Source organism: Acanthochromis polyacanthus, chromosome 8, assembly GCF_021347895.1.
Source record: "Acanthochromis polyacanthus isolate Apoly-LR-REF ecotype Palm Island chromosome 8, KAUST_Apoly_ChrSc, whole genome shotgun sequence".
Lineage (NCBI taxonomy): Eukaryota > Metazoa > Chordata > Actinopteri > Pomacentridae > Acanthochromis > Acanthochromis polyacanthus.
The window spans coordinates 9,908,309-10,039,559 of NC_067120.1; the positions used below are offsets into that span (position 1 = coordinate 9,908,309).

The 131,251-nt window shown below is 39.6% G+C and overlaps 1 long non-coding RNA gene across 3 annotated transcripts; it reads left to right on the forward strand.

Moving 5' to 3' along the window:
* The first annotated feature begins 17,604 nt into the window (after positions 1 to 17,604).
* LOC110962131 (uncharacterized) lies at positions 17,605 to 84,196 on the forward strand. 3 transcript variants are annotated; one of them, XR_002596411.2, is made up of 5 exons: positions 17,605 to 17,785; positions 18,867 to 18,949; positions 36,758 to 36,841; positions 82,708 to 82,814; positions 84,072 to 84,196. It is a non-coding gene; the product is annotated as an uncharacterized LOC110962131 (long non-coding RNA). The 3 variants fall into 3 exon arrangements; XR_007943789.1 differs by lacking the exons at positions 17,605 to 17,785; positions 18,867 to 18,949; positions 36,758 to 36,841 and adding an exon at positions 81,654 to 81,960; XR_002596410.2 differs by lacking the exons at positions 17,605 to 17,785; positions 18,867 to 18,949; positions 36,758 to 36,841 and adding an exon at positions 81,654 to 81,887.
* Positions 84,197 to 131,251: the final 47,055 nt, after the last annotated feature.

Below are 131,251 nucleotides of genomic sequence, written 5' to 3' on the forward strand. Positions count from 1 at the left end.
ATTTAAATTGGTAGAGTGTGAAAATTTGGTTTACTGCTCCTTCAGGATTGTGTGTCTGATGTCATGGCATCTACATCTCTTCAAAAATTGTTGCTGCAACTCAATCACTCTTTTCTTCAAGTGGACTACCGAAAAAAGAAAAGAAACTCTTATGACAACATCAAGTTTTACATTTACGTTGCAAACAACTAAGTTGGAAAATATGGGCATTTTAAGATGATTTTTCTTCAAATTAAGTTGCAGCAAAGCAAACTGTTTGTGTGGAATCAGATAATTTAAGTAGGTAATCTACCTTAAACCAATGGCATTATGATTACATGTAAACCTTATTTGGACAAACTTAATTTAGTTGTGTGTTATCAATTGAAGCAATTCATTAAAGTTGGTGCAACAATTCTCTTTTTTTCGGTGAAGCAGTGAATGCAACATGAAACATTTAGACAACTAATTTTGGAGAGCTCTGTCAGAATGTGTTCCACATTAGATTGATTTTGCAGGATATTTTATAATTTATAATACTAGTTACTGTATTTGCTGTGTAAGGAAAGCTATAGATGGACGCTATTACATGTAAACATGCCGCACATTAGCGAAATTGAAGCATAGAAGGTGAAAATGTAGAAAGAGGATAGTGTTTTCATACATGTAGGGCATAAATTATGTCCGATCGTGGAAGCTTGATGCCACCGTTGAACAGCTAGTCAATGGAGAGGGCAAGGAGAAGCAATGGAGCGATGTAATGTGTAATCTTACTACTCAATGGGCTGTGCCCAGCAACGGGCCTCTGAATGCTGGAAGTGTCAGAGAGATAAATAGCAGAGTGTCCCCCTCGAAAAACATGATTAATACCCCGCCTGGTGACGCTGCTGAAGATGAAGTGGGAGCAGCTGGCTCAGGCAGCGTAGGCACGCAGGGAGAGGTGGGAGGGGGGACGGGAGCGAGCGCAGCGGAGCAGAGAGGGCAAAGAGTAGGACACACTGGCAGCTAGGGGAGAGGAAGGCAAGGCAAGGGCAATCTGGGCCACCATAGGCACAGGGACCCCTACCTCCTCTCATCTCCTCGTGCATGCAGCTTTATTTCTGTTTTGGTTTTTTCATCATGCTTTAGCACTTAAATAATCTTCAGCTGCTTACTTACTCTCCGTGCTATTTGTGCACGTAAACAAAAGCACACATGCAGGACTTCACTGACGTCACTTTGTTTCTTTGCCACCCCCGAAAAGTTGAGGCCTGTGTCCTTTAATTACACAAATCTTACAGGAAATCAAGGCTACCAGGAAATTAATCTCAATTCAATTAAACAGCCCAACAGTTCATGACCTTTCCATTTATGAAATCCGGAATGTAACAAAATATCCCACTAATACATGGCACTCAACCATTTTCATGAGTGTTATTAACACAAGTGTGTACAAGGGTGAGAGCAGGATGCGGTGATGCACTGCAGCCCCTACTGTACATATTTAATGCTAATTTTTGCATTCTCGCTGAACTGTACATTTAGTATTGTTTAACATCAGACGTGAGCTTTAAAACCACTCAACCCACACCTTTTGATTGTTCCTCTGCAAACAAAGTTTTGCCAGTTTGTCGAAATTCCAGTTACTGTAAAGTCCCCTGCTGAGAGGGGCCTATTTCAGTGGAAACAGTTGAAACTCTCAAAACACAGTACAGAACACATGGAGTTATTGGGTCTGTTCTGTTGTGTAAGTAAACATGTCGAGGGGTGGGCTACTTTTTCATGGTTCAGGGGCCCCAACCCTCCCCTCACACAATTAACTTTTCCAGTGTAATGAGATGATTGATATGCTGGAAGTGTGTGCTTTAAGGAGATATTAATCATTCCCTCTGGTAATTTTAATCATGCGTTCCATCATCCCCAGCTGCTGAGGATCACCTTCCTAGCAAACAAAGGGCGGCCACGCCACTTGCATAGTCATTCTGTTCTAGTTTAACTTTATTTTATGCTGGTTCCTCCCATCTGTTCGCACAAGCCTCCACAGCCCACGTTGCACGTTGACAAGCTGGGGAAGCAGTGTGTGGGTGGGTGATTGTATGAGTGTGTCTGTGTGCATGTATGTGTGTAAACTTTAGAAACACAGGCATCTTTGAAATGGTAAATCTAATCCTCCAGGTCCGTGACTAGTTGGTACACCGCCACCAGCCACCTCCACTAACACGTACAATAATGCATACAAACAGCGGGCATGCAAACACACACACAGCCTCTCGAAGACGCAGTCAATGTGACACACTTACTGAAGCACACACAGAAACATACACACGAGCACATATACCACATGGTGTGGGCAATATGTCAGAGCAAAGCATAATTTGGCATTTGAACCAGTCACTATTATTGGAAGTATGAAGAAATGCTGCAGGGAAGATTTGTTTAGATGACAAACAACTTGGAAACTCTTTCTCTCCCTTGACTGCCTTGAAAGTCAAAGAGACTTATATATTCCCAAAACACTGATTAGTTCATGTTGAGCGCCTCCATTGTGCTGTACTGTACGTCTGCATTGCTGTTCCGTGTTTTTACCCAAGGCTATGCAAGATTTGGAAGGGTATTCTGCAATCAAAGGCATTTCTCCTATGACTTTTATTCAGGTGCTGTGTTGTCACAGTCGAGGCCACGGGGATGCTAGTGGTGACCCAGCGGTGCTTTCAAACACAAAACAGAACAAATCTGACCAAACAAAAGCAACAAAAAAAGTAGTATCTCACCAGGAAGTACAGAATCGAGGCATTTCTAGGAAGTGAAATATGAACTGTATGAGAAATAGCAAATGCAGTAACAACTACAACAAAGTGAATAATGCTAAATAAGTATGCAAATTCAATCATAAATCTATTATTTTTGACTTTATTATTTCCCTGACCAGCCTCAGTTTTGGTGCATGAGATAATCAACAAAACAGAGGCTCTGCAAAGTTGTATAATAAATGCTGCTCAAGCCAGTGGCTGCTCAAAACTTCCACTTGACAAGTGTCCTAAATGCACGCTTAATCATGTACAAAATTAATGACACCCAGCTGACAGATATTCCATCATCAATGCAGAAGTTTTTGAAAGTTATTGAAGGGGGCTTGTCTGGTTGTGCACAGATTAGCATTGCTTGCATGCAGTCAGAGGCCAATGCAAAGTAGATAGGTTAATCCCCAGGACGAGTTGATAGGACACATCCCTAAATGCACTGAGCCTCGCTGCTTCTAAAGCCCATTAATTGCGCCCAATGTGAAAAAAGTAATTTAATTTTACATCAAGTCCAGCCTCATCTGTTATCTGTGGCACACTTCTGTGGAGTACATAAAGGTAATAGAGGTTTTCAGGGGCTATTCCCCACTTATTATCTAATAATGATGAATGAATATGCCGGGAAGTGACAGCTGTTTAGACGTTTGGTTGGTGGAAAGGCATCTATTTGCAACTTTCCTGGAAATCTGCTCTTGTTCACTTTGAGGACAAGAAGAAGCTTCAGCACTCTGACTGTTTTGGTGAAAGTGGGAAATATGGCAACATCTGATCTTAAGGTCAAAGAGCACAAAGATAGAGATAGAGAGTGGAGCATAAAACACTTTTAATTACATGGATTTGTCTGCTAAGACTTTACTGATTTTGGTATTATGTAAATATTATTCTCAAAAGTTTTACCAAAGTCTTATTTGAAAATATCTTCCTGCCAATTCTTCAAGTGCTTTGACAGAAACTCAGACTTGGCACAGAGCTTGCTGCACAAATAATACAAAATGTAAAAAATAAAGTCTTTCAAAATCTGTCAAAGGACGAGTCATACGTGTGAAGGTCCATACTTGAGATTTATGGGGCTAAAAGGAACGAGAAGACACCTCGAGCCTTGCAGGTGTGTTTTCACAGGTTACACAGCACCAGTATTATCACCTGTGCAGTGTTTTATTTAAACGAGTGAACGGTTTGTTAGTGCAGTTCATAAGCTTAACATCTTCCATTCAAAAGCATTTTGCCTTTTATTATGACTTCACGCTTATCGCCAATCTAAATAGTGTTGATAGAGTGAAGTACCTGATAGGAACTGCTTGTAAAGAAAACATGACGACTGCTGGCTGGCCCTCATTATTTCCTCCTTGCTTTACCCTGGCACTCTTGCTCCACCACATGACTAAGAGACAATTAATCCTAATAATCAGGGCCGTAGCCATCATTCCTCATTCTGGCAGGCCTCTTTTTCCATAGGGGCACAGAGGGAGTGCCCGAGCCATGGATCTCTGCTGCACAGATGAACCTCATACAGATGTTGAATGAGCAGCGTGGTTAATGGCTTAGCCTTTCTTATGGCCTTCACACATGTACAGAAATGGAAAACTGAAGGTGGCATTTTATCATGTCATGTCTGCCGCTGAATGAGAGACTGACTGGACATGATGCATATTCGGTTCAGTATTCTAAGTAGTGTCAAACTTAGTGTGAGAGGGAACACTTATTATTAGAAAAATAAGAATGTGGGCATCTGTTAAAACTTGTTGTAAGGCATCAGTCCAGCATGTTGCACTGGCAATTTTAGCTTCACTTTAGGATATATATAGTTGTATGCAAATGCCATCAGTAGGAATATTTTGTGTCTTGGTCATTTTTGCAGTGTGAAGTGAAAATATACTATTTTTTAAGTGCTAAGCTTAGGTTGCTGGGGCTGTAAATTAAACAGTAACAGTAGCATGAGAAAGGTTTGTTTCTTGGATTTCATGATGGATTATGAACTTTGCATTGTCCTGCTGTAAAGTCTCTTTCTTTGGTTCAGTTTGCATCCAAATCTGCTGTTATTTAGTGGAATTCATTACTTTGCAATGCTTCCTGTACCTTTGGCAGCAACACAACTCCAAAGCAGAATTTTGACCCCCACACTTAACAGTTGGCAAAGTGTTCTTTTAATCAAATGCTGCTGCTTTTTAGTCCAAACACATTAAGACTGAGGCCAAAGAGCTAAATTGTGACTTCATCAGTCCACGGCCCTTCTTCCTGAAGCCACTCTTGCTCAACCAGATGTTGTTTTTTATTCTATAGAGAGATTGTGATTGCAGGTCAGGTGTTTTTGTAATGATTTATTTTTTATGTAGACAACATTTGTGTGTCAATCCTGCACAGTAAAATGTTGCACCACCACCACCACTCCCATGTCAGCTAAACCTCCCTGCAGCTCCTTTATGAGAGTTTTGATTTGCTTTTCTGCACAGTAAATGTGCACATTTATCTGGAAGTTTTGTTTTCTCCCAGATCTTATCTTTACTTTGACTGATTCCCATAACTACTATGACTTAATGACATTATGAACAGTGGAAATTGCAAGCTAGAAGCACGTTGATATGTTTTTCTAGCCATTCCCTGCTTTGTGGACATCATGTAGACATTAGCTGCTTAAAGGAGTTCATGGTGGTTGAGTATTTTGAAACGGTTTGAAGAGGCTGAGAACTTATCAGCTCTGTCATCAGGTGACAGGTCCTAATAACAATTCTTGACTTACTTTACAAGTTCTAATGAGTCAATCATGGTCAAACAAGCTGACAGATTTCTGAATACATTGCAAAGAGAAGGGTGCCTGGACATACAGAGTCACTGTTACAAGTTATGGAGCAAGCATTGTGTTTGCTCCTTTTCACATCAGTTGTGGATAGTGGAAACTTTTGCATACAACAGCGTGTACATTTCTGCTGAGGCAATAAGTAAGATCACATGCTGGCATTGATGCCACGAATGTGTGCATGCTTTTGTAAGCAGTGCCAGAGAACAGTGACACCCTTTCATATCGCAGCAGAAAGGCTGTGATGCAATGTTTGACTTATCAGCATGGGGACCTAATCTCCTCAAATTAGAGCCCAAACGACTGGTGAGCGCTACAGTCCCAGAGTGTGGAAGCAAAGGGAGCGCTCTGACCATCGCAGACAGGAGGCCCAGGAAAACAAGCAGATGCTAAGGGGCTGCTTTAGATGCGGATGAAGAAAATCACCATCACAATACGGCAATTATGGCAGTCTCAAATTCACTAAGCTGGAGCACAGTGTGTTCTAACAGCATCTCAGCAGCACTCACAGCATCCCACACAACAAGCTCATTAGGCCAGCACATCCTCCCTCTGATTTAGGGTGGAGGAATTAATGCAACAGCACCTGGTCCCTGAAAGCCATCCATCCTGCCATATACAGCCGGCCACGCTCGGGTTATGCATTATCTTCTTTAAAAACGTGCAATGTGGCCACCCCTTTTCAGTTTTAAGCTACACCTCTCTTTTTCCAGAGTGCTATGTGAGGGGCAGGCATATTAATCACACTCACAGCCACTAATGCTAACAATCAGTCAACACAGTTGGCCAGGCACTCCATCTCTGGTGACAGGGAGGTTTGTCCTGAGGCCTGCTGATTTGTCCTGCTATGTCTGCCTCTAGGACAAAATACACAACGCTGGCTTCCTTTTCCTCCAGCAATACCTCTGCAATATATCAATTTCTAAATTACATTTTACATATATTTGTCTATAGAGTAATTCAAAGTGAAATCAGACATGGAATTCCAAGTAATATTAATATTAATTCCTTTAAGTGATTAAAAACATTAATGAACATATGCGAAACACTGCGTATTCCAAGGGCTGTTACAGTTTGGGGAAAACTAATTTGTTATTGGAGTGATTTTCTACAACACGGATACAACATATGTCAAACAGTCAAGTTTTGAGAAACAAACAGCTGGCTAGTTCAACTGAGAGGAAACTGCCTACTGAGCAAGAATGATCTCTCTCTGAGTGTCATCCGCCAGCAGCATGAGGCAGAACCAGCATGTTTGGATTCCTACTGTACAACAAGAATATGGCTCCTCTTGTCAACTTCAAGCTGACAAGTGTAACATTGACACAAATTAATACAAAAGCTGCACAATTAATTTCATCCTGCGTCCCGGTTTACAAAAAAAAAAAAGTTAACAGGAAATTTTATGAATGTGCTGAGTGCAGTAGTCTATGTGTGAGTGTTTGTGTGTGCACAATGGCTTTTTTTCTACAAGTCTTAGTGTGCGTGTTCTGTTGTTTTTTTTTTTTTTCCATTGCTCAAAAAGAAATGCTAATTATTGGGCTTCAGGTAGCGTAAAATGTACAGCTGTGGTGACTGTCAGTGCTCGGTGGACTATTGAGCTGGTGTACAACATGACAGTGGGTGGTGTCTCTCGCTTTCATCCCAGGAATCACCTGGTGCTGTTGCCATCTTTTGCCAACGTCAATCAGCAGGTTGCTTTTGAAGCGCGAGAGAATCAGGCTTTATCGACTCTTACACACATTTCTCCCCTGACTGTCTGGAGAACATTAATCTAAAACACGACTATAGGTTGACCCCTATTCAAGGTGTCTGTGTCCTGGAAAATAAGAACGTGCCTTCGGGTGTCAAGCAGAGTTTTGTCGGTTGTTGAGGTAAGGTTGAGCCTTAATGTTTGCATTTTAGATCACCTTGCACTCACTGGTAATAGCCAGATGGCAGTGACAGTCCGTGCACAACACTTTTAAGTGGGGTCTGCTAGCAACAGCTGCATACTATGTTCCACTGCTCTAGATGACAACATACCATAATTTGTTAATAAAAATATTTCTTTACACTTCATACCAATGGTGAGCCAGATTGCTGGCACTTGAGAACAAACTTTATGGACCAGCTTGATGTCAACTTTGATTACTTCATTTCTGATGAATTACAGATGCCAGACTTAAAGAGACTATCGATCCCTGAACTGACAACATTTGGAGCAATGTGCTGTCACAAGGTAAAGTAAATGAACACTTAAGGCAACTTTGGAAGGATATCATCATTGGGATTTGTATTAATGAATTCCTGTTTGATAATAATCACTTGTAATTTTGTCGAGAGAGAAAAAGATCTGGTTTGAAGAGTCCTGAAATAATATTTACCAAATAGATTTCCTTGCAGCATGGATCATAATAATTAGACCATAGAAAGTGGTGAGCAACCCTTACTGAGCAAAATGCCTGATAATGCTAAGTTGTGTATTGTATTCATTTTATACTGGATATGTCATACAAAAGAAGACAATCTATAGACAAAATATGACCATAATCTGTAGCACGTAAAACAGAGAGACCAGTCAGAATGGATGTTTTCACTACTTTGGAAGAATTCTATTGCAACTCAGCATGATCAGAACACAAACAGCCAGACTTGCTTCAGGTTATAGGACTCCTGTCAACTGTTTTTAGACATAGGAGAAACTGATGATGTGGTGCACCATGGTTCTCCCTGAATCAGAATCCACTAGATCCCTGTTTTGTCTCTGACTCTTCAAGATGCATCACAGTGCAAAGTGTCCAATGTCCAGCCACAATATATCAGAAGTGTTTGAATAAGTAACTGCCTTCTAACACAGGGGAAAAAAAGTGTCTTGTAGAAAACCGTTGGCTGAATTACTGAAGTCTGAGGTATTGTCCCAGGGATTATTTACATAAAGTTAAAAACATGCCTGGCTTGAAGTAATCACAACAAGAAAAAGGGCTTGCTTGTTCCCAGGTGCCATAATTGACAAAGTCTGATGCCTATTTCAAGCCTGACTACTACTGTTGCCGACAGTGTATTCCTTACCATTTAAAATTAGCCTGAATGCTCACATCCTGACAGTTGGAAGACATTTTTTAGAGAGTAACCTACTTTCTAACTTTCTAACTCTGTAATTACCTCCCAGTAATGAGCTGCTGTCCCATCCGTTGCTAAATGCAAGAGTTGAACAGGGTTGAAAAGGTTCATCCTCACAGCCAGAACATTAAAATGTTGATATGCTGTGATACAAAGAGGAGTAAGTCTATGGAAGCCTTTTAGTGGTCTCAGCCAATAATCATAAAACTACAGTTACAATATACGTGAGCTGATAGTTACAATAGATGCTGTTTGGCTGCATTAGAATACATCTGGCCATCACATAATGTCTATCAGTTGTCTTACAAATATAGCAACGTTTGTAATCCTTTCTTTGGTGGTTGAGTTTAGAGACAATATGTCATGGCCATGGTTATTATGGCAAAATGTATTACATATTTGTCACAAGGTTTTTGTTGTTCGTATAGTTCACAGTTGGCTGCAGACATACATGCCATCGATCATGTATAGTTGAGTTAAGCTAAGTCACACTTGCCGAGTCAAAGTGCATAACGGGGAGATGTTAAGGGAAAATAATAATAATAAAAGGGCTAGATGTAAAACATAACATATGTTGAGCAGGATTGAAACCCACTTGGCTGATTTTGTTGCCCCAGGGAGAGCTAACACTAAAATGCTCTCTGACCATGAAATGGCCCTGCCCGGTAATGGTGGTTAATGGCTGTTTGGTGCAGAGGAGCCGAGGCTAGGGGCATCCCGCCTTCTCCAATAGGCTCTGGTGAAGGAAAAGGGGGAGGTTGAGGTAAGAGTGATGTTTTGCTTGAAATTACGATATCAGCTGTGTTCAGGAAACCATGTGCAATGGGTGAATTTAGATCATCAATAAAAACAACACATAATTTAGGCCCAAAAGTGAGACACATCTCATCGGGCAACACGCAGGTTTTTACATTATACTAGATTATACTATATAGATAATATCTCGATGTTAGGTAATTATATAATGACATTCAACCTATTCTTTGGCCTCTGCAGCACAAGTACAGAATACAATTCATGCTTTGCTACGTGTTTAGACAAGTAAATACTACCATTGAGCATCATAATTATAACTGGTCATTTTGCAAGTTGATTTGACTCATATAATACAAAGCATACCTATAGCATATATCTGCAGATATGATGGAAAGATTTGAAAAGCTCCGGTAGGAACAAAGGTTCTACATATTCACTTACATCAGATTAAGGTTGACTCAAGTGACCTTTCCGGTGCAGAACATGTATTTTACCCTTTGTCCTTTGACTCCATGACTGCTGAACTACAGCTGATGTGAGTCTACTTTTGTCCAGCTATGCTATGACCTAAGTGTTCCTGATGGATATATTGCCCTCATCACCACAAGGTTTCACCGATGTGTCCTCTAGCTGAAACCCTGAAAGAGCAAAACCCATGGGCAAGATGTGGGCATCGAGACTTCAGCAAAGCCTATCATGGGCCGGATACGATTACTATTTTGAAGCCATCTGCAAATATAGAATGTGACAGTGGACAACTAATACACATATTGTACCCTTAAAGTGTCTCTTTCTATAGATCATTACTGGGATACAAGACATTTAACCAGCAAACATTGCAAGTAGGCTTGGCTTTGCTAGATGGATTTTTTCCAGGTTCATAAAATATCTATGACATATTATGGCTAGACCTTCAGCAATGAATTAGATGCTGACATATCACACTTTGCATTCATTAGTAAATATCCTGGACATATGAGGCAATATTGACATTCATGTTTTACTCTCCTTTTAGCTTTGTATTTGGTCTCCACTATCCAATGAGAAATGTGTGTTAAGCAATTGCAGCTACAAAAGGCTTGAATATGTTCAGCAGCCGGTCACTAAACTAACTTTGTCTGCCTGCTGTTTGGTACTGGGCACTCAGTGTAGGGAGGGTTTGTGGAGCTTATTTGTTGAAAACAGGTGTCTGCTGCAGCAAAAAAGAATAATAAGTCTGAACCGAAACAGTGAAGTTAGGTGTCATTAAATCTGACTGACCGGAAAAAATGACGAAGATTAACTTTTGGCTCTCCATTATTCATGGCTGTAGACACATCAACCTTCTATTTTTAATACAGAAGTACTCAATATTATATAAAGCACCACCCATACACCTGACAAAATGCAAAAGTATACTTGTTTGTCTGCGACTTAGACATACTTGCATGTGTGGCTGTTCATTGTCACTTTCAATGTAAACTGTTAAACAATCTTGTATTTGCATAACCTTATGTCAGGGTGTTTAAATTCAACGTAGCCAAATAAAGAATGGATTCCATGGTATGTAAAAAGTGTCCTCAGATTTGGTCTTGAAACAACAGATGACTGATTGGTTTGATTAATTATAATCTCTTTGAGGTTTTGTGTTTTTCTACTGTCAATTAGTGTTGCTGCAGGTGTTTGCAAAACTGGAAAAGCATTGGAATATATTAACAGTGATTCTGTCACTGTTGTTCCTTCTATTCAGTGTTTGCCTCATTACTGAGTTACCGAGCATGGACATATGCACATGTACACAGATATTGAGACTTACATATGTGATAGGTCTTGAACACTGTAGAGCAAAAGCTAGTTGTAATCAGATCTGATGATGAGTTGCGACAAAGAACTGAGTCATCAGCTGTGAGGACAGTGAGGAAAGACAAAGACAACTGAGGGTTAAGCTGCAAACCTCTTCTGACAAACCTTGTCCAAGAAAGCTTTAGTGGACACAATGACAAGTGAAATATGGGGTCAACTATCAGTCATTCATCAATGAACCCATCCTGTCATCATTTGAATTTTGAGCACTAGCCAATATTAACCTTCATAACCCCGAGTCGCATAGGACAGCTTGGCAATGCCGAAGACTGACAGGCACAGTATCAAAGTAACTGTTGGGTGTCAGTGTAATAAATGCTTTCAGTCACATAAAGCCATGGATGAAATGGTACCAGCACGATGATAGGCACTTGAAGAGCTCTTCATAAAAGTCTTATCCTAACTGCTTTATACTGAGGCTTTGGCAGCTGTGTCTGGACTACATGAACGTAAAATTTAAGTACAGTTTTTTATTTATTTTGCTTTGTGAGGATATTTTAAAAACATTTACCAACTTTTGTCTCATACTCTGCATGTCCTTTGTGCTCTCATATACAGTTCTGCCAAGTGAAGCTGCCAAGGGGCATGCCAAAGCTCAAGGCTATTTAATGTAATCGTTATAATCCATTTGAGTGGACAGACCCATGCGGCCTCAATGTATAGAGGCTACCTCGGTGACCTCTGCTGACCTGAAAGTTCACTGGCCTTAAGTAAGACTGAGATAAAGTTACATCTAGTGGGAGCTGGGTGATATCCACTTACTGCCATCGCCTTGTGGGAAATGACCGCGGCTGACACGAGGAGTTGTGACTTCCAACTCCGCACAATTTCACTCTGTACACACCAAACACACGTGATCATCGGCCTGAAAATGAAATTGATAACGCTGTCATGTTTGCTCTGTAAAATAACTTCAAATAAATCTCACCATGAAGTTTAAAATGGCTGATCGCCATTCCCGCATTTAGCTGGATTATATTCTCTGTTGGTAAATTACTCCCTTTGGAGAGGGAAATTAACCTAGATTTCCATATCAAAGCATTATGAATTGAGCCATTTTCCCTGCCCTCCCGTTCTGCTGAAAGGAGAAAGTGGAGGGAGTCTGTAGAAGTAGCCTGCAGTGATATGCAGGCCATACAGGGCTCCTTTCTTACAGGAGCAACACTGTAACAGAGAGAATCAGCAGCTTTCAACTGAAGCGAAGAATGAGATCACTGGGCTTTTTGTGCAAGGTCAACTTCGAAGCAAGACACATCGTGTTTAAAATTCAGTCGTATCCTCACCGAGCACTTGAAACACACTGTGCCAGCCAGGGAACCTGCTTGCCATTATGCAAAGAGGCGGCAGGCTTAAAGTAAATACGTAATCTTAATGAATGCTAAGATCTGTGGAGGTGGGAGTGAGGGGAGCCCAAGTCAAGTAGAGAAGGGTCAGAAACACAGGGTGAATAATCCTGTGTGTCAACAAGACACAACCAGCTCTCTTCATCCCAATATGTAGCCATGTTTACAGTGAACAGAATTCAAAAGTTTTCCGACATCTGACATTGTTGTTCTACAATAAAACAAGCACGAGACTCTGGAAAAAATCTCAGAATTTATTTTTTAATCTACGAAGGTGTTGTTGAATACCAGGTCTTACGTAGAGTGTGAACAAATAAAATCTAATTCTCATTACTGATGGAGATAAGAGAGATTTATGATAAATCAACAGATGCTAATGGATACTAATAAAGGAAGGTAATCATGTTTCTAGCTCCCAACAATGTGCTATTTCAGTTTCGATGTGGTTGTTAAGCGTTATGTTCCTTTTTGCCATTAAAGAGCCTGCTTACATTTGCTTATTTGTCTTATACATTGCGACCTTTGTCACTGGCCCCAACTTATCTCAGATACAAAGATTTAAAACAAAAGGACAGCCATTAGATGACATGTCACACAATATAGGGGTCTTATTTTGGCCCCGTGCCTGCTGGCTGTGTCCTTTGCTTTGCCCACTTTGCTCTGCGAGACTGCCAGGACATTGAGCCTGACACATCAGAACTGCTGCTCTCTTGGTGCCCTCTTTCATTCGCACTATCACAGAGTCAAAGCCTGCAGAGACGAAGCTGTCCAGAGACTGAGCCCTGCTGGGTTTGACTGGGCCAAGATCCGATCAAGCCTCGAGGAGAGGGTCATCCTCTTCCCTGACTTCTACTTGCTATGATCTCTGAACCGATTCTAAAAAGGCCTCTGACTTGATTTGAGCAGACAGTCCCCCTTGAAAGCTGCCTTTGGTTTGGCTTCTGTAGCCTGGAACGGGAAGAGCAGGGTCAGGCTACACACAGGCAGGAGAAAGCTCAAGCAAAGGCAATGCGAGGGGGGGAAAAAACAGAGCTGATAGCCATGCTCCAGGTGCAGATGGCACACTGTTTTATGTGTGGCCTCAGTGGATTATGTCAGCGAAGCTACTGGAGGCATATAACATGGAGCGATCACACAAAAACATTGTCAACCAAAATTCAAAGATTCATTAACAAAGGTCATTTCCATGACAGCAAATACCTAATAGATGGCCAAGACTTTTGAAGTCACCATGGGGATAAAAGGAAGCTGAATAAAGCCTTGAAATGAGGATAGAAATTGTAATTTTGCAGTCTTACGGCGTTGTACAATAGATTATATAGCAGTGCATAATTTTGTTAAAAACATCTAAGATTTAAGAAACTCACATTAAATAACAATTTCAAAATAAAATACTTTACCAAAAGTCTTTTAGACAAAATAAATTAAATACGGCATGTTTAATTAAACAGCACTCAGAATATTTTATTCAAGGGTCCCATTATTAGCTAAATAATACACTACACATTGTGCTCATATGATCAAGGCAGACACTGCCCCTAAGGAGCTGGGGTTGCAGCAACCCTTAAAACCAATAATGGTCAGAGGTCAGAAAAGGGGAAGAAAAGATCCAAGTCCCATCCTATTGTGTGACATGTTTCCTTCGCATGCTCGCCCCAAAGGCGTAGTGTCAGGGTTAACACTTCAAACACTCAATATCTTCACAAAACACAAAGGACACAACTGCTTGCCATCCACATCATTTCTTCCAGGAACAGAGATATAGATCCTTCCCAAAGGTCACTGCCAGCTGAAGTTTCAATGATTAAGCAACGCTTTGTTGTTTGACTTTTTTCCTGTTGCAAATCTACTTTTAGGTGCAAATTGAGTAGTTTGTTGAATATTGCAAAGTAAAACTGAATCATATTTTATATGTCAGCTTTCAATTTTAATAGCTGGTCATTTGTGGTTGATAACAATTTCATAATTTGAAGGCAGATAATAAAATCAAATGTCAATAGGGAAAATATATTCTGCAAGATAAAAGAACCCATCATCATCTGCACAGAGACGGGCTTTTTTCCCTTTTTTTATTTTCTATTTTTTTACCGTAATGCATATCTGAATATTGCTGCTTGCTAATAATACTGCAACAATGATTCAAACCGTATTAATGTATAAATGTGTAGAGGGCAGACTGAGTGGGTGACTATATCACACCTACATATGTTTCTTGAGTTTGTTTATTTTTCTAGTAAGGGTGATAAGCTTTCTTGGGAACTTTCCTTGTCCTGCCACTCTTGAACCCATGAATATTCTGCCTGCGAGCATTTAGCAAAGCTATGCTGCTATACTGAAGCATCCCTCCTGTATCAGTCAAAAGACAACATTGTTATCTGACAATTGTCTCCTCTCTTACACATTTATGAAATCATGCTCCAGAACAAGAACGAGATCCAATTTCAAGAGGTGATTCAGGAATCCATCTGGTTAGCTTCCCGTTTTTAGCCCGCTGCTGTTGTGCTCTGGGTCTAACTCAAAAGGGAGCTCCACTTTCCCTGGAATGCGTCTCTGCTCCTAAGGTGGTCATAAAAACACCTTACGCTATGGGTCACAGATTACTCTCTCTCCCTGATGTGGGTGCCGATACCAAACACAGAACTAGAGGAGCCTCTATATTTACTGTTTCCCTCAATTTTGCATTTTTTTCCTCATTTTTGTTCGGTGCAACCACACACATAAAAAAAAATAAAAATAAAGAAAACTCTCACAAGCGTAGCGGATAAATATATAATTGTTTGTTCAAGTGTGTTTTGCACAGTATGAGACCTTCCGATTGCTGCACCAAGTAGAATGCACTGCAGGCAGTCTCTTGAGGGAAGGTCTCATTTTCTGCCTCCTGCCGTGAAATATTCAGTCCAGCCTGAAATAATATGGGACTCATTTCAAGGCTTAGCACTTTTCAAATATGCTGGCAATAATGGACAGGGCATCAAATGAAGCACAGCCTCTCATAGAAAGGGGAACAGAGGTTTTGAATCCACAGCCAGGGTTTCACATAACACCATAGGCAGTTGAAGCACTGTCTACATTTACAGTGTAGTGATTAGTTGTTGGGGGGATGAGTCTATAAATTCATGCCAGCACTTGAAATTCAGTCACATTGAACAGAGTCTATTTAGTGTATATAAACATTACAAAATTTATGTCACAATATTATTTCTAAGTTTGGATGCAGTGGAATTATATTTCCATATTTCTTTCTTGCTTTTCTGCATATCATCAAGGCATCTGAATTTCACTCAGCCTTTAAAAAGAAAAGGGAGGAAAATCAAGGGTGCACCACAAATGCACAGAAATGGAGTGCAGAAGAATGTTATAGGAGGGGGCTTTGGTGAAAGGATTCAAGAATTTAACAATCCCACATCCTCTCAGCCTGTCCTTCATCTCTAATAATCAAGCTTGGCCACAGAATATCCCTCTGGATGGGAAAAAAACATGTTCCCTGTCCGCCTCTCACTCATCTTTAGACTGCCAGTCTTGGGTCTTTTCTCTTGAAGTCTTCTGTCACATTTATGACTTCAAACACTAAGCGCAGCCTTTTTTTTAACTGACTGCCATGTCTTTAAAGCTAGATATCTTTTTTTGTACTACATTAGCATGAGATGAAGGGGAGTGTGTCTGATGCAAAGGAAGCCCTGAGAAGGCTCGACCACAGACACTGTGAACTTGTTTGTTGCTGTACACCAAAGGCCACCTGAGCGAGCTATACCCAGTTTCAGCTCAGGTGAAGGATATCGTGTAAGTTCACAGTATTCCTGACACTCCTGTGCAACTTTAGACAAGAGCTCCAGGTTTTAATTTGAATTTAGACACTGAAGTCAAATTTTGATTGGATTTTCAGAAATGGGGCATGTAGGTCTAATTGTTATCAATTAAAATCACATAATATTCATGAAATAGGGATCAGAGTATGGAGGAGAGTTTTGGAAAAGCTACACTACATTTCAAAGTATATCTGTGACTCTTGTGCAAAGCCAGGGTTTGAAACAGAATTTAGAGACTGGGGTGAGATTTTGATGGGATTTTCAGAATGGAGCATGCATGTATTTCTAACCATTTCTGAATAAAATTACACAACATAGATACAATTGAGATCAGAGGATGGAGCAGGGTTTTGGAAAGGCTACACTGGTGAAGGACATCATGTAAGTTCACAATAGTGCTAACACTCATGTGCAAAGCCATGGCTTGAATTTGAATTTAGTAACTGGAGTCACATTTAAATAGGATTTTTAGAATGCAGATCTAATTGTTTTCATTTGTGATCACACAGAGTTTTGCAAAAGCTACACAGGAAGGATATCATGCAAGTTGACAGGATTCCCGAAACTTTTGAGCCACTTTAGACAAAATCAAGACTTGATTTTATGAATTTACAGACTGGAATCAAGTTTTGATATAATTTTCAAAAATGGTGCATGTACTGAATGTAGAACATTTTTTAAAAAAAATCATATAAATTACACAATATCCATAAAATAAGGAGCATAATGTTTGGAGCACAGGTTTGAAGAAGCAATATTGCAAAGGATATAGTTCAAGCTCACGGTAGTCCTGACACTTTAATGCAACTTTAGACAAAACTGAGGTTTCAAATTTGAATTTACAGACTACAATCAAATTTTGATTGGATTTTCAGAAATTGAACATTGATGGTTTTTGTCACTTAAAACGAAACAATATTCATAAAAGAGATAGCAGAGTTTTTGAAAAGCCACTCTGCGTGTGTGAGAGAGGTGTGACGGATTGCTATTATTTGCACATTTTTACAACAGAAATATAAACCTCTCAAAGCCAAACCTATGACTACCTATACACCTGTCTATCTTTAATATTATACTAACCTTACATAATAGCCTACTTTACTCCGTGCACTCTACGTTTAGAGTGTGAAAACTTGCAAAAGGACTTTGCATGTACAGCTCAGGCCCGGCAGAGCTGCAGAAACCGAGAGAGTGAAAGAGGAACTCTTGGAACCGGAGCGTCCACTGAGTGGCGCCGCAGCCCGCAACTTCCGCAGTAGATCCCGGCCGGCGTCTCCTCCCCGCTGCACACTGCAGGCTCATCCGCTCACACACGCTCCGTGTTGGGTTACAGTGACAAGGGCCCCTGTCTGAACCACGACTTTTAGAAAGATAATATTACAGGTAGGTGCAAGCCACGGACCGTGTCACTATCGATAGACAAATTAAGCATTGAAAAACAAGACCGTGACCCAGAAATTCTCGCTTTAATCGGGTCACCGTGCTCGTTTTCATCACTGAGTGATAATGGCACCTCTCACTGTCCTTACCATTTGAAGTCCCCTTACCACAACCTGTAGCTTTTGGGGCAGAGAAAATTGTCCAGCTGGACGCCTTGTATTGGTGCCTTTGTGTGTGTTTTCAGCCATTCCTGCCTGCTGATAGCTTTAATCGTTTTTTTTTTTTTTTTTATCTGGTTGAAGGTCAGTTTACCCCTCTAATGAGCTGCTGGGAGGATTTGTATGAGCAGAGCAATAACCAAGGATGTATGCGGCCTTGTTTAAATTAATATGTAAGTTGAATGCAAGTGTAAAGAATGAACTAATTCTATTTTTCCCCTCATCAGCCGCGCTATATGGTGGTTGTTCTGCTGCAGAGCTGATCATCTTTTGTTGAGGTCTCAGTGTAAAGCCGCAGCAAAAGCAGGCTAAATCGCTTACACTTGCTTCTTTATGTTGCACACTGGAAACCGCCTGAAAAAGCTTGTCAGGTGTTGAAAGAAAACGGCCGGGATGCAGGCTGAAATTCCTCTGAAATAGGCCGAAACAGAGAGTGTTGCTCCTACAGGGTTTTGTTCAGGGTTCCACTGAGAAAGCCCAATGCAAAGTGGGCCTACAGCCAACTGGGATGAATTCTAGGGTGGAACCTAAACAGATGGGAAATAGTATAAAGGTGAATACAAGGTCAATCTGAGCTTCACTGATAATGCTGTGGGCACTGCTCATAGCACTGTTTTAAAAGTTGACTTAAGAAAACAGATTGTATGGTCAGAATAAACTCTTAAGACCATATTGGACCATTTTTTTCAGGCTCCTTTTGTCTAGATCGCCACAGGCGGATGCAGCAGACACCAAATGGTCAAAAAATTGTTATCATTATGTTTGTCTGGAAATCAGCAGAATGGGGGTGTTGATTTCCAGCGGGTGGGTTTTCCTTTGTCCCTTTTTTTTGTTGTTGTTCTAACCCAGATTTTCATATTTAACAGGCTCACAACTGATCCAATCCTGCAGCACAAAAATTGAGACAGGGAAGGTTAAAGCACTCTGAATGCACGGGACCATACTGCAGGTAATTAATATGTCAGCTCGATGATGAACTTCGTCAATACATCACCACACTTACTTGTAACTGGAGTAGCTCATGTGGGATGCTGCGGAGAGAACAGTCTGGGAGTACATTTGTCCATTAGTAAACACTTCATAGTGTGTGTTGTGACTGCTGAGGTAGCGGGGCTCCTCTCTGTCCAGTTTCAGTCATTTTCGCCCGTCGCCTCCTCATCGCTGTAAAAACACTTGCTGTGGCTTGGTAGATTAACAGAGAGCCCCCTAATGGAGTAATTACACTGAGCCAAACATCTATTTTTCACCTGTGCTCTGCCATTATTCTCTGTCCCCTATCCACTCCATTGGAAGTCACTTACTCTCCTTACAATGAGTTATCATTGACTGCCATTTAGACGTTCTGGAGCAATTTGTCTTACTGAGGCCACGCGCTGGCCTCATTGCAAAGAACAATCATTCTCCCTCCAATATATAAAACATTCATGGGAAAAAGGAAGAGAAAATGCCCCACAAACAGATAGTAGAGAGTGGCTAATAGATACTATAAAGGTGACAGACAAGGAAAATAATGTAGGCGATTACTGGAGCAGGAACAAGCCTGCACCACCAGTACAAAAGCTTCAGGGACTGTACCGCTGGAAAAAAAAAATCCTTCACGAGACAAATGTGTTAAATGGGTAGTATGTCAGCTATTGGTGGTAGTAATTGTTCTCGTTGCAAACAAACTATAAGTCCCAATCTAAATTGAAAATTCTCAGTGTTTAATTTGCTGTCATAATGTTTACTTTTACTTACTGTCGTATTTAGTTAATGTTTAGCCATGAGATTATTGAGTGAAATCTGTGTTACTCTCGCTGCAAGTGTTTACTGTAACATTTTAGACATTTTTTCCTCTTTTGTTGGTTCTTCTTTGACTGTAAGCCTGTTATTGATTAACTCCAAGGTCCTTGATTCTGTGCTCCCGGTTTTTCAAGCTTTAGATAATTTCTTCTTATGTTGCATGGAAAGAAGGAACCCTTTTTTTCCCCTCTCCTCTGACCTGCAGGTCGCTCTCATTTTACCCAATCAAAGCCTCAGCCACTGCATGCACCAAAATAAAGTGAAAAATGTAAAGAATACCACGCTCAGTTTGAAAGCCATAGAAACTATGTGCATTTTTCTACAATGTCCTTGCCTATATTACCCTCATTTGAGCAAAGCTTTGTCTTATTCTCCATAATATAGCCGCAGATAGATAATGCAGCTGTGAATGAGATTGACACAGCTCTCGTGAAAGCAACGCGCCACGTTTCAGATGGAGCCTTCACTGCTGCGCTCAGTTCAACGCTCATCCCATTCAGTCCCCAGCAGAAAGGGTTAATGGTGTCCTTAACTGAGTGTTTTGTTGGATTAGTCTCTCCCACTGCTTAACACAATGACAAATAACCATTATTCTTTTTCTTGCACTGATAATCAGGACAACTTAAACATTTCTTACTAGCAGAAGTGAAACCATTAATCCTCGGTGATACTGCTGATAAGTGGTGACTTTGGAGTAATGGCCCTGTCACCTTAAAAAAGAGGGAGAAAATCTGAACAATTAAAACAAGATGCCCATTATATTTTGCGCATCCCATCTCTTTGTGTCATCAGGAGGCATCTGCCAGTAGTAATAGACTAAATAATGGAATGAGATTTTGTTCATTATGTATATTAAGGAAGATATACCACATGCTGGAAATGATCACTTTAAATACTTACAAACAGCATGGGGCATAGTTTTGTAGGGCGGAGAAAAAAGAGAAAATATAGCTGGAAATATGCCCGCTTTATTTATTATTCTGCATTTATGTTTGGGCTTAGCTGAAAGTGATACAATGAAGATTTGTATAGAGAAAGCAGCAACCAATGACCAAGGCTGAGCTGAGCCCAGGATGTCAGAGTTAGGTGGTATTTTATCATAATCTTCAAACTATTTACCTTCTGTGATATACTTTGGGTAAACTTGCTTATGTAATACTTCAGCAACGTGCATATTAATATTAAATGAACGTTGATATCACCTCAACAATTAGCTGATGAATCATTCCGCAGAAAATTAATCGTCAACTCTTCTACTGATGCATCACCATTTAAGTGTATTTTTTAAGCAAAAACGCCAAATATTTGATGGTTTTAGCTTCTCAAATGTGCCAATTTGCTGCTTTCTTTGTCTTATATTGTACTTAATTGAACCTGTTTGAGTTTTGAACTGTTGTTCAGAAATAAAGCTAGACGTGATCCCGTAATCTTAGACTGTAGGAAATTGTGATTGCTAATTTTCACAATTTAGTGACCAAAACATGAAGCAGGAAAGTTGTTTTTATGCAGCCAAAGACGCTTGACGGCTACGTAGTGAAAGAGGCGATTAGAATAAATGTGAACATGATATATGGAGATAATACTGAAGATGAGCACTGAATTGAAAGTCTTACTAGAACAATGGTTCTGGATACAGTTACACACCAAACAATGCACTGGCTAATTCGTACGATACCACTCTTAAAGACAAACATTGTTTTTATAGACTGCAGTTTTAATGTCCTGCGTTGTACCAGATGCTGCAATTTAATTTCTTTATTCCTTTCTTTGTATGTACGCTTTCATGGTACACCAGACACACTTCACGACTAACTGGGCATCTTTTAAATACTTCGAAAGTGGATTGATAACTGTTTAAATATGAGCTAACCACCAAAGCCCCGAGGAAAATGTTCAGACTTCATATATGCTAATTAAAATTCTCACAATTTAATCATCGTCTCCATCATACGTTCGTTTTGACACCATGCCTGTCGCCAGCACTAATCAGGTGTTGATGTAGATGCCTATAGGTGTTACACTAGAACTGACAGGATGATGATACACGTGCTAAACTGAGCTTTTCGATGAAGCGTGATTTGAGATTATTTGCTCTTTTTCATTAGACGACTTCAGGTATCTCGCACTCAGAGCCTTTTCCTCTTAATGTATCTTACATTAAAGGCTGATCAATTACACTGTGCATTTGTTCAGGTTACATTGTTAGCCTCATTGTCAATAATAACCAAGCACAGTTGGATTCTCTTGGATGTAATTGATTCATTATTAGAATAAGATGAAAACAAGCCTGCTTAATTGCTCGAGGCTGCTCACAATTACAAAATCGGTTTAAGTTGGAGTTTGAATCATTTTTCTCCTTGTTTGTTTCATGAAGCACACAGACATTCACCGAGAGTAGAACTTATTAGCCAGTTGGATATTTCCTGAGTTAGTTCAAAACATCCTTCAAGCAGATGGGGGAGAAAATTGTGTTACCACCTGACTGAATCTTTATTCGGTGATTACTTTAAAGTACACTTTAAAGAGGAATCTACCAAACCTTTAGCTGAAACTGACTGGAAAATTAAAACATCTAAGCAACTATAAACTACACTCGTTTGTGCTGTTCCTGTTTTTTAATATACGTTTTAACTTGATAAAGAAATATTCTCAGTTTTCTCTTCAGTGCTGGGGGCCATCTGCCTCCAGCAAGTTCTAAAAAAAATGCCTTAAAGTGTCCTGATGTGGATCATTGGTTGGAATCTTTAGTAATACCGCAATGAAATAGTGCTTTCATACTTCTTGGCTTCCTCCTACAGCATACTCTGTTATACATCATATACCACTGTATTCGAAGAACTGCCAAACTTACGATTCTTTGGCAGCAGCACAGTCCCAGGCACTTGATGCTTGCTATTTCTATGGCTGTAGCTCTGTTTTGATCAAAGGGGTTCAGGGGCCTAAGTTTCAAATCCCCCAAAGCCCATTTTGGCTACTCTTTGTTTAGCCCATTGGCATTCTGACCCCATGCTTCTCAGACTTTGAACTCAAAGCTTGGAAAAGCCGTATCGCTTCTTTAAACACATTATCAGTAGGCTAGGTTTTAAGAATATCACTAATCATCTTAAGGTTTTAGTGCAGTGTGGCAGTATAGTTAAAACCTCGGGGCCCATTTACTGGCGTGGGCACTGTAAGGAATTTATCTATGAAATATACGACAACGTAATAGCAGCAAGCGGTTTGTAAGTTTATACAAGTAGCTTAAAAATGCATTACTGCAATAATTCAGTTGTTAGAATGAAATATTTTTGTCAGATTGTTTGAATTTACAATCTAATTTTGGAGTTAAACCAGAACGGGTGCAATTTTGTGGAAAATATGGCTTATAAATAAAGTCCGGCATGACTGCATCTGCGTGGGATCCTCCATTTAGCATCTTAATGCAAGGTGCCCAGTATTTATTTACTTAATTTCACTTACTTGGCTCTGACAGTGATCCAACTGCTTTTGAAAGTACAACGCTGGATCTCTCCTGTTAGCCAAACCACTTTTCTTGCATATTTCCCCCATTTCATCTTCCATTTCCAAAACTAAGTCCCCTGAAACCAGATCCACTGATGCATGTTTGCGATCATTAACACATGATTTAACATTTAGCTTACTTTGTGCATCAGGTTCGAACTTCCTCCTACACACCGCAGAACTTGGCTTGCAGTTTAACATCAACGCTTAGTGCTGCAGTCGGATAATTTCTGGATCACTGTCGGGAAATTAATAATGGAACTGCATACATTTTGAGAGGGTAATACTGCACATGCATATTATGCAAAGATTATAGTATAAGTGAAGATATGAAGGGATCAGATTTCTATAGACCCCCTCTGATGGCAGGTGTTGCATAACTTATGCTTAGCATGATGGAGAGTCCCGCTGAAATTTTTCTTTATCTTATCTACATATAGTTAACCAAACTAAGTAGTAAATTTAGAGTTGTTTGTCTCTGGCTGCAGTGGATTGTTACTTTTATTGCAGCACAAGTCGTTTTTATGTGCATTTTCCAGCAACGTAGCAGAGGTAGGAAACGTGAAAAAGACACCTTAACACAAATCTGTTGTATAAATAGTATAAATATGGCATTTGGAATAGCTTTTACAGACAGTGAGAATTGTGTAAATGTTCCAGGTTATTATCTAAATTTAAGTAAATGGCGGTAAATACAAGTTGGAATGTTTGTTTAGTTGGTTAAAAAAAATCTCAAGTGACTGATCAGTCATCAGTTATGTTTCAACACTATTTGGATGAACAGTTGCCCATGTGTCAGGTGCATTTGCTTCATCATGTTTAACATCGTTGACTGCCTGCTGTGCAACCATGATAGTTGTTCATGATACTAATAAATACCTGTTTTAAATCGACGTACTACGCTTAAATTTCATAAAACATATCTGATGTACAAATTGGATCATCTCTTTGTGCACTTTTTAAAAATAATGTGTGTATGCACATGTGATTGCATCCAAGTCTGTTTGTGCCCTTTCGCTCCACTCACACCTCTTCAATCTCATCAGCCCACATGATTAAGATTTGGCACCTTGAATTACCTTGTCTTCATCTGGAAATATTTCAGCTGCATTTCTGCCACTCTAAAGGGAGATGGAGATAAAGGAGAAGAAGGTAAAAACACATCCTGTTGTGTGAAACCTAGAGAAGGCCTTGAACCCTGCCATTCATCCCTTTCACTTCATCAGCTGAGTCTAATTGCCAGAGAGGACAGGATACCCAGGGCCCAATTGTTCTTTATCCTCTTTGGAGCCTCTGAGGCATGAAAAGCGAAAGGCCTGCTTTTGATCTTTTTTTTTTTGTTAGTTTTTTTTCTCTGTCATCCCCTACTATCCTCTCCCTTAGAATGAGACACTCTTTTCACTCTGTGCTCCCTTCTTCATCCACGCAAAATAATTATCAAGCCCTGCTTCATCAAATAATGGTGGATATTGGAGGTCATGATGGGGAGGGCCAGAGGTCTGCAGGGTGGCCCTTGGACGTGGTGAAGCGTCCATCTAATCTTAGAGGCAGCCTCCTTAGCTGTGGCTACCTTTATATACCTTGACCTCGGTTTTCGTTTGTCTGTCCTAATGAGACCCTCTCATGCAGCCAATGCAATGGAGGTCTTGCAATGGCAGGGTTGGGAGGCCAAAGTACAATGAGACACAGGGCTGTGCTGAGACAAGGGCGCATCTGTGCTATCTTATTAAGCCTTGGAAAAGAGCTCATGCGTTTCAACGGCCCATAGGCACTGAGAGCAGATCTATTGACACCTACTTGTCCTTTGCGGTCAACATCTTTCTGTGTGGAGGCAGGCACACCCAAGTTCTTGTTAGAAGTAATTCTTGGCAGAGCGTTTAGTGAAGGCAAAGTGCTTAACTCGGTTTGGGTGATCTTGTGTGGCGAGGATAAAGGACGCGGTTTTGTAATGATGAAAAATTCCTCCAATCTGGGAAAATGACAAAGGATGCCAATTTGGTAAAAGAAAGAAAAGCCTCATATTTAAAGAAAGAATGGCACTGAAGTTTGTCTTATTGCATCCACTCTTGATTTAAAAAATAAATAAATTATTCATTGTAGGTTATGAAGCAGGCTGTAACTTATTGTTTGTCATATTTTTTTCTAAATTGTATATTCAGATATTTCTGTTCTTTTCTCCCATTTGCTTATAGATTTGGCTGTTACCCACATCCAGAAATGTGTACAAATTTAAAAGAGGAAAATAGCTACCTAAAATTCCTTTGGGAAAAAGAAGTCGCTTTCTAAGAAGATGCAAGACAGCAACCCTAACTACCTATCTAATAACAAAAGGGACAGCAGGATATGCTATAAGTAGAGCAAAATGACAAACAAAAACACAAGTAGGCAAACAAAAACCTTTAAGCAATCATGTTAAGCACGCCTAACATCTGAGCACTGTGCGAGAACAAAGCAGGGCTCCTGTCAGTGCATCGATCCACTCCTGAAGGCACACATCCATAGCTCTCTGATTGCTCCCTGCCTCTCGCGCCTCTCTCCCCCGCGCCTCTAACTCTCTGCTCTGGCTCCTTTCTGAGAGTGTGCTTATTGATCTGGCCTACTTCGTTGGAGTTAACTCACTGATAAAACCTGACCAAGGGCTTCCAATGGCCTGAAAGAGTTTGGAGAGCTGGTGAGAAGGATGTTGAGGAAATTTGAAAAGAAAAAGGGTCTCTACATTTCTAAAACAAAATAAATGTTTTGTCATAATATTCACAGGTTTGTTTTTTATTATTAAAAGTGCAGAGTCTAGTTTTGACATTTGTAATGACTTATTGTCCTCCCGTGGAATGAGAATTTTATTGCTGGCAGCTTCACAAGAAGATAAAATGAGACAAGATAGTTACTCAGCTTAAAATATTAACCTTTATCTGATTTGATTAACCTGCAGTGTTGTAGTTCCTTAGCAGCTAATAACCTTCTGAATTGGTGTTGTAAAGTCATCTAGACTGGGAAGCACCTTAAAAATACTGAATGAATGTGGGACTTTGAAATATATATTAATTTTAAAAAGACATGTTTTAGGTTCAAGTTAAAGATCAAAGTAACAGCATAGTATGCTCTGTGTTGTTCATATATATATATATATATATATATGTGTGTGTGTGTGTGTGTGTGTGTGTGTGCCCAAACCAAACAATTTTCTGTGCATGAACTTGCCATTTATATTTTATGCATGATTTTACCAATACTTTATACTGAGAATTAGATGTTTAAGAATGCATCTAGTATGTAAATGTCCTGCCAAGGGTGAAAATCCACCCACTGTGTGCTGTAGTTAGTCTCTTGCAGTGCTTTTGGTACAGTTACACAAGACATTTGTACTTTGCAGTCTTCAAATCACTCACATCAGAGGCGGCACTTTTTTACAGTATTGAGCTTTGTGGCGATTGCAGAGTTGTAGCCCCAGTCATTCATTCATTTATAATTGCAGTTGAAGTAGTCTGACATATTGCACTGTATGTGCTGAGTTACACTCATTTACACTCAATTGGACTAGTGGAATGTTATTGTAAGTCAAATTTGTCCATTGACTTGACCCGGCTGCTTAATATAACAGTTGAATTAGTGAAGCTTTTCAATTTGATCAGCTCTATTCTGCTGTGAACCATCTGCGATATAACAGATTAGGAATGAGGAGAAATTGCAGCATTGTCTCGAATGAAAAAATAAAGTATAATTATTAGTACAATTCACGTGCACTGTAGTGTAGATCTCAAACAATAATTGCTTATAATTTTTTCTCAGGAAGGCTTACACTATAATCTCAAAAATCAGTGTTTCTTAAAAAATGTGATTCATGTTTTGTGTCAGTATGTGTAATCACGTCTCCAGAGTGTGATTACATTGTATGTCAGTTTGTGTATATTTTTGCAAGTGTGTTGTGCTGTCATGTTTGTAGCATTCCATGTGGGAGGGTCTGTTGATAAGTAAGCCATCTGTAGTGTTCTGCCGAACGACATGTTGTAAAGCGCGATTTGAGAGTGTGGAGAGACTTGACTTGACAAATCTTGGCACATAATGAGACAGAAGGGAGTAAAGGCAGAAGTCTGTCCAGAGATAAACAATTAGATTTGTCCCTGAGGTAAAGGCCATGCAATGCAAGGACTCTCAGACTAACAAAATCAATATGGCTTCCAGTAAGAACACTCAGGGGGTAGAGTGATGAAGAGGTTATCATTCATTTCTCAGATTAGGACACACATACACAATGAGGAAGAGTCTAGCTTTAAAAAAATCAATATGATCACTGGCATGAAAGATGCTTGTCAGTGATGTATATATTTGAAAGTATGCACCTGCTATTCAACTCTCTGTCAAATAGGATTGGTGTAATGAGACGTGATAACATAGATCAACAAGGATACTGAACCAAGCTAGTCAAGCCAGTTCTCTTCAGCAGCCAATTGTGAGAGGAGCTTAGAGGAGACAGCATTTGGGAATGATATTTTCACACCCCAGATAAAACCATAATGGAGCATGAGCCATAGACAGAGTGGGCAGTCCCTTCGCGTTGCATCCCCTCTCAGGCCCTGCCCAGACTTGCAGGTCTAATCTAACATCTCACCACTGTTCCCAGCAGGCCTCACAAGGGTAGCACTGCCAGGGCATGGAGGGTTGGACTGTTTGGTTGAGGGAGGGGAGGCTGTAGTATCCCGCGTTGTGCTAGCGCTGGCTTAAAGAAGACAACAAAAAGAGAGAATGAATGGTTCTGGGGTGGGAGCGGGGGCAATCACAACTTGTGTGCAGCCGCCGTTAGGCAGGGAAGTCTCCTCAGAGACGGCGAGTCGCTGACCATAAAGGTGTGAGTGTGAGCCTCGGCCAGCCTGTCGCCTCATCTCCATGGAGACAGCGACATGGCTCCCCAGCGGGCTCGAGTCTGCTGTGGCCCTCGAGCAGCAGGTTCACTTGGGGATGTGGCCCGGCCATCACCTGGGCTTCAGCGGACCAGGAGGCAGCGCTCTGATGACCTTCAACAACCTGCCAGTCTGTCATCACGGCCTGGGGAATAGCATGAAAAAAAAAAATCAGCTAGGGATTTGTGTAGAGACATTGTTCACTGGGCCATTGTGTCTTTGGAGGAGGCTCTTTGTTCCAGTGGGAGCGGACTATAGTGAAGGACGTACTTTTCACAACATTACCTCAACTGATGTTTCGAAATGTCCTTCGCTTGTAGTACCATCTCATGTCTGGCAATATGTGGTGTTTTAGACTCTATTGTCGTATATTGGTTAATAAAATTGAAACATCTCTCTAAAAAAAAGTTGAGAATAAGACTAAATTAACATTTTAAAATTGCAATGTAACAGTTTAGTGGTGATTCTGATCGCATTCCTGACAATGAAATCACAGTCTAGACATGCCCCGACGCAATACTTTCACCTAAAACTTTCTTTTTTTTTTCATTGTACAATAAATGTTACATTAGAAACTGTTCAATATAAAATGTTAGCGGAAATAATATATTTTAAAAATGTACCGAGTAAATTGATGTTTCCTCATAGACACCTGAGCTGCAGCTAATTATTGTCATCATTGATTGATCTGCCATTAAGTTCTTGATTAATTGATTAAATGTCAGTCACCTTTTGCTACTCAGGGCATTGTTTTATTTCTTGCTTTGTCCAATTAGCAGTTTGAAACGCGACATTATTTATATTAAAATGAAATGAAGTAGAGAAAAGAAGCACATTCTTTACACCCACTATTGACAAGATGTAGTTTGGTAGTGTTCAACTTTTTTTTTTTAAATTATTATAAATATTGTATATAATTTAGTGTAGATTGACTCATTTAAATCCAGTCACAATGCCATCAACATTATTTAAAAGCTTTTTTAAATGCATGTTTTTTTTAAATACACGTGTCATTAAATGGTGCACTGTTATGCATTGTTTACCTTCTTTTATTTATTCAACTTTACTATGTGTAAGCTACAAGCAAAGTTGTTTTTTTATTTTAGTTTGAAACAAGAGCTCATGAAGTAATATAAGCATCAGAAAACGAAATGCAAAATAAAGGAGCTATCTTCTTTTTTAGGGGCGCGGACACCGGCGTAGTTAAAAATTCAGTATGATTAGATACATAATCAGGAACATCAGAGTAATTCTGTACAGTGTTATAGACTATTGTTGGTATCACTGTGATAAATTATTGCCAAATGGGATCTCAAATCTTCATTTGAGTGTAAAGCAGCGCCATCCAAACCATTCCCTGGAGACACTTGTGTTGCATTATCTGACAAACCAATACAGGAGATTCTGTGGAAAAATCTGTGCTTTCTTCTTTTCAGCCAAAAAGAAAGAGGATTTTGAATGGAGTGGTGATTCTTTATGCAGAGCTGAGACGCGACACCTTCCAGACGGTGAGAGATGGCGAGCCCTAATAATACAGAGCTGTACAATGGTTCTGACAGGCGAGCAATAAAGCAATCAGGGTCCCAGGCATTCCAAATCTCTTTACCGCCCACCCTCTAACAGACTGAGAGATGGGCGGCTGACCTGTGAGCTGTCAATCATGGGGGATACCTGCTGGAGCCTGATCAGGGAGAGCTGAGGGCACCAGTCCATCAGATCTGTTTTCACACTCCAGACACTAACATTGCAAGCATAACCACAGACACAAAAAAGCCCCACCGCCTCACTCTTAATTAGGAGATGTGTGTGCGCGCGTGTGTTGTTTGGGGGGTGGACTTGTTTGGTTTAAATGGGTATGGGAGTGTCTTAGATATAGGGGGATAGTAAGTGGAATCCCAGTGAGACAGAAAATAACCTTTTCCCTTGATTTAGGAATCAGGCATTGATCTGTCATGCTGTTTTGTACAAGCAAGAGCTCTTTCAGCATTGCTTCTCATTGTGTGTATATGCAGTGTGTGTGCATGTGATGGGGGTGTGTGTGTGTGTTGAGGGGGGTTAAGGCTTGTTCATTAGCTGTCTGTAGCCCATTCCAGCAAATAGATCACCATAATTCTGTGGTTAGTTAATGGCTTTCTGGTGTTTCCTCTAGAGTCTTCCTGTCTGAGGGCTGACTGCTAAAACTCCTCCACTGTTTTTTCCTCCTTTTTCCAAGTGGGGAGTCTTGTGTTCTGCTGCCTAACTCAGACAATTGGCTTCAGCCAGTGGGCAAGTCTGCGAGCAGTCTGGCCGCATGGATTCACATTAGAGAAGTAAAAGCAACATCACAAAAAACATGCTGATCTGACATTCTGTCTCTCTGACTGGAATCATATTGGTTCTCCGCAGTTAAAACCAATCTGTGACAGGAAATCGCCTCACAACAAGGGGTTATGTTTTTGTGCTGTCTCTTCCTGCCTTATTTTACACCTTTTTTTTTTTTAAATTAAATGTGACATTTAGCATGTTAAAGTGAGCGCAGAATACATTAAGGGGGATTGTAATAATATGCATTTTCTCCATATAGAACATCATGTCCTTTGTCTTGTCTGAGATATTAGAAAATTCAATGAAATTGTTTAACTCTTTCTCTCCTGGCATTAAAAATACAAAAATATTATCTAATTTCATCATAATTACGTGGTTCAAAGTTTATTTCAATGAAAATGGTTCTTTTATGCCTTAAAATGACTAACTCTACACATTGCCTCCTTTAGAATGCAGATCTGTTTCTATTTACACAAACCCCTTCGCTCTTCGCTGCACTTCAAGCATAACAGCTCACCTGCAACTCCACTTAAACACTGGAAAACTACTCTACACCACACAATGACAAGTGTTAAGCCACGCATGTTCGAACTGGAAACGGATTCCAAAGACGACTAAAGAAAACCACCCTGCAAGCGGACAAAATTACTTCTGTAGGTTTGTTGCATATAAAAGCGTGTCTGTCTGAATCTGTGTTTTGTAGCCTGTCATTGGTACACTGCAATTGTCTTTTACCATCTAAAAAACATCACGTACACAGGATAACAAAGTCAGAAACATTTTGGGGGCCTTTAAATGCAACACACATTGCATTAGCCTGATAACACAACACCCACAACTAATCCTGAGCAGATATCTCAACTGACTCATAAATTTGGTTTTAATAGATATTCCTTCATTAGTAAATTCTATAAGAGTGATGATATTTTTTGTATCAAGAGAAGCATTTTCCTTTGGGTGTTTAAACACTGGGTAATCTGTCACCGAGCCTCAGCCTCAGGTTGAAATCTGATGCCGAATCATTTATTGCAAAGTATAGATTATCATAGGCTTTTGTCTTTAATGTTTGAAGTAAAGTTAATTCTTTTTGACGTCAAATCATAAGAAAATTATCACCAAACTTGTCTCTTCACTATTTGTTGTTTTTGGGTAATAGTTTGTTTGCTCTGTATCTACTTTGCCTCTCATCAACTCAGACAACTGTGTCTGTGTAGATAAAATAAAAGGTCATAGAATTAAAGCAAACATCGGCTGATCTAGTCAAGCGTCTCGAAAGGAAAAACCCATCAATTATAATGAGTGGATATTTGACTTTATGCTCATCAGGGCACTAAAACAAGTGCATTGTTGCTCTGATCCTAGTGAATCTATAATGTCAGTACTATCTTAACCGCACGCTGAAAAGCAGTTTTCCAGGTTGTTGCATCTCCGACCACATCCAGCATCACTGCTGTTGGCTGTGGACAGAAATATTCTACCTCTGATGTCACAGTGTAGTCACATACTTTTACATCAGTGCAACATGCAATCTGTTGAAGACACCAAATTCCAAATTTCCAGCTGGTGTTAAGTTTCAAAGTTGGCAGTTGTTTGCTAAGCTCATTGGACATGCTGCTGTTTGGATAGCTCTGGTCCCAAATCTAGCCTTTGTTTGTGTTGGTTGACAAAATATTATCTGTGATTATGAGAAGTGAAGCCACTGATCTGAGCGAACTGAACAGCGTTGATCCATCAATATTGCAGAGTAGCTAACAGCAGCTAGCAGTTGTCTTGTCGTGTAAAAGGATACAAGAGTGGTGGTAGAATGCATTTACAGATATTTCGCATTATGTAGATGAAAAACTGAAGATTATCGACAATATTCTAGTACTTCTGCATGGGTTGGAGGTTATAAAAAGAAACTGCAAAAAAATAAATCAAATTTTGTAAGAGAACATTGTTAATAAGGTTAAGTTTGTCAAATATTGTCAGCAGACTTTCACTCTGTTGTCAGAACAAATCATTCAGTGCAGTACCTTGCAAAGTAATGATTTCAAATGAAAAACAATGGAAGATTTTTTTTTCCTGATAGAATTCCATATTTCTGCTTTAAGGCTTATAGGAAGGAAAATATACAAAATTGTTTTTTCTTTTAGGAAATGGTTTACTTGTTTGTGCTCCAGGATCATAGTTTGTAATGAGATAAAATAGCAGAACACAAAGCTAACTGAATTTCCAGATTTATATTTTAAGTCCTGATAACCTCTCAAAAATTATTGTATTTGCCTATAGTTTAAGAACAATGTTTAATTTTGATTGGTTAGTTGGAAACCAGCTCTAAATTCAGAGTAGGAGTTATGTCCCAGTTAAAGTTAACTGTGTTATTTTAGCAGCTCTTTTTACAGCTGGCTGCCAAAGATTTCAGCTTCAAAGTAACTGAAATCACTGTTACACCTCAAGTGCTGGTATCAGGGCCATAGTGGTGGTAAGAAGGTGGAATATACCCACCACTGCGCAGGAGGTGTTACAGTATCAACGTCAGTTATGTGTTAAGTGGTCCTAGAAAGTATTGGGATTCAGAAAGTAGCTACCTTATACAAGGAAAATACGGCAATTAAACATTATGCTTTAGACTGCAATGTTGGATTGCAGATGAATTAATGTAGAGGCAACATTTTACTGCTGCATTTGGATAAAGTAAACTAGTTCGAACTAGTATATGCAGGCCTGAGCCATCAAATCTGTAGGAGTGCATCTGTTTTATCAGCTCACCATATCTTTTATGTGTAAAAGCTTAATAAAGGTGTCAAATAAACATAGTGGAGTAGTAAGTACAGCATTTCTGTCTAAATTGTTGTAAAGCCTATGTATAAAGTTTTGTTGGGATGAAGCCACAGTATCCCCACCATTATTCATTGTTTCCATAAATGGACCACATATGTGGTTCTCGTGAATAAATATAATTTGATTCATTTGATGTACTGTTTTGAGTACTATTTAATTGTAAATGTAAAACTTTTAGTCTTACAAGTTATTTCTAAGCATATGGCTTTCAAATAATTAAAAAAAAAAACACTTACAGTTTTGAACAGTTGCACATTCTACATCCCGCACCAACATTCAGCGTCTGAAGAACTAATGAGTGTTTTTGTGTCTCCCTGCCAGCGACAGATGTGGCCAGAGGCATTTTGTTTTCAGGTTGTCTGTACAATCATTTGTTCCGTTCTCATGAATGTGACATCTCTTGAAGGTCTCAGGGGATTTCTTAAAACTTAGCATAAACATTCATTTTGACTCGGGATGAACTGATGATATTTTAGTGGCCAAAGGTCACTGTGACCTCCCAAAAACTGTTTTTGGCCGTAAAATGTTTGGTGAATGCAAAACCTAGGGGATGCCTCGAGGAAATTTCCTCATATTTGGACTCAAGGTCACTGTGACTGCATGCCCGCCCCGTTTTTGAGAAGGCGATGCATCAGGAATGTCTGGAGGGAATTTAATTGCATCTGGCACAAATGTGCTGACTCATGAATTAATTGATTAAAATTTGGTGGTCAAAGTTCAGCTGCTTTTAGTCTTTGTGCTGCACACACCGGGAACACTTTACAACACACAATAAAACTTAACACACTTGTACCTCAATTAAGCCATTATTACTCTACTCGTGAATGCATCTGTTTGTGCCCGTGTGGTGTTGTGTTGTTTGTTTAAACTGTGCTCTTTGATATCATTCAGAATAGAGAGCGTACCTTCAATGATATAACACAAAACACATAATTTACCATATGTGAAAAATGCATGCACTGACACATGACACAATTTTGCACAAATGTTTGACATAATAAAATGACGAACTGATGACTCCAGGAAGACTAGCTGGTGCCAGACTTTTGTGTCTGTATTTCCTCTGAACAACATATAGAGTCTGATAACTGGTGGTATAATGGGCCTATATTTGATTGAGAAAGACATCTGGAGATATCTGAATCTATGTAAACCTTAGGCAACATTAAAACAACCCGTCTAATGTGTAGATGCCCTTGTACGGGAAAAACAACTCTGACCCAATAAGCCATGGACATATCACCACTGGGGACCTCCTTTGGTGTCTGTATTGGGACAATAGTGTAATTCTTTGTCATGTTCCTCAAGTCATTCCTGAGCAGTTTTTGTGTTTTTAATGTAGTTGAACTCATTGTCCTGATAAAGGAGGCTGCTGTTGTTTGAAAGAGCAGTTGCTACTGGGGGGGTATGCTTGGTCTACAGAAATGTTTAGGAGGATGACATATGACAAACTTCCATCCACATGAATTTCAAGACCCAAAGCTTCCTAGAAGAACATTGCATTGCAACAAGATGTTATTCACTTCACCTGTCAGGCTTTTTAATTTTGTGGCAGATTGTATATGTAAATACAGTGCGGTATATATGCATCTGGTTTACACTATATTCTACTAAAGGATGATGGACTCGCTGTGTTCTTTCTGACAGTGCCCTTGGAGTTCTGTTGCCTTTGGTTGCTGATTAGACTGAAAATGAAAACCTTGAAATCTTCAAACTGCGGTTGTAAACTGTCAGTGATAAAAGATTAAAAAGAGGGTTTTGCATGTTTGAAGGTGTTTTATTTCTCAACCATATTTGACAATGAATGATGAGTTGTGCAGAAGTCTTCACTTGAACCGTCCCTCGGGGGTGCTTGGTCGATCCCCCTCACCTCCCAGCAGCATCTGGGAAACTTCTGAGGCCTGACGTCCAAGTCTCCGTCCAAAGAAACGCTTGTCTTGTTCCTTCCAGTTCTCTGATGTCATTCTGCACTGAGAACCTGTGTCTGATCTTCTGCAGCTGGAAGAGGAGCCCATATGCATTTTACACGCCAGTGAAAAGCAGGTTTTACTGGACCGTTCACCATCTGACATCACACTGAAGTCTGGTTGAGACTGGATTTTCCTCCAATACTTCTGTCCACTGACAGCAGTATTCTCAAAACACATCATGTCTTTCACATTTTTATATCATGCTGTATAACCAGACATAGATGTCTGCAGTTAATGGCTTTACCAGATCTCTGGGCTTTTGGTTTGATTTTCTGCCAATGTATATGGTTTGTTACATAAACACAGTGATCACTTCTTTATAGCTAAGTGATTTCGCATGTTTTAGAATGGTTAGTTCTAGTTCATGTACAAAGTTCACAACAACTTTCTTTGACATCCAGAGGTTAGAATCTGTTGGGAAATTTATGAAAATCGAGATATTTTCAATATTTTCATTGTATTTAACTTGTTGAGCTTCAAATACGACATTGGAAGTTCTCATGTCTCAAATGTGACCCACATTGGGCTTAATGGAGTCACAACTCCTTGTTAAAGAAGTTGAGGCAGAGGGTTGAAAAATAAGTAAATAACTGATCATCAGGCTGCCATCTTGGTTTCGTCTGTGGAAGTTTTGTTCATTTTGTTCATTTTCGCGCACACAGCAAAAACAAACAAACCTGAAAGCCTGCACCGGCAACATCTTCCTTTTATTGGTAGCTGATACATGAACAAGAGGTTGTCTTGGCTGAAAAAAGCAACTGCTGAGGCGTTGCTGGACCTTCAGACCTTTGTGACCAATGGCGTGTCATCCCTCACTTTGTCATGTTTAACTAAAACCAATCCCCATTCAAAGCAGCATCCATCAGTGTTAGTTGAGAACAATGACAGATTGCCTTTCTGCTGCACTCAAAGCATCTGGATCCTTTCTCTACTCCCCCTCTTTTATTTATGGTAAACAGCCTGAATAACAGCTGGGCAATGGGATTTTACAAGTTAATCAATTGTTTGTTAGGAGCCACAACGATGCCCCATACCCAACCATCTGCGAGTTAATGTTCATTTACCATGCTAATTTTCCCACAGGCAACAGCATATCTATTGATTACTTCTTGAGAGATTTGTCCACATTTAGAATTACGAAATGCTTAATATAGAAAATTACACTTTTTAGGTGACTACATTGAAAATGTGAGAGTGTTTAATTTTGGCTGCGAGAGAGAAAATGTTCAGCATTCAGTATAACTGAAATAAAATGGAAAAGTTAACTCAGCTGGTGCTAATAAACTTTAACAAACGGTGCAGAAACAAGCACAAAACTACAAAAGCAGTAACTCTGTTTTCCCATCCACATTTTATTCTTGCGGTGGAATGTCCTGGGAGCCATATTAAGTTTCACACAAAGGTGGTGCATGTAGGTAAGCAGTGTTTATCCTGGGACTCTGCTTCCTGTTAAAGTGAAGTTGCCTTTGTCTCTCCTCCCAGGTGTTTGTGCCTTTGGCGAAGCCTTGGTGTTTTGTTCCTCCTGAGCTCCGCATGATGACCCGCATGAAGACAGGTCTCACAAAGGTCAGGCATGAGCATCCCCTTTCTGTTCAATGTCAACATATTTGCTAATGTAGTAATCAAAAAAGTTGGCAACAATATAGTTTTACTTTGTTTGTAGTGAAGGCAGCTTTTTACATTAAGGATATATGGTATATAGTTTTATGTTAAGGGAAATTACATCATAATATATAATAAATTGATAAAGAAAAAATATATTATGTTCTTTTAATTCAGCTACAAAACTACTACACAAACACCACATGCATTAATATACTGGTGCAAGAACATGAATGTAAGAAAAAAATGTAATTCCCTGCAACTGAGTATGAGCCTCCAACTCATCTTCAAAAGCATGGAACATCAAATCTTAAGAGAGCAGAAAATACTTGCGATCCTTAATCAGACGGTAGAACATTTGGGAAACTCATAAATAAACAATTGAAAAGCAAATTCCTTGATAATGTGTAGAAATTTGACAACATATTGTTTTTTTTATTGAATCTACTTTATTTGGCCGTGCTATCTTGGCAGCCTTGAGCCAATGTTCGGATAGGGCACCATTTACAACTGTGCTGTGAGCACTGGTATTCACCTTTCCTGTTTCCCGGCTGCAACACAGAAACCACACACTACTTTATTTATAATCCAACCAACCTCAATGTGTAACTCTTGCCCCATACTCTTGCTCGCATCACACAGTGAGGTCACTTCCCTCTGCACCTCCACCACTGCTCTTGCATTCCAACATGGCTCTAGGACAGCAGCCCAGCAAAGCTCTATACTCCTCAAATCACAAAGAGGCCCAGATCAGAGCCGAGCTGGATGTGAGCCAGGATCCAGGCCCTCACAGCCCAGGCAGCTGGGGGCAGCCTATAATAAGTGGGAGACAATGAGAACTAGCACACCTCCCACGCTTTGCATGTGGATGTTGACTCAGAATTGAAATTAAAGGGTTTCATAGGTTTTCCATAGACCATCCTAATTATGAAAAGATATGAAAACCACTAGTGGGTTTTGCAGCAGATGTACATTGTGGGTCTAGATTTACTATCCTAATTTAAGAGAATATTTATTATTCAGTTTACTGTAGTGAACTTTGAAGGTGTAAAACTGCAAAGGACAAACATTAGCCTAATACAATACGCATGAAGAAATGGAATAAAAGTTTTCTTGGCAGTATTTGATTTTGCTGTGATGTAAAAGAAGTACAAGACTATTAAGTGTCAATGCTTATTAATTCTTAGGCCAGCATTCCTTTTTTATCTACACTTTTTAAACTCTCTTTTTAATGGTACCAGACTTGGTTTACTGTAAAAACTAGAACAGGTTTTTTTTTGGTTCTCCAGCAGTCATCAAAAACGCATATGTACATTTTTATTTTTTATTTCACATGGGGAACTAGACATATTAAAGGCATTCTGTTTTAATGAATAATAATGAACAGTTCACTGTGATGTAGATGGTGGTGGTGCTTTAATGGTCCCTTGTAGCCTCTTAAGCCTCTGGTGATAAATCTTACACCGGCTCACTCGTATAACTAAAACCCAAACCTCATTCAACTTCACATCCATCAGTGTTTGGCTGAAAGCGATGACAAAGCACTTTCAATTACACCAGTAACTGACTCTGGAAACAGTTCATAGCAGGGTCCAGGCTCAAAGACTAGGGGAAAAACACAAGGGGGAGGGCAGAATGGCTGGTAGGGCATCCGTTTGACTCGCTCCCAAATAATAAAAAGGGTGGTGTGACTCGGGGACACAAGGGATGCCGCCAGCATCGCGAACCCAAGGACAATTCACCTATTTTGTGTGCTGTCACCCCTGTAGTCTGATTTATGGTTGGGACATCCTTCCTATGACCCATTCGTCCATCAGCTTGGCGCTATAAGGATACTCTGGTGATTAAAGGCTGAAGTATCAAAGCGTCCTCAGTCAGGGCCCTTGTGTAGTACCAGAGGGCCTAGCGCTGCTGAATGGGGAGTGTGGCAGTGGGGAGGGAGAGCGTTGCAGCGGCAGAGGAGTGCCATTCTTAACCCCGAGCACCAGAGGATAGAAGAGCTTTTTGAGAATCCATCAACTGTAAATGCTTCATTCCATAATGTTGGTGTTTTCTTTTCCATTTTCCCATCCCAATTTGTAATTATATTATGTCGAGTGTGTGCTCTCTAAAAGTTAACATGGCACTGTTTAATTGGAGTGATTTTACTCATAATTGCATGATCCTCTCTACCACTTTTGGCTTCCACTTTGTTTGAATAAGCAGGCTAATTTCGGAATCCATTCTCAAAATTAATCAGTATAGCATACTTAATATTGAAGTTCAAAAATGAAATAATTGAGAAAATGTAAATCTGCTTTGAATAATGGGAGCCTTAATCATCAACAAAAACAGCATCCCAACAATGACAGCACCAGTCCGGGACAAGGCAACAACAGATAAGTGGTGATAATTTCTCTCTTTCTCTCTTTAAAATGCCTTTATTACATAAATAAAAACAGAGTCTGATCCTCCAGAGTGCCTGATCTTTTATAGCACCTCTGACTCCAACCCCCCTGATGAAAGGCCCACACTAACATCAGGAGTCCAGAGCCTTTACTCTCTAACTTCAGGCAATTATGACACAGAGGAGATCTTTGCCTTCTGCACTCCAAAAGAAGAAGAAAAAAGGGATGCCTTTTTTCTTAGCTTAGTTGTAAAAATAAGCTTGCTCTCCTCAATTGCAGTCACCTCATGCCCTTTGCAATAGCAGTAAGGATGTATCGGAACAAGCCATGGGGCAAAACAAATCACTTGTGATTTACAGAATTATAAAGATTTTAATAGCTGCAATGTTTCTCTCTCAGATTGGTCTTTATTTCCCGGAGTCAAAGTTTCCTGGGTGCCCCAGGCTTTTGAAAAGCAGTAATTGGCCAACAGAGAGACTTAGGATCTCCCTGAGTGATTGAGGGTATTTGTTGCTATGAACTTGAGGGTATCACTCTAAAGATCACAGGTCCAGGTTCTGAGAGACTGCAACTTGTCAAGCACAATTCATTTTCCAGCTGTGGAAGTCGGACTACTTTTCCACGCAGTTTTGTTTAAAGTTTTAACCTTTCGGTGGAACTTGATGTGTTTTTTTGCTGATTAGTTGCGTTTCCACATAATTCAGTATAAAATAAGGGGCCCTGGTTTGTGACCTAAAGACAGTCTTGAATTAATGCAGAATAAATGCGATGATGAAGGAAATGAATGTTATTCTGGCATGTTAAAAAAATAAAATAAAAGAATCTGTGGTGTACGTACAAAGTGCATCTTTGAAGAGCAACATAGATTTTAGAAGTGTGATTAAAAATCATTTTCATTTTACTGCAGGTCTACAACAGCACACACTTCTTTTTTTACCATAACAACAATAATAATATACACTATATACAATTTAATGTGACGGTTCAGAAATACAGTAAAGAACAATAATCTACTTAAGCTGGCCTCATAAAGCTTAATGTCACTTTCAACACATTCTCTCACAATAAATACTAAATCAACTTAAATTACCAATTAGTCCGAAATTGAAAAAAAAAAAGTTACTATGCCGTCTGCTGTCACTGCTTAACAATTTATGGAATATATTAAAATATTAAATGACAGTTCTCTTATTGTATGTTTATATATAGATTTATGCATTTTTAAATGTTATTTAAATATATCAATAAATTTCTGTTATGCTCTTTTCGATAAAGCACTGCATTCTGTCTCACATGTGCAGAACAACTCATAATGTTGAAAGCATGTGCTTTCTGTTAGGAAAACAAGTCTGGCAGTAGCTAAGCTATATTAAGGAAATCCACCAGGGAGGCATAATCGAGTTTGACTCTCCACCGGTGGTCTCCTTGTTAGTGTTGCGAGTGTCAGAACTGACAGTGCAGGTAGCTCAAATGCCACTTAAGGTTTTAGCTTCAGTGGCTTTTGGAAAGAAATGACCGTGACCTGTGTAGCTTGAGCCCACATCCCACACCCTTTCTGCCTGACAGCCGCTCAATGGCAAGTGTCTGCCAGCATGCCGAGGGGAACGCTGCCAAGCAGCCGGAGATAGAGATGATTACCACATCCCTCTCTCCCTCTCAGCCTGCTCGCTGAAAACTGATACCTACTAACAAACTGCTGTCAACATGTTAGCGAGACAGAGAGAGTGAGAGCAATAGTATGTGCTGAGAGAGGGAAAAAAGGGAGAAAAAGAGATGTGTGTGAGAGTCAACGTGAGGAGTCCAAACAAGTTAGGATTAATGACATTGAAACAAGTATTCTCGCTGTTTTCAGAGCTAACACTATTGTGGGAGACTTGAAGAATGCAATCAACACTGTAAGGAAAATCCTGGTTAGGTAGGCACTCACCTAGAGCGTGATGATCAAATGATGGATGTCAGACGGTGCAGTCACAAGGGCGCTACTTTTCAGACTACTGTAACTCTTCACCGCAGCCACGAATGCAAATGTAGTCGAAATTATTTCTTGGGTAGAAGTTTTACTTTTTCTGCTAATTTATGCACAATGAATGCTACATTGTCAAGAGTTTCTGTGCTGTTGTGCAGATATGCAAATTGCTCCAGACCTTTAGTCCAGTCACTTAAAACTTAGGCTTTCCTGCTGAGTAGAGAATAAATGCAGTTCTTCCAAAGAAGAGTTGTAAATGTCATTGTTTTTGAATAAATCCCCCACTGCGCCACTTCGGAGACTCACATTTAAGTGAAATAAAGGAAAAAATCACAGCTGACATATATTTTTCTAATTGTTGCAGAGGGGGGACAAGAAGCAGCATGGAGTAGCTTGAATCATTGGTAATTAGAATATCGCTGTGCTAATTACAAAAGATTTTGATTGTCTGATTTTCAGCAGAAGGTCTATTTTAGCTACTGTCTTGATACACATTTGTTTTTGAAGATTTGGAATGACAATTATGATAATGCACATCCCAGCATGAAATATTTTTGTCAAAGACGGAAAAACAGGGTGTGTTAAGTAGACACAATGCATGTGTAGAATCTGTGAAAAAAGGCTAATTATGGACACTGTAATAATCTATTTTGTGTTTTTCTTTTTTTTTTTGTAATTTGAAAATTAAGCTATTTAATTCTAAGATTATTTTCAGGGTGCTGCAGATTTGTTCAAGAGTATTGTGACCGGATACACACACAGGATGAAAAGAAATACAAAGAGGACTTTTTGATGTGTCACCTAAAAGAGCTGCTGTTCACTTGTGGTTTTTAATCACCCTTCCTGAATGTGGGTTAAAATAGTCAGGTATTCGCTTTTGAAGTTTTTTTGCTAGTACCAAAAATGTCAATTACTTTAAAAAAGGTAAAACTTGGTGTCCACAGTGTCAAGCAGCTGAGCCTCGTTCTGCACTGTGGTCTGTTATTTACTTGCTATTTGTTTACTTCAGTTATAAAATGCCACAAACCTAAGAGAAAATCAGGGATAAAATAAAACTGTTTGCAGTAATTCACTCTGGAACTTTGTTGAGCAACAAGATAAGTATTTCTCTAAAAATCAATTTTCGAGAAGAGACGATGGAAACAAACCTAAGTGCTAGTTTGAACCAACCCCATAAGGCTTCCAGGGAAACCACCAAGCCTAAGAAGCACTTTATTAGCCAGCAGGGGGGGTCAGGAGGACCAGCCCTATCATTGATTGAGGTTGGAGGATGCATCCACAGCTGCACTTTCTCTAAATTTCTAAGAGTAAATATGCACCTTTTGAAGTGGGGGGTGCCTAGGAGCACTCCTCTGCACAGATTGTGTGGGTTTCTGTGGGGAGCTGTAGTTACGGGAAAGATCAATGGACAGGGCATTAGGGGGAAGAGCACACTACACTGTCCAGCCCTCCAGCCTGCAGAACAACTCAGCAGCTCCTAGCTGGCCAGAATTATTGAGCTCAAGGCAGTTTAATTCTCCACGCTACTTTCTGAGACTGAAAGATTTCAACCGACTGTAAATGTATTGGAGAAAACACTGAAATATACTGTGAACTTTACATACAACTCGTGCTTGGTTCACATTGTGTTGCTTCCACTTTTGCCTTCACGGCGGCTATGTTAGTTTCTTGCTGTTGATATGGCTGTCCTAACACAACCTTTTATTTTTTGAGGAAATACAGATACTTGTCTTGAATTTCCCAACTTTTGAAACAAAAATCGTCGAATATTTTTGACTGGAATAGTGGCATGTATATAATTACTGACTGGAAAACGCCTGGGCCACTCTGTGAAAGCATGGAAAAACCCATATCCTGCTCATTGTTTGGCTGAATATGTGTACTTGTGGCTGGCTTTAAGTGCATCAGACTTGCGCTGAACACACAGCTTCCATATTGTGGTTTGTGAAGACTATGGAAAAGCCTTTTTGGGGTAGCCACACTTCCAGATGAGGCTAATCTGCTTGTGGTTGGTACAGAGTGATAAGTGAGCAAAGATTTTTTTAATCCCTTTTCTCTCCTACTTATAACTTCGAATAAGCCTTAAACTCAGAGTTTATTAGATTAAAATATGAAGACAGAATGTTTAAATTGCAGCTGTTTGCGATTATAGAGAATCTTCCATGGCTGTTTCACTGACTGTTAAATTGAACAAGTCTGAATTAAATTTGTCCCCCTAGATGAGAACGAGAGGACTAGATTATTATCTGCTCAGTGTCATAAGTGTAGTGGCTCGGCGCTCCCAGGTGTCGGCCGGGTTTGGCTCCACCAGGCCCGGAGATGTAGCCAGAGAGCGTTAGCATTTACAACCCCTGTCACACCCCACAAAACACTGTGTCACTCAAGCACAGCCTGTGTGGCAGCTCTGGCATTAATGGAGACATTGACATCTTCCGACAGAGTGTTTATCTAATACTAATGCTAAGCAACCAGAGCCAGTCGCCCCCACATGGAGCCATCCAACCCTGCCGCAGTCGTCGGTGTCTGGCAATCGCGCTAGTTTTCCCATTCATCCCTCAAGACTCTTTGAATTCATAACAATGACTTTGCTGCTCCTCTGTGTCATGTTTTTTTTTTTTTAAATCATTCAGCCAGATATCTTGCCAGCATTCGCTAGACAGCCAAAACGCCTCACAACCAGGTGTTTAAGACAAAGTTGAGTAAATTTCTGACATATTGCAGGAAGCGTCACCTGTGAATGCTCGCTTGAATCAGCTCAGGGCCTTGAACAAAAGTTGTTTACATTTTTCTGCTGCGATCGTATTCTCAAGACGCTTTTTTCCTTCACCACCCGCCTCGCACACAGAGACTTGTACAAAGGGAGATTCTAACTTGCGTTTGTAGAATCGGTACACTTTATAGACATATTTAAATAATTTTACTTAGAATTCATTCATATGCATAATATAGATAATATCATGTGTAGCCTGTATTGTTGATTCTTTTAGAAAATAAAAGAAAGTTCTCAAGGAAATGTAAGAAGAAATAGTGCGGAACAGCAAGCAGTAGTTGTTTTCAGACACATACCGCACGGTATACAATGCACAAAAGGCCACAAAAAAATTCCCATATGTTACTATATGTATCAGAGACTGATGATGGGTTCATGAAGTGTATGGAGCTATCTTTAGAGGATTGATTTCCCATACTGCCACGCAGTTGGCTGCATTTATATTCCATGCCTGTGGCTCCGTGACCCCTGGTTCTCCTTTGATGTGGCAGGCAGAAGCACAAACCAGGATGAGGCAGAGAGAGAGAAGGCTGAGGGATAGCAATAGGTGAAACAGTCCACAATGGGAGGAGGTGGGGAGGTGTGGGGTGTGCGTGGGGGGGGCTGGGGAGGGAGTGCAGAGATTTTTCTTGAGGTGCAGGTTTCTTGGAGGGATGAGAAGACGGGAAGAGGGAGCGCAAAAAAAAAACCCACCGGTACGAGTTTGCGGGGAGCCGTGCGAACCAATGAAGCCATCATCTGACAGATCCGTGAGAGTTTGCACTAAAGGGCGGGTTGGTTGGTGGGTGGGCAGAAAGGAAGCCAGGCTGAGGGAAAAGGGATCGCGTGATGGTGGGGGGTTGGGAGAGGGCATGACAGTGGCGCGAGCTGATAGAGACGTCAGCCCTGCTTCAGTAATCTCACGACGGCTGGCCACAGCGAGGGGCCATCGAGGGGCCCACGAGAGCAGAGGCATGATAGAGTAGACCACCACGACAACACTAGCAGGGGGCCAGGCCGTATGGACAAATCAAAGCGGGAAGAAGTAATTTTTGAGAAATTACAGAAATCTCCATGGAAATTAGCATGAAACACTTTCTAATCTCTTGCTTTTCACCGTGGACGATAGGGGTCAGTGCTTCAAGTTCTCCAGCCCTTGCTTTCTCTTTCTCTCTCGCCCCATCCCTAATTTCATTATTCCCTCTTGATTTTTTTCTCTCTTCTCTCCCTCCTGCTTTTTATGTATACTCATTTTACAGCCTGACACTCTGAAATAGCCCCTCCCCTCCGCTCATATTCTTCAACCATTCATTTGCTTGAACCCTTTTCATTGACCACAATTAAACGTTTAGATTTCAAAAGCAAATCAAGGGAGAGCCAAGCCATGCCCTCGGAGTGACACGGGATCAAGCTGTTGGGTGCTTTGGAGCCTCAGATGGGGTGAATCCCCCAAGATGTGTCCTCTGCACCCTTCCTTTCGTTCTTGTGGTGTCTGTCAGAGCTCAGAACACTGTTCAAATGAATGGGCGGAGTGAGGCACCCCTAGTTGTGACCATGCGGTTATTGGTAATCAACAGCATTTACAGCAATACAATGAGTCCCTAAGCCATAATTCTTCTCATCACAATTGCTCTCGATTTCAATGAGAAGAGACAAAATGCACTTTAAGAAAATGGTGGCGGTGCAGTATTGTGGACGTGCATGCCACATTTTGGAAATCTTCTGCAGTTTGCTTGGGTTTTTTGTCACACTTGATGTTTATTTAGTTTTGGTGTGGTTTGCATTGAGCCTGTGAATTATATATTTGATTGAGAGTGTGAAGTGTTATGAGGAGCTTTCATGAAAATATAGCAACCATCTATTTTCATGTTTAAATTCACAAAAAAATGATATGCAATGTTGGACTATAGATGTATTATTATTATTATTATCATTATTATTATTATTATTGGTGCTGGGGTTGGTACCAAATTTAAATGTATCTTGCAGGAGATAAAATAATATTTTTTGTGCATTTTGCATCCAGAGTGTTGTCCTCTTTCATGGCCGTCGTCATATCATCAAACAGAGCTCTACTAAATAGAGCTGCTGCTGCTTTACTGAAACACTTACACAAAGAGCGAGGCTGTGTTATTGTGCTATGTAAATTGTTCTTTCTCACATGCTTGTTTTCCGTGGACAGAATATTAAACTTATTTAGGGGGGAAAAAGGGGAGAAATATCACATTTTGACTGAACAAAACCTAGTCGGAATGTAATGTAATATACCCTTAAACCAGATTTTAAATCCATGGAACTGTGTCATTTCAGACTTAAAAGAGTCATTATGTTTTTCAGATTAATTGTTAGATAAATGATAATTTTTAAATGCTTTCCCACCCAACTGCCTTGCTAAAAGCAAAGGGAAAAAGATGCCAGAAAATCCGGTCGAGGCGTATCTGAAAGAGGCTGGGGTCTGTTGAAGCTTCAGCACAGGGAAGAACCAGGGGCGAATAATGACCTTCTTTCTGTCCTATTATACGATAGTATTTAAAAAAAAATAGCTTTAAATCCCCGCAGTTATAATTTATCTGACATTAACAAAACTAATTTTGTAATTTCATGAAGTAGTTGTAATTTTCCTACAGTTTTAAATCACTGAGACTTGGTCCTGCTCAGTAACTCTGGTTGTCTTGTCGTCCTGACGTCCTGTTGGTGAATGATTTTCCTGAGCTCCTCTCTGCCTTATTAGATAAAGATGCACACAAATGCACTAATAGGTACAATAGACAAGATAGAAATAATGAGCATTAGGTCGGGAAGTAAAATAGTGGCATTTGATTAGCATTACATTGTGTGCTGATTCATGGGGAGTAACTACTGCGCAACTTTGGTGGAGACTTAATTAGAGTGCTTGCAGACTTGGACAGTGCAGTGACAAGCAGTAGAAATGTGTGTAAGATATAGCAACCTTTGTCACCTCTAGTTAAACCTTCTCTTCTGTTCTAACAGTTTGCCCTCTAATTAAGCTTCGAAGTTGGATTGTCTGGCTGTTTCTTTAAAAACCATTCACATGCAATTTTGCTAATTGCAACTGGAGAAAATGACAGTATTCTCCAAAATCATAGTGTATCATATTGTCTAACGTGTCACAAAGAAGTCTTGGAAATTATCAAACTATATATATATATGGAAAAGTTGCCTCTTGCGAATGCGCTCTAAAGGTTTGAAACAAATCAAACTATATAAAATTAGGATAAGTACAAAATCGGTTGTAGTTAAAATACAAGTAGTTGTAGATGATATTTTAAAATCAGATGAAATGTTAAATGTCTTCTACATTGTACTTTTTTTTTTTACAATGAAATCTAATGAACACAGTGCAATTGAATATGATATAATTTTCCGTGCTTTTATGTTTAAGATTTTCTAAAGCTGTAAAGTATAACGATATAAAGCTGGAGATGCCATTTAACCCAGAAGGTACAAGCATTTGGCAGGGCCTGAGTGTACCTGCTCTCAGTTGCGGTTCTACCAGTAATAGATAGATGGCACTGCATCCAAGGTAGAGCAAAGGGCCACAGACTTCTTTCAGCCACCTTTCAGGGTCTTAGTCTCATTATCCATCTGAAAATTAACCTGTCAATTTATCAATCAACACCATCTTGAGTTTTCTGCCTCCTGTTTGGCGACTAGCATTACAACGACGCTGACACACTGATAACCAGGAGGTATGTGTTTGTTAGTGTAGTGAATGAGTGCATTATCACTTAAATGACTGCTATGAATCACAATTGCTGCCTGGCTGTTGATAAGAGGTAAATACACAAGCAATTTGATTTTAAAGTATATATCTGCTTATGTATTCTTTTATGTGTCAAGAAAATAATGTCAGGGCCAGATAGACAGTGTTTTGGGTTTTTTTTTGCTTTATGGAAAACTGTTTGCTTTAAAAGTCCCAAACAATATAAGGTACGGTTGTGTTGCCAAAACTGCGTTCCCCAGATTAGCACCGAAAGGAAAGATTTGACAAACTTTCATTTAATATTTAATTTAGAAATGTTTAAAATTTGCTGTGTTTTATTTCTTGCACACCTACGATAAAGATGTAAAGTGACACAAAATTATTTGTTATACTAAATAATAATAATGATAATAACTGCAATTGTTATTAGATAATTATTCAGAAACTATCACTATATATTTACATTTCTGAACAGAATTGCTAGAAATTCTATCCACATATTATTGACTGCCTTGATCCTTACTTTGTTATGAAGAACAAATAATTCTTAGATTTTTTTTAAATATTTAGAATTTCGAGTCCAAATTTTATTTCTGTAATAATTTTATTTGTAATTTGTATAAATTTTGTACACATCAACATCAAAATGATCATTTAAAAGCCTTTCAAGGACAGTGCACACATAGCCCCAATTCTCTTCTATTGACTTTGGAGTTAATGTTACATTTGCTCTGAGAAAAATCTAAAAGGGGACTGGATTGAAATATGTGTTTGCATGCTCAGCGTGCTACTGAGTTATAATAAGAACTGGGACATGCCTTTATCTCTAAATAGGTTTTAATGTGATAAGCTAAACTAGACCCTCAAAAATCCCCACCAAGTGCAACTGCGGGTGGGGGACCTCGGCTGCTTCGGTTCATTCTTCTTCCTCGCTGCTCTCAGGTTATTAGCCGCTACATGACTGGATCGCCCGAAAATGGAAGGATGTGAACAGAACCAGATAGGGGTTGTGAATAGCGGGAGGGACTTTTCTTTTTCCAATTGTTGTTATTTGCAAATGGCCTTATTGTGTGGCCGTGTCGGAGAGGAGGGGGCGCTAGTGAGGAGAAACGGAGGAGAGTATTTTAAAATGCTGACAAAAAGACGAGAGAAAAAGGAACACAACATCTGGTAATTTGTTTCAGCAAGCTTAGCCTAATGATGTAAGCAGATTACTTTTCAAGAGAGTGGAAAAAGGGGCATAGACGGTGTTTTTTTTCTGTTTTCTTTTTTTTTCTCCTTGTGCCCCTTAATGGGTCTGCCCCATTAAAGACCCAGACAGAAGCCACCTCCACACCACACAGTTCGTTCACGTCGGTGGCTCTATATACGCTCCTGTCTGCTATTTGATAATTCACATACTCAAGAAGTGGATTTTGATCAGATCAGAAAATTGCTTGGCACACATTAGGGGCTCGGGGTTTGTTTTTGGAGCCTCTTTTAGCGCCTTGAAAGGGGAAACTCCCTGACTATTGGAGGTGGGATGTAAGCCACGCGATGCTGTGGGTGCTCCGGGCCTGATTTTTCTCCCTCTCCTCAGAGAGCAGAGATCAGTGGTATGCCCAGATTGAAAGGGAGGGCAGGAACCTGGCGTGATGAAGGACACTGGCTCCCAGTCAATGTGTGGAGGAGACTGGAGGATGAAACACACCATTAAGACCAATTTAGAGTGTTGCTCTAAATTTCAGCAGGACTGATCGATCCTGACAGGAGGGCATCGTACCGCCTGCCAGATCACTTAAACCACTGCCCCTTGTCTCACGTTGCTTAATGTCATGTCATTGGCTATCATTCCCAGTCGAACACTGAGCTGCTGGATTTCGTTTCAATTACTACCTGTAGGATTACCTTTTATTTTTACACATCAGTAATCAATGAGGATTTTGATAATGTCATAATGCAATTTCGCTATTGCATTCTGTTCTTCTTTTTTCTTCTCTATTCTTAATCCGAAGTGAAATCCTCAGAGACTAGCTGTCCTGTTGGTTTATTGATTTCTCTCCCTTTGCTCCGTAAGCATTGGACAGCAACTTGAGAGCCAAGGTAGAACAGAGACTATACCTTTACTTAAGGGTTTAGCCATCAGACAGGTAGTTTGCATGATAACAATAACAGGTAATGATACAGTTTATTTATAGAGCACTTTTAAATCAAAGTGCTGCACAGAATATGATGACACATTTCCCAAAATGTGACAAAATAATTAAATAAAAATAGAAAAATCTGAACCAAGTCTGAGTTGCAAAGGCAGAATAAAACCAATTAAGATTAATGGCGAAACATAAAACAAATTACACAACGTAAGATGCAAAGTAAGATAAAAATAAATCACAAAAGAAAAAAAAATCCCCAAGTGTTTATTCATTTATTTTTAGTATTACCACCTATAGAAATGCATTATTTTTTATGCACATATTTTAGGACATATTTCCTCCTCCTTATGAATCTAGATGTGTATACTGTGATATAAGCTGCGTGTTATTATTGCAGTGCTACTATCTGCTGGCGCTGCGCTGACATTTTATATGCCATCTATTTATTAGTTGGGATGTTCATTGAGGCAGCTCAGGTTAAGTATCTTGCTCAGTGTCTGACTGGAGATATTGAACCTGCAGCCCTCTTGTCCCAAGTTCAGTTCCCTAACCACAACCAGTTTGCCCCTTTGAAGGATGAGGTCTCAGGAAGAGTGGTGCTATGTATACCACACAGACAGTGATCTATTCTGTGTCTGATATCATGTTGCTCCATGTCACTGACTGATGTTACCTGCATCCCCCCGTGATGATTAGATCCATGACTGCGCTTACTGTTCCCTTATAAAATCAGTTCTTTTCTTTTAACCCACGAGACGCCGAGTCCTCCATCAGGGGGGAGAGTAGCGAGCGAGCGAGTGAATGAGGGAGGGAGAAAGGAAAAAATTATTTTAAAGGATGTTATTGCTTCATTGTGTGCTGTCATTCCATCCTTGACAAATGTTCTTCATCTGAGTTGGTGACATGCCCCACTGTATAAACGGGTTATGAGCTAGAATATAAGTTATGTAAGTCACAATGCTTTGAGACACCTGCTAAGCACATTCACATGTAATGAAACATAATGTAATAAAAATAACGGCGGCAACATGGAAGATTTATTTCTTATTATAAGAATCCTAGCTGTGCTTTATTGCAACCTTCCAACTACACCCTGACAAGACAGGAATTTTTTTTTTTAAAACGGAGAGCTGCCAAATTCTTATCTGTGATATCAAATGTCTGCAGATGTTTAGTCTTAAGCATATTTCTTGGCAGTGCTTTCATGGCTGATGTTTGCACAGAAAAACACTGATTCTGCAAGACTGCACAGTAATGCTAAACTATTTCAATTTTTATTCTGCAAATGTTGAATTTTCATGCCTTTAAGTAAAGGCTTAAATCTGTAAGCAGTAAATTTAGAATGAAATAATTTATGATGGATGAAGCAATCGGTATTTTAGGAACTTAAATCAAACTTTAGTCAATTAAATACATTTTAATCAGATATTGAGCCTGAATTTTAGTTTGGTCCATGTAGAGGGAGGCGAACTACTAGCCCATTGTACCTTTAATGATTTGCCTGGTGTATATCTTCAGGGGCTGTCTGTGCCACCAGCTGAGGCGTTAATACAAATATAGCAGATAATTTGTGAACTAACCTGTTTTTAAGTGGCTTTCACCAAAAGTGTGACAGGCAGGTGGGGAAACATGGAAGAAGTAATTAGATATTTGCTTTGACTGAACCGTCCGCAGACGTCAGATTTTTCACATGACGTAACTTTTTAATCTAAAGATAGCGGCGTTGATCTATTTTGTTTTCTTTCGTTCTAGGGATTCAATTATTTGTACTATAGCTGTCCATCCATCTGTCTGTCACAATTGTTAGGCATAAAATAAGACAAGTCATTCGACGAAAAGAACATCTCGTTAAATAATCTCATTAGCTTTAGCTGTTTCCTTTTAAAAAGAAATAGTAGGGCAATTGATAAAGTCTAAGCTCCACCTTCGCCGCCTCTCCATTTTGTAATCACAGGCAGTTTGGCAGCACAACGTAATTAGTTTGCACGCCAGATTTCCCATGAGTCCCAACCCAGCTCAAAGCCAATCCCTTCTTCATCAGCAGCCCGGAGACTAAACACCTACTTTATCTGGTTCCCCCAAGGCTGTCCATCCATGGGGAGTCAGGGTGCCCTCAAAAACATTTCCAGTGAGGGCTCCAATGCCTCAGGCTGGTATGGGTGAAACTTCAGATGGCAGATGGCACAGAGAAGGAGGAATGCTATATCTTTAACGTAGAACTGCCAAACAAAAGTGGAACATCATATCCTAGAGCCTTGCTTCCCAGGGCTGAGATTAAAGCATGAAATATATGTTTAGCGGAGCCACAAATGTCTTCATTTCAACTGGAACTGTAGATGATCAAAGTGTCTGATGTGTGGAGGCATGCTGCAGGGTAGTTTTGTGTTTCCACCAGTTGACAATAACCAAGGAAACGTTTCACAGCCTGTTCAAATGTCATCATTGATTACCGGCAGTGCTGAAGTTGAGTGCCATTTATCACAACAGCTATCTGTCGTATGTCCTGTTCTTTATATCATACGTACATTAGTATCACAACATGATCTCCACATCCAGCAGCGTTTGTGAGTGAGTCTCGTATCTGAAGGAAATCACCAAGACCAGTCTTTTATTCTCTATCTTATCCAGTTCACTCCTTTCATTGTAAGTATTTGTAGATGTGCATACATCTGAATTACTTCTGCCAGTCAACAAGAAGTGATCGGGCAGTTTTTAATACCACTAGGCCCATCTGGGAGAAGGACTCTTTTCATTCGACATACTTGGCTGCTTGTCGGCTCACCATAATGGGCACGCTGAACGAGCTCTGAAGCAATAGCCAATTAAATGCCTTGAAGGGGATGCCTCGAGGCCCTGCATGAAAGGCTTCAGGTGTGAAATGCTTGTTTTTCAAGAGTGCTGCAAATGTTGGCTGCTTTCAAGTTTGCTATTGCCCTGCTGGCTTCCCCTTCCAGCCCACCCCAGCAGCCCTTCTCATGTGGAGGAGGGTAGAGGCTAGAGGTGATGGGCAAGAGAAGACCACTTAAGTACAATTTTCTATTCAGCGTTCCAAACCTGTGCACTCTCATGTTTTTCACCGCTGCCTCGTAACAGCGAACAGAGTTTCAGATGATGCAGACAATAGCTTTTTAGCGCACAATGGAGAGAAGAGGAGAAGCTGAAGGGCAGACAGGGGGAAATATGGATGAGACAGAAAGTCTGTGTGTGAATCCAAACTCGAGGCTGCAGTGGTTGGGTGATGGCGGGTTGGCTGGGAGGGGGCTTAAAAGGAGATGGATTGTTTGCTAATTGTGGTCATTTCTGACCAGAACATGATGGTTCAATGACTACTTTAATGTGTTATTGAATACAGCAGAAACTTGAAATGTAATTGTGAGAGAAGCTTCTGTTTTAGAAATTTGTTTTCAGCCCCTCTACAGGAGGGAAGAATGTTCATTCATAGTTCAAGTGTAAGAACAGGCTACCTTGTCTCTATGCAATAAATGGCTGTTAGCACCAGCATTTACATCTGAAGTGTTATCACCAGCCTTAGCTGAAGTATTTATCCTAACAGTTATATTTCTAGTCTTATTCTCACAACAGAGACGTCTGGAAACCATCTTAGATCATTGAGGAGTAACATTAAAAGATGCCTGCAGGCACTAAGAGGGAATAAATCCAGGGGATATTAATCTTATTAGGATCATACATCACCACAGTGTCAGGTGAGGAGACAAATGAATGGGTGCCTGTTTATCTGAGCTAAGCTTTGTGGTTTACCTAGCCATTGCTCAGGGCACATATTGCCACTAATAAATTGGTTAAGTCTGAACAGAGTGATTGTAATGAAGTTAAGAGACTGGCTCGTCTGAGCTCTCGCCACTACAGGCAGCCATTCTCGCATCCCCCTTTTTATCTGTCCAGATTGGGAGAGCCCTTTCGATAAGAAGAAGAGAGGAGAAATCAAAATAAATGGAGTCCATTAAAAACCTAATGCATCAACTGCTTGATGAAGTGATTAATACACAGGCTGGGATTGTGATTGATTAAAGCATTTAATCAAACTGTTAAAAAAAAGCCCTATTGGCAATGGCACATAAATGCCCTGCAAAGCTTAAATATATAAAACGCTGCATAACTATTGTTTTTTTCCCCTCTAGAATTACAATCCTATGCTGCTCTGAGACATTTAACATTTGTAATTTTTAGGTAAAAAAGCAGTGCTCTCACATTTTATATGGTAATTAATCATAAGTGTGCCCTGATTTGCAGACATTGTGGCTCTCTCAAATTTGGCACAATTTTTTTCCCATTTAAACAAAAGAGCAGTGATTGACTTAAGTGGTAACGTGAACTCATTAAAGATGTTTTAAATATGCCTGGATACACTTGCATTAGACTTCCACTTAGTAATCAATGACTAAAATCACTTGCAAATTCGAAGGTGGTGGATGAGTGGGCAGTGACAGGCTGGTAGCAACATTTGTTAGACTTAAATGTCATTCAAATTCACTAATGCAAAGGGAAATACATAGAGCAGACCGACACGTCAAGCTCTGTAAAGTTCAGACTTGATGTATAGCACATCAAGACAGGAAATTACAGATGTTGTAATTATCAGCAATGAGTGACCTCATGTGCTAAATGGTGTCGGGTTAAAGTACTTGTACTTTGCTTTTAAGATGTGTAGCACGAGAAAAGATTGACACGTATCTGCAAATGGCAAGCTTTTATTAAAATGAAACGGGGAAAATTGTAAGAAAGTAATGTTAAGAATAATTTCCAGTCAGAGCAAATGCAAGTTGTTCATTCACCTTTACGAGCTGCAGAGCTGGGAAGTGGCTGCGCTTATTCTGCTAATTACCTTCATGCTTGGAAATAATCATTCACATTCACTGTATAAATGAATGCTCTGTCTGAGACCAGAGGTAGCATTGTACTTGAGAAATGCGATAACACAAATAAATGGAACTATTGTATAACACTGCTTATTTATAGACCTCAAACCTGCATGTACTATGCTTCTTCTTTGAGGTTTGTTTGAGCTTTTCCTGTAATGGCCTACAGCAGTGTGAAAGAGGTAAAACACCAGAGTAGGCTTTAGGAATTTGTGGCAAGACTGTGTTTTAGGGACACCCTGGAAGCTAAATAGGTTGTGGAAATAATGCACTTAGTTTCATGGATTTGAAACCAGCTCACAACCTGTCACTTCTGAATGACTCTGACTATTATTTCAATGTCTCTGTTATTTATATAGTTTTTTAAAATTTAATAAACTTAGTAAAGAAAATAGACTAAAATAAGAAACTGATATTTTCCTTCTTTTTTATCTTTTATTTTGTATGTATTTATTTTTTACACATTTGCAGCAGTTATACTTTTCTTAAGTATTTCCATTGTATGCTACAGTATATTTTTGCTGCACTATATTAACTTCACAGTTGTAATTCCCAGTTACTTTGCGCATTTTTATGCAAAATATCCAATAAGCTGTATGAACATGATGCATTGCAACAACCCACGTTACATAAGGACAATAAAAATAGCTCCACATTGACCAACAACTGCAATGCTAAAATAAACAATACAATAGTGCTTCAGCAAAAAGGAACGCTAAGCCGATTTAATAAAATATATAGAAAAAACGTACAAAATCCCATTTTACCACCATAATGAGCACTTCCTCCTCACTTTTAAGTAGCCATTTAAATGCAATACTTTTAGCTGAAGCATAGTATTATTTCTGTGTGGTATTACTGCTTCAGAAATGGATCTAAATACTTTTCCACCACTGAGTAGCAGAAAATGAGTGCAGAAGAGAGCCAGAAATGTCTGTGTCTGAAAGAACCCCTTCTACCAGAATGCAATTTGGATTGACCTGCTTCAGTAACACCATTGTTGAACCTGCATCTCTGTGTAGACAGGAAGCATTTCTGAAGATGTACAACCAAGACACATAAACAAACAGTACAATGCTTTGTGCAAATCATTGCACGTTTCGTAGTCCTTTATAATGAAATGGCAAAATACTTCGGTGGTGGACTTGTTTGACTAATAAAGACTAATTTGTGTTTTTAGAGTCATAATCATGTGACACTCAGTTGAAATAGCCAGATGCAATGCATGCTATTTAATCTGAAGTCTCCAACAAATGAATAAAAGTCACATGAATGACACATGAATGACTTGTTAATTATGCAAATGGAGTGCTGCAGGAACCTGGTAAGTTGCGGGAACTCTGTCATCTAAAAGGGTATGGCGAGTGTGATAATGTAGCGTCTTGGCACGGCTCTCTTGATGTAATGACAGGTCAATTTGACTGGCTTTATGCTCTGCACCCTGGTTCTTTTCTCTGGCTGTGGTGTGGCTTCCCCTGCCGCCTCCCCCACCCCCCCTTTCTCGTGTCCCTTGGACTTTGATTTCTCCTTTGTTCCACTGGCTCCTCCGCTGACACTTCCCAAGAATAAGAGATGCCACACAACCATGACCCTTTCACACCACACCGATGACCTCTGTCTCTTCCATGCACGACCCCTCACCTAGGAGCTGACAGCTTGATTAATTGAAGAATGTTATGATTTATGAGTATCTTCTCAGCATGATTAACAAGGCAACAGGTGGCACAACTAAACAGCTAGCAAGAACATTTCTTAGAGAAGGAAAACAATGGAGGATTATATTTAGAAGCCATGTTTTGTCCAACAGTGACTGTCAGTTTGGTTAAGCCATATATCATTTTGACTTTTTTGTCTGCCACTGCAGTTAGGATATTTTCAAAAGGTTCCTTTTGTGTGTAACTTGTCATTCCAGTCAGACACATAGTGACATGTCAGATTCCCACAATGTGGTGAAGTAAGAAACGTATCCACTGCTCTGACGATTGACTTACATTTTGGTCCAAGTTTTTCCTTTGCTTGGGACAGTCTAAAATGTGGAAGCCTGAAATTCCGCCAGTAAAAAGTGCAATTTTAAAGTCTTTAACAGAGGGAAATAAAGGAAATTCAGGGGTGTTTATATTACATCTGTTAATGGCTCTTTTACGACACAAGATTACTGATGACAGCGTGTTAAAGCTTGACTCTGCACAGCAAAGAGTGTCATTTACAGAGGAGCATGTAAGAGGGAACAGTGTCAGTGGTGACACAGGGCCACATCCAATTGTCTACCCAAAGCTTTGCGAGTTAACTCACCTGACAGCTTCCCAGATAAGTCTGTCTTGTAGTCAAGACACTTAACTGCGTAATGGAAGTTGGTGGTCCAACTCAGGTGTCAAGGGGATGGGGGGTGTTGAAGAGGTCATATGAGACCTTCTCATTGACTAAGTCAGTCACAGAGAGGGACTATAGAGTAGGATAACAGTCTCTTGACACAGTGTCACCAGCAGACTGTCCAGCTGAGCGAAAGCGCATGGTAAGATGTGGCCTTTTCTTTTGACATGGATTTGTTCTGACCTTAGCTTCAGGCTGTGACAACTGATGGATGATTGATGGTGCTGTTTCAGCAGTGTCAGTAGAAAAGGCAGGCACCTTTGAGAAAGCGTTTCTCTGACCCACGGTGACCTGGATCTAACTTGGGTCGGACAACAAAAGATAGTCAACTACTGTCTGTCCCCATCATAAGTCCTGCACCAGATAATTATCCAGGAAGTATTATGTTCTAATCAGCAACATGAAAGAAAGCCATCAAAATAGATATGCATGAGCTCTTTGTATTATTTTATCATTTTAAAATCCCTGAAAAAGTAAAAATAGGACTCTGATTCATTTTTTTCTTGTAAGGCTCCACTAGCATCTGAACCGTATGAGGTAGCTGTGGCTGAATGGTGCTGGGTGTAAAAAATGTCGGGGAGTTGTGTTTACAAAGAATTGCCATCAATGAAAAATTAATTATCTGAGAGTCAGCAAAGGTTAATTTTGGTCAGAAACCTTTCGATCCAGAGGAGCTGACCCCAGCAGTGCTGCTCGTCGCACTAGTGCCTGGCTGAGGTGACACATTCAATGACCTGTGACATGGGCAGTGACAGCAGAGTAAACTGGGCCGTGCTCCCCTGCCTCGGTGCGCCTGGAGAGCTTCAAGGGCTCCCAGCTGAGAGGAGCAGGTTAAAGCACAGCGCTGCTCCCATGTCATCAGCCCCGGCCCGCCATCAGTAGCTCCGTCCTCGAACAAACACTCCCCAGTCCTGCCACCCACCTCTGTTGTCTCCTAGAGACAGTGCTGCCCACCGCTGGTTGCCCCATATGTTTGGGCTGCACACAAGGTGGTTTCTCGGATACTGTGGTTGCTAATTATAAATTTAATTTGCATTTTAATTAGAATGGTGGAAAATTAAAGCCTGCCAGCTGGAGAATTTCAAAACGCTTTTCCCTCCCTCCTTTCTCTCTCCCAGTTTAGGCTGAGCATGACTCTGTCCTGTACTCATTTGTATGAGCACAGCAGTGGCACCAGCACCTTCGTAGTGTGGGACAGTGAGTCGTGTCACCTCTGAGTTTTCTTTGATTATCTGAAGTGTTTTGCTGACTTTCTGCATGTCTGGTAAAAACAGCCATCTTCATCATGCACATTTTCCCAATAGAATAATTCATGGTTCTTTTTAACGCCTCACATAATTTCGTTAAGCTCATAAAATTCACTGGTGTTTTTTTTTTTTTTTTTTACGGATTCTATTAAGTTATCGAATATCTTCTACTTTGGCAGATTGATTAATAAAACAAGGTCCAAATCCCTCCCGTGGTGCTCGATTGACGCACTTTCCACGTGTTGGGAAGTAAGCGATCTGCATGTGTGGGCTGGTAATATCATTCAGTTTTGGTCATTATTTTCCAATCTCCATAATTCGTCCCATTCCCCATGTTGTTCCCCCATGGTCATTCTCATTCCCTCTCTCGCCTCCCACGGGCGTCCTTGCTCAATAATTGTCATTAATTGATTGACAGCTCTGATAGGCCCAACTAACCCCAGTTCTGCTCTCATGTCTATGTTTTAAATGAGAGCTTGTACATCCAGTGACCTTGTCTGCCCATCAGCTCTCAGCAAATGTGAAGCCAATCCAGAGAATGTCTCACCTTAGCAAACTAGACCGTCCTAAATGATTGTAATTGGTTTCTGAATCTATCTCGAGTTGCACTGTGTTGTGCATGGTAAAAGCCAGTTCAAGTTTTGTTTCAACTCTTTACGTTGAATTTTATCACTATAATCTCAGTTCTACCTCTCTCTTTTAATTCCCATCACACTTGACTGTTTTTTTCATGTGCTTGTGGAGATGTTACCCAGGACTGTGCCATTAAATTAGACTGAATTCAAAGATGTACTTTGAATCCCACAAAGCCATCACAGCAGGGTTTCCTCTCATAGTGTCATTTCTCTGAACTCGTGTCAAATTATGTAAATAAAAACTTTAAACTTAAAAACAAATGCAATCTCTCTTTTCTTTCTCCAGGAAGAATAGTCGATTATTAGAACAATATTACCTCATTCCTCCTTATTTCCTTTAATGATTATTTTTTTGTTGTTGTTGTTTTTTGGCTGAGAAAATTAAAGAGCCTAGAATTTTCTATGAACACAAGCATAAACAGTTTTCCAGGAGACAGCTCCACCTTTTTAATGACAGCTGAGCCACTGTTAATGTAGGCTTTCTAATTCCTTTCTCTACAATAATCCATGCATGTACTATGTCCTAGGCACATGTAACGTCTGACATTCTTCCAGGTTGTTTTGGTTTGGGAGGCTGCCAGCCCCAGTTTTGCACCTCTTTGCAGGCCCAGTTTGATGTGGTGTGAATAACATTCAGACATACACACACGCCCTCATTAGCATTCATTCAGGGAAGCAATGCAGGACACCCTCTCTGCTCTGAGGGTGGCATTTGGCAAGGGCCAAATACACCTGGCAAAAAGTCTCCATCTTTCCCTCGCCTATCATGTTCATCACATTTAGTTTTCCATCATGCACAAAAACACTCTTTGTGTCATCCAAAACATCATATGAAAGCTGACTGCTTCATATAGAGAACGCACATTTTGTAATTTTATATTACAGGAAGCAATAGTTGCATTTTATTGCAGTCAAATTGCATTTAAATACCATAGACAATACAGTTCATATTATTCTTTGATGTGATGCTGTGGGGAAAATCTCTGTAACGCAGCGATTAGACTGATGATTACATTTTTTTTTTTTTTTATGAATGCACAAGGGAATAGTTTATTCATTCGGTGACCCTCAGAAGTCTGGCATGCAAGAGCTTCTCCCTCTAAGGCATGCATCCGTCAGTTAAAGTGTGGAGCAACAGTGGCCATGTGAAAAAGACTTGGCAAGAGGAAGGCACACATTCTCCAGATCTGAACGTGTGTTACTCTGTATAACAATCCCTCTGTCTTTTCATGTGAGACATATCCACTCAGCTACTTGATCTTTAGCATTATTGTTCAGATATGTTGTAGAGCCATTTATGTTAAGGCTCCATGCTGATCTTGACATCAGCGCATAAAATGATAGAAGGTCTTGAACCGGTTAACAGCTCAGAATAGTAAAGTTTTTGGAAAATCAGTCACGATTTGAAAGCCTGCATGACAGCCTTTTTTTCCAAAAACTTTTTTTTTTTTTTTTATTCCTAACACATATAGAAATCTGTTGAATAATATTCCTTCAGCTGAAAAAAAATGTCTTGGCAGCTGGCTGTTGAAGACCCCTTTTAGGTTTATCTTTGTGAATTGTCAAATATTTGAGTGTATGAAGTGGTGTGATGAGGTGCAGAGACAGATATTTGAAGGGATTTTAACTCATTTGAGCAATTACATGCTTAACTGGCCCAAGATAATCTGTCATCCAAAGCTTCTGTCTCGGGCTCTCCCTCTCTTTTCCGATCCTCCACTCTCTCATACCCTCCTACATGGCACAAGAGAAGCTCAGAATAGTGGGATTTAGAGCACAAAAGCTTACCCTGAATGGAATGAAGGCCTTGGAGAAATTAATTGCTTCTAACAAACAGCATGACTGCTAGCATGTTTTGTGCCCCATTCTTATCGGCCTTCAGAGGTAGAGGGGTGGGCGACAGGTCTGGAGAGGGTGAACCTGCAAATGAGGGAGGGAGCCTACAGGAATATGCACGCACGACTTTTCATTTCATTTCAGGTTTCAGGCGTTGGTTTATGTCATTCAGACAAAAATCTCTGGCTGCATTTGAAAGGAGCATTTAATTTTGAATTTGGGAATGAATGCTAGTGGTCAGTACAAAATTTTGACACTGGGGACTTAAATGAATACATGCCTGTAAATATACAGTACTTTGACTTTCCATGCAGTGACCATGAAATAGAAAAAAAAAGCTCTGTGGGTGAGTTATGTGTATATGGAACTGGATATTTCATGAAGGCTGTTTAATTGCCTCTGAACCTTGCAAGATTAAAGGTGTAATTTTGCTCGTTGCAGAAGGACAAAAGTTTGGCGTACGGGTTAGGAATATATGCCCTCTTATCTTCAGGAAATGCACATGTGGCCTTGAAATATAATTTCCTCCTATATCTAATGCAACATTGATATGTCTTTGGCATTCTTCTATTTCAAAACATCCCTTAACAGCCTATAAACCCTTTTTTCCCAGTAATTGAAAAAACTATCTTTAACAATTAATTAACTGTATAGATTTGGAGAACATTCAGGGAAGCATTAGCTTGGGCAGTTATGGGATTTACTCTTGTGAGGGTGTGTGGCATATTTGCCCCAGTTCTGTTCTCTGCTTGCTCCCACTCCCACATGTCACCATTCTGTCTACCACCACCAGCGTGGCATCTATCATCCACCACAGACGCCGCGGCACCCCACAAAAGGAGGCTGGAGCATGCACAAAGACATTAGCATTTTTGCATCTCATTATGGTTGTAATTGCATGCCAGTGTAAGCAGCTCGCTGTCCATTATCTTGCGTAATTTTATCAGTGACGTTTGAAACGTGTGTTTAAATGTCAATTATTGACTACAAAAAAGGGTGACCTTTGTGGAGTCATCCCTCTCTCCCTCTCTCTCCTCCATTACCTGCTCAGTCTTCCTCTCTCTCTCTCTGGTCTTATCGATTCCTCGTGCCTTACTTAGGTTATGCTACTTATATGCTGACTACCTTACCCAATCGCATATTATGACAGTTGACATGCATGATGCTATTAATGTTAATATACTCAGTGTCGACAGCTTTTCTTAAGATCTCATTAAATAACAGCTATAATAAAAATGGCACACAACCATGACACAACATATCACATCATCATTGACAAATATTGAACCCAATATCAGCAACTTTACTTGTATCTCACATATATAGGGTGATATGTTTGTAATATAATGGATCTATGCAGCATGACATTGCTGTCATTGAGGATTCAATTAATAAAGGTAATCAATTAAAATGAATGAATTCACCTTAATTCGATATAGCATCAATAGCATAGTTGTGGATTTGTATTATTTCATTTCTTTTAGGTGCTCTTGAAATCTTAATGTTGTATTTGTCATCTATGAAATTTGCACGGATTATTATCCAGATTGTTTGTGCAATATCTCATTGTTTCGTGTTGCTGTAGCTCAGAACAATCATGAATTTAACATGATCAATGTATAATATACGATATCTCAGTATCACTACTCGACAGCTGAAATATATTTTATTATTCTCAAAATGATTGTATTGTTATGAGAGTTTAAAAGAAAAAACTTGCATTTTTACCTCACATAATAAAACTCCCCAAACTGATGAATGATGGTATTTGGAAGAACTGATAATGTGTGAATTTCTTTAAAGACTACAACAAAATAGTGAATTTGGGGTTGCCTTAGTATACATTATAACCTCTTTACAGTGTGATATTCAGGACATTCAGTTATCAGTATAACTTTTTAATTGTTGTTCTTTTAACAAAAGATAGTCTCACAGTAAATGTATGTTATTATACTGAGAAAACATCCTTTTAAAGCTGGTCACACTTCTTATTTTGACAACATACTTTATACTTTCTAGTGATAATTAGAGAACTTTTTCCTCATAATGAGAATATTTTCATGAATTCTTTGTGGAAACTGTTTCTCTGGTGAGAACATGTTGCACAGTGCAGTGTCGTGTTTTGTGTGTGTAGTTGTGCAGCGATGGCTTCAAGCAGAAGAAGAGTTGTTATATATTAGTGAAGAATAAAATACTTCATTGGTTTAAAAGATGTTGTTTTTCATTGCATAGATAATGACACAGAAAAAAAGTTCAGTTTCATCTGAAATGTCTTGTATTTTTCCTTGAGCTTTTGAAGAATGCAGCCGATTTTGTTTAGTTTCCTCCTGTTTAGAAACCTGCTTAATCTCCTCATTATATAAAAGGTCAGTTCTTGTTTTTCACCTAAAAATATGAATAATAAATGAATGGAGGATCAACACTCTTCATTACTTATGAATTCCTATTCGAGTTATTATTGATGAATAGAGAAATTATATGTCTTTGTATTTGTATTAAAACCACATGCTGCACAGCTTTGTTAATCTTTGCAATTGTTATTGTAGAATAATATAGAAAAGCATTAAGAACTGCAGAGTGCTACAGCAGCATGAGCAGCCGTGTAATTAGCTGACAACCAGAGGAACCACAATCTTTAAGAGTTTATCAAACTACTTGCACCTTCTAATTAAAGAAAGCACAACCCACCAGGATACAGTTTCATTTGATCTGATCTGGAGCAGAAAATCTCCCTATTAGCATCCTCCTCCCCATGAATATGACAGTAATTGCAGTCTCACTCTGTTCCTGTTGTCCTTCTCCAGTTGAACACATTTAGCAAATTTACCTCGTACTGTAGGTTATTATTGTGCCATACAGTCTGGGGAATCAAATAAATCGCTTAGGTTATCTTATTAATTAAGTCAAAATAAATGTGCTAGAGCTAATTTATTCCCTCCAAATACCATGGGATCTCCCACTGCAACTAATGGCATAGTCTGACATTTCGTAGTCTTAACAAATAACCTGAAGTAATTCATTTAGATTTTTCCAATTAGAGATCATTTGGTTGTGGTTGTAACATATACATACGAATTTGCATTCCAAGTCGCGCAGAAATGTAGACGGAGTTTCGTTGTGTTTTCTTTTGAAGTCCTGCTAGCACTGTCTTAATTATAAACGGAGTCTCGCTTTACATTTCAAATTGTTCTGCCGACAATTGCATCAAAATGCCAGGAAGCAGTAGCAGCTAATTTTAAAACAAGCTGAAACAGTTGTCACACCGCTTCAGACCGCACATCTGCGTTACTCAAAGAGGATCTGTCACTGATAAACACATTCATAATTTAGCAAGTTTCTTCCCAACAACAGCCCGAAGCAGGCCAAGAGTCTTGGAGCAACTGTATAATGCAGGCATATGACAGTGTTGAACCTCGGTGCCCCTGCCCTCACCCGCCCCTCCGGTCCTCAGTGGAATAACACTTGATCCATAGCTCTTGAATCTGTGTCCACGCCTCCCTTTTATGGCCCGTGGGCATGTGAAGACCCCGAGCCAGCCGTGCTTATCTGACCCTAACCTTGGCGTATGGTGACCTTGACCTGCACCTCACCCCTTCCTCATCCTCAGGGCTACATCTGTTCCTTTCCCTAGGACACCCAAGTAGTTAGTGATATTGAAACATCACCTTGGGGCTCCATTTGTTTTCTCTAGAGAGGTCAGTGAAGGGTTGTCATTAGGACTGAACTTGATCCTCTGCTTCCCCATAAATTGGTCCATCCATGCAAGGAGTGAGCGCACTGTAAATAATGAGCGCATAACACTGAACATGAAATGGAATCTCAAAACTGACACTCTATACTTTTCCTTTTTGTATTGCATAGATCCATTTGGTCCCACTGACAATGTGCCTACAAATGCACAGACGCATGGAGCACAAAAATGTATCTGTATTATCTCTTCCAACCTGTTTTGATGTGAATAGTAAAATCTGACAAAAGAGATGCATATGCACAACACTACTACTCTTGTCTCTTCTCTAATAATTGTGGCTGCTTCAAATGCAGCTTTACCATTGTTTTGGGTTGCTGTCATTTCAACTCACTGGTTTGTTCCAGAGTGATATCTTGATTGTGATGCCCTTTATTATTTTTGCTTAGTGTTTCAGCAGTTGTGTGAATTGGCTGACCTTTTTGGGAATCTTCCTTTTATTCTCTACAGACCAAACACGCGTCTTTGCCACGTGGCTATACTGTGGAATGCAAAGTTCATATCCATATAAATGAATGTACACCAGACAATGTCAGGTTTTAATGGATATTACTTGAAAGGATTTCCATTGTTAGTGGATTACATGTATAGATAGTAAACATCACCCAAGGCATTGTTTGGAATTATTTGTAATAAATCATGAGAGAGAATGATAGTGGTTTATTCTTTCCTCTTGGACAGATCAAATTCATGCCGGACACTACAAAGGAAAGACGTGTTTTGAAAAATAAGGGGAAGAACGAAGCCCTCATAGTGGTATCATGTTCGCTAAGTACGTGAAAATGTATTTTCCACCTCTATCAGTCGCATGGTATCATATCACACAGGAGTCAAGGGGGAGGCTAAAGGTTACAGCTCTGAAACATGGCATTGATCCTAACACCTGACAGCACCTCTCTCTGCTTCTTGTTCATTTTCTTGTTCGTAATTATAACACGTTATTTGCTGCGTATTGCTAGTGTTGTTGTCATTGTGACACAAAGAAAAAAGGCAAAACACTAGAAAACCAAGGCAGAGGAAATGTTAGATTATTGTTGCCTAGATGTATTGTGTATCCACTGTGTTATCAAAGACAGTAGTTTAGGAAAAATTATTCTATTTTCTTATTCTCTCTATTACATGGGCCCAGACGTGAGGCTGAAACCAAAGGTGTTGTCGAGCCTGGTGTGCTCTGCATATCATAAATCAGACCTAACTGACATTTTTTTAAAGAGAATGAATATCCACCCACTCTCTGTGGAAGGGCCATGGTATTTGTATGGCCAATGTGACCTTTCTCCATACCCTCTCAGATTAGGTGTACGACATAGAAAATTGCGCTCTTGCTGCAGTCCATAAATCATACCAGGGCATTTTTTTCTTTAAAGAGGTATGTAAATACCAGTGTACTAGCTAGGTAAACAACACTAACCCTGATACAAATGGCTTGAAAATTGAAGAAAAGCACCTTATTTTTCAGCTGAAATTGCTTTTGAAACCCAGTTCTGGCACATGGGATGAAGGAGCCATGAAATGATTTGTGCTGGGGGAATAGAAATGGGTTGATGATAACCACACTCGACACAGTTCCTGTGTTGGGGAGTTCTAGCAATGATCAAAGATATCATTGTTGCACATTATTTCCCCCCATGCAGACCCCAAATGCATCTGTATCTGAAGTGACATCCACCCACATGCACTCAGAGTATATTTCGTTTTAGGGGACAAAGGCCCTCCACCACAGTACAGCGAGGGCTGAGCTTAACCAGTCAGTCCTGCTGCTGGCCTCACAAGTCTTCAGAGAACTTGTATTTCACATTGCCTAATAGACTGATTTGATGTGTTTCCTTTGCATTGTATAAACAGTAAAAACTTTAAATGTAATTTAGTCCTGTTTCTAACAGATGCAGTTTCTCTCAGCCGCTGAAAATGAAAAGAAATCCTATGAATCCTAATCCACAATATCAAATTCTTGCGAGACATCAAAGTAGTCCCATGAACATATAGTATACAGCAGAAATGTTATGTCTTTGGGGTTTATCTGCAACATTGCTGTGAGATAGAAATGTAAGTGGGAAACAGTAAATCCCATTCAGTGTGGAGTTGATATACAAGAATGTTAGGTTTGCAGCATTTACAACAAATGTGCAGCCTCCTGTTCCTCAGTCTGTCACCTCAGAGTCCATATCCATGAGGAGCTGGACTTCTTTTAGTATCAAATACAGACAAAAGGGTATTCGTCTGTTCAGTGTCTTCACTGAGCATATGTGCCTGTCTCCATCTTTTGCCACACTGTGAAAGGCCGAAAAAGGCAGTCATTGCAGAATACAGTATTAGTTGTCTCAGTATAATTAGTATTTCTTTTAAACCCAAGTATCTTTTTATGCCCCTTTTGGCAACTGATCAGCACCTGCAATCCTGCACAGTGAGTCTCAAGGAGAGCTGCAGGGCACAACCCGTGACAGCCTAAGTGGCAGCCAATTCCCAACATCTGGTACAAGCTGGTGCAATCCTTCGTATCACCGTGATCGTGGTATCGCTGTGGTGGACGCTGCTTGGCAGCTTGTGGAATCAGACTGTTCAAGAATTACCCCCAACGTGTTCTAAGCAGAGCGGGCGGAGAGCACACTGTTTCATTTCAGCACGGTGGACCATTGATGCCTGCAGTAGATCCCCTGTTATCTAATCAAACAGCACTGGTCAGTTATGATGCCAACTCCTAAATCCACAGCCGTCTGTAAAGCCGTGGGGGAAGATTAACCGCTACAGCGCCAATGTCCTACATTCAAAGACTTCCTCTTAAGATCTCTTTTCCTGGAAAGTACAGTTATCCATACAAGCAAACACAGACAGAGACATGCAGACATACAGCCTAAAGTAAGAGTCCTTCATGCTGTAATGGGGCTATCACAAAGACCACACAGCTTGCATTTTGGAAGAAGACTTGATGCTTTCTAAACGCTCTTTGTCTGTGACCACTAGAATATCTCAAAGAGGCTTGAGCCTGTGCTGTTGTAGAGCATTGCAGGATGTGTTGTTTTGCCATGAAGGTGCTGCCTTGTGTCTAAGATACCCGGCATGTAAAAGTAAAGTAAGAACAAAGAAAGATAGCTCAAGACATTATCTTTTCTGTCTTATGGTCTACAGGAGCCCTAATAAGACCATGCGTTCTACAGTTACCCCGCTGCGTGGCTGCACTTCATTATAACCCAAGAAGCAGAAGCTCTCACATAGCAAGCAAAGAGCTCTGGGCACTTTTTTAATATTTATATCACAGTCTGGTGTGGCAGTAATGATATTAGGGAGCTGACGGAATTCTCCACCCAGCTGGACATGTTAATTGAGAAGCCAGGATTTAAAGGCAAAGTTCACATTTGTGCAGATGGTGGGACAATGCAAGATGGCAGACCTAGGTCAGAGTCATTTCCAAGCTATACCTTAATGGCAGCGTTTTTTCTCTCTTTTTTTCTCCCCTCAAATTTGACACATACTAGTCCCCGAGGTCCGTAGCAGTCTTTGGGGCTGGTCCCTGTACCTCGGTGCCCTTGACGAAAAACTATATTATATAGTTGATATAATCGCAAAATGTTCTCTCCGTCTTTCACTTTCAGGGTTAATGTGTGTGTGTATATGTGTCGCATGAATGTGTCATTGTGTGAATGTTCGGGCCATGAAAATAAAATAAAATTATAATAGTGTACATAGAAACAATCAAACTAGATTTTTTTTTCCTTTTATTATGTAAAAATGATATATGAAAGTATTGTATCTGCAGCTTACCTTGAAGGTGGGTAAAAAAATGGCGGGTTGAGCTCTTCATTTGTTATCAAAAAAAAATCAGTTGTAGGTTACGACACCTACTATGTCTGCTCTGGAGAACTGTACCTGAAAGTTATTGTACATCTATCACATGAACAGGAAGTAATTTCACCGGAGCCAACAGCCGTAGGGCCCAATTTTATCTCCTACAAAAATACTTGTCCCCTCACTCAGGGGCCTGTCCTCATAAATTATATGCAGCATTGTGTGGAGGTAATGTGGCCATAAATCAATAGCATTTTCGTGATTTCAAACAATAGTGCTAGATTTAAAATAGATTATCAAAGCTAATTAATTTCATGAAGCTATGTTACCCAGCATAAACAGTAAAATGATTACGCTGTGTGCAGGCATCAGAAAAAAAAGTCACACTGCAATGAAGTCTAACAGATGGGTTTATCTTTAGCGAGATTTACACTGTCGAACCACACATCTACATCAAATTAGAGTACTCAGAACGAGTTCTCCCCCCACTCTCTGGCCATACACCGGAAAGCAGGTGTCTGCTTAATAATTTGGTCAAAGATCAGTGAGTTAAAGGTTGAGGCCAGGGGCAGAGAGGACCAGGGTCATCCTGGTGGTAGGGAGGTGGTGAGACATGATCTCCTCAAGTCTGGAACAGCCAAACCCCAAGGTCATCCATTAGTGCTCTGGCCCATTGGTGCTGGAAGACCCACAATAAATTTACTGTGCACCCTTAACCCTTTTAATACTCACCATGACCCAGATGAGGAGATCAGCTCCCTCAGGGAGGGGCACATTACATTATTAGCACTGTGCATCCATCGACAGCTATTATATTCTAGCAGTGTATTACGGATGACTTCATACTGTAAATACTTCAACACAAATGCTAGACAATAATGTGCATTACAATCACTCTTTTAACAATTTTGTTTAGTTGTGGCTTCAGTCTATCTTAATCAATTAAATTGCCTCACTAAGTCTCCCTCTGAGTTGTGTTAATAATAATGTGAGTGAGATTGCATCTTTAATTTAAATTACTGCAAGATATTTTAATATCTAGAATCCCTCCGCTGGCCATCTGTGATCATTTTCAAACATGCAGATGATAGTGTCAGTGTCTGGCCAAATTTTTTTAAAGAACATCTGAGTTATGACTGATCATTATCTGGCCTTTCAAACAATGAACAACTTATCTACCTATAATTCAGTGCATTTTTTTTTTATTCTTACAAGAAAAGGTGAGGCAGCAAGGAAGAATGAGAATGAAATGTCAACAGTGTCAACCACTCCCTTTAAATAGGACTCTCCTATGATCCCTTGCTACCATGCGCGGTCAAAACCTTTCCAGGTGTCAAGACTGGGCGTCAGAAAAAGAAATTAAAGTGACACAGTGTTGACAGGAAGAAAAGACATTCCAGTTTTCACCCCTCTCAGGACAATGAGAGAGCCATCACCTCGGCTCAGACACAGGCACTAATGAATCAAGCAACACCTTAACTTCTCCAGTGCAGGGGACTTTTGGCCGGGGGCACCCATATAGTGTCATTGATAATGGGATCTTGTATTGGACTGCTGTTGATTTGATGTCTACCGCAACCTCTCCCTTGGCCTGCCATTTTGACACAGCTTAATTTTGCTCCTTGCCATAAAGACATCCTGTTAGAAGGTGTTGCACAAGTGTTAGGTCTTCATCTATCCTGGTTATGTCTCCCCGCGCACAGCCTTAAGACCTTGCAGTGTTTTATTAAGCCAGGACAGCTCCGTTAAATTTATTTTACCTACACGGAATTTGTGCAATAATGCAGGTGTGTGAGGCAGCAACGTGTTGAAATGAGGTGAATCTTTTTGAATGCCACAAAGAGTGGAAGGAGGAATAGAAAGGATGGATCTACAATTTTGGGGTCAGTGTTTAGTTTGTTTTCTGCATACTGACGAAAACAAAAAAAGCATTTTTTTCCAGGGACAGTTCTTTTTATAATCCAATGTTCCTTATCTAAAATGAATTTATTACAAATCAGAATGCCATGAATAAGGATTTTAATTGCAAGGGAAGCTTCTGAGCTCTACCAAATATGCCTGCCTGACTACCATGGCTAGAGTTACTTTTCCATTAACCGTGCTGTAGTTATTTGGTTAAAGAAGTGTTGAGAAAATGTCAAACTTCCTCCCAAATGTGTGAAAAATGTGATAGATGCTAGCAATGTTTTTGTGAAGGATGTAGTGTGTAATACAGATTATAGTGTTGCAGGAAATTGTTTTTATCAGAAAGTGTTGAAATTGGTATTAATTGGAAAACGTCAGCTCAGATAACAAGCAATCAAACATTTATTTTAAGAAGTAGCAGAACACTTTCCTAGTATTCTTCTTGATATATGATAGAGTTGTGTTTTTGGTTAGTGAACAGCTGAATATATGGCGCCTGAGCAGCGTTATAGTACGAGGGAATTGTTGTTGGATTTAAAAAAAAAGAAGTCTTGATGACTTTCTCACTCTGTGCAGATTCTCTGTGTATCCTCCCCGCCTTTACATGTCTCCACTTTCCTATCTTAAGCTGTCTTGCGTTCACACCCTCCAACAGACACACACTATACACCCCCAGCATCCCCCCGCGTGCAGGGCTGGTGGCTCCTTTGTGCGACCTGTGCTCACACTGTTCCATCTCCACATCACGCAGCCAGCCTTTCACAGCAGCAATTCAGCAGCAACAATCACACACTCATGCCTCCAAAAAAAGACCTCTTGCTCCCTTTGCCAACCAATTAAGAGCCATCTGGGCTCAGATGCACTAAGAAAGCTATTACAATATCATAACTGTTTTCATATTCCATGATATGTTTTTAATGTGGAGACTGCACAATGTTTAAAAACAAGACACTTATTTTTATTTTTTAAAAAGAGCTTTGTTTTCCGCAATATGTCTTCGCTGCCTTGAAAATGAGTAATTGTTAAACAGAAAGTGTGCATATCAATATTTTGTTTTGTTAAATTTGCACAAAGCCAGTGGAGGGCACAACACAGTTTAAAAACATGACAGAGCCAGCCATTGCTTTTGAAACTGCCACGCAAGTGTGTGATTCCCGATGAACTTGAGGTCATAGATTCCCAGTGGCTGTGTAGGGCAGGGAATGGAGAGCAGCAGGGTTCAAGCCTTGGGTCAGTGGAGCTTCAGAAGTGGCCAGCCAGCTTTGTCCCAGGAGAGATGATGGTGACGGATTCACTGGTGTTTTCTCAAGGTCCACTGAACCCCACAGCAAAGACTCTAACTTAGAGCCTGCAGAAAGAGGGAGCACTCCTCTCATCTCCAGTTCACAGAACTCCAAAAGAGGGGCAGTCTGGATGGGCTCCAGGACGCCTCGAGATACACAAAATCCAGCCACAACCTCACGGTGGCACTGCCAAACCTCATTTCATTCTTTTCCTCCGCACATAATCTGGAGTACACATTAGGCCTCTGACATGCACTGTAATGGTTCATTTCCCCATTGTAGGGAAGTGTTGAACCACTGTGTTGTCAAGTAGGCTTTATAAGGCGAAAATATATGAATAGAAGCTCCACCCCGTCTTTTTTTCCTTTTCAATCTAACTATGTTAAAAGGCTTAGTTACCCCTAATCAAAATGGCAGGCCCACAGGCATGGCATGTCCCAGCTGTGGCCCTGGCGCGGCATTTCTCTTCTCCATGTACATTGTTCTGGGCAGCACATCCAAGAGCTCTTGCTGTGCTATGTACTTAACTGAGGTCAGAGTTGTCATTATCTGGGTCTTGTTGGCACTAAGGCCTACAGTGATGATAGGACTCCGTTTCAAACCTGCAGCTTTTAGCGCTCCCTAAGAGTTAACCTCTGTGAAGACCAGGCAATCGACCACCTGCAACTCTAGCCCAGGGCTGGAACTGGGCTTAAAGGAGTATGCTTTATGACATTTTGCCACATGTGGGCTGCTTGTCCCGACCTGGAGCCCTGACTTTTTTTCCCTTCTTTTGGGTATAGTGGGATTAATAAAGTTCATATGTACAGACAGGATACATATGTTTAGTTGTTAATTAGGAGACTGTCACTTAGAAATGAGTCAGGAATCTGCTGCTTTGTTTTAAATTCAGTAGCGACAAAGTCAGAACATATTGCAGGTATATTTTTCCGTGGTATTTCTATCATATCACCATAGGAACACTTGCACACCATTCATGCGTATTGGAAAATTGATCCTGACAAGCGTTTTGCCATGGATTTAGGAAGAAAACACAACGGGAGATGAGTGCTTGTGGAAGTTTAGGTTTTATTTCTTGAGCTAAGCCCTGCCGTCTCCATTCTAGCAACACTTCCTCATTCATGTCAGCCCCATGGTGTTACTCAGCTAGGAATTATTTTTCAGAATATACTAAATTTTGAAAAGATATATCTCTCCCCTGTGCCTCCCCTGTTCTCTCATTCTATTGCTCTCCCTGTCTGTTTCTCTCTGTCTTACGAACACACACACACTGCAACATGCAGACATGCACAACCCCTCTTAAAACCGGTTCTCCCCCCATAGCAATTTTGTCAGAAGTTGACAATGTCTTGATTTAGTTGTCTGGCTGTTCCGGCCAGTTTTCCCTGCTGCGCTAATGTGAACAGGACATCCCGCTGGGCACCAAAGAATACCACTTCACGGCAGCCGCATAGCTGGCAGCTTTTATTTATGGCGCTACCGAAATGAATGGGTATTAGTGTCCAAACATTTCACCATGCTCCTGCAGCCACACACAAAAGCCACTGATTTCCAGCAAATCTGCACTTATTTTATTCAAGAAGACTAAAGCTAGGGAGAGGGGAGAGAAACAGACAGACAGAAAGAGAGGGAGAGAGAAAACATTTATAATGACTTAAAAGACCTCAAAAGAAGAATGGGAATTGCGTTTGAAAAGGATTTACGAGACAGAAATCGAAAAAGAAAAAAATGGCCCCTCTATTTCACTGCATTTTTGTCAGAGTTGAAAATGGAAAATATCTATATCCCTAAAATGACTCAACTTTAAGTGCTTATATTCACACACACACACACACAAAAAAAAACTGCACTTCCCGCACAATCACCCATTTTTCAGTTGCTGTGTTGTGCCCGTTATTACAAAGCATTGTATTTTATAGGACTATACTAAGAATGGAAAAGTAATTTTATCATTGCTAAAATCGTCAATTGAAAGTGTCTTCACAAATCACTCCTGCTACCATTTTGCAATCCGGGCTGCCTGCTGTCTTGTTAACCTGTGAATTTTAAGTGGAGGGTTCCCATTAGATAGCGGTAGCGCTGCTGACTCCTCTTGGCTTTTCTGTAGGGAGCAGGCTGAGGCAGAGCGCTCTCCTGGCCTGGCGCTGCACTTTGCCTGGTCTCTGTGTCCAGGACCTCATCAGCACAGAGTCTGCCTGTCCTTGTGTCCCTGCCACTCACCTCCCTGCTCTTCATCTGTCATTCCTGCCCTTCTGCAAACACACTCCACTGACATTTTGAAAAACTCTGGCATTCACCCTCAATATGGATTCTTGTTGATTATAGCTTTCTGTCTGTGAAGATTGCACGTGTTATTGACTTTGCAATCCCATGACTATTTGTACAGCTTTTTCCTCCCCTCTGCATCTCACTGAAGTCCGGCAATAATATTCCCCTGGTTTCTCATAACCTCTTTTCATTATCCTTTCTATTTTCATTTTTTTCTTTTTTTTTCAGTTTTTCCATATATTTCACTAATCCCCCCTGGCTGTGACCCTTTCTTTATGCCACCAGAGATCAGAGTTTCTGCAAAGCTTCGGTCACTGATGTCATTAAGATTGGGATCTGATACACTAGATGTCCATTGGTTAAATGCCCCTGGCCTGAACTTCCTATTGTCCCTTAATTCCAAGCGGCAGCTCTATTTCACTTGCCGCATAATAGCCCATAGGTTAAAGTTCTGCTGCTTTTGCTTTGAATTTACATCTTTCACAGGCTCCAGTCTCCTGTTCTGAGCTGGCATTTTCTTTCTTTTTTTTTTGCTCCTTTCATTTCTAGCGAGCCTCAGTGCCTGCAGGCAGCACGGCTGTTTGTGCTGTAGCTTTCCTGACAATCTCCCACATTCAGGCATCTTTTGGCGGGTCAGAGGAGAGCAACTTGACTTAACAGGTCAACGTAAGTGGGCTCCACCCTTCTCCAGAGGGGAAGCCACGGAGCCCTCCATTAGGAGCTGACCTCCACGATGCACTGGTCTAGCCCCAGCCAGGGTATCACATGGCTCTGCTTGAGACAGGCTGCTCATTAAAGCCTGCTGCCCATAGCAGGATTAGGCCTTTTCATGGTTTATCCTCTTCTCTGACAACTGACAATGGGCGAGGCTAGCTGCTTCAAATGGAGTGTGCATATGAATCATGGAATTATAATTGCTCTTTCATGATGAGAATATTGGAAAATCTATCCACATGCACAATTCAAAGAATTAATTGGGGTCTGTTTTCAAGGGCACATAGCTACACTATATGAAGAAAATGGTAAGGGCAGTAATGAGGCACTTTCAATACAGCGCGGCACCTTTCTCATTGCACCTGTACACACACTGCTGTTTGCACAAACATACCTTCTGCCTCTAACCTTTACCCACCTTGATTCTTTTACTCAAACTTTCACTGCACTTAATACACAATGGAGTGCCCTGTTTACTTGTGTTGTGATGTTTTCAAAGAGCCACCCCATTAACAGTGGTGGCCCGTTCCTCACGACCCAGTGGTAGCTTCCTAACAGCGTACGGGTTACGGAGGGCTGCAGCTTGGACACCGAGTAGGAAACGAAGATGACACTGCCTCTTGAGCTGTGTGGGAGGGAGAGGGCTGGTGATAGCGAGGAGACACAGCCGCTATCTGCAGCTCCAAGCCCCAGTTACGCTTCCTATTTACACCACAACTCTGTCTGTTTTCATTATTCATATTTCATGTGGTGTCATGGCATGAAAGAGAGTTATTTCCTTCATGGTGGAGGGCAGGTTATGGCTGGCTCTCAGGTTGCACGGCTCATAACAAGTTAGGGCGGGGGTGGCTTTTCTGGATTCATGCATCAAAACAGTGTGCACAAATAGAAAAGAAATATTTCCCCTGAGACAGAATACTCTGTCCCCTGCAGTTATCCAGAACATGTAGCTTTACATAAATCTGATGAGTGAAAACCTCCATATAAAAATCTGAGGGTAAAATTATCACTTTTAAATCATTGCCTAGAGTTGTGTAATGAACAAAAAAATAAAACAAATTTCCTAATTAAAAGTGTGAACGACACCATGGTCATTTACATACGTAGTGAAGCTTTTTCACACTCATCTGTAATAAACACAATGTGATAAGGACCAGGTATATTTAAAAGGTGTTAATGAACTGCTGCTTTAATACCCTCTTCTCAATTTTGAAATTATTACCCTATCAATAACCACCTGTCATCTATTAAAAAACAGTGCAAGTTTAAATTTGTTTAGTGTCATTTTTAAGTTGAAAATAAAGCTGGAGATTGTCAGTGAAAAGTTGATTTTTCCATAAATATAAACAGTATCTTGTGTGTGTATGTCATACTTTTGAACTTTTATGGAGCCCTCACAGAGTTGCTAAGAATAAATGATTAATAATGTTGAAATGTTTAATTTTACAGTATCCATTTTGCCGATTTAAATATTTTTAAGGAATATTTCACATTTGCAAAACTAAGCATTAATAGTTTTTTTTAAATCTAGTTTTGTAAGTAACATAGAAATTGTTTTAAGGAGCTGTCCAAAACAAAAAAGAGAGGCCAGAGAAAAGAAGAACTGAAACTCTGTTAGCAACACAATTAAACTCTGGTAATGAGGTCAGACATCAGATCTAGTATAAGTGATATCATTACACGGCCTGAACGGATGGGCTGCTCCAGCTGCCATGCTCTTGCTGTGGGATTAGACTCGCTGTCCTGAGGGCAGCACTTTCACCAGGCTGACCTCTGCCTGCCACTGGGGCACCAGCCACCCCTCGGGTTCCTGGGGGTTTCAGCCCCCCAGTCCTGGTGCCAGTTGCACCAACAGGGCTACGGAGAAGTGAACTGTGTCACCACGTGGGATGACAGGACTTGCCACTCTATTAGGAAGCACATAGACAGGCAGGCACCAGCGCACAATCCTCCCTATGTTGCCAACTACGAATTACTGGGCTCCTCTATTTCTGTCAGCTCATTTGTAAAAACCAACTAACAATGACAAGGTGATAAAAGGACATTGTATCAGTGATTAGAGTGCTGCGTTTGAACCTGTTGATGGTTAAGATATGGCTCGCAAATAAAGCACAGCTCCATGCTTTCTTGCTGGAAAAGGACTCCATTCTCTTTAGTTAAAATCATGGTTCATACTTGCAAACAAGATTGAAATAATGAAACATACAGATTGGTAGCAGTCTAATTTTCTTTCCCCATTGTCTAAAGCCTCGTTTGCAAAGTCCCTAGCAGGAGTCGGCTTAATTTGTCTTTTCTTATTTGGTCTGCTTGTGTGTTTTGTGCTGTTCTCTTTTTGTCTCCCATGATTACTTTGAGGATATCGTTATGACATTCAGCAGCAACAATAATTCTTCTGTTCTAATTCATATCAATTAGTAGGGAATGGTAATTCAAACTGACGGCAAAGTGTATCTTGAAAGGCTTGCGAGGATGTTGTGGCGGCAGCATCACTGTGCAGCCAAAAGCCACCCTCCTTTCCCCTTTCTTCCGCTTTCTGTCTTTCAGTCCACAACAAGGGGCTCCAAGCAAAGAGGACAATACGAGTCGGAGCCAGTACTTTGATAATTAGTTATTGATTGAGAACAATGGCATGGCATACACTGTCGTATTAGCTAGACGCCAGTAGGTCGCGACACCAAGAGCAGCCATCAAGAAACGAGGGCCAAAACATGCCTGACTTCCCTAATAAGATATTCCCTCATGTTTTTCTCTTTCATTTCCCTCCTCTTTTTCCTTCCTCAGGCATGTTAGTGTTCAGGCTGCAAGGGGTCAAAAGTATTAATGCTTGTGCACAAACGAGTGCCTGATGAAGGAGAATTTAATTAGAGAATACCCACTCAAGCTTTTCATACCACATTGCTCTGTGTTTCTTTATTATTTCTTTGTTTTGCGGGACATAGAATTGAAAGTGTCAAAAAAAAAAAAAGAAAGGAAGAAAAATATTTTAAAATATTGTGAATGTTCTGGCACTGGGGTTGTTTTTGTAATATATAGAAAAGTACTGGTTGCCAAATGAAACGTGCCTACAAATACTGTGAAGCAGTGTTACATATCAAAGAGCACCTATTCATGAGGCATATGTCTGCATGAATTATATTTCATGGCAATTGTCTATAGGCCTGATCTTTGCTTGGGTGTAAATCGGGAAACAAAATAAACAGTATCTGGTATTATTTTACGCATGCGATTGACCTGAGCTCTGTGTGTCACATTCTGCCTGACGGTGTGGTAGCGAGAGCGTAAAACAGATCACCACATGTATTATTGGCTGTGTGCTCACAGCAAGTGATGCATGTCAGAGATGGCGTCTTTTGGAGGAAGTTTGGCTTTTAACCAAACTGTGCTTACAGGTAAAAAAGAAAAAAAATAGTAAGAAAGAAGAATATCCTCAAATAATTGGTGGGTCTCCTTGCTAAACAGGGATGTGTCAGGTTTGGCATCAGAGTGAAAGAAGCTCACTAACTCGCTTCACCTGATCTGTGGCCTGTAAAGATGCACCTGGCATTAAACAGACAGGGCCGGAGCGTCAGCTGAACAATGGAGGACTGTCAGGACCGACAGCAGGGCACGACTCTACCATCACTGCTCTGACAGGGAGGGCCTCAGAGGGTAAACTGCTTTGCTGGAACTAATTAAACAGATGAAGTTATGACATGAATATGCAGATGTTGTTTACATTTTACCATATGGTATTATTTCAGGTAATAACGCACAGGAGAGCCTTCCCACTCATTAATGTGAAGGGATGGAGTGAAAACACTGTCTATCAAGAGACACTCAGAGCGTGTTCGAGAAATATGATCAGACTGACACTCGGGTGTTGAAATCTATTTCAAGCCACTCAATTAACATACATGTTGATAGCTATTACAGCTTGATTTAAATTGTTAGCATCCCCGATGTTAGACAGGCTGGTCTTTATTGAAAGTAGAATTTGTCAGTTTTATTCAAATGTATCTAAATGTGTCACTTTTCTTCTAATTTAAAGTGCAAAATTAATTGTCACAACATTGGCAGTGTCTTGTTACGCAAAACAATATTATCTTACTACAACTAATTCACAGCCTCCTATTGCCACTTACATTCACTATAGTCTTGCAGTTAAATCACTTTCCAGACATCATTCGTACTTCGAATCGTACACTTTCTGTAAACTCAGTTTAATTCTCGATGCACCGCCTGCATTTAACTCAACTTCTACCTTTTTTTCTCTTTTTGTATTTTTCTTTTTTTGAAAAGTGTTAAAAGTAGTAGAACTGTGCGAGTTTTTTCCGCCGTTTTTGTGTGCAGCCTTACCATTCCCTTGGAGCGGGTGCTGAGAGGTTAAGAGGAAAAGGGCCGATGGAGTCGCGTTTAGTAAGAAGTGTGGGATCACGGGGCCAGCTGGTGGGGTGATGGGGAGCGTAATTGTGCCCGCTGTGTGGATAGGGTGGGGGGTGAAAGGATGGGGTGAGAAACCCTGGAAAAAAGGGAGGGGAGGGGACACCTCAATTACCTGTGCTCCCTCTGACCCCTCTCTCCCTCTGTCTCTCCACGGACAGACCCACTGTCTGAGAGGCGGGGCGCATTTCCACAGGCAGATGCACATCCCCCTCCTTTGTTCAAGATAGCACTTGCTCCTTTTCCTGAGATGCAGAAACTTAATTGCAACAATCTTTCCTCTAATGCATTTCTCCTTTATTTGTCACTGTCAAAAAATTCAAATTCCCTTTAAAAAAAAAAAAAAAAGAAAAGAAAAAAAATCAAAGCGTTTTTCTGTTGTGTGTTTATGTTTGATCACGGAACTTGGCCAGGCGATATTAGATTAAAGATGTACAACAAAATAAAAAGCAAATTTACCTGAACTGAGCAGTTCTCTCAAACATATTCAGCAGGTTACATGCAGCTGTCATAGTTTATTTTGGAGCTCCTGCTTTGGCTAATACAGTAAGTGACAGAGACTGGTGTAAAATCAATACTTCACAGGAGTGTGATGTCTTAATAAACTCTCTGTGTTGTTCAGACAGGGAAGCTAGACATGTACGAGAAGGACTACAGCGCAGGCCATTGTGCAGCTGTCAAGTCTAGCCCTCAAAAGCAGATGAAGCTGTCAGATTATTAATATATTTATACTGACAGGCCCCAAGTCCACCCCTAAAACCCTCCCCTCTTTCAGTGTCTCTCAAAAAAATATGCTCGGCTTCAAAGACGCAGGCCACAGGGTTGGATGCAAGGTCAAAGGCCAAATACATTTTGAAAGCAAATTCTCTTCCTTTTGCAACCTGTTTTTATTGCTGTCGCTCCCCTTCTCTGTAGCGACCATTCAGCTGAAACTTAGGCTGAATTGGCAGCAGCTTTCAAAGCGCTTGGCAGCCTGGTGATCCTCAGGAGCTCTCAGCTGACATCTCTCTGGGCTGGTCTATGCTCAGGGGTCAGCGCGAGCCCTGACTCCCAGGACCCACTCACTCAGGCGCTACCATGAGTCAGTCCCGCAGACTGAAATTAAAATGTGAAAAGCTGCGCGACTGAAGGCATTCCTCACCCCCCATGGCATTTTCCTTTCTCTGTGACAGCTCCTCTGAGACTGCTTTTTCTTTCATGTTTCTTTTTTCCCTTTAGATTATTTAACAACATGTGAACAGAGCTGTCACCGAGAGACATGCTTGATCGACAGAGCAAGGGAGTGTCTTCGTCAACATGGGGTTAAATTCGATTTTCTGCATGTTCAGTATGCCAGCTTCAAGCCAGTTATTGCCTTGGCTTGATGTTTTTTGATGGATCAATTATCCATTATAACATGTTGCGATGCCAAACATAACGCCAACTATGACACCTGTCACAATCTTCTATTAGGGTAAGGAAATTGAAATAATTTAATGACAGCTAATTTAGTCTTTGTTTTGAATCTCATTATGGCTGCAGTAATTGTGTTCTATAAAAAAAAAAGAAATATTACTGCGCACTCAAAGTAAAGTACCTCGACTAGAGCTATTAATTTGATATCTCTCAATGAAAACACATGTGAATAAATTGTGCTTTATCAGATTCAGACAAACACAAGTTTGAAAAGCCTGGGAGATCTTGGAGATTTTTTTTCCTACTTTAAAGTCTAGTAGAGATTAAATTAAAGTCGGTGATAACACTGTAGAAAACAAGGTAAGAAACACAGAATGAAATATCACTATTAAAGTCAATACCTAGGCATTTTATCAGTGAATATATATAATTTAGGAATCAAGAAAAAAATGTATATTAATTTTTACGATCTTATTTTTGTTCCTGGTAGCTTTGCAATATAAATAGTACAATCTGTAGGACTCAGGGCAAAAAATATCTTCCCCGATGAGACTCTACGTTGCATCATATTTTAGCGTCATGCATTCTAATGAGTCAAAGATATTACTTCTCTTTAGGACAAAAGCACCAGACAGCTGAATGAAAGTGGCATGTTTTTTCAATAGCATGTATGTGAGAAAGCTGTGTGGGAGCGTCTTATCGGTACATGTGTGCATATACTTGAATTTGCAAGTAAAGAGCCTTATTGGGATTACCCACGGTACATTCTATTTGGTATCATAAAGAGAAAGACGGAGTAGATGTGTGTCTCTTTTTTTTCAGGGGTTCGGTAAGCTCTCTGTCAATGGTTTGGAGTTGAATTGCCTTGGATAGCTCCCTTCATTCCATGGAATGATCTCAGACCTAATTTACTGGGCAGCTCAGGATCCAAAGCATACAAGGCTCTCCTCTGCATAGAATGTGTGAAATAGATAGAGCAGCCATCCCTCAGATGTGCTGAAGTAATCTTCAGCCAGAGCTAGTCCAGCAGGCCTCACCCCTAAAGGGATTGATGCAGTGTCAGAACCTTTGGCTCAGGGGTCATCCTCTCTTCTTGCCTCCCCAATCTGACAAAAGCTGAATTTCTTTCCCTCACTATTCGTTTCTCTTTTTTCTTCTATTGAATTCATCAGCAAGGGAGGCATGAGATGTGAGATGTGAATGAAACATTTTCATTAGAAGGGAGGAGAATCCTCGGTCAGACACAAGACCGGAGCTGATCTGAGCCAATGACATCCCCACCAATTCTCTCTCCTCTTTTTTTTTTTTTGTCCTTCTTACTTTCCCAGCTGTCACTCTCTGCGGTATGTGGCGAGCTGATTGAAATCAGCACTGTGTCAGGGCCGTCATATCTCCGAAAGACATAAAACATGCAGAAACATCAATAAGCAACAGGCCGCTGACAGCTCTCAGGCACCGATGCCGACGAGGAGAGATGAGGGGAAGGTTAGGACTCTGGGGGGATGCTGTGCAGTTGAAGTGTCTTCTTCAGGCTTCACTGAGACCCAGGAAAGACAAGATAAAGTCTATCAGGTTATCGCCTAGTTCAAGTTGCTTCTCGGACAGCGAGGCCACTGGGACGCTGGATGTCAGAAGATCTGTGCATGTGTGTCTGAGATTGTGTGTGTGTACAGTAACCATGTGTTTCTGGAGTTTTGTGAGTCTGTGTATGTGCAGGTACATAGTACTGGAGGAACACTGCACTTGTTACTAACTGTAAACCTAGCTTGACATTGAATTGTGTCATTCACTGAGTGCAATTTATTGTAATATTTTCAAGCTGTCAAGTGAATATTTTGAATAGTTTTTTTTTTTGCTGGCGTACTGTATTTGCAAAATACGTGAAAAATATTTCCCTCGAAATGCTGCAAATAAGAAAAAAATCTGATTGTTAGCGCACTAGTTAGAGCCACTAGTGATGGCCGAGAGATACTTTGGGATTTTCAGTGTGCATTTAATTCACTAATGGGAGGTAAAGGTGATAGTCTGTTAGATCACAGCTTGACACTACCTCTTACCACTTCTAATTAGGCAAGTTTTTAGCCCAGCAAAACTGCTGAATCTCATTTCTCACACCTGATATCGGTCATCACGCTGCCCTAACCTACCTGGTTAGAATTTATGATATGGGACAAATAATCACCTTAACAGGATCCTGACTTTGAAGAAATAAATTCGCCGGTAATTAGTATGACACGGAAGTCGACGAAGGGAGCAGAGTTTTGGATGAAGCTGAAGTTTTCTCCAAAGTTGAAGCTTATTATTTTTGCGTTGATGGGTTAATGTTGTGGACAGGCGCCCATCTGCATATCAAATGTGACTCCCATTATTTTATGTTTCTCTCTGCTAACAGCGCCTCCCAGCACTCCTCCATGTTCTCCTCCATCTGCCTCCTGTCCATTGATCAGCCTTCCAGGGCATCAGTCTGTTTAACATCTGCTACAAGTTCCAGCAGCTCAGGTAACTATCTAGCTGCTCTCCACCGCCTATTGATCTTCACGTCCACCTGCAGGAACATCTGTTTCGGCATGTCGTTTGTCAGCGCAACCAGCTACTTTGTTTCACTTCACGTCTTGTCCACTTTCACTCACGCTCACACTGCAATGTTACTGCTAACTGCTTGTTAAATGCTTGTTTACATTATTATCATTATAATAAACAATAAATTAGTCACTCATTATATCCTTGCAAATAGTGGCTGTCTGTGTTTAATTCTAAATTAGTTTATAATTTAGTGGGGAACATGACTGATCTGCTACATCTATAAAATGCAGTTATTACACTCATTTATTCTATTAATATTTTAACTCTAATGCACTCTTGATTAAATATTATGAGATTTTTCATTATACATTTTAACATGAGGAATATCAGTATTTGTGCAGAAAATAAAATGTCCCTAACAAAATCTTTTAGTTTAATTAATTAGCAACTGTTTTCACTCTAATCAAGGCATTTTTTGTCTTATGTGTGTTTTAAATTATATTTACAAAATTGCAGTTGTTCACTAGATTACATCACACAAATGGAAAAAGAGCACATGTGTTTGTTGTTTTTAATACCACACTGGACAGAAGGCATGAGACAAAGTCAAGGGCCGAGAAGAGCTCCTTCACAGGCTTCCAGTGCTCGGAGGAACCGCTGTTGCACAGTTTAATTTGCTCTTTTGTAATGACGGGGCGTAGGTTAGTTAATTTCAATTTTTGATTTTGAAAGCTATCAAATACAGCTCAGATGAGAAATCAATTTTCCCAGCTGCCTCGGCTTTGTGGTGAAAACACCCCCGCCATTGGTGAGCAGGCGGTCACATGACTGAGTCAGGGATTAGATCAGCAGGCCCGCGTCGCCACCACCTCAATTACGAGCTGCCTCTTGTCATTTACCTCCATAACATCTCATTCTCAGTTGCAACTCATGTGTCATTCACAAAAGCCTCCACGGGAGTAATTATAATATTGTTTATTTAAAAAATCTGACAAAATTTATAGCAATTTTTTTCACGTTCATGCAGCGATTGTGTCGTTTGGAGTAAACAAACACAGAACAGTTTACACTTATTTCAGAGATATGAAAATACTCTTAAAAAGTTATTAATTTTACAATTGTGAATCTTCGTCAAACAGCAAGATGTGGGTGTTTTTTAAACAAGATTATATATCATGAGAAGTGAAGATGATGATTTTAATTGTAAAGGTTGTATCCTGTGTGATTTTGTAGACGATGACAATCATCAGCTCCGTTATCAGGACCGTCATGTGATCAGCTGTATGAAGAGGTGACTCTGGGCGGCTCCACTGACAATAAGCTCTCACCTAAATAAAGCCTGCTGGGTTTTGATCGAGTGCAGCCTGTGTGAAAGTCTGTTTGATCTACAGTAACTAAAATTGTCACCAATCAATAGCGTATAGACTGTTGCTTACTTAGAACAGATGTTAAGTGAAGGCATGTTTGTTCAAGCCTCCGACTTCACAGCACAGAACGATGTGCGCTGAATGACTACTTTAAAAAATAATTGTTGGAAATTCCTTTTAGCCACACGTGACTAATTACTGACACTAGAAAAAAAATGCTCAAAGCATTTCGGACTGTGTTTGTGAGCATATTTTACATTTTTATGAAGTGTTGGTTTGGAAATTGAATCCATTCCAACATTTCTTTTTCCTCAAATGAGCCCTCTTTTCCTTTGCAAAACACAAATTGACAATTTGTTCAGTAATCAAAGAATCTCCCTTTCATATGGATCGGTTTTGCGAGCACAAAGTAGAAGAGGAGGCAATTTCTGGACATATCATGAGATTATATCCGTTTGACAGTTGCGTTACTCTATGTGGTTTCCATGACAACTGTTTGGGTGAGGCCCCCAATAGAACCAACCTCAGCTGTCATCTCTTCACCTAAAAGCTTTGTAATTGCTCTCATTTGCATACTACAATTAAGTGTGTTAGCTCACAGCAAGAACAATCAACCTCCACTAAGGACTGGGGATAGTATAATTATTATATCAGTGGATTTGTATAAAACATTACTGACGAGCTTTTGTTTGACGTCGGCGTAGTACTGTTGCACTAGTTTTACCACTTATTTTCATGAATATACATATTTTACAGACAACGTTGGGTAATTTATAGCTGTGGGTTCAGATTTGTTTGATTTTCAAAAGCCCGTATGATGGTATAAAAGTATGCGTTTTGCATCAGAAATCATGATGTAGTTTTTCTGCCTGTTGGTCAATACGGTGAAAGATATTTTTATCCATTTTTGATAGGAGGCTTTTTGACTCGGTGCTACACTTGACTAGCGAGAAACGGAGTGATTTGCAGTAGTGGGAGACAGTTTGAACCGCTGATTGAATGGAAAGGTTATGTGCAGTGGGCTCTAAGCATTGTTTCTCTTTCCCTCAGATGCGCAGAGGCTGTAATGAAGAGCTCTTGAACTCCCAGTCAGTGAAGCTGTGACAGGAGTTCAGGAGGATGCCTCTTTGCTGTTACTGGACATACCACACACACACACCTGTACACACACTCAGACACACACACGTGCGCTCAGAGACGGCAACAAACAGCTGATACAGAAATCAAAATGAGCCTGTCACTCATACGTTGTGTCTCAAGTCAGTAGCTTTTCATTTAAAGTGTACAATGTCCAATCTTTTTGTTGATATTGGAAACATATCATAAATCTACCCTGCGTTTGTGTATTATTATTTTCTGTTTTCATCTTAATATTTTTTTCTTTGTAGATGGAAAACTCAAGTTTGTGAACTCCAAAAAAAAATCTGCCATACTTCCAGCCTTCTGTTTTTTTTTTTTTATTATCAGCTCTGTGATACTGCAGCACGTCTTTGGGCAGGTACATTTATTTGGAGTTTTTGCCTTCGGGCCCTGAATTGAAATGGAAGACCAAATGGCAAGTGCACCATTCCTAGCTCTCTGCAGCCTCCGAACACAAACTGGTCAAGCAGAAATGAGACCTGCATCAATTTTAATTTGTATTTATCCTGCTGATGACCCGCTCCTTTCAGTCTGCCATCGGAGGCACAAATTACACCCATCATAACTCTGATTCTAACAGCCCACGGTGTGCTATCAGAAAATTAACATGGTTATATACCACCGGCGGGTTCAAGGTGTCACAACACAATTATACAATCATGCAACCTGACGAGCTCTGACTGGTCGCTGGTGTATGACAACTAAGCTGGAGGGCTACACTGTCTGTCACATCCAGGCGGGTAAGATAAGTTCACTAAAGAGTAGACTGCGCCTCAGTGTCTGCTTTTCTCTATCTAAATCAGTTAAATATCACAGGGCTGCTGCAGTCTGAGGGTGATTTTTGGGGGGAGAGTAGAAAGACTCACATCTGACCTTATCTTTGACTTGTCAGGTTTTTTTTATTTAGCGCAGCAAATTGAGCCTGTGGAAATTGTAAAAACATAAATCAGGGAGATTTGGCTGCCTTGTGTATCATTAGTAGAATTAAGTAATCAATGAGGGAAATTTAATGCAAAACCTTGTAGGGCTGCAGTGCTACGCAACAGCTCACTCTGACTTTCAATCAACCCTAATCCTTGTATCTCATAAAACTTAGGCCAAAAAAGAGAGAAAAAATGGAGGGAAGCTCCCCTGCCTGGATCCCCAGTGTGCTCTCAGTGTCAAGCCATTAGGCTGTGTGAAATGAGGTGCCACTCATGAGTTATAATGCTGCACATCTATAGATGCAATGGTAAAATATAGCCCTTCAATGCTCAGCTCTCTGTTGGACTTGGGGAAATAATTCTGCTCTGATAGTGGTCTATCCAGCAATATCCCAATTCAAAGTCACAAAGAGATGAAGAGGGATGTTGGATAAATTCAAAATAATCCACTTCAGCATAGCTTGGAGATTAATGGAAAAATTCACGTGTGTTTGTGCGCGTGGCTGATGAATAAAATATACCTCAAACCAGTGTGGCAACAAAAACTTTTACCCACAGTGGGATGATGTTATTAGTAAGATTACCAACCCTGGCGATGAAAAGAAATGACACAGGCAGGAATAAGAAAAAAATGACAACAATGTTTGCTCTCCCAGAAGAAAGAGAGAAAAAAAAATGTCCAAACTCTTCCTTAAGAGCCAGCAGAAGTGTTGGATATAAGCTTTCAGAAAATCTATTTGTGGTGTAAAGTACATTGTTCATTGTATCCAATTTGAAAGCATGTCAATAGTAAGACACACATTTCTACAACCAGTTACAGAACTCAATGAAAGTTACACTCACTACCCTTATGTTTAGAGGTGCATAACAAAAGCCGGCGAGCAGCAGTCTGCTCCTCTGGAATATTTACCCAGAGGTACTGTAGATGTAACAATGATAAGGAAATAAAGCTAATAAGTGTCACTTTGATGTGACAACAAATTATACATGGTTCTATCAGATCTCATTTCCATTCCACAACACAGAGACAGAGAATACCCTGAAGCATGGCTGTTAATGGGAGCCTCTATCAGCCATCGTGGAAAGCCTGCCTCATTACTCACTCCAGCACAACTGTGCCCAGGGTGGTCGATTTCCCCAACGGACACTGGTTCACAGACCAGAGAGGCACTGTGAGGCATATGACTTGTTTTTCAATGCGCAGGGCACAGATGCCGGCATGCTGCAAGTGTGTGAAATTGTTTTATTAGGAAATTCATTTAAGCTAAACAGAAAAAAAGAAAAAATGAGAACTTAAAAAAAAACATTTCAGAATGTGTAGTTTAATGCTTTATTTTGTGCCACATAAGTAAGAATTATTGCTCTGATAAATTTATAATTGATTCTCTTCAAGGCTATAGAAATTTGCCCTGTGTGGCCATAACCAGCTCCCACTCATCTTCCTTTTCATTATATGTCTGATTCTATACCACCTGATTGTTATTCAGAGAGAATTTTCCATTTGAGAGGGTTGCCAAATACTCACATAACCTTCCATCCTTTCCAACCTATGCAATGAATATTTTACAACCTTAATGTATATTGGCCGTCTGAGTCTTTCTTTTGTCCATATAATCTTAGGGACTCTTTCCCTACGACGGCAACGCTGGTACTCGGGTTATTTCTCTTCACATTGTGCAGTCCCCACTGCTCCCTGGTTTTACTCTCTCTACCCCCGTTTCTATCTTCCCTGACAAAGTCAATAGGGGGCATCCCTCATCTGTCAAAAACAAACATCAGAATATGTCTCCCTATTTTTCCCCTTTTCTCATTCCCTCTGTGTGGAGTCTCTCCCTCTCTCTCTTTCGCTACCTTGTTAGACTTGCCGAAGATTCTCTGCTTTGTCAAGTCCTTGCAGATTATAATGTTATTAGCGGAGCTGCTTGGCAACCCCGATGAAAATATGCCAGCAAAGAGCAGTCAAAACATATAAGGGAGAAAGTCCTGGAGAAGTAGCTGACCCTCTGGTGACTCTCTCACCCAGAGGGGAGGCAGCAGCACTCGCTGTGTGTGTTTCAGTGCAATCTGTGGAGCAGATGGCTGGAGTCCTGGGCAGAGAGCAGCAGGTCTCAGTCTGCATGTCACCAGGATGACGGGAGCTGGCTCCCTCTGAGCTTTAGTTAATACCTTCCTGTATCACAGACTTGTTAAGGGTTTGGGCGAAACTCAACTCACTCTTTGCAGAAGAACAATAGTCTCTCTCTCACTCTCTTTCGCTCTCTCTCTGTTTCTCTCTGTTTTGCCATCTCTCCCTATGTTGCCTGTTCTGGGTGGTAGTAAATATTTACTGGTAAGTACTGCCCTTAACCTCACTCTCTCTGTCTATATATATATATATATATATATATAGACACACAGAGAAAGAGAGAGAAATGCGGCCAATGTAGAGAAAATATAGAGTGAGGAATATTGAATTCCCTTATTATAATTTTTTTTACAGCTAATTGAATAATAAAATATCTCAAACACAAAGAACAACAAAGGAATTTCACCACATGGATGCAAAAATTGCATAAAAATCAAATACTGTCACAACATTCCTATATCAATGACATAATACGCTGTGATTGATGTTATTTATTAGTATAGCACTGATGAATATAATTTGTCATAACAACATGCTCTTATATTCTCAGGCTGCAACAGTAATCATGGGTGTTATCGTTTTGATTTTCCGTATATTTTTGATTGAGAAGTTTCTGTAAAATTCAAAAATGTCGAGGTAAATAAACATTTGCTTAACTTTTGTTCATCACACTCTCCTTCTGCCACTTAGGAATAATCTCGGTTACTGGCAGGTAGAGCAGGCGAGGCCATGCCTGGTGAGGTGCAAGTGCTGCTGCCTCTCCTCCTCTCTCCTCTCTCTTTCTCTCTCTTCATATTATATAAAGAGTGGCAGCAGGCAGAGTGACAGACTGCCCCAAGAGATGACACCTGTCACTGAGGGGAGTGCTGCTAATCTACAAGCCTCATTTTGTTTGAACTCTTTGTCACCTTGCCGTCAAATCCTCATCTTCTCAGTCACTGCCAGCTTCCCTCCCCTCTGCTTCTCTGCTCGCTCTGCTTTGCCCAGTCTCTCTACAATATATACAGTACCTCCAGCATCACACACAGCACACGCTCCACCACACGAACCAGTGTTCTCTGGTAAAACACGTTCCTGATTTCATTCAATGAGCTATTGAGCACCGTCTGTATTCATGTGTGCCATTTTGGGTTATTTATAAATACATACACAGTGAGTACTTTTTGCCAAAGTAAAAAAAAAAAAGTAGAATCTTGTCAGTTCAGTGTCTTACTCGGAGGTGTGTAAAATTGCTTATCTGCCCCCAGCGTATGAGAAGATGAGGCGTCCTTGTTCAAATGTTTTTATTTCCTGAACAAAGACCCATTCATTGATATTGAGATTTGTCTAAGTTAAAGTGATCTGAATAGAAATGCAGTCTGGAGTGGCTCAGTCTCTATGGAGCAGCACACTCCACCCCCTGGCCAAATATCTATATTGTCCACTTCTACAGACTGCGCTTTGTAATTATAATATAATTCATTATGTCTGTGCTGCATGTGTCACAAAGGAGGAGTCCTCCCCAAAATCCTCCTGCGCTGTTCAAGCTGACCGAACGCATTCTTGTTCCCATTTTAAAGCCTGCAGCTTGGAAATACCCCCTCACACCCCCATAAACAATAGCTTTTCCTTTTTTTTGCTTAATTGAGATATCACGCACAAATCTGACAGCTCACACCAGCCCCTAACTCAGAGTGAGAGACTCCTATAAAGTGATAGGAAATGGCAAGGAAAAGGAGCTAAAGAGATGTATAAATGACAAATAATGTACTAATACTAATGCTATTACTAATGATAAGAGGGGATAGGAAATGACAATAACATACAATAATGTTTATTGTCATCACTCCTCTCAGAATGTAGAAAATCTCACTATTCATTCTCGAAATTATCCAATCAGTAATGTAGAAATTGTAGCAAACATTTATGTTAATGTTTAGTTTCCTTCTTTTTTTAAGATAAATTATAACAGCAGGAGGAAAAAAAAGCATGATATAATCCAAGTTGCAGAGGAGGCATCAGCCAACTTCTTTAAATGCTTCTATTAAGTGGAATTATCTTTTCCAGACACATTTTGTATGAATGAGCCTAAAAATCCCCATTTCATTTGGATTGCATGAGGTTTAATTTAATCCCTTTGCTTATTAAAAAATAAGATGCAGCATCTTTAACAATAGAAAGGCTAGTCTGCATCCAACACAATGGTTAAGGTTAAATTGAAGGTTGTGTATACCCTTTGCTGTATTAAAAGCATTCATATTCAAATAAAAGCACACACCACTGGTTCATACTGCATAGCAATGTGAAATTGTGCATTTGCTCGCACAAAGCAGAAATGCAACTAAATGTTACAGTTTCTTATATTTAAAACATTCATTGCCTGTGCTTTATTTTGCAGATGCTCAGCAATTTTAAGTTTAATTTGTTCCTACCTTCATGCATGTCTAACTAGCTTGTCATCTGCTGTTGTTGAACTAATGTAACTAAAATATTGTTTTCATCATTATTCATTATTTGACTGCTTCCTTAGAACATAACCAAACACAGCACAGAAAATGGCAAACAGGAATCCTTGATATAATAGAATAAAAATCGCAATTTAAGTTGTGTTAGCAGTTGAAATGACTTGACGACAACTGTAAGGACATAGTTTTGTGTTGAACATGGTATCCATGGAGTTCAACCCACTTTTTTTAAAAATTATCCAGCAGAATTACACTTAACAGCATTCCTTGAACTGCTGTGGAATCTTTAGAGAGCAATGGATGTCTTAACATTTGGATAAAGCTTGTTTTTTACATAAATAATACTCCAGTTGGGTTCAGTTCAGTTTTGTTTATTGATTAAGCACCAATTTCCAACATATGTCATCTCAAGGCACTTTACAAAATGTGTACAGAGAAGCCCAACAGGACCAAAGTTCCACGCACAGTTTACTCGCTAGCTAACAAAACTCTGCAATTTAAGCTCTTGAATTCTTTTAACCAACATTTGTTTTATTAATTTCAACACATATTTTCATTACAATTTAGGAATCAGTCAGTTTTAATTGTAATTAACAGCACAATCCATGACTATTGACAGTGACAACATGAATGTGTTTTTGATTTAAACCATGTTTGCTCATCAGTGTGCAAAATGAGGATCAAACATTTTTTCATGCACCAAAAAAAATATACCCAAGAGTCTTCCAAGCATTTCTGACAGATTGTTTTAGAAGATCATTTCTGACATCTGGGTGTCACAAACAATATATGCCAATGGTAATAGTTTTTTTTCACATTAGGCCCGATATTTCTAGTTGTCACGGACTCTACTGGACATTATACATTCAACTGGTGTAGTTTCACAGTGCAATGCAAACAACAGGATTAGGCAGACAATTTGTCAAGTAATGAGTTAGTTTCAGGAAAACTGAAGCAACAGAAAATGGAATAAATGTCAAAAATGTCAGTGCTGGTAGAAGTAGTGATGTTAAAACTAGTTTGAGTGATGAGACATCGTAAACTTATGATTTATTTACATCACAGAAAGCCAAATAGACCCATCATGAAATATCATCAAACAGATTAACACAAATGGTAAATGTCTTCATTGACCTAAAGCATTTCATTTGCAATATACTTTTTTTTCATTACGAAAGCAATTTATTTTACACAAGATGGTGATAAAAGTTTTTTTTCAACTACTTTTGTGAAAACATACAGCAGAGTTGTACCCAAACAAACTGTATTTAAATAAACTAGATGTCATCACGGAAAATATACTGATGCTAAGACAGCTGGAATCTAACTTATCTTAGCTTGAATAGCAAATAACTGTCTCTCTACAAACTAGTGTCACTATGTACTCTGGATAGTAGCCAATCAGAATTATCTCTTTTATCGAAATTCTATTGGTTTAGTGTGTAAAGTATTTGGATTTAAAGCATATTAGATAAATTATACTCAAAAATAACGAACTTCATACTATCTACATGAGATTACTTTCCCAATTACAGTTAATTGCAGTGTAATAATTAGGTTACAACATCACACAAATTAAAGTTTTTTTTAAGAAATATTTTCATGGCAGATATCACATAATCAACAACTTTCCATTTGTAATTACAAAGTAGCCAATCTTTTGAGTGCTACTTAAGTGGCAAATGCTTGCACAACAACTAAATGACAATATATCTTCCCATTATAGCTGATTAACTTCAGATCCAATATGTTCTAATTATTCACACAATTACATTTATTAACCAACTAATCACACATTAGCAGCTCACAAACACCTTTGACTTTAGATTCAAACTGCTAAACAAACTTGTGTCCACCTGCCACTGCGCACTTCCTAAATACTGCCATCATTTTGTTGTTGAGAATTGATTGCACACAGACACAGAGAATTCTTGCCAGTCCAAAAAACCTCCATTTTAGCCTGGAGAGACTCTACCTTGTGATGCATTGTCTTTCCCATCCCCCTGTCTTTGTGTCTGGGGGGAAAGTCACGTGGCAGTTGAGCAACAAATAATTTCATGGGCTATATTCAGAGCATGTTTAAGACGAGAACAGCAGCTTGTCTTGGGAGTCAAGAACTAGGTACAATGTCTTCTGCGATGGGATGGCCAACACAAATGGGCTGGCGCACCTATCCAATTAACACCCCGCCTGCCAATCCCTGTCAGGTCACACGCTGACTCCCATGGCATGCTCTACCTGTCTCTGCTGCTCTCAACACATGCCCGGCTCCAATATAGAATTAACGCCACTTTTCACCTGGTCACGCTGACATGCCATAGATTAGACTGGTGCAGCATGGAGATATGCTAGGCACTCCAAATGAGGGCGCCTGGGGTTAAGATTTCAAATGCAGTGGGGCTATTGTTTTGCCACTTCTTTAATATTAATTAAACTCTGAGGTGAAAATGTTCTTTACCAAAGTACCGCTTAATTCCTCCACAAGTGAACACCTGATAAGAGATTTTATTTAATGATCACCTGGATGTTACAACTTATCGCACTAGTTAAGACCTTAATAAAACCAATAAGCTACTGGGGCTAAGTGGATCTTTTGTATTGAGCAATTGGTGAAACATATGCATTTTTATACAACGTTAATAAAGGCAAAGAAGATTTCATTTTTAATTATTTAGCTTGCATCTGCCCTAATCCCTACATGAAGCATAATGCAATTAAATGCATGATTTGTATCCCTGCCAAAGAAACATATTGTTCTGTAATGTTCTTTACAGCATGTCTGATATTGTCTACACAGAATTTTATAAGTCAAGACTTGTTTCCATGAATAGTCAGGCTGTGTAAAATTGTTGAGGATAGCTGAAGAAGTGTGTGACGCCTTATTTCAAAATGTTAATCTTTGTATCGCCTCACGTTGTAGCATAGCTTCATGTTTGCCGATGCCACTATTGAGTACTGTAAATTCTATACTTTGCAAGATGAAGAAAAGAAAAATTCATAAGTGTGATTGAGAGCTAACAGATGTAGCTGCTGAAAGCAAAAGTAACCCAAGAAAAGTACATTACAAACAGCAGCGAGGACATCTGTGGTCCACTTAGTGGTTGTGTCCAGTCTGATAGTTTTTAAGCTTCTTTTATGTTGGACTAAACCTTAATTAAGGAGCACCAGCTACACTGTAGGTTCTATTTGTTGCTCTCTTAAAGTAGCAGAAGATGGCTTTGCTTTGTCTAGTGCATGTTTCTGTAATTTTAAGCGTCTTCAACATTTAAATGTTTTGTTTTTTAAGCTGAGTTCTTGGTCAGAAGTTCCTTACTATAGTAGAATGGCCACATAGTGAACAAATAAACAAATCTCTTATTTAATTCTGTTCTCTGTTTTTTCCCCCATAACAACATGATTCCAAAAGAAGCTGACAGTAAAGCTGTTGTGACTAATAACTTTGATCTCCACTACCACCTGAGAAAAATATCTGGGTCTCTGACTGTGACATATTTGACCTTTTTTTTTTTGCCATTTCATGACTATCTTTGAACAGTGTGTGCTTTATACCCACAGCTAATAGAATGGAGTTGATGAGAGCCATAGGACTCCGTCAATGTAAAAGTGAAGACCGTAAAACTAAAGTAAGAAACTGCAAGAAGCTTCCACATTATGGTGATTTGATTCAGTGTTGAAACAATATGGCCTAATGCAACTTTGAATAGGTTGTAATATCTGTTTTCTGTATTGTAGTATCTCTATAAGATGCCGGCCATTGTCAAAACCTCTCTGCAGTACTTCTTTGCTTTTGCTGTTAAAAATTAAGTGTAGCCTTTTTCATAACTTAAAAATCAATGCATTTTCAAATGCAGAAATACAGTTTAAAGCAGATGTTTGGGCACCCTTGGGGCAAATTACATATTTTGTTTAAAGGTTTTAAGTAGAGATAACTAATCACAACTCCTTTCATTAAAAATAAACCTGTCTTTCTGTTTAATTGATTCTTTTACTTTGTGAAATAAAAAGTAAGTTGTTGTTGAATCGACATTTGAAGGAAACTATTTTTAATGTCTTTTCGCTGCAGGGGATTGCTTGTTTTTGCTTTCAAAATCAACAAAATATGTAATTTGCCCAGGGGTCCCCAAACTTTTGTACAGAACTGTATGAACCAGACGCACAGATGATTTTGGTGTCATGGGTTGCCAAATGCTCCGTTTTTGAGGTACGCTGTCGCCTTTGGGGGATGACTGAACTTTTGTCTGGTTTGTCTTCTTATTAATTCTCTGCCAATATTTACCCTCTTGTGAGCGAGTGTGTCTGTTGCTCTCAAAAGTGTTTTAACCGCAAAATTATTTTTGCTGTTCTTAAGTACAGCAAAAATAATTTCCACCAATCGCAAGTCACTGTGTCACAAGTCTGTCTAGTCCAGAGATGTCTAGCTTACTGCATTGTGGATCACTCCTGAGCCGTTTGTTGAACACTTCACAGTTAAAGTTAAATTCCAGTCATCCATAAGTCATATTAAATCAAAATTAAAGATGTAATTTTGTTTTGCACATTTCAATCTTTAGAACAGATACATTTAATACATTGAAATCATCTACCAGATGTGCTGAAATGGCAGACAGCTCAAATATAGCAATGTGGATGCAAACAGGAAGTCTTTAGCTATGCTAGCAACATAGTGATGATGGCTTTGGCCTTCTGTTGGTGGGTCACTTGGTCCGCTACTTTCAAGTGTCTCATCAGTTGTTGGTTGGATTGCCATGAAATTTGGCATACACATTCATGCCCTCCTCAGGATAAACTGAAATCACATTGGTGATCCTGAACCACCCTGTCTCCACAGAATTAAGTTTTTATACAACTAAACTGAATTATAATTTATGTTTTTTGAAAGAAACCCAATATGAAACAAACATGTTTCTTACTAAAATGTAAGGCTGTGATGGAGTAGGTAAGGCTTTCAGTCTGAAATGTCCACAAAGTTTGCGAATTGAGCAGTGACGGGTGGATGGAGGCACAAGTCAGCACAAAACTCCTACTCATGAGATTGGGATTGGCCTCCCATTTGGGACCAATGTGCTGAGATGTAAGTTTTGTTTTTGCTTGCTGTTGGTTAGGCTTAGGCACCAAAACTTTGTGGTCAAGATTAGGAAAATATCACACCTTGTTTGACACTTTTAAGCAAGACTTGTTAGAAGGTTGGTTAACTTTAGACACTGGATGTGCCTGATTAGGTCCAGGAAAATGTCCCGTCTGGGTTAGAATAAAGCCTTTCAACTAGATGTATGTTGGACTAAACCTTATTTAAGGAGCATTAGCTGCACTGCGGGTGCTATTTGTTGCTCTCTTAAAGTAGCTACTCTTACATTTAGCAACGTTGCTCTCTATAGAGGACCATTTTCTTGGTTGTTGTAAAGAGTTCTGCCCCATCCGAGATATGATTGGTGAGTTGAATAGGAGCCACAGTAAAGCAATAAAATTAATGGCAAAGTTAAGTTGATTTTGAAAGCATTTGTGGTGCGTCACAACCAATCTGGTCTGGCAGAAAATATGTTTAAATGTAAATATGTTAAAATGTAATTGATAATGCAGTTTAGTTGTACAGAAACATAAATTTGTGGAGGCAGCATTGTTGTGAATTTTAATCTAGTGCAGTTATCAGGTTTAAAATACATTACTTATCAGATCGTGCTAAATGTCTGCATGTTAGCCTTCTCATTGTGAACATATTAGCATGCTGATGTTAACATTTAGTTCAAAGCACAGCTGCACCCAAGTACAGCCTCAGCATGGTTTGATGTTAAAGAGCAAATTACCTCAAGCAGAGAATCTTATTGTTGTTTTCTTCAATGGTCTAACATCTCACCAAGCTGCATTAATGTAGAATACACTGCAGGGTGTGTCAGTGCGCCGTGATATCATTTTTAGATGTGGTTAGAAGTGGAACAGATTTGAATGTTTCAGCCACAGAGAGATCAGTGAAATTGAGTCTGGTATTAAGTCATTTAGAAAAATCACGACTCAAATCTCAACCAGCTCACAGCCAAAATCATCATGACCTTAAAGGATGAGTTTGGTGATTTTCTTACTGTCAACAAATCCCACGAAAAGACTGAAATCAACAATGAATTGATCCTACTAACAAGTACTGGCTGTGTGTCCAAATCCTGATTTAGCTTATTTGTTTATGCCATTGAGCTTCACTGTTGTCCAAAAAAACTTGCTCAGAGATATTTCTGAGCTGCAGCTCGGATTCTACATCACCAAAAATACAGGCACTTTAGTTTATTTAGAAACTGGCTCCACAGACTGATAACAGTGATCTCTTTCACAACAGTGGTGCTGTTGTGCTGTATATCACAAGCTGTTGACTGTGGGCTAAAGATTATAAATGAACATGTAACCAAAACACACTGTGTATGACGCCATAGCATAGAATGAAGTTCAGAAAATGTCAAAGTATAGTATACTTTTCAAGAATAACATAGTATGGCCTGTAGTTCATAGTATAGCATGTCGGCAAAAAAACCCATAGATTATTATGTGGTTCAAAAAGTGCAAAATGATAGGATGTTGATTGAAATTGATTGAAATTGAGATTTATCATTGTATGATATGTGGTTTAAAAAGTGTCATAGTGCAGTATATTGTCAAAATAGTATGTTAGTCAAGAAAACATCAGAGTATAATATGTGGTCTAAAAAATGCCATAGAATAATAGTTCATTGCACAAGTAAAAGTATAGTAATTTTTAAAACTGTTCAACTTCTTATGTGTTGCGAAAAAAATCATCAACAAAAAACTACAACAAAAAAATTGTCACTGCAATATGTCATTTAAAAAGCCTATAGTATAGCATGTTGCTCTAAAAACATCATAGTAAAGCTGGTCGCTCTAAACACGTCAGAGTATAGCCTTTGGTCCACAAAACGTTGTTCTGTCCCGGCTGTCTGAAGTAGGTGAGGAGCAACACAAAAACAGGCCAATCGCTGGTTTCCAGAGGGTTACACGAGTATTTATTTGAAAGAGTAAGTTTACAACAATTTAGGGGGTTAAAAGCAAATGGATGTTAGTAAAATAAAAATAAATAAACAGAACTAAAAGTGAACTTCATGTTGATGTTGATGTTGATGGGCATTCCAGCCAGGAACAAAGTAAAAGATCATCAATACGAAAAAAAAACCCTCTTCCTGTTCACCTCTTGTAACCCAAGAACACATCACAGTAGCACCCTAAACTAAAACTACCAATGGGTTCCCTGTTTTCCTTTCTGAACAGTTCAAAGGTCCCTCTCTATCTCCCCACACATCCACCAACCACTGGAACACATCTCCAAAGTTCTGCTTAAGCTCAGCTTCCCCTCAGAAGTGCCGCCTGATGAAGGAGCCTTTTGAGAAGCAGCTGGCATCGTGATTGGACTGTACTTTGGTCTGTTCCAATCCAGCTTCAGCTCCAGAGACGGCAGGCGGGACGAGTCAACAGAGGCCGGGTGGACGAAGGCATGAAGCTGAGAACAATCCAGAAAACAACAGAGGAGGAGTACAGTGGCCCAGGGTCAGAACAAACAGAGTAGCATGGTATGTCTCTGAGAAAACATCATAGTATAGCCTTTGGGATGAAAAAACACCATCATATACATTGTATATTGTACAAATAACAAGTCAAAGGAAAGAGACATACGTTGTAGTAATTGTGGGCTGACTGATTTACTGATTATCAGTGTTTTAGTTTTTACCGATTTAAGGTAATAAATACATTTATAAATAGTGCTACTTTGGCTCTGAACCTTTATCTAGCTGTGGTTGCTCTGTCTTCTGGAGGGATTTGATTGGTTATACGTCACCAATAAAACTCCTTTAACTTAACATCTGTAAACAAAACAAAAACGTATCGATGTTTTATGTTAGTTTGTTTTCTTCGAAGTTTAACTCCAAGATTTTAAATACTTTCATTTACTGCAAATTAATATCTCCTCCAGATGTCTCAATAATAATCATGATCAGCCTTAAAAACCCACAAAACACCCCTCTATACTCGACTGTACTTGGTACAGTCCGGTCCCCCCTTTTATAAATCTACTTGGAACCTTCCACTTCCTGTTTGTCAAAGTGGCCTTCTACCTGGACAGGTTTTGTTGGAGCTCATGCAACAAACATTTTAGGTAAGTGCACTTTAATATGGATGGATGACACTGAATTAGAGTCTGTTTTAATGAGACTGAGTTCAGATGTGTAGGTCTTTTATGAAATAGGAAATTATTTCTCAGGATTCACAGAGAAAAGTCTGAAATGTTTGCTAGGTTAGCATCCCACATGTTGTTTGGCTCAGCTAAAGCTAACTCTCTCCAATTTTTAGATCTCTTGAGTTGCTTGTTGTTAAAATATCTTGCTAAAGGTGCTGAAGCTCAGAAAGTCTGAGATGTTTGTTCAAAATAAGCTCATTCTCAAGTCTTATCTGAACTGTCCTCTTTTGTTTGAACTTTCCCTAAACTTAGGAGTTAATGACAGAGCAGCACATCCAGACTCAGTCTCATTTATGTAGAGATTAAACTCATAGGCGTCAGTTTAGGGGGGCACGGTGGGGATGTGTCCCCCCCCACTTTCTGTCAGGGGTCATTTTGTCTCCAACACATTCAAATTCTTCACATGTAAGCCGTTGTAAACCCAGTTATTTTCAGCAGTATAGAAAATTCCGACGCTCCTGAACGAACCATCCGCACTTGGCCGAGAGTTGCACAGATATGCAGCACACCTTCATGAGGTTAAAAAAAAACGTGCGGATGCTAAATTTGCGACCGTGCGAAGTGGAAGCTCCGACCAGAGGTGGGCAGGGGCAAAATTTCGGCCCGGGATAATTAGTACTATAGCGGCCCACAGACCTCTCTACCTGCATGTACCGATAGCTCAACAGGTTGAGCTTCTGCTTTTGGTACAGTGGTTGTGAGTTCGAGCCCAGCTTGTGGCATTTTTCCACCGTTCTTCGACATTTTCTGAAAGTGCTGTGGTCTCCATCCCCCCCACTTTTAAAAACAAACTGACGCCTTTGGTTAAACTTCAGTGTCATTCATTGATGTTAAAGTGCAGTTTTTCAGATGTTTGTTGCTCCCGACCAAACCAGTCCAGGTGGAAGACGATGTGAAGAGAAGCTCCAGAGGATGAATATCACACATTTACATTGGAAATAAATGTTCTTTAATTAGACATTGCCATGCAAAAGTTAGATTTCCCTTTAATGATGTTCAAATCTTTGTTGGCTGTTTTGTTGATGTTGGTTTCTAAATGTTTTTTGACGTTCAGCCCCAAACATTAAAACCTTTTACGGCTCACAAGCTGCAACAATTCACACATTATAAACTAAGATAAAAAGTGAAAAATTGCCTGATTCCTGCATCATGAATGTAAATCTTTTTGGTTTTTATGACAGTAAACTGAATATATTTGGGTTTGACATTTTATAAACCAAAACAAGAAATGAATTACTGGAGAAAACAATCAACAGATTAATGAACAAAGAAAATGTGTTTTCCAACATGTATGGCTGAATTCCTTCAACATTACAAGATGTATACAATTTAAATTCAATTTTATTTGTATAACGGCAGTTACAGGTCAAATTGTCTCAAGACGCTTTATTTTTATATTTTTTTGTCATATTTAAAATATGAAAAAGTAAGAAATTTAAACCTCTTGACTAATCCAATTTACTATTTGGTTTCTAAGAGAATAATCCACAACAAAAATAACTTTCTCCACTAGAACTAATAAACATGAGGTCAAATAGAAGGAACAGTTTTAAATCCTGCAGTCCCACGACAACAAGAATAAAGTTTCTCAACAAAAACTAAATCTGCTGGTAGACTCCATTAAAGTCCTAATGAATGATAATAAAGTGTGATACTGAAGGTTTGTGGTGCTAAAAATCTCAAAGTAAAGATATCAAGTTCAACATCTGGATGGAGGTTGATAAAAGTTGACCTCCCTTCATTTCTCTGGAGCCGACTCCATGGATTTTAGGGATGCTGGTTAAAGACCTTCTCTTCTAGTCGTCTTCCTTCTAGTCGCTGTAAAAACTCACTCCATCCTCGCCGACTTCAACACCTCTTCATGACAACTTGTTCTGCCTCTGACCTTGTGGAAGCTCCAGAAACTTGGGAAAATCCGTCGAGACTCGAAGAACTCGTGGAGACTCGGAAAAAGTCTTCGGGCGGGGGAAGGTGTGGTGGGTGGTGGTGTGTGTGTGTGTGGGGGGGGGGGGGGGTAGAGGGGGGGCAGTGGGGGGAGGTTGCCACCCACCTCCCCACCGACTCTTCACCCTGACTCTGCCTTGGCTCCACCCATGTGGTCACTTGGAAACTACGATGACAAAGGGATGACGAAATTATATTTTTTTATCTGAACTGTAGCTCAGTGAGTTAAGAATAGGCCAATGGAGCTGTAGGTCGCTGGTTCAAGACCAGACCCTGCTTAAATTTTTTGAAAAACTTAGACAATGACAAAGAAAAATGCCAGTAGTGGGTCTTGAACCTGCTACCTTCCACTTGGTAGTCTCTCTTCTTACCCCCTGAGCTATTCACTCAGATACTAATAACTTCTTTTTTTGCACATTTGTCATCGATTTTTTTGTCGTTTTCGAGTTTTTGTTTTTTTTACTCGAGTCTCATCTCGACCGTTTTTCTCAGGAGGTTGGACTTCAGCCTTTGTGCTGGAGGGTTGAACCCTCAGTTCCAAGACTTTCCAAAGCCTCCAGACCTCCTGAGTCCTCAGGACCTGAGCTTTCACACAGTCTGAGGGCTGAAATTTTCTAAGTCCCACAGTAGTTCATTGTTCGTTTGAACCTTCAGACAGTCTGAGGACTGAAGTTTTAAAAGTTTCTCAGTGCTTTTCTGTTAGTTTAAACTTTGTGGTTAACAGAAGCCTTAAAACTTGTGACCATGAGTCTTGATTTAGACATTTAGACCATCCATCTGAGTTCTTCTCAGACCATCACCTTTGGGTTCTTTAGACATCCTGAACAAACTTTGATTCTCTTCACTGAACAGTTAAGTTTGTGGGGATCAGAAGGTAACATTAGTTTGATCGATGCCTTCAACTACGAGTAGACTTTATCTGGAAAGCAGTTTTCTGAAATGAGCATTTAGTAAATCTGTACACAGTCAAACCAAGAAGCTTGTTGAAAAATAAATAATTGATTCAACTGTAAATAAAGATTTCTACCCAGAAATAATCATAAACGTAAAGTGTCCTCTTACACACTTGGACAAAATTATTGGTACCCCTCGGTTAATGAAAGAAAAACCCACAATGGTCACAGAAATAATTTGAATCTGTCAAAAGTTTAAAAAAAAATCTATGAAAATTAACCAGTGAAAATGAGACATTGCTTTTGAACCATGGTTCAACAGAATTTTAAAAAATAAACGTCTTCGTCTAAACTCTTCCATAAACTGAGTTCATGGTAATAAAATGGAATGGCCTACTTGATATGAAATTCAGTTGATGAACTTTCATTCATATTTTGTTGAGGAATTATTGAATAAATATATTTTATAAAAGATTTTTGAATTGTTGTTGGTTTTTAGTGTTTTTTTTAAATCTCAGATACCCCCTGGCATACCTTCAAGTACCCCCAGGGGTACGCAGACCCCCATTTGAGAACCGCTGAAAAACTATGGCGTTTTTGGTCAAATTTTGGACGTTTTTCACGGCCTACCTTACATTATAGTATACTATGGCGTTTTGGGGATTTTTTTGGACTACATTATTTCATCATAAGGCATGTTTTTATGACATGTTGAAAAAATCACATTTTTTTTCGACATAGTATGCTATGGCGGTTTTTTTGGACAAAATTCATGATGATTTTTTTTCAGATGAAAACTGCTCTATAGTGTTTTTCACAGCCTACTTTACAATATTTCATCATATGGCATGTTTTTTTGACATGTTAAAAAAATCAATTTTTTTTCGACATAGTATGCTATGGCGTTTTTTTGGACAAAATTCATGATGATTTTTTTTTCAAAGACAACTGCTCTGTAGTGTTTTTCACGGCCTACTTTACATTTTTCCAGCATATGGCCTGTTTTTACAACATGTTGAAAAAATCGCATTTTTTCGACATAGTATACTATGGCGTTTTTGTTGGACAAAATTCATGATGATTTTTTTCAGTGAAAACTGCCCTATAGTGTTTTTCACGGCCTACTTTACATTTTTCCAGCCTATGACCTGTTTTTACAACATGTTGAAAAAATCGCATTTTTTATCAACATACTATACTTTGGCGTTTTTTTTGGACAAAATTCATGATGATTTTTTTTCAGATGAAAACTGCTCTATAGTGTTTTTCACGGCCTACTTTACAATATTTCATCATATGGCATGTTTTTTTGACATGTTAAAAAAATCAAATTTTTTTTCGACATAGTATGCTATGGCGTTTTTTTGGACAAAATTCATGATGATTTTTTTTTCAAAGACAACTGCTCTGTAGTGTTTTTCACGGCCTACTTTACATTTTTCCAGCATATGGCCTGTTTTTACAACATGTTGAAAAAATCGCATTTTTTCGACATAGTATACTATGGCGTTTTTGTTGGACAAAATTCATGATGATTTTTTTTCAGTGAAAACTGCCCTATAGTGTTTTTCACGGCCTACTTTACATTTTTCCAGCCTATGACCTGTTTTTACAACATGTTGAAAAAATCGCATTTTTTATCAACATACTATACTTTGGCGTTTTTTTTGGACAAAATTCATGATGATTTTTTTCAATGAAAACTGCTCTATAGTGTTTTTCACAGCCTACTTTACATTTTTCCAGCATATGGCCTGTTTTTACAACATGTTGAAAAAATTGCATTTTTTCGACATAGTATACTATGGCGTTTTTGTTGGACAAAATTCATGATGATTTTTTTTCAGTGAAAACTGCCCTATAGTGTTTTTCACGGCCTACTTTACATTTTTCCAGCATATGGCCTGTTTTTACAACATGTTGAAAAAATTGCATTTTTTCGACATAGTATACTATGGCGTTTTTGTTGGACAAAATTCATGATGATTTTTTTTCAGTGAAAACTGCCCTATAGTGTTTTTCACGGCCTACTTTACATTTTTCCAGCCTATGACCTGTTTTTACAACATGTTGAAAAAATTGCATTTTTTATCAACATACTATACTTTGGTGTTTTTTTGGACAAAATTCATGATGATTTTTTTTTTCAATGAAAACTGCTCTATAGTGTTTTTCACGACCTGAACATGTCAAACTGGTTCCATAGTAGAACTTTCACTGTTAAAGTGTCATAGTATGGGGTGTTGCTCAAAAAGCATTACGACCGGCTGTGTAGGGTTGACAAGAAGTGACACAAAAACAGGACGAACACTGATTTCCAGAGGGTTAGGCAGGTATTTATTTGAAAGAGTAAGTTTACAACAACACAACATGTGAGCAGAAAAAACACAAAATCTCTCTTTAGTTCAGCTGAAAATATTACTTTTTGTCTTTTTTCTTGACCAAACTTTTCAGGAAGTAGATGAAGAATAATTAAAGCTCTCATGTAAAAGTCCAACTTATTTTGGATCCTTGTGGAGAGTTTAGTCTTAGAGTTTGTAAAGCTGTTGAGTTTTTAGACTTACATGGATTGTTTTGACATTTAATAACCGAGTCCTGAAATAAAATTACGGTTGTGGATTTCTGTCATTTAGTCTGGACGAAACAAATAACAGCAGCATAAATCTTAAACGTCATTATGAGGAGTTTGGATTGAGGTTTCTCACTAAGCTTTAGTGGTGACATTAGTAGCATTTGTGTCAGCTGCTTCTTAGCGTGTTTTGTTGTGTGTTTCTTGTTCCAAATAGCCAAGCACAGTTGAAGAATTTCCACTTAAGGGTGAAATAACCTCACGTGTTTTCACCTCTGTGAACTGAAGGAGTCACATGACTGTCTGTGCGCTCCCCATGTCAGCAGTGACGCTACAAAAACAACAGAAGTGTGGGATTAGACTTCTCCTCTGTCACTTTATTGCCCCTGCTTGAGATAAACATCAGATATAGAGCTGTAGTTGGTGTAGTTTATGATTTTTGCTGAAATTTCTGTGACTAAAAATAGCAAAGTAAGTGGCAGGTGCCTTTTCAAGTCTCAACAAGGGGTATGTGATTAGACTCCGATTAAATGGTCGTTATGCAGTTAAACAAGCATCAGTGATTCTGGCATTGTACAACATTATATAAAGTATAGAATTAGAGAGTGTTTCGTCAATGCTTTCCGTCTGAAACTGTATTTATGTTGTTTTAATGAGTTGCTGTGTTTTGTTCAGACACCCGCCTACAGAGGAGAAGCAACTGTTTCCAAGTGTTCATGGTGATTAGTGTTGAGTCAGTGCAGGATAATGACTACAGATTTCAGACAATAAAGACAAAGGATATAAGTTCTGAGCAAATTGTAGTTCAATACAGTGACATTGTTTTCACTTATGAGTGCTGAAAAGTTATTGGAATAATAATTCATAGTCTTTTGGCTTTTGAAACTGGTTTACCTTCAGATTTTTTTCTTTCTTTTTACCTCCAATTAGTACATGTTTGTGAAAAGCTGTGGTAGTGAATCAGTAAGAAGTAGATTCTCTAAGAAACTGACATTAAAGGCTATATTATTGTATTTTAACTTTTAGGACATGTGCCAACGATGCTCTCTGAGGCTCATGAAAGTTCTTGATGAAAAGCTCTGACTGTGTCGCCAGAACAGGATCAAAAATAGTTAACCGCAAATATGAACATACATCACCCGAATAAAACGAATTTTAAAATCTGTCACGGTTTTACCTAAAGCTTACTCAGTGTGTTTTTTCGTATCTGAGTGGGTTCTGTGATCACCACATTCAAAGCCAGATAAATGGGTTGTCAGATTTGGGTTTGATTTTGCAACAGCAGTCAGTATTCAGCTGAATGGATATTAGTAATCTGAATCAGGACACCCTGAAAATGATTCCACTGCCAGAGCCTACTGCCAGGACATTTTCTGTGGGGAAACTCACAACATGTTGGTTGCAAAGATCAGTTTTACACAACCCACTCACCAGACAGGCCGCTGATACTGGATGATTTCACAGGAACCCAGATTACACTCGGTGACAACATTTTTAAGCATGAACTGCCAACATTTTTCATTTGATTATTCCTGCAACATCTGCTCATGACAACTACAGTATGGTTACGATTTGGTCAGATTTAGGCAACTGAAGCTGTTTGGTTTAGGTTATGGCAAGACAATGCTCATAGCCTAAACTAAAACATGCGGTTGTGGTCAGTGAATGTCATTTCACAATCAATGTGTTCATATCTGCAAGAGGGTGCAATGGGGTATTTAATTCAAAATTTGGTGGCAGCTAAGAGAGCCTCAGCTGCCACAAAAACTGTGTTGGAATTTTGATTGTGAATAATTACTAGTCATATTGTCATCTAACTTTCAAGCAAATTTGAAGCAAACTTGTTAAATATCACAAAAAAATGTCTTTTAAATAGTTGTCCATTAGGCTTTTTTCCATAGTTTGCTTTGGGCTGAATGAACTACGCTGCATAGTGTCACCAGTAGGGGGCGACCAAGGCTTTATTGCACATTGCTGTGATAAAAAAGAGTGAAAGCAGCAAAACTAATTGTTTGGTTACCATTAAAAATCCTCGAAGAAGGAAAAGCAGACAAAACTTTGGCCATCTACTAGCAACAGATAGAAATAAGTCTTCAGGAGTTTCATTCAGTCGGGCAGGTTGTAATTACTTGTTAGCTGGTATTCAGCATTCAGGTAAGACAACAAACAAAGTGCAAACAACTGATCATTGATGTATACTAAACATCCATTATGCCAAAATTTATTTTAAAAAAGGTGTTTCCATCACCCATTATGTGTATCATCTCTTTTCCGAAGATTTTTTTTAAATCACCCCAGGCTAGCCTTTCTAGCTAGCTAGCTAGCTAATCTTTCTTTGCAAAATTGGGGATTTTTTTTGTTCCGAGTTTTTCTGTTTTCAGTAACTTTTTCTAATGCAACAATGGAAAAAAATACATTGTTGCCTACAGTAATCTTTATCTTCCTTGTGAAAGCCTCAGCGTTTACTGATTGCATGTTTTCAGTAGCAGTTTATTATGAAAATACATAAATACGACAACTTTAGCCTAAAATAAAGTATATATATACATTAGTAATCGCTAGTGTAATAATTATATCAGCCCATTTCTGTTATTCTTAACCAATTAGTTTCCACAAGCATCTGATCCAACTAAAGTGCAATGCAATTACGTGGCAGTGAACAAATTGTCAGTGAAATAACCAACAGTGACAGTTACACTTACAATGGAAAACTTTTTTCATGATGCTTTTGACTGATTATTGTTACATCTTATAGTCTCAAACACATATGTCAAAACTTCTTGTATCTCTTGGTGTTAAGCAATGTTAATCTTGCAATTCCCCCCAAAAAACAGGTGCAGCAGGATTCTTTAACTGACCACATCCCATTTCCACACTGTAAAAAGGCCTCAGGTGGTGCTGTGTGCTGAGAAGAGTTGGTAGAATTTGAAACATGACTCCCTGTATGCAGGTGTGAAAATTCAATAATACTTTAACCATGGATTTGCTCTCCGTCAACTTGAGCAAGGGAAATATCATTAGGCCGGGTTTTCCAGAGATAAATTTTGCTATCTTGGGATGTTATAAACCATTAACATCAAGCAAAGACGTATCACTTTTCCAGGACTGAGTATTGTATGTGAAAGGCTACACTCACCTCAGTGGATCCCAGTGGATATTAAGCTAACAGTTCTGGACTCCAGTGGGCATCTTAGCAAAGAGATCCTCTTTATTATACTGTAAGTCAATGGCACAAATATGATCTGGGTGATGTGAGGCTTCTTAGAGAACTCAACCCAGCAGCTTTGTAGGAAAGGGGTGCCGCTTGTCTACACTGCATGTAATTTGCAGATTCTTTACACTGTATTGTGCACGCTGACAGGTTTGTGATTTGTTTGCACTTCATGGGTGTCTAATTGATTAAGATTAAAGGAGAACGGTTTGTCTGGCTGTCGAAGGGAATTCCTGGCTGATTTGTATTTGCCTTGCCCCTCCTTTTTAAGTGCAAGTAAACCCTCTAACTACACACCTAACATGAGCCAACACAGGCCACATGCTGGTCTGCATGCTGGTTCACATGCACTGCATGACACAGCAGCTGAATAAAGCCATCACTTACTTACTGAACAACTGGGATGGTGGCACTGCTGCTTGTTCCAGGGAGCTCTGCCAAGCCCACATCCACTCAGGAGCTCCTACTGCACATATCTGCTCCTATTTTTATTTACAATATTAGGTTCAAATGGGGGGGGGGGGGGGGAAATGCAGCTCTGAAAGGGCGTCTTTATTCCTGTATTCAAAAGAGAAATTTTTGTGATAAACAGAGATGAAATAATCTTTAGATGTAGAATACAATTAAATGACATATCTCAGGTTTATGACTATAAAAGCGGTCTGTTTCTTGACAATATTCAAATTTGTAGTGAGGACTCTGTGATGAAATTCTAATTGAACTGACAAAATCCCCGAAACTGTGACTTGTTTTAATTAAACCATAAATTTGAAAGGTAGAACTGAAGTAGGTTGAATAACAAAGAGAAAATATTATGTCAAAGTCAGTGAAAGTGGTTTTATTTTCCACTGCGAGCTCAAGCTATACTACAAAGTACAAGAACTCAATCCTGTCCTACTCCACTTGCTTTGATAGTGGACCACCATGTTATAAATAATGTATTAAAGGATTTACAATGCAGAGAAAGAGAGCTGCTTTCAGAAGAATGAAAGTTCCTTTACTAGTGCATGAAAAAAAAAACGTGTTAACTCTTTGCAGCCCAGACCCAGTCTGAGTAATAAAAGACTTCATATATTTTCTTTTGTATTGTCCAGGTTAAGAGAGTGTTTGGTTTCCTTTTTACAGTTTGTGGTAGCTTATTTTTTCTGCCAAAAGGTGTTTGAGGCCTACTGGGACCACTTAAAAGTTTATGCAGAGCACTAGCCAAGTTGGACAAAAAAGCCTTGAAGTATACACACACTGGCCCCTTTCTCAGAACCTCTCAGCTCTGGCTTGGGGGAGTGTTGTTGGTTTATGAGAGGGAAAATAGCCCCAGCCTTCTGCAAAAGTGAAATGGGATTAAGGCCTTTGTTCGGCCCACAATGGTGAGGGGAATTAGCAATAGTTGTAGGCACTTAGAAGAGCTCTCACACAGAAGCTTATCCCAGATTTTGCACAATAATCATTTGAATATCAACAGTGTTTTGCAACTACAGCGCTAATGTATAAACCTCTCTCTTTTAGATATCGAAATCCCCAAAAGGATTTTTTACCACTGGCTACATCACAAATATTCATGCTCTTTATGGCAAATCATATTTTTGGGTGTCATTTCATTAAAAAAAAAAAAAAAAGTTTAAAAGTGGCGAGGATAAGCTTTAAAGGAAGTTTAAGGGGGAAGTTTTGATTATTTACATTAGTTCTATTTCAAGCTTTGTGCATTTGTTTGTTGGTATAAAATTAAATCAGATCTCTTTTGTGATTGAGCAATTAATGCTTGATTTCTTCTACTTTCTCCAAGATGTTAAAATAATGTGCATTCACCATCTATCTATATTTCTCTAAATGAATGTCTGATGTTTAAATGTAAACTTCCAGCAATTTAAAACAACAACTTAAAGATTATTATTCAGTAAATATTTGAGGAAACTTTTTTATTCACCGTCTTTTTGACCTTCTCTGACATAAAAACAGCTATAGACAACTTTAAAATGAGAAAAATTGCAACTTAATGCACGATTTAAAGTGTGGCTGTATGAAAAAACTTTCATACACTCACAAAACCTTACATACTTTATTCTGAGCTTTATATAAAATAATTGTGGTCATGGAAAAGCAGACTCCCATGCTCTGTCTGACTGCAGCAATAGACTTGTCAGTGATGAGGCGGATCCACTGACAAGCATAACTCTCCCAGAGAAGGAAGAAATGAGGGCTTCTGCCTCAGTTGAGTCTCACAAGACTGGCCTCAAGAAGTGTGATGGCCTCAGCATTTTTGCCCACACAGTGAAAACGTATTGTCCAAATCACAAAACATTGAGTGAGATCAGCAGACTTGTCAAGAGGCCCTGGCTTGAATATGAATGATGAGAGAAGAGCAGGGTGGTCCTAGTGCTGTTTTGGTGTTAGGCAGGTGAACATAAGCTCAACTGTCTCCGCCAGCTGCCCATGGCTAAATCAGCAGAGTTTACCAAATTAAAAAAAAAAAAGTAGGAAAAAAAATAGCTGTTTAGCACTTTCATGTAAATTAGCAGCGGTAACACAGAGGATTCATCTGCAGACATTGGTGTAATTGTCAAAATGTGTTTAATTCTTCTGGCATGATTGCATATTTTAAGTCCCTAACATGTAATCACGACACCAGCTTCCTCAAACGTGATACTTCAGGTAAACTCCAAGCACTCACGGCGAAATGAAAAAGGGTTTCTCAGAGTGAACCCGTGCATGAATTTTCTGTCAAAATGGAGAAATTAAGACATAACGCCTCCCCTTCTTTCCTGTTCTTAACACATGCACGCACGCTAGTTCAATTCACTGAAGTGTCTGCATAGTTCCCGCATTCAAATGGATACAATGATGCACAAGATGAATAAAGTTATCTCTGCGGCTGAATGGGATGTTGCTGGTGGGAGGGAACAGGGAGGTTCCCAATACGCCGGAGCTGAAAAGAGCTCGGCTTTGAGGGCCAGTGCTGCAGGGGTCAGGGCCCAGCTGCTTTTAGGGGTGAAAGGGACACCGGCGGGCTGGACCGGCGCAAGAAACCTAACAAAACCAATCGTGTCAAATAAAGACATCTCAGATTGGACGTTGACAGATCCCTTCCCAAAGTTGCTGAACACACTTCATTCTAACGTTGCTCTGGTTTGTATCATGTGTCACAGTCAGAGACCCATTCCACTTGTTAGGAGCCTAATATATAAAGCTATATTTTGTTTTTTTTTTAGTGTTTTGCTTTATTTTGTTTTGATTTGGGGGTCTGAAATCAACATTTCTACACAGGTAGGATACTTTTAATCATTTCATGGTGCCAGATTTTTACTTTAAAGTGATATTTTTCAATAGAAGTGAACCTAGAAACCAACTTATAGCCAAATCCTCTTTGTTTTTAACTGATTATTCGTTTTCAAAAATGAGTTCCATTCTCTAGAAGATTTGGTGTCAGATTTAGGACATTATTTTTCAGATAAATGTGGTTGTTTTTGTGATGTGTTGAAGTGTGCTGGTAAAAAAAAAAAAAAAAAAAAAAAAAACACCATGCACTGCTCTCAAAGTGGTTTGTTGATGGGATTATTTCACGTTGATGGTGCTTCAGTTTGACTTTTTTTTCCTTTGAAAAAAAGACATTAGGCCTTCCCTCTCTCTGAGTTTACAGATTTTATAGGGTGCAGAAATTCACTAACTTTAAATTTGTGGGGGGTAAGTAGGATAATAATCAGGCCACATTATAAGGAATTGATGGTTCATTTTCCCTGTCAGCAGTAGCAGAGCTTTGCCCAAAGATGTGCCGACCTGTGCAGATGGGGTTCAAAGCCAATTTCCATGTTAAAAACTCCACACGCTTCAGAAATCCCTCTGACTGACTCTGGCTGATCAGAGTATGTGACAAGCCTGTCTTTTTAAACAGGGCTGCTCGTGTAAGGAGATGGAAGTGTACAACTGTACAACAAACAGCGTGGCCAGGTTTGAGAGAGTAATAGTGTTGTCTTCATGCATACCCAGAGGCAATGACATAAAGACAAAAGATGGCTCTGGAGCGTGCTGTCAAAATGGAAAATATGGCCCATTATATGTGTCATACAGTAATTACACAAACTGTAAAAAGTAGTCCTTTTCATTTTTTTTTTTTTTTTACTTTTAGTCTTCCTTTCATCCAATGTGTGTCAAGTGTCGTTACAAAGCTTTAATTCTTGCCAGAAAATCAGTTCAACCATTCATCATCAGCTCACATTTAAATTCATTTCCCTTCAGGCTGCTTTTTTTTTTCCCTGTGTGCTGAGTTTACTGAGAGACAGAAAATCTGTGAGAAGAATAAAGAGATCACTGGGATGGCGGGAATTTGTTTGATGAGTTATGAGATGAACAAATTTTAAAAAGGAGGAAAAATACATCTGCCAAGTATCATCCTCAGCGTCCTGAGGACCGCGGCGTTTTACGTCACTCTTTATCTCGCTGTCAACTGCTGCCTGAATTTCCGTGTGTTTGCAGCCACACAGAAACTTGCAGTGCGCATTGTGCAGGAAAAGGAGAATTATACTTGTAAGTTCTGCACATAATTAGCCCGTCCCAGAATTGGCTTTTTTTTTTCTTCTTTTTTTTTTTGTAAAGCCATCTATCTTAATTGCAATCACATATTCTTCAAGAAGAGAGGCAACTGGAGAACAGTCTCATTTTTTCGACTTTGTTCTTTGTTCACTGTTATCACACGACTCTGTGTAATGCTGTCTGTGCTATAAGCTGTTAGCCTGCTCCACTGGTGCTGGATATATTATATCCATTGAAATGCCTGCAAGCTGCAGAGTATTAAGCGTGGCGGAGGGAACACAGTCTTGGTGGGGTCCGTGCGACTAACAATAGATAGAGGCATGATGACTTATTAAACACAGCCAACCTGCAGCATGGCTTTTCTCATTACCTTTTCAATTCCCAGCCTATAAAGCCTATGGGTCTGGTGACAAAACTCTTGCCATGTAATTCTCTCTCTGGCTTCTTTCATCAGCCGATTTTGCAGAGAAATATGAAGCTGATTTTATCGTACTCTATAAATTCACAAAAGGCCCTCAAGTTGCCCCCATGGAAGACATACCTCATCTCAGTGATGTGCCACCACTATTGCTGATCCCGAGCATTTGATAACGCTGCCTCTCCTTTTTAATGATTTGACAGACACCAGACATGAGCCCTATAGACACGGCATTTTTAATACACTTTTCTTTTGCTTGTTTCCACCATGCTGCTCAGATGAAAGAACATATCCACCGTATCTTCCTCACCCCCCCTCAATAAGTGATATATATTAAAACCTACAGCAGCTTTCAGATGATATCAATTGTACACAGTCGCTGCACACAACAAGCTTGTCAAAATAGGGAACATTTTAAATCCTGCAGCTTCAGGTGCTTTTATTTTTCCAGAGCATTTTTTTTTTATTATTATTTCATCAACACATTTCTGAAATCTCTCCCACAATGCTCCAGAAGTCTTTGTTCCTGCAGAAACAGTTTCATTAACACACAAAACAGGTAAATACAAACAATCCGCAGCCGTCAAGTCACTTAAAATAACAAAGTGACATCTTACACAAACTACAAATTAGTTAGTGGGGGAACCAGAAGAAAATAAGCAATAATAAGACAGTTACTGTCATATATTGTTAAATTTCATGTGTTTGAATTTGCCTGTGTTTTACTCACTTTCCCTCTCATCTCATTCTCTCATGTGGCTTCTGGCATATTTGCAGTATCCTGGCATACAGCAGGGATTGTTTTTCTTTGAAATGTTTTGACTATGGTGTCATTTATTAAAACTTTCATCATGCATGGGTACCTAATCAATTGAAATGCAGCTGCCTTAGCCCCAAGCCTAGGTGTAACTTAGAGCAGCTTTCATCAGCGCTGCCTTTTAAAAATAGAAATCCTGCTATGATGAAAATTTGGGTTTGAAATGCATATTCAGCTCCCCCACTGAGCCGGAGCTGCAGTTAAAGTGGGAACATTTCAGACAGATGACTGTAAACAAAACTTATATGCTTTACACAGAGTTGTATGTAATTATCTCTATGTGTGCGTGTTTTTTCCAGGATGTTCAAAATTAGCGATGTTTGCCGATCATAATATTTCCGTAATAATATTTCTGTGTGTAAAAACAATCTGGTTTGGAGCAGCAACGCCCCCCCTCCCTTAGTACTAATTAGATTTCCTACATTATAATGTTTGATAATGCCTCCAGGTTTGGTCCCTTCTATCATAACATTTCTGCAAACATTCCCTCCTGTTAACTCTTTGTGGGCCGGCGTTACGTAATTATTTCATACTTGCTATCTTCACCTCCATAGGGAAAATATTATCTGCAATAATCATTGTCATCATCATGATTCTCTTCGTGGTCTGTTGGCTCCAAATAAGTAATTTAGTTGTAAAGCAGCTTCATTTATTTTGCCTATTCATTTTTCTTCCTATCATATATCTAAATACAAATCTTCATTTTATAACTGACAGCTTATTACCTCTGAGCACATGCTGATAAATTTAATTCCAATGAGTTAGCTTCCATTTTCGGATCCCATTATCCACTAATATGGCAGCAGCGTGTGGGAGGAGGAAACTTACAGGACGAGAACTCAGAAAATAAAATATATGTTCCTGTGTGTAAAAATACAAGCTCATCCTTATTCTTATTATTCTTATTTTTAGTCTCATTTATCATTAATATTATGGCTGTTTTTGGTATTATTAGCATTACTGTGGCTGTCTGTGTTGCAAAATTACACTGAACATGCATTCCTTTTTTCTTTTACAGCAAATGAAGCTTTTTAAAATATCACAATAAAATTTTAAATCCAAGCTGTTGAAAACATTCGAAAATGACTGATTTCTCCAACAAAAAGCTGCGTTTTTTTAAAGCTCCTTTTTAGTGTATGAGACAAGTTGCTCTTTCAGTCACACTGCAGCAGTTAAGTTGTTAAAATTCCCACATAAAACACACAACACAGTGTGTGTGAAGTGAGACTTTTAATGATGAGGGTGTTTTCCTTTCCCTCTTTTTTGGGGGGTTTTGTGTTTCACTTTATTCAGAAATGTGTCCCTTTATGGACATATATCTTCTGAGAGAGCAGCATTATGCCACAGTTTGGGTCTATTTTGGTGAAGTAAGTAAGTAAGTAAACAATTATTATTAGCTTTGATGTTGGCCTGAATAGCACTCAATTAACAATGTGGCTAATGAGCCCATTAAGGATGAAAGTGTTCTCAACAGGTATGAGAGGATACTGCTGTTTTTGGAGTCTCAGTTCTCAGCACTGAATGCAGCATGAATAACAGTGCACTTTCTCAATTGCTTCAAAGGCCAAACCTCTACAGCCCAGAGAGCAGAGTTAAATAAAGGTTTGCTTGCAATTTGGGTTTAAAAAAATATAGATTTTAAACACATTTCACAACAGTAAAAATTTACGAAGGGGGAAAAAAAATGCAATGCAGCGTAAGATATGCTAATACTGTGAATAAATAAATTGCCCATCTGTTTAGATTTTGAAAATGAAAAGTCCTTTTCTTCTTCCTCTTACAACCCGAGAAAGATCAATTTGTGTGTTTTTAAAATTTCCGCAAATTTTGCTTTAATTACATTTTAGTTAAAGTAAATATGAGATTGCCTCCGTCTAATAGTAATTATCCCGCAGTACAAATAAGGCTTGTGTGTTGCAAAGAAAGAAAAGTGAAAGAAAGAGAGACTGTGAGGCTTTCTGCAGCCCCAGCGCTGCCTCTGAAGGACTTCCCACTGAAACGCACTGAAAGCCTCATGCGTGGATTATTTCCACATTATTTGCTGCTGGATTCCAAAAGTTCTTGTTAACTAGCAACAGCAATTCTTTTATACTGACCGTCTTGTTTGACTGTTTGTTTTACAGACAAGAGTTTTCTAATTCTAGGAAGCAAAATAAAGGAAAAATGGAATAAACTGCCGCTTCTGCTCTTCATCAGTAAAATATTTCCTGATAAAACAACGCTGTATAAACACAAGACAAGAGCAAATAATTTAATGTGACTTTTTTATTATCTGTAGTTAAGAAATAACTAAATATTTAAATCTGAGTTTTATTCATATGCAGGTGGGGAATAATTTCTAAAAGGGAAAAAAAAGGGCAAAATGGTATTTAAAAACAGTCACTGTGCACCAAAAAATAACAATGAGTAAATACACAATATAACAGTGTGCTGAATGAATTTATCTATTTGTAAAACCTGCTTGTCTGCAGAAGTTTCAGAATGTTATCAGTAGTTTCAGCTCAAGAATACCTTGAGGTGTTTTGAGTGTAAATCCGTCTAAAGCTGCCAGCACTGACATACACAGCATATGCTAAATACAGATAAGAGTATTTTTAATAGATCGGCAAAAAGTCTCCCCACATAGCTCAATGGATGTGCTTTGAATGTAGTTGATAAGTTGGCTTAAGCTGAATGCTGTATCCCAATGCAACATTGTGCTACTGGGTGAGCCCATCACAAACTAGCCTTCCAGTAAAGACCACTTCCAGGGGAGGGATTATAGAAAAGCCTTCGAGATCAGCTTCATGTCTTACTAGAGTTTCTGATTATTAATAGTGCTATGTTACAGGGAAAAAAAATAGGCATTGGCAAGGATCATATGGAAAAAAATATATATCTTTAAGCCATTTATTTACCTACAATGTCAAACTGAAAAAGAAGTGAGGGTGTGCGGAACATTTGGATATTTCCCTAAATTTCCTTTAAAAATGATTTTATTCTCTTCAAACCTCCTAATGAGTCTTCTACCTCAAATTATTTACAAAATGTTTAAATTGAAATGGCACTAAATACTTTCTTTTTAGGTAGGAAACATTTTTTTAAATCAAAATTAAATAAATTCAATTTATTACCGCCATTATACTCACACAAAGTCTTCAGACTCTTATGTTGCTTCATGTCTTCACTTCTAGATGGGTGAACTCAGGCCGTGAACTTTGCCTTGTTCCTTATTTTAAATGTGAGAGGGGATTTCTGTCACTTTGGGAGTGAAACTCTTTATGACAATTTGTCTTTTTGGAGTAAAATAAAAATCCAAATTGAAACTCTTTGACATGCTAAAATTATCCAAAGTTGACAATCGAATGACGAAGTAACAGACAGACAGACAGACAGACAGTCAGACAGACAGACAGACAGACAGTCAGACAGACAGACAGACAGACAGACAGACAGACAGGCAGACAGGCAGACAGGCAGGCAGGCAGACAGACAGACAGACAGACAGACAGACAGACAGACAGTCAGACAGACAGACAGACAGACAGACAGACAGACAGACAGACAGACAGACCCACAGACAGTGTGCAGTAAGTTTTCACTGGCTTTGTTTCTCTTCAGCTCTCCTCAGGTCATCTGATTATGTGGCTGAAGAAATGAGAGGGGCAGATAAGCCTCTTTTATGCTTCCAAGCCACTTAAAGAGCTGAAGCACCAGCTTCTGTTGCTACACTGTGAAGGGAAGAAAACAAGTCATTTGTGTACAACAAAATGGCTCCTCTCTGAAATGTGTTGCTTCAAATCCTAAAAACTACAACCCAGGCTCTCACTTTGATAGCTTCTCTGTCCGAATGTATTTTTTTGTCCAGTTAAAAATGTTAAAGTCACACTGTAATGTTGATAAACTCACAGCTTCTTTAATTTTTTGTTTCATTTAAAAGCCTTGTTTTCATGTTTAAGTCCTCCTTCCTTAGAATGAAATAATCTCTCCTCTTCTTGTGTTTTTTTTTTCTCTAAATTACAAACCACAGAGTAAATCTTTGCAAATTTTTTTTCCCCCTCGGCCTGACTCCCGGTGCACAGCATATAAACTAGAATCTAAGATTGTATTTTATTCAGTAATATGGAAATGTCCTCAGTTCCTGCTATATGTCACGAGGGCATCTCTTCTCTACCGTCTTAATAAGGTGGTTCTGCAGGCCTCTACTGTAATATATTTCACCAATAAAGCAATTCCAAAGCCAGCCTGGCCTTTTGACCAGCGCTGAGAACGTGGAAAGCAGCAGGCCGCCTTTGCTAACTAGGCTTACTCTCTAATATTAGATACCTGTCCCTTGGCTTTTCAGAGGGGGGCTTAGCAGTTGATATTTTCATTTGGTCCTGCCAAGATGCGACACCCCCGCTTTAATCTTGTGTTTGACGTTAAGCGCTCTGTTCATGAAAAGTCTCGGTGAACTTCAACCTTCGGGTGGTGCTGTCATACAAAAATGATGTGGTGGGGGAGTGAAGCTGGTTGGTCTATCCTTGACCTCTCCCACTGGCCTGCCAAAGTCTTTCCCCTGCCCTTCTTAATCAGGTGGGACCCTTCCCTTTTAGAGTGAAAGATAGTATGTTCTCTGCATCCAGCTGCGCCTTTTATACTAACTGGCACAGATGTCCACGGATAAAGACATAGCAGAGAATTTTATATGAAAAAAAGCAAGGCTGTTTGGTATTTATTGCTAGAGAAAAAAGAAAGAAAGCTGTATGGTTTAGGATTTAGATAGTTAATAATAAAAAATTAAAATGCTTTATTTTCCCCATTAATAAAACCCTTGACACGTCATTTATTAGCAGTGAAGAATATTGTTGATATGCAAAATGAATGGTCGAGGAAGCCACTTTTTAGCATTTCATCTGAAGCTGCAGAACATCAGTGCACATCTGCAGGTATTAAACATGTTTGAAAGTATCAGAAGGAGGACCCGGGCAAAAGTAGGAGTCGACTAATGAATTTCTTGTGATGAGTGACTACCCCTTCATTCAGCTGCGGGTGTTGTGCGCCACATCCGTGTTAGCATTTATCGTGATGTTGAGGACAAACAAGCCACTTCTCTGCAATCGTTAAGGCGAGTTTCCCCACTGATTGATGTGTGGAATCAATTGCTCCCCATAGCATCCATGTCAGTCTATTACCACACTGCCTGGTAATGATAGGCTGTTCTCCACAAGATTATAGAGCACTGTCACAAAGCAACAAAGACTTGCTTCCCTGTGTCTGACCTGGTCTGCTATAATTGAGAATAGCTTCATTTTTTACTCTGTAGGTAAACAGAAAAAAGAAGTACATTGATGGAAGGATGTCTTTATTGTATTTAAAATAGCCGTGCTTTTATGGCGTAATGCGATGAATTATTAATATGAACGGAGTGACTGAATAAAAAAGTGTTTTAATGGTGCGAGCCTGACAGAACATGGATTTAATTCGAAATTTACCTTCGAAATTTCGTCAGAAACTCTTTCGCCAAATATTAATTGAAAGAAAACTAAAATAGAAGTCAGATCACGTTAAAAGCAGACATGAGATCAGACTTTGAGTCCGACTCTGCGCTTTCCAATGCAAACATATTTGAAGTCATCAAAACAACAGGTGTTTTTCCCCTCAAAATGCCCCTCTGAGTAACTGTCCTTTTTTTGTCATGTGAATACACTGCAGCTCTGCCACTGCCAAGCTGACTTCCATCCAAAGCAGCAAGTGCCAGGAGCATTGCAACTCATTTAGTTTGTGGCCCAGAGATGCACCACCCAGCCCTGATCCTGATTACACATGATCAAAGATGAATTCTTCAACAATTTGATTACGTTTTTGAGCTTGAATAAAATCGACATGCCCGCTGCTGCAGTGTTCCTCTGAAATGACTAATTGAAAAGACTTTTGAGTGTTATATTGGTTTAATTTTAACAATCGCCATTTCCTTCAGGTTGACCTCAATCAATGGAGCAGGACTACAGTATGTGCTGCATTTAATTACCTACAGTGAATGTGATTATCAGAAAATATGGTGCATATCAAGTGATTCCCTGCCCTAAGTAATATTATTCTGTATAGTTAGAGTTGGAAAAAGATGACATGAGAACTTCACTCAAGACAAAAGGCAGTGGCTAATGAGACTGGTTAGGGATTCAAATTTATGGAAATTTTATTAATTACAGACACCTATCTTTCATCTGTACCATTTGGTGGTGAAGTAATTAAAACCAACAATGACGGTCCCAGCAGTGGAAAAAGCAAACAAGATCAAAGAAAGCGGCGCAGTCAGGAGAAAGTCCTGTCTATCCTGAACCGGGCCTGGCCGTGGGCAACGCGGCCTCATTAAAGTCAGACTGCGTTGATCATCAATTAACCCGCTTTGTTTTGCGTCTGATTTGAACTTGCACAACACCACTTTTCCTCGGGCTCTTCAGTGATTAAAGTTTGTGCATAATGTTAATTTTTTTTTAAAGTGCTGATTGGAAAGGAAGATTGACCAATAACTGTTGTCGGCGCGTCATAAATAATATAGAATTTAAAGAACTTCCATCTTCATGACTGTAATCTGCTGCTCTGATTGTTCTCCAAGACCACAAAAGAAAAGCTGAAAATCAGTCATTTGATTTAGTTTCTTTTCTTTTAGATCTTGCCACTCAAAAAAAGACATTGTGACAAAAAGTTCTGAACTGCATTGCCTTTACAAGATATTTAAAAATTGCATAAACATGTAAAATATCTGAGAGTTGATTACTTTTGTTTCAGATTTGCAGATAATGCCAAATATTTAGTCAAACTTAAATTTTTCTTGTGTTTTTTTTTATTATTTGCACCCAAAAACTGTGCTAAAGTTACCTGCATGACATTTTCTTCATCTGCTTTTATTTCCAGCATGATGTTAACCCTAATAATGACTGATTCCCCTGCATTGAAGCATGTGAAATCAGACACATTTATGGTTAAAAAAACGTTTTTTTTCTGAACTGGCTCTACACATGAAAGTCCAGTGTTGACCTGACTGTGTCCAGAGCAGCTACTAATCAAGAGATGAAAGTTCTTTAATTGACTCAAACTCTGAGGTGCAGGAGAACATCACAGAATCTCTCCGCTGAATAAGAACCATCAGAAGAGCCTCTGCTTTATGGACAACAAATGGATGGCCAGTCTTAGCTTTTATTATGTGCAGTGGAGGTCATATTTAAAATGAGAGATTAGCCACTCATCGCAATATTGGTGGATTATCAACTACCTGCAATGAAAGCAACCCCTGGCTGCAGGTCGATAAGAGTTTGACTGCATTTCGAATTAATTTTCTTGAGCTTCGAAAGCCGGACTCCTATCTTGTTATTGATCAGAGCGTTAATCCATAACCAAGCTCATCCTTTCCCCGTGGAATGAGCAGGAAAATATAAAGCGACCACTGTGGAGGGACTCTTGACTCTGTTTAAAAACTGGAACAGGCTTAAGAGTGATTTAGAGTTCATTATTTAAGAACACATTCCCAGAATATTGTTTTGCTCGTCACTTCATTTTCTATTGATCTGCATGCGTTTGTTGTTCCTTTTAACAATTTTGTCCCAGCATTTATTCAGCTCTGCATCCCCTTGGTCTGGGTTGTGTTTATACATGACGATTGATTGATTTCGCCGACAGCAGGAGCACTTCACACCTCAGCTGCTTTCTGTGTTTGTCTTTTCCAACAGAGGGACCTCCACTGTGGATGAAATTTAGCCCCGACCTCTGACCTTTGGGGTTCAACGTTTGCCTCCAGTCCAGCGACCACAAACAACTCCTGGATTGCTGTAAATGTCAGTGCAGCGGTGTGCCCGCCCTCTCCCCTGTGAAGCACAGAGCTGCACTCAACCTGCACTAACAGGACACTTTCATGAGAGCTCCATTATCAGATCTGCTGCATTTGATATCTCGGATTTTTGTTCTTGGGACGTTTAATAAGCTGTCGGTAAAATCAAATAGGCGGCAATGAATCTTGATTTTTGTTAGCTTTTTTTTTTCTTTTGCACTTTTTAGAACTTTGTTTCGTTCACAGCAACAAATCAAAAAGCATCTTTATTTATTTCAAAGGTATTGATTGCATTTTGTGAATGTGAAATTTCAGAGAATTTTAACTGTAAAACTCATCTCACCCATTTAGCACACAAAGCACCCTGCGCCGCCTATCATAAGGCTCATTTATAATAGATTGTAATTCACGTTCTGAAGACACTGGTTGTAATGCATCCCAATTTGAAGCACTTTGGCCAGCCCTTCCCCCACCCATAAACACACACACACTCCCTTTCTCTCCTCTCCGGGCCTCCTGAGGTTGGTGTCTCTGCGTTAGGACTCTATTGTTGCCTACTGCTGGATAATGCCCTTATTAATTGTACCTCTTTGTAAGGTGTCAGCTGTAGCCTCAGATTGAGATGGATGGATCTCTGGAGTCTGCTCCCTGGCCCTCCACAGACGCTCTATCTCTGCTCAGCACGCAGATGCAACAGTGAGAGCGGAGCACTATGACTAAAAGCTCAGATAAAACAGCCATTTTAATTATTCCACCCTTCACAAAAAAAAAGAGAATGGAACATGTTTCCAAAGTGAAAAATCCCATTTCTGTCATGGCTAAGGTGAGCTAGCATGTGATGTGTTTCAATTATCTGAATATCTGAGCACAGTATCCATAGCACTGATGAAAAATCTTCTCCTTTTTTATTGATTATTTTAGTGTGTTGCAGAAATTCTGGTTAATTAGGTGGATTGAAGCCTCAGTGAGATCAACAGCATTAACATCAAATCCTTTCCCTCTCATTAAAGGAAACAGAGTCAATTTAATTAATGCATATTAATCCCCACTGATACTTATTTTAGCTTTAAAAAAAAGTATGCCACAGTCTATGTTGGATTAATCCATTTCTAAAAATGTGGGTTTGATCACTTTCTGAATCAACATGAGACCCCAGTTTGACAATTTTAAAGAGTATTTTTCATAATTTGTAGATTGAATAATTATGACATGACCACCAAAAAACCCTACAAAGTTGTTTTTGTTATTTAAAGCCAAGGTTGTAAAATAGACAATACAATAAAAAACAAATAAATCCATAATAATATACTACAGTTTAGAGCTCTCGTGTTGAAATAAATACTTATTTGTGTAATTTAGAGAAGACACTTTTTTTTAAAATGAAATTTAAGGCATTTTCCTTGCATGGAAAAGCACAAATTTAACTTTAAAATGTGACTTTGAATGTTGTAATTGAAAAAAAAACACCTTGATAATGAATAAGTTGTGATGATCACACTCATTTCCCCCCTCCAGTGTTCATTCCACTGATACTGACCAGTGTGATGCTCTGTTTAGATGTTCCCTGCTGTTTGCTCTGACATGGCTTTGTGAGCGTCAGTGGATGCCACTTTAACCGGCCCAATCATCCCGCTCAGACAGTTAACCAGGGCTGCTGAAGTTACAATAATAAGCTCATCTTTAACCCCAATATCCTCCAACGACATCAGCGTTTCACAGAAAGGCTCTTGCAGGAGCTGTTGGGATATTTCAAGAATTTCTGGCCACTTTCACTGAACACCTCATTTTCTCTGTGAGTCTTAATGCAGAATAAGTAGACATCTACCATTATTTCCTCTGTTGTCATCCATGTACTCATGAGCAAGGCACCACACGCTCCACTCAGCCTGTCTTTATGCTCCTGGCTTCTTTGTTGATGTTCCAGTTTTGCAGCAGAAATTCCAGTTGATAAACTAAATGAAAGCTGGACAGTAGATTTGCTTTTTATTATTGTGAAATTTGTCAGATTTTCAGAATTGTTAAAAAAAAAGTTAAAAGAAAATATCTCGTAAAACTCAACGTACAAAGCTCTCCTCTATGTCCTCCTTGATTCACAGATTCCTCGACACATTGTGATTCTTTTTAAGGCGCTTTATCCTTTATCCACAGTTCTTCTTAGAAACAATGCAGTGGCTGCACAGGCAGGAGACTGAAGTAGAAGGGGGGGGGGGGGGGGGAGAGAAGCACAGACCAGAAAATGGAGATCCATTCCCTTCAGATCCCATTTAGAGAGGCCCTGCACATTTTTAAAGTGTCAATTGTTTTTGTCTCTTGAAGTGTAGATGGAATGTTTGAATTCCAGTATTAACTGTAGTGCCTGCTGAGTTAAATTATGGTCCCTGGGCTGTGGGGTGGGAGTAATCAATAAGAATACACGAGGCGGTGTGTAATGTGTCTGCTCCTAGCAGCAGGGACACTGTCCCCCTTACCCTGTCCCCCAGCAGGTTAGATAAATATGATACTGAAACAGGGCACACTGGATTATATGATATCAATGTAGAATCAGGGAAGTGCTATTACACTCCCCTAGCCCACTGTGAGTACTATTGACAAGGTTGGCTTTGAACACGGTAGTGTATTGCTCTCCCTCTCTCTGTATTTCCTCTCTTTTTCCCCTCTCTCTCTCTCTTACTCTCTGCATAATGCGAAAAACCCCAGGAGGAAAAGGATCTATATTTCACTTAGCTTTGATTAAAATAGCTATTTTATGCCTGCGCCTTGAAGCTGTGTTTATTACTTCCACAAGTTAATATGTGAAGGGCTTGCTGTGATCATAATTTCTAAATTTCCAATGCTTTTTGTTATTTGTTTTCCACCCCTTTTTTGCATTAAAAAAGCCCATAACATAACACAACACAACACAACACAACACAACACAACACAACATAACATAACATAACATAACATCAATATCCAATTGATTTGATTTCTATCACTTGGCAATGCGATCTTCCAAACATTTTCCTATTGATAAGGGGATCGTTGTTTCTTTCTCACGTTGACCCCCTCAAATGTCCGGCCAATTAAAAGTCACGTGCAGATGTTGATGTTGCTCTGCTTACCAGTCGCATACAGTAACCTCATATCACCGCTCTGCTCACACTATTGATTAGCTCTCCCTCTTCAGTGGTGAAAGATCAAACCTGGCATGTCTAAAAGGCCATTATCAGCATCCTCTTCAGATAACCTGCTCCAACCTGATACAGGCCTTCTCACAGGTCGCAACCTCACCGCCCTCTCCAGGCCATCCGACCCCCCCACACCCCACCATCATTATCATTCTTCTGTTAAATGACACACAGGTCAGGGAAAGTGCACCGTGTTGATTTGTCACATGTGAATAATCCATGTTGCTGCAAGACACCACCTGCGAAAAGAAAATGTCATTCATCAAGTAGATTTCAGTCTTTAAAAGCACTTTCTCCAAAGTGTATAATGCGATAGGTGTAGTTGGAATTTCCTGTGCAATTTTTTTTGGAAACATGCTCTTGAATTTCTAGCATAATTCCAGGAAAGAAAACAACCTTGATTGTAGGATTCAATTAAAGCTTCCCAGCAACCGCTCAGCCTTCAATTCTCCTCTTCATTTAGACCCCATTAAAACCCCAACAAGTGTTCCCAGGTCTGGATTTGTTGCTCTGTTACACTTTACAAAGTGCATTTTGCATCCTAAGAGGAATCTAGATATTAAAGCATTTTTTTAGGCCAGGTATTAGTGACACTGCCGTTGCTTTCACACAAAAGATTTGGCAGAAGCTAATTTGCATAAGGTCAGAGTCAAGCTCCTGATGGAAGTTGTGCAGCATCCCTGTCTCTTAGCAACACTCTTTCTCTCTTGGTGTCTGTGTTGAATTGACTGCTCCTTGGCACTCATCTTTCACCAAGGAAATTCATAATGAAATGCCACCAGACAACCTGCATCTATCACGAACACCGACACTCTCCACTTCCCTCTTGGGCTGCAGTACTTCTTTTTTTTTCTTTTTTTTTTTAAACACAGAAATTAATAAATCACCACATTGTTTAATGACACGGCAGAGGAGAATGTCACTGTTATGTGTTGGCTCGGGTTTTCGGCAACTTTGGTTTTAGGGGGGATAAACATGTTTATTAAGAATTGTGCCAAGATTAGAGGCAAATTAGCAGGTAATTGGAGACACCTGCAAAACAAAGGGGAGGATGGAGAGGTGGTGGCGTGCAGAGTGATAAAGGAAGAGACTGGGCTTCTGGGCTGGCCTCCACCTATTTATTGGTGGGGGAGGCATTTAAAAAGAAGGGATTTAGTATGTAGAGAAAATGACTTTTGTCCTTTTCCATGGTGACAGAATCCAGATGCTGCCAAGAGATGCTAATAGAAGGTCAAACTTTGGACAATAGTATCCATCATTGCTTTCACAACTGCCTCCATCCTCCAAGCTGAACGCGTTCTCTGGTTAAAAAGAAGAGATGTGCTCCAATTACTGTTTTTGGCAAAGGCAGCCAGCCATAAACTATACTGTAATTACCGCTTTTGATGATGATTTCTATCATTTTGGCCATCTTGGTCACATGTGGTCTTTGCCCAGCGCGTTTAAACTTCCAGTGAAAGGTCACATCCGTACATTTTTATAGCCCCACTCCTCATTCTTTTATTTTATTTTGTTGTGTTTTTGTCGCGCAGGTCCTCCTCTTCTCTTTCCAGCCACCTCCCTGCTCGTCAGCAGCATCCAAGTCATGACAGGTGCTGGGCGGACATTAAACCTGCTGTTTTCTGTTTCCAAATAAGCCGCGTTTCACGACTCATTTCCAGGCAGAGAGTGGCTCTGAGGGAGTCCGACTGAGGAAACATGTCTGTGCGCTGCGCTCTCACCGCTGCTGCAGCCAGAAGAAAAAAAGAGAGAAGCGCATCCAACATTTAACTGTCACTGCACTGAAAATACAGACTATTATCATTATAATTATTATTTTTATTATTATAGAAAATGTAAAAATATTTCTGCATTTTAGGTTTTTATAGATTCCAGCTGCAGATTTTTAATTGTGACTGGAAAATAAATACATCAATAAAAATAAAAGTATCATTCTCTTTGGAGATAATGCACCTGTAATCATCTCTAATATGACACATCGGAAATTAAATTATAAAAATAACTCCTCAGAGACTAAATTTGTGAGTTTTTGAATAAAAAGAATAGGGGAAAAATTTCGCCACCACTGCATAATTTTAAATATCTATTTATTTATTTCCTATCCACGCAGCTTCAGTTGTTTTTGTATGTTTTTCCACATTATTTCTTGCAACGAGAAATCGACGGAATGTCCCTTAAATCTTTTCTAAATACATGCACTGCTCTGTTTTTAATTATTTTGAGGCTGTCGGTGGCGTTTTACGCACAGGACGCGCGACTTTTACGCGCCCTGTGCTTTAGACATGCTTTGCTTTGCCCCTCTGCAGACCATCCGACAACATCAGCATCCCAAGTGAACAAGAAGGACCCTCTCCCTCTCTCCTCCTCATTTCCCTCTCTGCTGTTTTCCGCTGCCAGAGGTCGTGCAGTTCTGTCGCACGGCTTTAGTGACTTCAGCATAACCAAACGACTAATTGTCACCCTTTAATTGCGCCTCAATTTGCCCCCTTCAGACTTATGCAATGCTGTGTAAAATTGAACCAACGTAAACTGTTGTAAATAACAAACCCTTTGTGCAGCTTTATCGACTCGTGCTGGCGTATGCGTGAGACAGAGGCACCTGCTCTATCTGCCCATCTCGGGATCATGAACACACCAAGTAGGTCTAATTTCTGGGACATTCAGCTGGGATATGTCTCAATTGGGACTGAGATCAGAGGCTGTGATTGTCTATTGGTTTAGATTGGGTTGCTCAGTGCAATTCTGGGAACTTATATTGCAATCTACAGATTGCAATGATGGAGAGCCCTCGATGTGGCAGCGCTGATTACATCAGCCAATCTCTGTGTCTACCTTTCATCTCAGGTATTTATTCGTTCTGTGCGAGCCCCTAAATAGCCACAGCTCCTATACGTATTTGTCATTGTCCATATAGGGACGGACTCTCCATTACTGACGGGGAGATTAACAGTGTGGCAGCGTCGTTTCATCCGTTTATTCGTTCATTCACTGATTCCACAGCTTGACTGCAGCTGCAGTTAAAACATACTGTACACTTCAGCAGTGTTTGGTTTCATTTTCTGCATTAAAACACGTTTATTGTTTCTGTAATTAGATGAAACATGAAGCCTTTTTTTTCTGCGTGAAGTTCAATAAAAGTTACTTTTCCCCTTCCACTGGTGGAAAAGTATTCACTACCATAATATAAAAATATTATATGGAGAAAAAAAAATCAAAGTCCTGCATTGATGCACGTGTCTGACAACAATCACTTACAATAATATTACATATTATTGCATTGTTTTTATTCTTACTAGTACTGCTGCATTCTTGTGTGTTTGGAATTATTTTGTTATTTTACACACTGCAGGGTATTTTTACCCATAATGTATTTATATGTTTTCAGACTCATAATATGGTTCGTGTATAAAATTATAATCTATAAAGTAACTATACAACTTCAGCTGTCATATATAATACAAGTAATGAAATAAAAGTGGAAATTATATATATATAATACATAATTTTCATGCTATATATAGTGCATATACAGTATATATACATATATGTATATAAATGAGAAAAAATATTGATGCTTTTGAATATGTCATCTATATATATATACAGAGAGAAATATAGATATAGCTATAGTATAGATGTACTTATATATACTATATAGTATAGATGTACTAAAAAAACAATGTAGTTGGTTGAGGTGCAGTAACTATATTTTTGGAGTACTTCAGTTTACACCAATGCAACACAATATGTTTCTATGTAAAATCTCAATCTGCCAGTCCAGAGGTCAAATAAAAGGAATGTAAATACTCCTGTAAAGTACTCAGATGCAGTAATTGAGTAAACGTACTCAGCTACTTTGCCCCACTGCAGCTGGCAATAAATGTCAGTCATCTGTGGGCAGGTTGTGATCACTATCAGCATGTGATTTCCAGCTTGTTTTTATGAGAAGCAGCTCTCTGACATATGGAGATGCTTCCGCCCACAGCCACACCTGACTGCCTCTCCTCCGTCTGCACAGATGATATCACACAGCTAACTGCCACAAGGCTCCCAGAAGGCCCTCCTTTACAGTGAAACATGTCATCTGACCATGTCACCCAGCTAAGCCCAAATATTGTGCATTGTTGGTAAAGAGAGGTCAGGCAGCTCGCAAGTCGGGTATTTCAGACTGTGTTCTCTAATTAAGTATTCATGAAACAGCAGTGGGAGGAAAGTATAGGTTTACACGACACTGGTGGTTGCCGACTGCAACAAACACCCCCTCCTCCAACCCCTCCTCCTCCCCGGCAGACAGGCCATCATTCCTAGTGTACTTCCAGCAATGATATCAAAAAGGTTTTTTTGGTCAAGCCAAAGAGAGGTCACTCTAATAATACCCAAGGTCAGTGGTGGGAGCCAGCGAGTCTCCCAGTCATTATTCATTTGTTCACAGAGTTAATGACAGTTGCAGAGGGAATTTGGAGCCAGTAGCCATGTGATGTCACCAACACATGCCAAGGGATTAGGAGGGCAGGCAGGGGACAAGAAGTGAGGATTATACAGAAAAGACAACAACCTTTACTGCTCCACCACCCAACTCTACATGTTTACTGCTGGAGTTATGACAAACACATGCGAGGAAGGAACCACCACTTCCATCAGGTGCACCTTTAATGTGTTTTTTTTTCTTCCTACTTAATATGTTTAGTGCCCTCGGTTTGATGAGGGAGCGTGTTTTTAAACCAAACACCGTCACTCAATTACAGCCTCTTGGTAAATGACAAAATATTGTGAACGTTTTCATGGCGGTAGGTGATTTCAGCTTCTCTCGTTTACTTCCCCTTTCTTTTATATAACAAATTACAGCATTTTATAGTCACTAGATGAGTTGCAGTGCGGCAGTCAAGCACAGTAACAACACGGGCGAAAAGCTGGAGCCTGTGGCTATCGCACAGAGAGAATGAACAATGAACACACCTTATTCAGTGGTTGGGCAGGCAGCACACAGTGAACAATGAACCCCTCCCTCCTGTCTAGCACCATGTCTGATAATGACCACATCCAGCAACACTGATAGCGCTCTTCTTTTATGACCTACATGAGCATAAATGCGGTTCAGATAAAACATTTCAGGAGGGATATTGAGAATATTATCAGCTGTGCGAGTGTAAAAACACGCTTTCATGTTTTTGTTTCCATAATGTTGGGTGAAAAAGAAAATAACATACATTTCATATGTACCTGCTGCTCTTCTGATCCATGAAGTGAAAAGATGTAGTTTTGTTTTTGTGTGTGTGTGTGTGTGTGTCTAAAAAACGCTGTAATGTTGTTGTTTTTAAAATCAAACTCTTTGCTGCAAAGTATCTGCTTAAATGAGTCTCTCTTGTTGCATCTGCTGAATAATTAGTCAGGAAATAATCTGCATTTGGACAAATTATGCAGCAGGAATCCAGCGTTTTGGCCTTTTGTCTCAGCACCTTACATGCACATACAGTAGATCCCCTGTTTGACCATAAGGTCAGAGAATAAATATGAACTGCATTTTGCATTACTTTCAGATGAGTGAAGCTGTCACAGCAATAATATGAGCTTTCAGTCCTACTTTCTGCCACTTATCCCCCATTCTAGGACCAAGGGGTCATGTGAAAATTGAAAGTGACAGTCAAACCAGCATGTTGAACAGGCTGATTGGACTAAGCCGTCATGGCCCAGATCAGAGCTCTTTAACACCAGGCCAATCAGTGGTCTTTCTGTTGAAACCACTGGATCCCAAAGCAGGACAGCTTTGTAGAAAAAAAACAACAACACTAAAACAAAGCCTTTATGCACGAGAAACTTCTGAAAAGCCACATAAATGCAGATAAAACTAGTGCAGTGAGCTTCAAATGAGCCACACAAGTGGTTAATTGGAGAGAAAATTTTAGTTAATTCAAAAAATAAAACCTGAGGAGGACTATTAATGGCAAAAACAAAACCTTCAGAGTTCACCTAATGGGCTTCAGCTCTCATTTCCGCTTTCAGATGAATGAAGTCCAGTGGTTTCCCTTTGTGCTGGTTTGAATGAAAATGTTTGTATCACCTGTTTTGTGGATGATTTAATGAGCACATGATGCTGTCACATGAAAGAATTTTTACTTCATCGCTAGCATTCCCTGTCAATTTATATTTTGTTCCATATGCAGCATTGCATGAAGCTCCAATCCAAAGCAATCAAGTTGGCGTCGCCCATCCGGATGATAATAAATCACGTCATTATCACTTTTACCTGGGTCCATCTTTGAAACGGAGGGAGAAAGAAATATTTTTGTCAGGTGCAAGAATAACTTATGATCCTTTTATGTCCTGCTGAGAACCCTTGAAAATAATAATACACCACAGCAGAAGCACATGAACAACTGAAAGGCACCGAGTGTTATAAATCTGATGGGATTTGCATATTTTGCCTCCCTCGCAAGGAGCAGGCAGAAAGGAATCACATGGCATATGAAAAAGAAGCCGGTTACAAAACGCAGTCAGAAGTTAGGGTTCACATTAAGACAGACATGTTTCTCCAGAACTCACTTGTGATTGAAAAAATGTGAGGATTTCAAGGCAAATAAAAAAGCTTCAAGTGCAGTTTTTAAACTCTTGTGTCTGAAAGACTCAAAGTCAAGAAGATTATTAATCAAATAATCAGTCATAATGTGCTTATTTGAACTCTGTTCCCTTCCCTCTTTTACTATAGCAGCTTCCCTTTGGTTCACTTCTTTCTTATTTCATCTTTAAAGAGGAACTGCTTTTTTCTGCCATTAAAAAAGCGTCAAAATACAGTGAAAACATGGCTGTCAAATGTTAGTCCTTGCTTAGGGAGCACTGTCATACAATGTAGGAATCAAAGTGTCA